The following is a 144,179-nucleotide window of genomic DNA, read 5'->3' as shown; positions in this document are numbered from 1 at the left end:
GATAAGGAATCGGAATATACCTTTAGCTTCCTCGGTTATGGCCGGAGTTAGCCGAAAAATAGCTCAAAAGCTGCCGAAAAATCTGGGAAGTTCTTCATCGACATGGTTCTGCGTTCCCAGCTTCACCAAGATGACATTCAGAGTTAAGTAGGATTAGATCGAGCTACAAGAAAGGTTTGAGGAGTGTCGAAGCCTACCTTGGTTGTGGAGGAAAAAAACTCATTGAAAAAATCAAACCGATACAAACTCCTCCTCGATCCGTACACACCCAGATAACTCAGTTCTTAATTGGAGGTTGGTAACTGATACTGTGGTGGTGGTTCAATGGTCAGAGGGATCACCTGAGTAACGAGGTGATGTGGTGATGCTTGTCATTCCGGCGAGGGTGGTACGGTGTGGCGTGGGCTCTCTGCACTTGTAGAAAGATAGAGATGAGACAGAGCTAAGAGATGAGAGAAAGTGAAATGAGAGAAGGATGGATGAGGTGGCAGTAAATGAATGGAGAGTTGAGAAAAAAAATAGGATTTTTGGGGATTGGGAGACACGAAAGAGAGGGAAAGAGCGGGGTGTGGGCCCCAAGTGGCTCAAAAACAAGCCGCAAAATCTCTCTAAACAGAAAATTACCAAATTGCCCTTCATGTTCGTAAGTCCATAAAATCTCATCGTAACTCCAAATTCGATTCCGATTGCGCCTACGTGTTCGTATCGTCGAGTATTTCGAGAATATGATAAAATAACAGCTCACACACGTCACAAAAAGACGGTCAACAAAAGTCATCAATCTCACCTCTAAAGCATTTTCGTCAAATCACTCTTTTAAAATTTATAAAATCGTAAAATTAGGGACAGGTTGTCCCAATCTACCCACCTTAAAAAAATTTCGTCCCCTCGAAATTTGAAATAAGTTGCTATATAGAAAATACTCAAAATAGAAAGAAGATATAAAGAAGAAATCAAGCTAGAGTGGTTACATTCGATCAGATTGCAATGATTCCTCTTTCATGCCTCCAACCTCATACTTTCGTTCTCCTTAGTACAATACTATAATATAATACTTTTATAAAAACATAAAGTCGAAAATATTTATATATGTATAATAACATCACGTCAAAATACATATACATAATAACGTAACGTTAAAATAATTGTACTAAAATGAAAACTGAACATATAATATTTTTCACCGACGCACTCATTGCATCACATACTCCGAAGATAAGTGTGTAGTATCTTTGGGTCAAGCCCAAACAATAGATAAATAAATAAATAAATAAAAATACTAACGTAGATAGGGCCTAGTTGCCCACTTACTTAACGAACCCAACAAATAAGTTATTGATAGTACGGTCTGCAGCCCACAATACTGACAACTCATCGTTGTCTGGATAAGTAAGTAACAAATTCCCAAGGGTGCAATATTACCATCTTGCCCTTCATTGGGAAATACATATAAGTCAATCAAATAACGTCTCGATTGTGCTCACGTACTACCCTCTCGGGCGACGTCATCATTAGCACACAATTTGCTACATCATAATCTCGATCATTCAAATACCTATTCGCAATACTCTTTTGTCAATCATGCATTGTGCATAACGTCTCCATACAACGTCTCAAATGGTGCCATACCCAAAACTGAAAACTGTAACCGTAGTTACATGCAACTCTAACAGGGATAGGTGTCATGATCATGCTAAAATTGAAAAATGAATAAAACGTAACAAGTAGACTAATGTTTGGATAGTTTGTTCAGATTGGCTATTAGTCTGAGAGTGAAATGTGGTATTGAACAAAAACTTAGTACACATGACCTTTAAAGACTTCCCAAGGCTTGGAAATGAAACATGTATCATAGTGATATACAGTAGTGACGTGCACATCATGTAGCCGAACAATATAGTTCACAACACCTTGGCAAGCAGATTCATAGTGAATTTCTCTCGGATTCAGCAATACCTATGTCGAGAAGGCTAAAGAAACACTCAAGAATGTGAGGGTCAAAACAAGTCCATCAAATCTAGGATACAAGATAACTAGAGTGAGTGCATGACAACTCGCTACAATGGTAGTTTCCAGATTATTCAATCACCAACGGTAATGATTCGTTCAATAGAGTATTTGTTAGGTGATTGAGGAATTAATTGTCACAACTAAAATTTCAATGTCCAAGCGATTCTTCTGAACAGTCTACCTACCTCATAAATAATACGAAATGTAGTAGAGTAAACATGTACTCACATTTGACTGAAATGCTTCCCAGCACACGAAGATGAATATGGAATCATAGGTAAAGTAGATGTTGATCGAAATGCCGGAAAATCTGAAAAATTTAAGGATGAAAATTTTTACCAAGTGGCTTAAATGTAGTCCCTCTGGACCAACAAAAGTAAGCTGACTAGTCAAATCGGTTGATAATCACCGAAACATCATCATAATCTCCACATGTACGAGATACCTCGTATCAGGAGCTTATGGTGATATTTCCTTATCTCCATTTGGATACGAGAAGTGATTATAACTACTCAAACGATTTCTTATTGATTGTAAGTAACGTCAAATCGATCCTCATGAACTCTAACTGGAATGGAATAGAATAGGCTGAAAATGTTCAAGGGCAGATATGTCTTTTGCTGTTGTAACAGTAATTACGTTTGCAAAATCGAGGTGATACACGATAGTGTAATCATAGACATTGATTTGGTTCTTCCATTGTCATTGTTAGAAATTAAACTCATTTCAACTGAAGATGTATTTAAGGAGTCTAAGGTTGGTAAAGATTCTGGACATGTTTCTCCACAGAGAAGAGCCAACCAGTTTTCAAGTGAGGATGATAATTGTTGACTCTAGGTTAAGAGTAACCTGGTTAACTTCATATGGTTTGAACCGTTGGGAAGCATAAGTGATATCCCGTCACACTACATCGGTACGTAGCCAAAACATTTAGTGGAACATCATAGTATATTTCAAAATAATCGGTGTCATCAAAAAGCATACGAACAATGGTCAAAACAAGACAACACCTTAGTTGTCACAACTTTATTCATATTCCACGTCTTAACTAAACTGATTTTTCTCAATCAACATAAAAGGAAAAACACCACCACTGAAAAGTCACTAACAAACTGCCCATAAAGTCAACAAGGCCAAGGATACCGCATATTTCACAACGATTTGTGGAATACGAATTTTTCTATATTTGCAACCTTTTTGTAAATTGATAAGAATGTCGTCTGCTGAGATCACGTCTCTCAAGAAAAGTACCAATCTAAAAAAGGTAATATTTGAGGAATTTGGAATAAAGTTGACTGTCAGTGTTTAGAGAATTTGTTCTTACTACCGAAGTAGATAAGAAATTCGTCGATAAGATCACTACGAATTCATCAAGCTATGGGAGAAAACTTAAGTTCCAAAAGTTGGTCAGGTAGATCATCAATTCAAAGTATGGGTTAATGATTTTAATCATCACCCGATTAAGTTGCTAAAATCTAGGTACAATCCTAAGGTTTGGCCTTTCGCCTTCGAGGATAGGTTTGAGGTTCCCTAGATTAGGTGTTTGGTTGGATAAAATCCTAATCGGTATGCTTTTGTAACTAAGTTTTCTCAATGATGTAATAGTCATTCGAAAATGCACAAGGAAAACTGGTGTAGGACGAGAAAATGGATTGATGGTGTACTTCATTTCACAATTTGGTGATATCCCAGGTAATTTTGGAAATGACGTCAGAGGTATAAGTCCACGAAATGTACCATACTACTTTCTTTTTCTACGACACGTACTAATAGGTCTTCACAGCTTTCTTGATGCTCAGTTTTGCTTTTACAGCGGGAATTTAACTTGCGCTTCAATTCTAATGTTTATCTGTGGATATGACCATAAGAATGACTGATTAAGAATGTTCAGGTTACCTAAATGGGCGATATGGTTAACAAAACTATGAGTTTACTATCCTCCTAAAAGGCTTTCTCCTAAGTTTCTACGATTTAAATTTCTTTGGCTCAGGTAGTCACTGTAATCAGTGTATCAGTCGCGCCACTAATTAACGCATTTATGATATTTTGATATTGTTCATCACCCTAAAACTATGAACCGATGTTCCGGTATAAGGGTATCACTCCCAAATAATAGTACCTATGTTTGGTATCAAAAATCATACCTCCTGAATACTGGTTGACAGTTCCTGGATATCGGATAATATCGTCAATTAGTAGTGCCATTGCAGGCTAATTACAAGTTAGAGCTTGCTCGGGTAGATGGTTTCAGATGATTGGTAAGGAACTGGTCCTGTGAGGTGGTTTCATTGATTCTAGGAGAAATTAATTACTGATTTTGGGATTTCTGTTTCCCGAAGATATAACAACTCATACTCATGAGCTAAACACATCGAAATGACGAGTACAATATCGAAAGGAAATTTGGGAACTAGTGTTGGTTAGAATGGACTTAAAAGGAATTAACTAATAATCTACTTTAGAACAGACTTAAATGGAAGTTGATCTTTCTCCTGAAGATCCAAAATCATCACTTGTGCATTTGAAAAGATTAGTTTTATCAGCGACCAAAAGTGATTGTTCCCATATGTTCTTCTATCGAGTGGTACCACTTTAGCACCAGGTTGTTGCTCAAGACATTTTTGGAATCATGATGAAAGTAAATTTCATAGGAATTCTGATAGATGGTATGCTAACAGATACTGCCAAGGAATCAAAACTATTCTTGGTTTCCTAACTCAAAAGGGTTGTTAAAGATGACGAGATAATAGTAATGGAATTGATGGGAAATTTTCCCAGTGGTGCACAACTATTGATATATTAGCCTTGCTTCAAGGCCTTCAACTTTTACCAAATCGGGACTTTTCTTGGCAGCGAGGTTCTTTGTTTGAAATCTAGAGGCAGTCGCCAATATGTTCTTTTAGAACGTCGATAAGTTGACCAAGTCACTAAAAACTTCAAAAAAGTGAACACATTTTTCGTGCTTAATGAGGTGGCAAGATTCGAAAATTAGGCTCAAGAACCAACAATGCTTACATCACGCGTGTGATGAATGCAATACTGCCCAAACTTATGCTCTGATACCAAACTGACACACCCCAACCTGGAATGTTCGCTTGGACTATGAATCAAGTTGTGCTGACCGACACTTGGAGGGTGACGAAGCCATAAAGTGTAGTGGTGTAGAACATGTGAGTAAATATAAACCTAAAAGTGCCTGTAAGTAAGAGTACGCTACTGAGCGGGAATGAACCCAATTCACACGTGATGTTAGAGCATAAGTAAAGTACAGTAAAGTAGAATGAGAATTATACCATCAAAGGTAACCACCTATACCAAAGATTTGTCAAAAATCCTCGTTAACATGAAAGCTCAACACTACAACCTGGAAGGGCGAAAAACAAGGGTGAGTGGGCCTAAAAATAAAGTTTTATAAAAAACCTTTTTCAAAACATTATAACCCCTCACCATAAAACAATTATAGTCTCCAAAATATACGTACTACGTATAGTATGAAATACTTACCGTAGCCTGCAATATCTCAAGACTTCAATATGTCACAAATTTGTAAATAAGCATATAACTTCTAGTAATCACAATATCTTGCAGAAATAAATATACCACATCCAGTGCTCATCGACATATGCTGACACATGAGTTCATGCAGAGGTATTCTAACATGAACATGACTGGGTGTAATAATGATTTACGCTCTAGTACTACAATCACATGAAGCTGGCACTGCACGCATCACATACGAGTCCTAATTGCCTATAACAATCTAGAACAGGACTGGCACCCACAATGAATCCAAAGTGAGCATACGGTGCGATGTGAACATACATATGAAAGATTGGCCCTGGCCCGGGCGAGTGCTAACACAGGTGCAGCAACGATGAGCAGATAACACAAATATGATAATGCAATGGTAAATCCATAATTCGATAATTCAATAACCCTAGTCAATGAAATACTATTCATAATCGTAAATACCATTAAAGCATTCATACTAGTATGCATACCTGTTCATAATCGTAAATATCACAATAACAACATCATTGACCTTTCCAACTTCTCAAGCCCATTGTATTAATTCCTCTCTATTCTTAAATAACTATGTCCCAAAATTTCACATATAAATAAACATACAAGAGTATAAATAAATCAATTACGTAGTCAAGTAAAATCATACCTTATTTGTGGTAAATTCACTAGTAGAGTTCACTATATGTTAGATGCTAAATTGTTTGCAGATTCATCTACCTGCAAATAACAATTTGCACGAGCTTCTTCAGAGTGGAGAGACAGCTCAGAAGTACATGCAAGGATCCAGAAGCAAGAGAATTGAAAGTTAGATCCTCCTCCAAACTACGTGCAAGGACGTGGTGTTTCAACTGGCTCTCGTGCCCGGTGCTGCAGATTCATTCCAAGTGTTTTAAAATGCACATGTAAAATGAAACAACAAAAAAGGAAGGGATTGTTTGATGTGCTTAAAGATTTTCATGAGCTTTGTGTTTCTCAGCATACGTTGCCATTCATGATTCCAACAAGTAATAAAAATAAGGATATGTTGGCCAAATTCTTTTTGCTGATCTTGAAGTCATAAGTATGGAAATTCAAATGGAAAACCACATAGGTATCCAAATTCAAAAGGACGACAACGAATTCAAATATATGATGCGGCAAATTAAATGACCCACACAAAAATTATTATTTTTTACCTCTTCAATGGAAATATAATCTTTTACCTCTTTCATATAAGCATCATCTTCCACTTCTTCAATGAAAAAGTCATCTTCTAAATCCATTGTGTGTTTCATTTTTTTTTTTTTTTTTTTTTTTTTTTTGAATGAAAGGAGATGGAAAGATGAATTAAGGTTTAAGGTAGACTGAGCATGGAACCCAACTTTTTTTTGACACATGGACAATTTGAAATTAAAAAAATCCAATAAAAGGTGGATAGGAAGATAAGACATTGAAATGAGAATAACATCACTTTTTTTGAAATTCTTGAGAGGCAATTTATGGTATTTTGAATGCTTCAGCGTTTTGGAGCGTTCACTCTATACATATAGATTATATCACTTTTACCTTACATTAGTTTTTATATCTACAACACTTTAAAAATACAGTTTATCAAATGCTAATCTGCTTTATTTTACAAATGATTAGTCTTAACGGACAGCAGAAACAATTTATAAAAAAACACAGCAACCTCAAACCAATCCCTATACGATAAATGCAAATAATTAAAGAATGTTTGTGCGGTTCAATCAACCTTCTCCAATTTACCACGAGCGACTAACCATTGGACTTGCAACAGTATAATGGACGTATGGTGCTTGTCCACTAACAACATATGTATCTTTAAGATTGATATTATGCGTTTACTTACGTAGTCCTTAATTAAATTATAATGCATTATTGTCCTAATTTTTGGATTTGGATCCATCCTCTTTGTGAGAGTTCAAGGAATCTTTCATTCTATCTGTTCACCATACATTGTGCTGTCAGAAATTATTATTACGTTTTTATTTAAAATTAAACACAAACAATACTTAACGAAAGCTGACAGCATAATGTACGATGAACGGATAGGATCCTAAAAAATCCTAATCTTTTGCAGATCAGGTTGGTAGAGTGGTAATTATAACATACATGTAGGCTTATGTCACAAGCCTACATAATTTCGAGGGAGGGAGATTCAAACACGAGACTTCGGGTGCAAGAATAAACGATTTTAAACACTTGAACTACAAGTCATTGTCTTAATCCAGCTATGATTCCATATATAAAAAGCAGAAGAGCATTATGAGAATTTGCAAATTACAAACCTAAGAAGCAACGGCCATAAGGTCCCCCCACAATGGAAATGCCATTTCACACCATTGACCTAGACAGCAAACTCCAAGCAAGGGAAAATAAACATCAATCTTTAAAGAGACAGTTTGATTCCCCAATACACCACATGAAAAAAAGGCCTTATCTCCAACTCCAACCACTTTCTGGAAATGGCATTTGGCCTCCCTGCAGCTACAGAGTGCAAAAAGTTGTATATATGATTTGAACCGAAAATCCCACTATGCTCGTGTAAAGGATACATCGGACATAATGGAAAATCTCGATATAAACTCAAACTCATAACGCACAAACAAAATCACCACTTGTCTCTATATCATCTATTTCAGCGTCGTCTATCTCATCAAGATCCATGCTCCCAAGTAAATGTCCCCCATATTTGGTGCCGTTCACAGCAGGTTTTCTAGCTTCTTGAATTATTGCCAATATTTCTTCATTGCTTTGGGATGATGATTCATAATTGTGGTCATTGTTTGGGAGGCCAATTTCTTCCATGAATTCTACTGGGATGTTTTTTAGAAACCACGGATGCTGCTTTATTTCCGGGATAGTTATTCTCTGCACCAAATACAACGATTGACAATCAACCACGTGTGTATAACGACCACCGTTGTTAGAGAAGCAAAACAAAGGGTATAAAGTATAAAGACTAAAAAAAGTGACAAAGGATTTTCTTTCTAAGCACGGTTGTGAGCCATCTACACATCAACAATTGACAATTATGTCGTGCACAACGATGGCTATTCTAGGCGAATAAAAAAAAGGGCATTAAAGTATAAAGACTCGAACAAAGTTACAGTAGGTTTTCTGTCGTTTTAGGCAGAGTTGTCAGCAGTATGCGTACATCCACGACTGACAATTAACGACATACATACCAGTGATTGTGAGTGCAAGGAATAATACCTTTTCTGGGTTAGCAACGAAGATTCGAGAAAGCAGATGTCTGCACTCCATGGAAACACGTACATAGGCCGGAATTGAATAGTGGACACTAAGAATCCTCTGCAATAAGCCATTATCAAATTATAGTTGTTAGGCAATAACATCGAAAGGCATAGCAATAGGCGAAACAAAAACGGTACAAGTAGCACAAGGATATACATGTACCTGAAGTGTTTTTCTGAAATTTCTTGGATCTTCTGGATCTTCAAAGGGATAAGCACCAACAAGCATGACATACAAGGTAACCCCACATGACCAAACATCCGCAATCTAAGATTCTCAAAGGATAAAAAAATGAGTGAGAAAACATGGATGTTAGTTAGGTGACCAAATAGTTGGTCAAAAATGACGAGGACAAGACCAACAGAAGATGAAAACAAACCAGCCTTAGATAAAACGTTACCTTGCCATCATACCCTTTTCTTGACAGGACTTCCGGTGCAATGTATGCCGGTGTTCCAACAGTTGATTTCGGTTGGGAATGCAACACAGATGACTATAGGATGCAGAAGAAAAGTAATTACCATATGAAATAGAAATTCACTATACGAATTGCAGTCAATTAACTGGTAAATTGCCTTGGAATAACCAAAGTCGCAAATTTTGAGACGCGGGGCTGAGCTTCCATCCAGAAGAGTGTTCTCCAATTTAAGATCTCTGTGGCAAATTTGCTGCAAGACAAGAAAAAAAATAATATCATAAGCTGGAAGAATCACAAATCATATCATGATTTTTGGTGGGTTGAGGGTTTTACCATTGAATGACAATAGCTGACTCCTGATATGAGCTGTTGAAAGAAATATCTTGCTTCGTCCTCACTGAATCGACCAGCATTGCATATTCTTTCGAAAAGTTCACCTCCAGCTGCATATTCCATCACAATTGCTAAATCGTTTGGTGTCAACAACACCTGCAAAAATTAATTGATAATTAGTAAACAAATCAAAATACGTACAGATTAGAAAATTCCCATTTGCTTTCAAACATGCTGAACCCTAGAAATTAATAACAAATAGTTACGCAGAGGAATTGAAAGGAAAAAAAGGTGATAAATAAGCACGAATATTTACTTTAAATCAAGTGGAATTAAAAGTTAAAGACAAAAAGTAGTCTGATTATTCTCTAATAATTTTTCAAGCTGCACACACCACCAACATAACTTGCAAGTTGCAATTAACCATTTATTCCCACCGCAGAGGTTAATTCCAATACAATTTCACAAATAAGAAATTAACATACCTCTTTAAATCTTATTATATTTGGATGCTTCAAGGACCTGTGGTTCATAATCTCCCTCTGTACATGCTCATCAATCTATAAAACACACACAAACCCAGTTGGATTTAACACAAACCAAGTTCATAAAAACGAACAAACTGATAAAATCCCACCTGGGAAAACAAAGACACTGATTAAAACTTGAAAAAAATAGTTGAAATATGCAGAAAATTAATGAATAATTAATCACCTTCTGGCCTCTCTCAATAAACTTGATGGCAAAGCGCTCGCCACTCCATTTGTCCTTCACCAGCTTCGCAACCCCAAAATTCCCAGACCCAATATCCTTCTCTATCTCATACCTTTCCATTGCTTTCTCTCTCTAAACTCTCTCTTTCTCTCTCTTAAATCGTCTGTAAATTCACTTCTCGTCGTGGAATTAACAAAAGAACCAGAATCTCCACGTGTCAATTAGGCAGTGGTCGTGACCTCCAGCAGACCTAAGCAAGTTGTGACCGACCACTACCCATATACGTTGGGTTTTGTACTCGCGGTTACAACTTTACGACGTGTCGTTTTGAGAATGTTGTTGGCAGCTGTTGGTTTAAACTTGGCGGGTAAAAGTTTTGGCTACCCTCAGCAAGTGGCACAAGTATCTTTCGGGGTTTACGAGGAGAGAGGATAAGTTATCGGGAAGGAAGAGTGTGGGACCAAAAGATGACGTGGACGGTGGAGGTAGAAGGGTAGTGAGATTGTGGTGTGCAAATTTGATGGCCGGGACCACACACATTATAATGCGGTGTGGCTTTCTCCTCTCATCTATCTTGGGATTTGGAATTTGGAATTTGGAATTTGGAACGAATAAGCAACCGGATTGGTTGGCATTTTGCATACACTAAAAAGTTGGTTTCGTTTTAACCGTTGCTTCATCATAAAGGCAACAGACCCTCCCCATCTAAAGGATCCCCATTTTATTCATAAAAGTAGGAACAAGTTGTAAGACTCAACTATCTGAATTGTTTATTTTTTAAGTTTTCATTTATAGATAATTTTTATAAAAAAAAAAATCAATACAATCCGAAATCATTTGTTTATTTGATTGTCATGATGAAATTACAATGTTTTTTAGGACATAGTGTTTGTCAATTTCTTTAAATTCGATTAGATATCTCAACCGTTTCCAATTTGGCTAATGTTTTGGAATGATGATTTATACAGTGAAACTTGAAAAATAGATAGCTTGGATCGTTCGTTCTATGTGAAGTGAGCCCCACAACTAGTTCTCATTTTTACCAAAAAACAAGGATCCTTTTGGATAAAGGTCCTGAAAGGATAATCACCCCACACTTTGTGCAAATATTTTTCAATGTATCCGAAACACAACACCAATTTCATAATCCAAATGAATAGACGTACACTAAAAAAAATAAAAATAAATAAAAAAACTTATTATCACTTATATTATGACCTCTGTTCTAAAAATTCCCACCTAGACCCCGTCTAGCACTGCCTTGTCCCCACTTAGGCACTAGGCAACTGGCCACCATTCCGATTAATCCCTAGGCATTTGAAAATTAAGAAATGACACATCGACTTGCTTAAGCAGGCTTATTCAGCTTAGAGCCACCTAGGTCATGACTCTCACTTAAACAGAAAATAGATAACTCTCATATTGCAATTTATTTTTTTAATAAATTGTAAAAGACTTGTTAAATACTTCAATGAACACACATTATATGCTTATTCCCCGTGTTTTCATTATGTTCTAAAACTTAATAATCTATATGTATTTCTATTTTACAATTTATATATCCTATTCGCAATTATATATCTTTTAATATAAGCAGACACTTATTTATACAAGTATATAATAAATTTATTTAAATCCGCTTAGGCTCTACCTTGCCGCCTACGCAATAGGCCCTAGTCTGTTGCCCGACTAACTCTTAGCGTCTTTTAGAACCTTGATTATGACACTTGGTAAACCAGCTTGTGCTTCAGTACACTTAAAAATCTCTCCCCTTAGTGAACGAAGAAGTGATTCATTGGATTTAGTTCTACAATTTAGTTGCGCTTTTCATTCTCTAGGACTTGAATCAAGGAATTATGTTTTTCAAGATTAATTAGGGAGTTGGAGTAAGTGATGTATTGCTCTGTTAAAAAATGCAATCCCAGATCACAACTTTGACAGTGTATATATTGCTACTTGTAAATGAATGATTTTCTTGTAAATAACACCAAAGTTTTTTGTTTTAAAAATTTTTAATGCAGGTCTGTGTATGCAGTTAAGTTGAGATAATATATATGTGAGTTATAGTAGACAAATGACTCACTCTGAAATCTTGACACATTGCTCTGGTAGAGCATTTTTTACTATACCAAGGTCATTTACGGAGTGAGCATTTGATTACACTATTAGTGTAGTATATTATATTTGAACCTTATTGCATAACAATTTAGACAACGCCTTTTGATAAAATTAAAATATATATTTAGATTTTTAATAATATAATAATACAATCCTAAAACGTTTGACTGAAATGAACAGAAATGCTCGTACAAGTTTAGAAACACCTCTACAAATGAAAAGGGAGTTTGTAGTTTGTAGCTAGCAGTTTTTTAATGAAAGATTTTATTTAATCTGTCTCTCATTCGTCTGTAACATAAAAAGGATAGCGTACTGTATCTATCTTTTCTTTTGCTTAAAATTGCCTGAGGGAGGGACAACAACATCAACATCTCTCCACACTCCAAAGAACAGCCTAACAAAGTAACTCGAGTTATATAATATTAATTACTTGCAAGTGGTTCTTTACTACAGTGGTGAAAAGGTGTTGAATTCTTGCATGACGCAATGGGTTTGAATCTCATCGGTGACTAATCTAACAAAATCTATTGTTTGACAAAAAAAATATATATATTAACTAGTGGCTGCCCTAATTAATTAATTAATTAAATCCATAATTAGAAGTTTTGTTTTTCACTTTCAGTTTGGAGCAAGTTTAAAAATGTGTCTAAGGTTCAAAAGTAGAAGTTTTTTTTTTTTTTTGGTAGGAAACTTCAGCTGAATCAGCATTCTACCGCATGCATGGTTTAAACTACACGAGGGTTTGAATCCAAAACATGGTAAATTCAGAAAAGACTTTTTTAACAGGGATAATCCACTAATTAAAAATAAGAGTGAACTACTCAAAATGACAGATTTGATAGACATCTATGTAACATGGCACAATGGTGTGGAAGCCAGACCTGTAGTCAAGTGGAGGCTAAAATGCCTTTATAAGTCTTCCCAATCCTCGGAAACTGTGGATAATCGTAACTTGCCACCATTTGTTCCTTTTTTTTTTACAAAAAAAAAAAAAAATGTAACATGGGTCACATCTTTGCGAGAGAATATAGAAGTAACATCTCTAATATAAAAAAAAAAAAAAAAAAAAAAAAGAGATTAATAAATATGAAAAGTAAAATAGTGTTGAATAACTATTTCGAAGTGGTTAGAGAATATGTAGTATATTGACAACCCCTTTTGATTATACCAATTTCGAAGAGGAATTTAGACAACCCTATTAATGTAGTATATTATATTTTTTTACTATACCAAGGTCATTTACGGTGTGTTTTTATTTATTTACACTAAATATTTATTGCATTATTTGTACACATAAAGCATATACGCCTGAAGTTCTTAACAAGTTCGGTCTAGAGCTTCCTGGAATAATGCGAGATCATCCTAGCAAATCACTAGGAATTGATGTGATCGAGAAGCCAATTTACGGGATTAATCACCTTGTGTAAGGATCTAAAGTGTTGTTCAACATCGTAAAGTTGAGAATATTGCGTACGATTATAAGAAGTTGCCAATTAGTTACTTCTTGAGCGAAAAGTAAACTTCCTTCATCTAAACCTTCGATTACTTGGAAGTTGACGGATGTCAGTCAACGATCACTGGCCAATCCAAAAAGGGAAAATGAATAGAAAGAGAGAGAATTGTGAAAACAGCAGTTTACAGCTACGGTGCTGGAGTGAAGCCTGGAGGAATGAACATGCATCTTGTTATTTTGGGAACAATCCACAATCTTATCCCCTCACAAGGCCGTTCTCTCTCCAAACATCAAACACCTGTGTGTGCAGCCATCACTAACCTCTCACTGTTCGACAGTCTGTGATTTCTGATGGTCATTTGATTGGACGCAGGCGAATTGGTAGACCAAAGTGGTTTTGGCGTTTTCACTTTAAAATCATGTATTTTGTTCTTACTTGTTTTCTAGCATAAAAGTTGTCTAAATAATGCACAACAGACAGCTAAATATGAGCATGCAGAGATGTGGAAACTTTCTTTTCAGTTAGCAAAATATAAGGGAGCTGCTGCGGCTGCTGCTGCTGCAGGTATCCCTATCAAGGAAGAAGAAAGAAACCATTTAGGTGAAGGCATCTGTCCCATGATTTAGAATGATATTTCATGTCATTTGACCACTGAATACATTAAAGAGAGTGATAATCTTGTGTTTTGTGCTGACCAATTACCAAATAATTACAATTGAGATTGTTATTATTATAGCAATTTAGAACCGTGTGAAAAGTTTAGGACTTGTTTTTGGTAATAATTTCGCTTTCCACTTCTTTTTTGCGAATCTATATATAAAACCAATAGGAAAAGTGAATAGTGGTTTTGGACGTGTTACCAAGTTTCAACAAAAATATTTGGATAAAAATGCTCCCAAGATAAAAAATATTCAAAGGCATCCCAAAATAATGTATCAAATAAGACAGGGATATTTTTGTCATTTTAATAGTATTTTGTTTAATAATTAATTTTTTGTGTTTTTTTTTAATTAGTAACTCACAATAGGCTAGCAATAATATGATTCAATTTCTCTATTTTTAAGCACGTTCAAAACATCTTAAGAGGCGTGTAATGTCAGTTATAAAAAAGGTCATTCACATGCGGATAGTAATGTGATTAAATTAGTTCTCAAATGATTGTTTTTTTTAACAAACGATGTTATCTACACTAAGAGGGAGAGGTGGGCTTAGCCTCATAATGGGCTAGCAATAATGTGATTCAATCAGTTGTTTTTTAAATATTATTTTCACTATTTTAAATGACACACCCCGACCGAGATCAGGGCGTGCTGGCCGTCACGCGGAAGTGACGTAGCCATGTGCACGGTGCGGAAGCTAGTAAAGTAATAATATAAAAGTACGAGTAATTAAAAACTAGCATACAAGGTCAAAGTAAGTGTGCTAGCGTAAGTGAGACGCTAAGTTCAGAGCAATAAGTCTACAGCAGTCCAAATTAAAATGATGCGACAACAGTGCACCCGAAGGTGACCCTACATTAGTGAGCGTCTGTCAGAAATGCCTGGAAGCCCTCTGGGGAAACCACCGAACCTGCTAAGCAACTAGAACCTGGAGGGGCGCAAAACAAAAGCGTGAGTGGGCAAAAACAAAGTTCTTTGAAAACCATTTAGTAAAATACATTCTAACCCCTCGCCGTAAAACCTGTATACTTCCCAGAAAATAAACATATGTACGTATACGCTAAATATACCAATCATGCTCAAGGATATGCCATACCAAAATCTCGTGGTGAAATGCAAGTGCTTAGGTATAAATCGTATCAATAATATATCATTGGCAGCCGGAGTCACCTAAAGTGACCTGTGCGGCTGAATCTAGAGCTCAAATCTCAATCTCAATCACTAAACCTGCCCACGAGTCGGAACCACCTATAGTGGTCTGTACGACAGGTCTGGATGTAATACATATAAACGCTCTAGTGCTACGATCACGTGAAGGCTGTGCGAATAATCGCGGGTCACCTACGAGTCGGAACCACCTATAGTGGTATGTACGACAGGACTGTGCACCTAACTTGGATCCAAGATGAGCATGTGGTGCGGGAGGTGAACAACATGTGAAGGACTGTGCCCTACTCTGGGCGGGAGCACTAACACCGAGGGTGCAGGTTATGAGCTCTCTAATCATCTCTAACCACTATTTAATGCAATTGTTAAATAACGTTTACCTGGCACTTACCTGTGCCTCCACAGCACCATTATATACATATATATACATATAATTGAATATATCAATAAACGTATATGCAACTAATCATGCATAACCACCAATAATATAAAAGGAATGGCATATAACGAATAAACATTTATATAAATTTCTGGGAATTATATGTATATAGGTATATACGGAAAACAAAAGCCCACTCACTGGTATGTGGAAGGGTCGTAGCCCCCCTGCCTCGAGTGAGCACGCTCGTCCTCGGGATACGTATCACCTATATGCGAAAATACTATAAAAACATAAATTTTAAAGCACATAACCTTCCGTTCAAAATAACTTCTCATACATTGCTCAAAATGGACAATTGAATATACCAACGTGCTCTACATAACCTCAGGATCACAACCATATTTTTAGAAAAATTTTCCACCGCCGCACGCGCCAGCCAAGGCACGGCCACATGCGCAGGCCACGTGCAGGCACATGCGGTGCACACGGATGGTGTCAACTGACGCCGTTAGGAATATTCCGTCAATTTTGACAGATTCCGTTAACGGCGTCAGGAATATTCCGTCAAAACTGACGGAATATTCCGTCTTCTTCCCCGTTCAGTCTCCGATGCTGTCGCCGGCGCCGGAAAACTGGAAAACCTGTAAACCGTGTTTTCTCACTCGATTCTCAACCATTTTTCACGATTCTAACACCAAAATGAAGCCCTAAACTAGTAGAACACGTCCATACAAGTTTTAAGGGCTAAAACCTACGAAAACTCACCTGTCACCAACCTCCAAAACCGGTCAAGCTCGAACCAGGCGATTCCGACGTCCAATTTCGTCCAACGAAGCACTCCGAGGCTCCTGGGAACCTCACTGAGACATCTATGAACTTCAAAATTCCAAAAACGTGCTAGATCAATGTTTGCATGAACAGTACACAAATCTGCCATTGTCGAATCGACGTGAAAACAACAGATTTCTTACCTGAAAATGGTATGATCGTGCTCCCCTCGACCTCACGATCTCGACTGTGCCTTTAGTTTCTTCGATCTGTGATGATTTAGTGTAGTTGTGTGTGTGTCCGTACGAGTTCGAAGGAAGAAGAAGAAGGAAGGGAGCTCAAGAGAGAGAGAGAGAGAGAGAGACAGGGAAAGAGACAAAGAAAGGGATAGAGATAGTGAGAGTATGTGTGTGTGGCCCAGCACCTGCCAACACCACACCAAGCAACCAAAAACATAACGAAACGAATTAGGGGCAAAGTTGTAATTTTACACGTACGTTAACATGAATTTTGGGACGAGCTGTCACATTAAACACATTCAAAACATTTTAAGAGGCATGTAACACCGGTTATTAAAAAAGTCTTTCCCACGCGGATAATAATGTAATTAAATTATTTTCACTATTGGTTTTTAACAAACGATATTATTCATACTAAGAATGAATAGTGATTTTGGTGTCACCAAGCCTCAACAAAGACAAAAAAAACTTCAAATGCATCCCAAAATATGGATCAAATAAGGCAGAGGCATTTTCATCATTTTAATAGTATTTTTTTAATAATTAATTTTTTCGTTTTTTTATTTTTAATTAGTACCTCACAATAGGCTAGCAATAATGTGATTCAATTTTTCTATTTTTAAACACGTTCAAAACATCTTAAGATGCGTGCAATGCTGGTTATAAAAAAGGTCATTCTCACGCGAATAATAATGTGATTAAATTAGTTGTCAAATGATTATCATTTTTTTTTTAACAAACGATATTATTTACATTAATGGGGAGAAGAGTGGGCTTAGCCTCACAATGGACTAGCAATAATGTGATTCAATCAGTTGTTTATTAAATATTATTCTCTCTATTTTAAACACGTTCAGAACATCTTAAATTGCATGTAATGCCGGTTATAAAAACAGACTTTCGTGGGCAGATAATAATGTGGTTAAATTAGTTGTCAAATAATAATATATTTTTTTTTTAACAAATAATATTATCTATACTAAGGGGATACTAAAGGGATAGTGTCACATCCCCGCCCGGGCGGGACCACTTCCCGGGCCCGCTCCACTACCGTAGCACGATATTATCTGCTTTCGGCTTACCATTCCTTCACGGTTTTGTTTTTGGGAACTCACGAGCAACTTCCCAGTGGGTCACCTATCATGGGATTGCTCTAACCCCATTCTCGCTTAACTTCGGAGTTCCTACGGAACTCGAAGTAAGTGAGCTCCCAAAAAGCCTCGTGCTAGGTAGGGATGAGAATATACATTTAAGGATCACTCTCCTAGACGATGTGGGATGTTACAGAATAGGGTGGGCTTAGCCTCAAAATGAGCTAGCAATAATGTGATTTAATCAGTTGTTTATTAAATATTATTTTCTCTATTTTTAAACACGTTCAAAACATCTTAAAAGGTTGTAATGCCGGTTATAAAAAATATCATTCGCATGCGGATAATAATGTGATTAAATTAGTTGTCAAATAATTGTTTTTTTTTTCAATTAGTAACTCACAATAGGCTATCAATAATGTGATTCAATTTCTCTATTTTTTAACATGTTTAAAACATCTTAAGAGAAGTGTAATGCCAGTTATAAAAAATGTCTTTCACATGCGGATAATAATATGATTAAATTAGTTGTCAAATGATTGCTTTTTTTGTTTAACAAACAATGTTATCTACACTAAGGAGGAATGGTGGGTTTAGCCTCACAATGGGTTAGTAATAATGTGATTCAATCAGTTGTTTATTAAATATTATTTTCTCTATTTTAAACAAGTTCGAAACATCTTAAGAGGCGTGTAAACCCGGTTATAAAAACAGTATTTCACACGCAGATAATAATGTGGTTAAATTAGTTGTCAAATGATTTTTTTTTTTTTAACAAACGATATTATCTACACTAAGGGGGAAAATGCTGGTTTAGCCTGACAATGGGCTAACAATAATCTAATTCAATCAATTGTTTATTAAATATTATTTTCTCTATTTTTAAACACGTTCAAAATATTTTAAAAGTCATATAATGCCGGTTATAAAAAAAGGTTTTCACACGAGGATAATAATGCGATTAAATTACATTAAATTAGTTGTCAAATAATTATTTTTTAATTAGTACCTAACAATAGTCTAGCAATAATGTGAATCAATTTCTCTATTTTTAAACACTTTCAAGACATCTTAAGAGGCGTGTAATGCCGATTATAAAAAAAGGTCATTCGCACGCAGATAATAATGTGATTAAATTAGTTGTTAAATGATTATTTTTTGTTAACAAACGATATTATCTATGACACACTCCGACCGAGGCCAGGGCATGCTGGCCGTCACGTGGAAGTGACGTAGCCATGTACACAGTGCGGAAGCTAAGGGAAATAATATAAAAGTACGAATAATTTAAAAACTAGCAAACATAAAGTGATAAGATAAATGCTAGCGTAGGTGAGTCGCTGAATTCAGAGCCTAAAAACTACAGCAGTCCAAAGAAAAGATACAACAATAGTGCACCCGAAGGTGACCCTACATCGGTGAGTGTCTGTCAGAAATGCCGGGACGTCCTCTGGGAAAACGATCGAACACGCTAAGCTACTAGAACCTGGAGGGGCGCAAAAAAAAAGCGTGAGTGGGTAAAAACAAAATTCCTTGAAAACCATTTCATAAAATACATTCTAACCCCCTCGCCGTAAAACCTGTATACTTCCTAGAAAATAAACATATATACGTAGGTATAAATATGCCAAATATGCTCAAGGGTATGCCGTCATGCTCAAAGCCTCAAAATAATATGCAAGTGCTCAGGTATAAACAGTGTCAATAACTTATCAGTGGCAGCCGGAGTCACCTAAAGTGACCTGTACGGCTGAATCTAGAGCTCAAATCTCAATCTCAACAACTAAACCTGCCCACAAGTTGGAACCACCTATAGTGGTCTGTACGACAAGCCTGGGTGTAATGCATATAAACGCTCTAGTGCTACGATCACGTGAAGGCTATGCGAATAATCGCGGGTCACCTACGAGTCGGAACCACCTATAGTGGTCTGTACGACAAGATTGTGCACCTAACTTGGATCCAAGCTGAGCGTGTGGTGCGGGAGGTGAACGACACGTGAAGGACTGTGCCCTACTCTGGGCGGGAGCACTAACACCGGGGGTGCAGGTTATGAGCTCTCTAAACATCTCTAATCACCATTGAATGCATATATGAAGTAACGCTTACCTAGCACTTACCTGTGCCTCCACAACACCATTACATATATACATACACGTAATTGAATTTATAAATAAACGTAGATGCAACTAATCATGCATAAGCACCAATTATATAAAAGAAAAGGCGTATAACGAATAAGCATTTATATTAATTTCTGAAAATTATATGTATATAAGTATATACGGAAAACCAAAAGCCCACTCACTGGTATGTGGAAGGGTCGTAGCCCCCCTACCTCGAGTGTGCACGCTCGTCCTCGGGATACGTGTCACCTATATGCGAATTAACTATAAAAACGTTAACTTTAAAGCACATAACCTTCCGTTCAAAATAACTTCTCATATATTGCTAGAAATGGACAAATGAATATACCAACGTGCTCTACACAACCTCAGGATCACAACCATATTTTTAAAATAATTTTTGGACCTCTCACGCGCCCCCACGCTCCAAAATAGGCACGGACCTACGCGCCCCCACGCGCGGCCACATGCCGTGCACACTGATGGTGTCAATTGACGCCATCAGGAATATTCCGTTAAAACCCCAGAATATTCTGTTATACTTAACCGGATACCGTTACTGCCGTTAGGAATATTCCGTTATAAATTAACGGAATATTCCTGTTTCTTCTCCGGCCTACACTCGCCGGACTCCGGTCACCGGAAAACTGAGAAAACTTTAAACTCACTATTCTCCTTCGTTTTTCAACCAATTTTTATGATTCTTGAACCAAAATGAAACTTAGAGCTAAGAGAATCACGATAGACCACTTTTAAAGGCTAAAAACCACGCGATCATACCTGTCTTCAAACTCAAAAACCGGCCAACTTCGAACCAAGCTTTCCCGACGTCCAAATTTGTCCAACGAAGTACTCCCAAGCTCCTGGGAACCTCACAAACACAACTACAAGCTTCAAAATCCCAAAAACTAGCTAGGTTAAATTTACATGAACAGTACTCAAATCGGAGCTTAAGAAATCGACGTGAAAATGACTGGTTTCTCACCTGGAAATGGTACAGCTGTACTCCCACGAGCTTCACGAGCTCGAATATGGCCTTAGTTTCTTCGATCTGTGATGATTTGGTTTAGTTGTGTGTGTGTCCGTACGTTGCAGGAAGAATAAGAAGAATAGAGGACTCGGGGGGAGAGAGAGAGAGACAGGGAAAGTGACAGAGTAAGAGGGAGAGTGAGACAGTGTGGGTGCAGGTGTGGGTGTGGTCCAACACATGCCACAACACACAAAACAACCAATTACACGCACCTTATTTGGTTTTTTAACAAACGATATTATCTACACTGAGGAGGAGGAGGTGGGCTTAGCCTCACAATAGGCTAGTGATAATGTGATTCAATCAATTATTTATTAAATATTAGTTTCTCTATTATTAAGTACGTTCAAAACATCTTAAGAGGCGTGTAATGCTGGTTATAAAAAAAAAGGTATTTCCCACGCACATAATAATGTAATTAAATTAGTTGTCCAATGATTTTTTTTTTTAACAAACGATATTATCTACATTAAGGGGGTGAGGGCAAGCTTAGCCTCATAATGGACTAGCAATGATGTGATTCAATCAATTGTTTATTAAATATTATTTTCTCTATTTTTAATTTAAATTCTATATAGACAGATTTTATTATGTGAATTCAGCTGCTTTAATTGGTTTACAAAGAGTTTCTTCTAGCATGATCTAAGATAATTCATTTACTTCAAATATTTGACTTTCTTTTTGTCAATTTACGCATATATATACATTTAAAACATGTAAGTCATGCGTAGCATACTGTGATTCAAAAAATGCCTTCGTCATTTTAATTAGTTTTTTTGTGCTTTTTTTTTTTTAATTAACTACCTTACAATAGGCTAGCAATAATGTGATTCAATTTCTCTATTTTAAAACACGTTAAAAACATCTTAAGAGACGTGTAATGCCGGTTATAAAAAATAAAAATAAAAAAGATCTTTGGCATGCGGATAATAATGTGATTAAATTAGTTGTCAAATGATTATTGTTTTTTTTTTTAACAAACGATATTATCTACACTAAGGGTGATGGGTGCGCTTAGCCTTACAATAGGCTAACAATAATGTGGCTCAATCAGTTGTTTATTAAATATTATTTTCTCTATTTTTAAACACGTTCAAAATATCTTAAGAGGCATGTAATTCCGTTTATAAAAAAGATCTTTCGCAAGTAGATAATAATGTGATTAAATTAGTTGTCAAATAATTATTTTTTTAACAAACAATATTATCTACACTTGACACACCCCGACCGAGATTAGGGCATGCTGGCCGTCACGTGGAAGTGATGTAACCATATACACAGTGCGGAAGCTAATAAAATAATAATAAAAGTACAAATAAATAAAAACCAGCTTTACATAAAGTAAGAACATACATGTGCAAGCGTAAGTGTGAAAAACAAAATTCAAAACACGAAGACCTAATGCAGACCGGAAGGAACAACACTACAAAAACACACCCAAAGGTGGTCCTACACTGGTGATAATCTGTCAGATATACCAGGGAAATCCTCTGGGGAACCACCAAAAGTGCTAGCCAACTAGAAGCTGGAGGGGCGCAAAACAAAAAGTGTGAGTGGATAAAAAACAAAGCTTTTCAAAAACCATTTCATAAACAAGATTCTAACCCCTCGCCGTAAAACCTGTATATTTCCCAGAAAAATAGGATATACATATATATAAGTCATGCTCAGAAATATGACATGTCAAATGCCTCGAATAAATGCAAGTGCTCAGGAAAATGTCAAAATCAATGCCATGAATCTGTCGGCCGGAGTCACCTAACGTAACCTGTACGGCTAAATCTAAATCTCAAATCTCCATCTCACTAACTGTACCTGCACACGAGTCGGAACCACCTAAAGTGGTCTGTACGACAGGACTGGGTGGATAATAAGTACGCTCGAGTGCTACGATCACGTGAAGGTTGGGCGAATAATCGCGGGTCATCTACGAGTCGGAACCACCTAAAGTGGTCTGTACGACAGGACTGTGCACCTAACTTGGATCCAAGATGAGCGTGTGGTGCGGGAGGTGAACATCACGTAAAGGACTGTGCACCTAACTTGAATCCAAGATGAGCGTGTGGTGCGGGAGGTGAACATCACGTAAAGGACTGTGCCCAACTCTGGGCGGGAGCACTAACATTAGGGGTGCAGGTTATGAGCTCTCTATGCATCTCAAATCACTATTGAACATAACATAAATCATAACTCACCTGACACTTACCTGTGCGTCCGCAGCACCAAACATATATATATATATATAGGCTACTAACAATGCATAAACAAATGGCAAACATAATGCATGGCATAAAAACGTATAAAAGTTTCAATTCATTTCCTGGGAAAAATATAAGTATATAGGTATATACAGAAAACCAAAAGCTCACTCACTGGTATGTAGAAGGGTCGTAACCCCCTTGTCTCGAGTGACCGCGCTCGTCCTCGGAATAGGTCTCACCTATATGCGAAACAACTATAAAAACGTTAATTTTAAAACACATAATCAACATTACGAAATAGCTTCTCATACAATGCTCAAATAGGGTGTATGAATACACCAACGTGATCTACTCAACCTCAGAAACATCCCCATATTTTTAGAAAAAATTTCCACCGCAGCACGCGCCCCCACGTGTCGACCAAGGCACGGCCACACGCGCTGCCCACGCTCAGGCACGTGCCTGGCACACTGACGACGTCAGTTAATGCCGTCAGGAATATTCTGTTAACTTTAACTGATTCCGTTAACGCTGTTCCGTCCAAACTAACGGAATATTCCGTCATCTTCTCCGGCGAAGCTTCGGCGCCAGAAAATCAGGAAAACCTTAAAACCTTGTAACTTCCTCGTTTTTCAACCAAATTTCACAAAATTGGTACCAAAATGAAGCTTACAACAAGATGAACAAATCCATACAATTTTCAAGCACTAAAATCCACAGAATCTCACTGGGAAAACACCACCAACTCCGGCCAAGCTTGTAACCCACGATCCCGACGTCCAAAACCCTTAAACGAACCACCCCGAGCTTCCGAAGGACCTCACCAAGCTTCCTACAAGCTTGAAATTCCCAAAAACACAAGAATTAACGTGTGCATGAACAGTGACCAAATCAAGGTATCTCGAGTTCGACGTGAAAACGAAGGTATCCTTACTTGAAATGGGTATGGTTGAACTCCTACGGACCTCACGAGCATGAATATGTAATTTGTTTCCTCGATCTGTGAAGGTTTGGATGGTTTTGGTTGTGTCCGTACATGGGAGGATAGAAATGGGAGAGAGAGAGAGAGAAAGGGACAGGGTACGGGATAGGGAAAGCGATGAAGGAATGTGGGAAGGTGTGTGTGGTCCAGAACCAGCCAAACAAAACCCAAAACAACCACACAACGAAACCAACATGCTAAGGGCAAAATCGTCATTTCACCACTACAGTTCGAAAATCCGGAACGGGCTATCACAACACTAATGGGGAGAGGTCGGGCTTTGCTTCACAATGGGCTAGCAATAATGTGATTCAATCAATTGTTTGTTAAATATTATTTTCTCTATTCTTAATGTAAATTCTATAGAGACGGATTTTATTATGTGAATTCAGCTGTTTTAATTGGTCTACAAGGGGTTTCTTCTAGCATGATCTAAGATTATTCATTTATTTCAAATATTTAACTTTCCTTTTGTCAATTTACGTATATAAATACATTTAAAATGTGTAAGTCATGCGCAGCATGTTGTGATTCAAAAAATGTCACGCGTGTGCATAAAGGCTAGTATATGAGAAATAAATATGAAAACTGATGAATTAAAAAGCATGATGAAAGCGGAAAAAAGAAATAAAGATGAATGAATAAAGAACAAAATGTTAAAAGGGAAAACAACTTAAAATCGTTTTCACCATTTCTTCTACATTTATCAGACCATCTTTTCCCCACTTTTCTTTATCATTTTTTCCTCTATATAGTAATTTCATCATATTTTAAACAAAAAGAGTAAAAACTATAAAACTTTAAAGCTAAATGATTATCAAATGTGCCTTACCTATGGAGACAAAAAAAACAAAATACATTTCATAGAATCTCTTTAGTTTTGAATTATTTCAAGGAGAGACAAAAACTCAAACCCTAACAAACCTAACCCAAAAACAAGCAAACCAAAATTTTGAAATTTTAGCGGTGCTCCCAATAAACTTGTTACTTAACCAAAACAAAACTACAAGCTGACACCACCTAAAAACCTTCAAATTTATTTTAGATCCGTGAAAATTAATTTTTGCACTTTTGCAAGATCGACTTCAAAACTCATGAACTTTTACAAGATCAGTTTCAAAATTTTTCGCACATCCACAAGATCATTTTCAAAATTCCAGCACTTCCATAAGATTAGTTTCAAAGTTCTAGCATTTCTGCAAGATTAATTTCAAAAAATTTAGCACTTTTGCAAGATCAGTTTCAAAATTAGCATTTCTGTAAGATCAGTTTCAAAATTTTCTGCACTTCCTTAAGATCAATTTCAAAATTTCAGCACTTCTGCAAGATCAGTTTCAAAATTCCAACATTTCTACAAGATGAATTTTGAAATTTGGCACTTCTTCAAGATCAGTTTCAAAATTTCAGCACTTCCGCAATATGAGTTTCAAAAATTTCAACAGTTCTGCATGATCAGTTTCAAAAATTTGGAACTTCTGCAAGATCAATTTCAAAATTCTAGCACTTCTTGCAAGATTAGTTTCAAAATTCCAGCATTTCTGCAAGATCAGTTTAAAAAATTCTCACACCTCTGCAAAATCAGTTAAATTTCAGCATTTCTCCAAGATTAATTTCAAAATTCCAGCATTTATGCAAGATTAGTTTAAAAAAAAAAATAGCGCTTCTGCAATATCAGTTTCAAATTTCCAACATTTCTACAAGATCAATTTCAAAATTCCTTCATTTTTGTAAGATCAGTTTCAAAATTCATGCATTCAAATCAATCAAAACCTCAAAATCAAATACTTTTAAAAAAAATACTAATAAAAAATCCCAATAGTTCTTAAAAAATATAAAACAAACACTTGTAAGTTTAGGAAACAATATGAAGGAGAAGCAAACGAGGGAGAGAGCACTCAGAGAAGTGGGAAAAAGAAATAAGAGAGAGAAGGAATGAAGGAATGAAGGAATGAAGGAGCAGGAAGAGAGAGAAAATGACGAAAAAGAAAAAAGAAAAAAAAAACAATACAAATAAGGAGATAGAGATAAACATTTTAATTATATAGGGTAAAATTGAAAATACAAAAGAAATTTAAAAAACAATCATGACATCACATATCATATAGATAAGTTTTGTCACTCTTTAAAAAAATAAAAAAAATAAAAACTTGGTCTCTCTAAAATATAGTCTTATAATTTGGATGTATATGTAGTTATTCATATAATTAAATGCTATAGATTCCCCCTTTTTATGTGCCTTGAGAGAAAATTTTGTGGCAAAGGAATTAAATATACAATCCCTTTAACTCATAAGTTTATGTCACTTAGTATCACGATCTAGTAATATTTCTCTTCATTTGTAAGTGAGAAGTTTTAAATTCGATTCTTGCCAAAGACGAATTTGAATTATATTATTGCTAGCCTATAGTGAGGCTAGCCACCCCACTCCCTTTAGAATAGATAATATCATTTGTTCAAAAAAAAAATTGAAGAAGTTTTAAGTTCGAATTTCTACAAAGAGGAATTTGAACTAAATTGTTGCTAGTTCATTGTGAGGTTATTGCTCACTTCGTCATAGATAATATCGTTTGTTAGATAAAAAAATAAAACTAAAAATAAAAACTAAGAAGTTTATTATATTACTGGATAGTAATTTGACACTTTTAACAAATGTTAATGTTTTTAAATTATTTGACTTGATGAGATTGTGTTCTCTTAATTGTATCCCCCTTTCTAGAAAGATCGATTGAAAGGCCAAGGGTAGTCCACGCGTGTCCTTGAGAGGATCACAACTGGAGTCCATGATCATCCATGCAAGCATACCTCCTCCAAATTCCAATTAAAAAAAATTATTAACACTAATTAAGTTGGTGGAGTCAAGGATCATCCGTGAGCACATATTCCTCTACAACATCATTACGTGTGGAAAAATGATTTATTAACACATAAGCTAGTGGAAGCGTGATCCTTCTAACTTTTGCAAATAACAAGCAATCGCCAATAATAACTATTTCTGGAAGGCACGGAGCAATGGTACTTTTCTATATAATATTTTATTAGTTAAATAAAACGAAGAACATTTTCTTAATGACAAACGCAATGTTGTGTTTCTTTTAAGTGCAAATATAAGGATAGTATAATGGCACAAGTAAAGGTGTCGAACCACAAGAACTGATTATAACTCTACAAATTGCTAGCTTTATATGAACCCTAACTAAGCAATGAAAATGAAAATTGAATTTAGATTTTTGTTTTGAAAGCTAAGGTAACTTAAAATGCAAGACAAGATAAAGATGAATGATAGATTGATTCAGAAACGATGGGAACGGAACTAGGGATACCGATTTCACCATTACAAGAGTCAATTCCATGAAAATTAAGTCAAAACACATTCAACTATCCAATCTGTAACTAGGGTTCGTTTTACTTATTTATGATCATCCATTTGATGTGTGGTTGTGATCAAATACTCCTAATCTGCAACCTAGTTGTGATGTTCATCTTAGATTAGCAAGTAAGAATCCATGAAGAACAAGAAGACTTCAAAGAGCCAAAGAAATCACATGGCAGGATGTATGCATAGCAGTTTCTTCATTCATTTACATGTCCACCAAGATTAAGCATGACGTGTACTATAACCTTGATCAAATAATTCATAAGCAGCCCTAATGGTGATCAAACATTAAGATTAACAAACAAATTATACTATAAAATCAGTGAATGAAACAAGAACACAGATTGGTAATTTGAATACTTTAACTTAATAAAATAGAGTAGGTTTGCAAGGCTACACCGAATTCCCCAACTATGAACTTAATTACACAACATGATTGCAAAATATATAAATATCAAGAACAACATGAGTGAAATTAAAGTTCATAGAAGAAACCCCCTTGAAGCAATTCTGATGTTGAACTTCTCCAAGAACAGCGCGGCTGCGTGGTTTTTTCGGTGGCAGCGGATGGCGAAGGGAAATAGGGTTTTGTTTCTGGAAGAAAGGCCAAAGAAAGAGAAGAGAGAGAGCTTTGGGCGACTCCCAAGGGGGGCTTGTGTAAAAGTGATCTGAAACCCTAGTATTTAGATGCTAAATGGGGCTGCAACTAATTGCAAGGTGATCCCAATCATTAAGCCAAAGTTTTGAACGTTTTTCCTTATTTGGCTCCTCTAAATCATGTTAGATATTCCAATTCCTTTCCCATTTTGCTCTTGGTCTCCTAACTAGCCAGATTCACTTTGGATTCTTTATTTGGGCTTCAAAACAAGTAACAACTTTATTTTGGCTCCAAAACAGCCACTAAACTTCTCTCCACGTTTGAATAAGGGTCAGCTCCAAAAATGGCATGTATTCACTTCTTTTGCCTTCAAATTGATCATAAAGTACATGTAACTGCACACTAACACAAAATAAGGTAAAATGCAATTAGTTTAACTCAAAAACATCACAAATAGACTAGAAATGGATGGTATAAATGCATGCAATGTATGAGTTATCACACAATTGAGTACCTCTCCCTGTATAATCTTGATAATGGCCTTTGCAAAAGTTTTGGGCTTTATATCTTTCTACCAAGCTATCAAGATTATTGCTAGGTTAAATACCCTAGACCCAGCTGGACAAAGGCCCAAGGTCTTGTTATCGTATTTAAACGAGTAGGCCTTATTATATATAGAAATAGTCCATTGTAAAGTCATAATTTTAGTTTTTAGGACGTGTTTGTTTACCCTTCCTAAGCTTAACTGGAGTAGACTGACTTAGCTAAGAATATTAATCTGTGTTTGGTGCAAGCCAGGACCGAGTTTTTTTTTTGTGGGGGGGGGGGGGGGGGGGGGGGGGGGTGGGGGAGCTCAGAATTGTTCCAACTAGACTTTTCATTTGCTGGGCTTAACGAGGTCGGGCAAAAAGGATGGGATTGCTAAGACCAGCTCTTCGCATCATCATCGTGATGAGGCTTCGAATTCATCATCTTCCACAAATCCCCAACCTACAGCCATTAAGCTTTTCTTCTATCCTTAGCCTGTAATCAACCGATTCAGTAGCTTCATCTCTCACACAAGCCCTGCCCGCAACTCCAGATCCCGCACCACTGATCTTCGTGTCCTCCTCGAGGCCACCAAGCGCTCTGCTAGGAAGATGCGTCTGTAACTTTGTCGTCGATTTGTAGAGATCAATTGAAATCATTTTGCAGATCCGACGATCCGAGCCTCTTTAAATTGGGAAAAAAAAAAAAAAAAAGGGATTTTTCTATGTTTGATTTGAAGAGAAAGTAAATTAAAAAAAGAGGAATATGGGTTTTAATTGGAGAGAAAGCAAATGAAAAGAAGAGAAAGTTTATGGGTTTGATTATTAGTGGGAGCAAATCTGGTCTTGCGAAGAACAGAATTCAAACCAAAGAAGAAAAGTAAAGGGACTGGGGATAGAGAGTCAAATAAAAAAAAGTGTGCATTAATAATAAAAAAAAATATTGATAAAATGAATTAAAAATGACAAAAAAATATTTTAACTCTAAAATAATTTAGTTCGTGATTTAGTCTGACACTGCACCAAATGATTCATTATCCTTATACTACTTAGTCCATGTCAAGCTAATTCAATTTAGTCCCTGAAATTAGTCAAGTCCGAGATTGTTCGTTGCAACAAATGCACTCTTAAGTTTCAAAATCATCACTGTCATTTTTCATGTTTTTATCTATACAAATTTCCAGGAGGATCCTCGCTGAATCCTTCAATCACATATGTTCATCGTACATTGTACGGTCAGATATCATTGTAATTTTTTTATTTAAAATTGAATATAAATAGTATTTGACAAAAACTAGCCGTATGATACATGATAAACTAATATGATTGGAGGATTCCTGAAATCCTCGCAAAAAGATCCGGTCGATCATCCTCTCTCCGCCACTTTAATCCTTCCGTCTACTCTCATAAACTTTTATGTTGCTTGCTTACATGGCATGTGTGTGGAGACTCCCAAGTCTAATGATATGATGCCACATGAAAATATTAAATAAAAAACCTAATGTTTTAAAATTAAGAAAACAAAAACTAAAAAAGAGTAAAGATTAATTGAAACTCGAGAAACAACAAAAGGACGGAGTCGGAACCACCATCCACCCTCCATCCCTCCCTCCTTCCCACTTCAGTACAACAAACACCACCCCTAGCCACCCATCCACCCACCACCACCCCCGAGCACCCCCCAATATCGCAACCCCACCTCTTACACGGAAGAAATTCAACCAAAAAAGGATTAAAAATATTCAGATTCCAAAAGCAAATAAAAAGTTTGGAATCAATTGGGTAGAGATAGTCAAAAGATGAAAAATGAATTCTAGGGGAACCCAATTGTGGAGCCAAAAATAATACAGAAAAATTATTGAACTGACTTGTGGAGTTTTGCTCACGAGTGACGAAGATGCACACGACCCACATTCATTCTGCACACGGTTTAATTCTTAAGAAGACCTGAAGTTGCCAACTACGACTTCTCCAAACTTTCATGCCCATGCCAAGGAGGTATTAAAGATCGGATTAATAGTCACATCCTATCTTTAAAGCTTTCTTTATTGAAGGCCAACTCAATAATGAATCAGCATCAAATCCAATCAAGGATTCCACGAGATAATTTCAAGATATTATTAATTAAATAATATCTTCAGGATTATTTCTCAAGTGGCTGGCTATGTTCTAATACATCCAACAAATGACACATCAACGGGATGTCGAAAAATGGCATGGCAATCCCTATGCATGTGGCCAGCTATCTCCTTATAAATGGGAGCATTTTTGCTTACCTCGCTAAACTTTGGTGTATGTTCACCATACCAATCATCTGACACATGTCCTTTCACTTAATCTTGGTTATTTTTTTTTTCAAAATTGAAATAGTAACATTTAATGTGAAAGTTCACTGGAGTTAGGTGAAATGATACATGGCAAATGATTAGGTGTATGGTGAGCATACACCATAGTTGTGGTGGTGAACAAAAATCCACCCCTAATAAATACCTCATTCTCCACCAAATTTTGGTAAGTTTTTGCTACGCAATTAAGCCCTAAGACTCTCTCTCTTTTCAGAAAACCTGACTTAAGCATCGAAGATCCATTAGCCAAACTCCCCTCGCTCCATTACATGGACTCGTGGCTTTGGTCTTTGATCAAAGGTGTTTAATTGTTTTGAAGGTAAAATTCGTCAAGAATGCAGATATCGGATTTTTGCTACAACAAATCAATACTTTCATTGCGAGCTTGATTTAATTCTTGTAGAAGGCTCTTGCAATTCCTTTCGAAATTTCTTACCCCTTGATTTTCTCACATGCTCATAGTCTCTGAATTTTTTGATGAAAAAAAAAAATTATTTGATTAATCTTTGAAGAAAAAAGACAATGACAAGAAATTCTGAAACCACGATAATAAAGATGTTAATTGTTCCAACGTTCATATCTAATGAAGAAAAATCCGCTCAAGAATCTCGACACTCCGCTCCAACTGAATCATGCAAAGTCTATGAAGAGGATATCGCCTTTGACTAAGGTGCAGAACGTGAAGGCTAAAAAGGAGAAACTTGACAGGAAAATGAAGTTCATTCCCAAGAAATTGTAGCAAATTCATATCCCACTCAAAAAAATCTTGGCTATGGTCGGTGAAAGAATCACAATCCTCTTGGATTCATTCTCTGATCATCGGAGGTTCAAAGAAAGTGTTGTGATTGTTGGTAAGAGTTAGCTCCATGCTCAAAGATGTCTTCTTTTTTTGTTTTTTTTTTTTTTTTTTTCAAAGAATTAAAGTAGAAATTTGGTAATTTGAAGGTTTGGAAGGCTAGAACTCTCGAAGAGGTTTCCTATAACATAGAAAAAAATTTATACATGAGGAATTGGAGGAGGAATTTGGACCGTCTCACCTCGAGATTTGTGTGTTTGGCAGCGAAAATAGCTTGGTAACAGAAAAAGTGGCTCATCATTTCTTGTACACATGCGAAGCAATGTCTCCCATCATTGTTGTCACTACGACATAATTTTCGAGGTTGCGCATTTGAATTTGGAACGTCTCTACTACTTTGCAATGATAACGAGGCCAGATTGCAAAAGAATCTTAACCGGTATGTATTTTGATATATTCCATAAGATATGGTCTTTGGATAGCTATCCATCCTCAAGATGAACACCTTTTTAGATACATAGTTAGGGGCAATTATGGGATAAGGATTTTCTAGGGCCAGAGGAAGGTGGATCGGAATACGTACACAGACCCAACATCTCCGATCAGATTAAGTTACTCAAATAGACCACCGATCCCACCACATCCTACTGTGCTTCGGAAAGGTAGGCTCTTCACCCAGATTGACCATTCTTATTCCACAAGATACGAAAACCTTAAGGATCAGACGGTTTCCTATATTCTTGGAGATTCTTGCAACCTAGAGATTGACATGCACTGCAAGTAATCACATCTCTAAGAGGACATAATATCTAATCCTAGATTCCTCTTAGATTATGCCAATTTAATATGGATTCTATATCCTAATAGATCCCTTTCCCAACGAATATAAATACCCTCATCTAGGGTTTTATCTTTGGTAACGCTTTCATAACGCACACTTTATTATCTTGCTCACTACTTGAATCTTAATACCGCTTACTAACTTGACCGTCGAAGAATCTTTAGTAGATACCTTATTGGTACTTTAGGTTAATCGTGGTTGTTTGTTCTTTTATAGGTAGTCGGGTTTGCCACAGGTCCTCTCTCATCTGCGGTGCTTAAATTTAGTTCCAACATGTCGTATACATTTACATCAAAAATGAAAACAACGAAATAGTTGTCAAACTGTGCCTTAACAATTAACATCCTTTCCACCACTGATTCCTCTGGCAGCAACTTCGTCTTATAGATACTCTCACAACAAAACAAGTCGGGCCTTAGTATTAAGGTGTCTTACTTGAGTTCACATCTATATATACATGTCAGGCTAGAGTCATATACTAATAAATCTCATAACTTTTCACAATTTATTACAGTTCATAACCCGGAAACCTAGAATTTTCGGGCACATGAAGATCAAACCAGAGGCAAGCTGTTCCAGCAAGACCTTGAAAAAGAGAGTAGCCATATTCGACCCCATGAGTGCGCCCTGCAGTCGAAAACTCTCCAGCCTTATGATACAAGAAGCTTGCAAATGCCTTTGCTCTCTCTTTGTATATGCTCTCTCCAGTCAGACGATACAGAGAAAGGAAGGCATAGGCATTCCCAGCCACACCGTCAGCAAGTCCTACCTTCTTCAGTAAACCGTTCTTCCACACAACTTCTCCTGCTTCTATTGCAGCATCACGAAATTCCCGATCACCTGGAAACACCTGAAGAAGAAAGGACAGGAACCGCTGTTAACTCATATTCTTGCAGACAGACAGAAAATACACACGTACAATGACCTTCTTTTTGGGCTAGAAAAACTTTGAGGATTTGGGATATATGTGAGAAGGTCGAGCATCACAAATAACTCTGAATGCATCTTGCAAAAAATTTAAATAGGTAATCGACAGACATCAACACTTTGAAGCTTGCTAAAGGAAAATGCTTCAGAGATTATATTTTCGGCCCACATTCATACACCGTTAATTTCTCTCCAAAATAACAGAAGTTTGGTTACCACATCAATTTCATTTGATCACTGTTATGGTAAAGGCTCATGCACTATTAGTACTAGCTCGTTTTGTTATAATTCAACAAGCGTTGTACATGATAGTAGCATCGAGGACTTACTCAAACAAAGTGAATACTAGGTCTCACTAAACTAAACGATCTTTGACTACCCACTGTGAGAATTGCATTAAGAAGAGTAAATTTATGAAAGAGCCACCACACGAACCTGAGATGCCTTGCACAAGGTTATGGCCATGCCAGCTGCACCATGAGACCACTGCACAAACTTGTCTCTAGGGTTTCCTTCACTTGAGGGGTAGTTTCCACTATGAGGGAACCTATTAGCCATCATATATCTAAGAGTTGCCTTCACATCTTCTGCATCCTCATTACAAAGTGGGAAGTGAAGCAGCACTTGCAAAATTCCGGCCATGCCATTGGCTGCCCCCAAGTACCTAGTCCCGTGCCATCTGTACATAAGCGGGCAGGACGGGATATGAGATGCGCCCGCCCTACCACCAGCTAACACAGCAACCACAACAGGCATTAGAAGATCACTTGGTAACTTGTCATGTCCAAGATACTTGTTTATGAACAAAGCTGCCCATAAAAACCCAGCTCTCCCGTAGAGAAGATCGTACGACATTCCAAAACCACCTTCCTCTGGCCCAACAGACAAGGCCTTCTCTTGTGCCATCTGTACAAAGTCAACCAAATAGGTATTAGCGAGGGAAAACAATGCAGAAGCTACAAATACGAGATTTTTTCATGTAACTAATTCACCACGTCATATCTCAACTTTTTTTTTTTTTTTTTGTCTTGAATATGGGAGTTATCCCAACAAATTGGTAGCAGACTAATTTATAGACATGTAATCTCACTTTCTGTTAGGGGTGAGCATTTTAGTGGGTTAACCGACCAACCTAACCGAAATGATCTAGCTTACTTGGGTTGGGTTGGGATCTCAGCTTTAAAAACTATTTTTGAGTGAAAACCCGACCAACCCGCTTATTAATAGGTAGGTCACATTGGGTTAGAATATTATTAACCCGATTGAAACTGACTTATTCATAAAATTAAATTCTTTAGCATACTTATACTCGATTTGAATGATGTAGTGTCATAGGTGGTGATTCTATACCACCAAATCCACATAATTTACATGTAATATAACATTGGCCTTGAATATTGGTCACTCGTATTCACAATAGAACTAAGAAAAAAATGCATTATGTCCAGCCCGTGGAACCCGTGCAACCCAACCCGCCTAAAATCATTCGGGTGAGTCGGTTTGTCTATTTACTTGAGTAGGTTTTATGGGCTCCAAATATACCAATCCAAACTTTTAGAGATGACGGATGGGAGTGCAACCCAAGCCGAACCAACCGATGCCCGCCCCCCACTTTCTCAAAAATAAATTTCACATGTTTTTAGTAGAGCACACAAAGAAAGTCATATAAAAACGAAAATCTCACCATCTTTTGTCAGGAAGTTTTTAATTGAATTTCTAAGTAATGTCATGTGGCGTCCAACCAACTCTTAAAACCGCAAATATGTTTCCACCTATCTACCTAAGCCTAGGTCCACATCAGGAAATTTCACATTGACCGCACGGGGTCAAAAGACTTCCACTTTTGTAGACGCGTCCACATATAATTTGAGAGTTTTGTTATTGGTACTCTAAATTATTATGTACACTATTTTTATTGTTTTAGTTTCTTTTTTTTTTTAATAAATTTGTAATAATATCGATAACAACACTAGAATTTTTTTTTTTTTTTTTGAACAAACGATATTATCTCTACTAAGAATAAGAGAATGAGCTTAACCTCACAATGGACTAGTAATAATGTGGTTAAAATTCGATTTTGGAGAGAATTGAACCTAACACCTCTCACTTACAAGTGATGAGAAATATTACTACACCGTAGTACTAAGTATTTTTAATGAATACGCGTGAATTCTAGGGTCCTCATTTGAGGTTGTGAGGATTCCTTAGTGCAAGCACTAGGTAAATCCCTAAACTGTTATTAATTAGCTCTCCTTTGAAGGATGCATATGACTAATTCCAAGAAAATACAATGACAAATTACAAGAACACAACCTAAAAGAAAAGCCAAAACTTTGATTAGACTTTCGAGGCAATCACTCAACTATTTCACAAAGTAGATGCTCCAAAGTCCAATTAATTAAAGAATTAAAACAAAGCAAGTTAGGTGATAAGGTTGTTTGGGAAGTTGAATAGAACATTGGCACATAGTTGGGGTTCATTTTCCGTACAACTAACATATCGGACTTTTGATGGTTTTGGCGAAAGAATATATATTTTTAAGAAAAGAGAATCAAATCAACTATTCTCCTTCAATCGATCTGATTACTTATTTTTAGGTATTTGATTACTCATCTTAAGGGAAATCTTGCAGTTTTTCGATTACTTATGTGTAAGTAAACGCATGGAAACGTTAAGTAATGAAATGACTAATGTACCCATATTTTAGTAAACGCATGGCACTCAAGAATTTAAATGATTCCAATACCTATTTTTAGTAAGTAAACATGCCCTTAAACATGTAAATAGACACTATTTGACATTGCTAATGAACTAAAATTTCTAATTAAACTATTCCATATTTGATAGGACGGTATTATCCACATACTCTTTTTTACCTTTTACACATCATTCTCAATTTTTGATCGTTGAACCAAATAAATCGAAGAGAATCAAAAAAAAAAAAAAAAATATTAACAAAGTAAAAAATAAAAAGAGATGTATAAATAACAACATCCATCTCGAGGTGAGTAGTGCTTATTCCAGTTCTGAGATATTTATCAAGTAACTATCCAAAACCAAATCTGAGAGAGAGAGCTTCACAATACTAATAAAAGGACACAGATGGGAATATGAGTTGGATATAAATACCTCAAGAAACAGGTTCAAATAGAGGCCACATCTTTCATGGTCCCCAATCAAACTAGCCACCACAGCTCCTAGGGCGTACACTCCTCCCCTACCACATAAAAAAGTCACGTGCCTGCATAAAAGCGACATTGCCAATCAATCAAAGTCACTGCTTACTTAATGACATTCGATAGTGATATCACACTCATTTCTCCTTCTGTGCGATCTATGAATCTCTTTTGATTTATTCAAACTGCGCATCCCCCTTAACAATAAAAATGGTTGTCGATTTTAGCACATAGGCATAAAATTTAAAACACACTAGATGAAATGAAATTTATATTTAAAATGTATCACATAACATACATTTAATAGTTGAGGACACCCAACCCCCAACTCACAAACCCAACTCATTCACACATTACTCATTACAGGTAATAGTACGGAGACCATCAATTTATATTATATTTTGTAACTCAGATGACGTGATTAATGATGATTGAATTATTACTTACAAATAATATAAGTTATCATAGTTTACCATAAGATTCTGTGTATTCTACGAGAGACGCGTTACCTATATCATGGCGTCTGGTCTAATTATACATTTGACACATATAAGTTTCACTATATGTAAGAAGAGAAATGCTAAGGAGGCTTTCACAAAAATAGATCTCTTTATAGATTCTCTGTCACCATATGTTTTTCCATTTTATAATGTTGACACAAGAATTAACGTTAAATTATAAGATGACAGAGAATCTATAGAGAATTCTATTTTGAAAGAATCTCTTTAACATTTCTCACTCGAACTGCCGCATGTTTGTTCCATGAAGGTTTCTCACTTACTTCTTTTTTGTTTTTCCTTTCATAAAAGGTCACTTATAATCGTTTGTTAAAAATAAAAAATTAGGGTAAATGACAAAAAACTACCTTAATTATGGATCTCACGACACTATTATACCTCATCTTTTAAAATTGACAATGTCATACCTCATCTTTAGAATTTGATCCAATGTTATATCTTCCATTAGTTTGGCGTGAATTTCTCAGTTAAATTTGACCCGAGAACTATTTTCTATTAAAATATTATTAAAAACTAAAAAAAATCATTTAATATTTTTAAATATTAAAATAATAAAAAAAAGTTAAAAAACAAAAAAATAAAAAAACCGTCAGTTCGTCCCCTTCCCCCTTCTTGCAACCCAGAAAAAAAAAAAATCAATTTGTCTTCCCCCCCCCCGCACTCACCCTTAGTTTGTCTTTCCCCCTCCCCAACCCCACCCCCACCCTCCTCTCCCCCACCTGAGCCCAACCTTCAACATTTAACAAAAAAAAAAAGAAAAAAAAAAAAAAAAAAAACCACAAGCCATCTTCATCTTCCCCGACCCCTCTTCCTTTCTTCTCCCCTCCCATCTTCCCTAAACCCTCCACACCCACCCTTGCACCCACAACCTGCAACCCAAAAAAACTCATATTCAATTGAGGTAGAATCGGAAAATCTTCGCCAGGCCGATTCCGCAGGTAGAGAAACTGGGCGCGGAAAAAATGGGGGGAATGGGTGTGGAGGAAAGAGGGTGGGTGCGAGGTTAGGTGCGGGGAGAAGAGGGGGTGGGGGGAACACAAATTGGTTTTCTTCTTTTTTTTCTTCTTTGCAGGAAGAGGGAAAAAGATGAAGATAAGGAAGAAGAGAGAGAAGGGGGAGGGAACGAATTGAGTTTTTTTTTTTTTTTTTTTAACTTTTCCTTATTATTTTTTTAATAGAAAATAGGATCCGCATCAAGTCATATCAACGTTTAATTCAGAAATTTACGCCAAGCTAACCTAAGGTACAATAATAGACCAAATTTTAAAGATGATGTATGACATTATCAATTTTAAAAAATGAGGTATGATAGTGTCGTGATCAATAATTGAAATAATTTTGTGTAATTTATCCTAAAAATTATTACCTGCTGGACGCAGGTGCGACGGCCCCGCACTTGTGGACGATATCAGCGCAGAGCAGCAAGTCCTGCCGGTTACCGGTGGCCTCATACGACCTCAAGCACGTAAAAGCCGTACCAAGGAGACCCGTATACACTGTCGGATCCAAAACCATACCCGTAGGCGTACCCGAACCATGTCCTCCTTCCCATGTAGCCTGCACCACCTATATTCTCAAAACCAAAAAAAAAAAAAAATTAAAGCTTTAATCTTTTAATCTTTAAAGAGCTGGGAAATTATAAGTAAGATTTTAGTTGATTAATTAATGATGGAGCTAATTAAGCAAGATTAGTTAAAAGTAAATAAATTGAAGAACTGAGGTGAATATGTACCTGATCCTTGAGAGCCACCGCCGCTATGAGAAAAGTCCCGCTCGGAAGTGACAAGTTCGGAGCCGTTGGATCAACCAAATCCACCCGTTCCTTGTTGGCATCTTCGTGGTCCTCCGGAGGCAACGCAAACTCCACTCCAAACGACATGTCGTTGCTTTCTCTCTCTCTGCTCTTGATTTTCCTTGTCGAGTATGGGTTTGAATTTAGGTTGGGAGAAACGCGCGTACAGCGGCAGATATGTAGAGGGGAGCGGGGAGAGGGAAATGTGTTGAGGTGTGATCGTATGGAGTGGCGGTGCACTGCGGAGATATGCTTCCCCGCGTACCGCTTAAGCTCATTGCCTTTTAGGATTATATTATATTACCGTTGGATGCATGTGATTCATGCTCCTCTTGCAATTTGAAACCGAGGTCTGCAACACGTAAGTCCTATTTTTATTAGAGAAATAATTCTATGGGCGTAGATTTTTGTGTTTTTTTGATACAATAATAAATCAGGGGTCGGTGGATATGGTTTGTTGTGGGGTCCAGATTTCGAAATAATTTAAGGACGTAGTTTCGCATGATTTTCATGTGATGTGAATTGACAATTAGAGGGGAAACAGAAGGAAACTAATTAAAAAAATATGAAAGTTTTGAGTTTTAATGGTAAAGGTAAAATAAAGGATAAAATGAATAGTATTAGAATTGATTTTTTTAGTGTAAAAATGTGATTTTTCGGTTAAAGTGAACAATACTTGAAACTTTTCGTTAAAGTACTTACAAACAAAGTGTATGTGAACATGACAAACATTTTGGGGGCCATACCTCCCAAATTAGGATTCTCTCTCTTTCTCTTGTCATCCCCTTTTATTCTCTTCTCTCACATTTTTTTACTTTGTTATTTTTTTCTATAAAAAAAATTAATATAAGATGTTGACGTACCTTAATCGTAACCGTTTAAATAAGAGATGAGGGAATGGAAGGGGGGAAAAAAAAGAGAACAGAATCCTAGTCTATACCTCCAACCCCCAAAAAATAGAAGAAAAAAAAAATTCATTGTAGCGAGAAAATAGATGGTACACTACATGTTTTTATATAAGTGATAAGAAATTTTATTTTTTAAGTTATTAACTTTTTAACACACATCACGTCATTTGTATAGTGACACATGATATACCACCCCGTGTATTGATCACACTAAAAAATATCTCCAAAAAATGGTCGGTGAATTTGTTTCAACTATATGACAGATAGGGTATGTCGTACTAAACTAAGGTCATCTCTAATCGAGGGCCCTCCAAGAAATTAATATTTTAATGAACAGTACAAGGCCATATTTGCCTTCATCTCCAACCGAGGGCCAAATGGCTATAGGGCTCGTTTTAGCCCCGTAACAAAAAACATTCTCCAACCGAGGGCTAAAGGGCTATAGGGCCAAACATAATTTATTATTTAAAAACTACAACTTAAATTCAAATCCAACGGCTAAAGCCATCTCCAACCCATGGCTGGTCAGAAGACTCGTTTTAGCCTTCTGACCCTCCAAGATATTAATATTTTAATGAATAGTAGAGGGGTCTCCGTCTCCAACCGAGGGCCAAAGGTTCATAGGGTCAAACGTAATTTATTATTTAAATTTAAAAACTACAACGATAACTGGCCCAAAAAACCAAAAAATTTAGAACTTAAATTTAATGAATGGTTTAGGTATTTATAGGAGAAAAAATAAATTAGAATTTTTAAGAATTTAAAAATAAAAAAAAAATTGGCCCAAAAAACCAAAAAAAAAAAAAAATTTGAATACAACGGCTAGCTGACTAGCCGTTGTAACCGACATGATTGCTCTATTTTCTGGCCAGCCCCAGGCATGCAGCAAGCCCTCTAGCCCTCTGGCCTAGCCCTCGGTTGGAGACAGTTTTCGGGCTATTTTCGGCCCTCTGGCCCTCTGGACCCGTCGGTTAGAGATGACCTAAGTGACGTCAGCTAGCCGTTGGATTTAAATTTTTCTTTTGCTATAAATGGGGCGGATATAGGGTTATAATTCACACAACTTTGAATTCAATCTATTTCAATTCAATCTTTTTCATTTCAAGTTTGCAATGAATTCCAACTTTGGATCATCTTCGGATTCCAACTGGGGTCCTCATCCAATTCCAAATTGGAAGCAAAATGGCGCAAATAAGACGAGAAGATGAAGAGTCTGATGAAGAAGTGCAAGTAAGGCATAACAAATAAAACAGAGCAACAGCCATCACTGCGGCCATGGTGTGTCAGCCAACTGAGGAACAACCTCAATGGGGCGGTTCTATTGCTGGTCGCTCTTACAAACCACGAAACATAGCGATGTCACATGCCAATCTGATGAACAACTACTTCAACCCCAACTCGGTGTACACATAAGAGGATTTCAAACGTCGCTTCCGGATGAGGCATCATGTCTTCGAGCGTTTACTTCGTGATGTCCAGCAAGTCAATCTATACTTTCGACAGAAGCAGGACAGAGCAGGCCGCCCTGGTTTCTCACCTCATCAGAAGGTTACTGTTGCACTCCAAATGATGGCCTATGGCTCCCCAGCTGATTCAATGGATGAAACACATGGTATGTCTGAGTCTACATGCCTTGATACTCTTGAACAATTATGTGACACAACTGTTCAGGTTTACAAAGACGAGTACCTCCGCGAGCCAAATCAAGAAGATCTGAATCGGCTCCTTCGTAAAAGCTGAAGACCGTGGGTTTCCGGGCATGATAAGGTCATTAGACTACATGCATTGGGATTGGAAGAATTGTCCCACTGGAAGGCAATGAGGCTTTAGCAGAAGGTCGAGAAAGCCCACTGCAGAAAAGTTATTTACCTTACACCAAAAGGCATACCGGAAAGATGTTGAGAGAGCTTTCAGTATTCTACAAGCACGGTGGAAGATCATCAGCGAACGGGTAAGAGGGTGGAGTCGAGAAAATTTGGACTCCATCATGATGTCTTGCATCATATTACACAATATGATAGTGGAGGATGAGTGAGATGGGTATATCGATGGAGAGTCCGATGACGACCAAGAAGATCCAAATAGGTCAAGAATGGGTCGTGCAAAAATATATGATGGGCCTAATTTGCCTTTCAATCCAAGAACCGGTAGTATCTCTATAAATGAGTACATGAGGCACTATAGAATGATACATTCTCGTGCCACAAACAAGTACCTACAACAAGATTTTGTTGTATATCTTTGGGCCAAAAGAAGCATGCAGTAGGCGTTTAAGTTTTATGTTGTTAAATGTTTTTTAAAATGTTGTTTAAGTTTCATGTTGTTAAATATTTTTTTTATGTTGTATAATTTGTATGTTGGTTAATGTTATTTAATATTGTTTCATATTGTTTAAAGTTGTTTCATGTTACTTAATTTAATTTAATGTTGTATAATGGCTTAGGAAGTTATAGGAAAAAATATAATTTAAAAAAAAATATGAAACAAATTTTGTGAAATAGAAGTTATAGGATAAAAATAGAATTTAAAATAAAATAAAACAAATTTTGTGAAATAGAAGTTATAGGAAAAAATGGAATTTAAAAAAAAATGAAACAAATTTTGTAAAATAAAAGTCATAGGAAAAAAATAGAATTAAAAAAAATTGAAAAAAGAAAGTTATAGGAAAAATTTTGTAAATAAAAAATAATAATAAAACTGTAAAAAAAAAAAAATAATCAAATGCAACGGCTAGCTGATGGCATTTCTGTCGGTTATAACCAATAGGAATACATTTATATTAAATAATATAAACGTATTCAACCAATAGGAAATATGATTTTTCTGGCCAGCCCTTCAGCCCTCTCCGATTCTGTAGGGCCCTCTCAGATTCCACAGCCCTCTGGCCTAACCCTCGGTTGGAGATGATTTTCGAGCTATTTTCAGCTCTTTGACCCTCTGGACCCTTCGGTTGGAGATGGCCTAAGGCCAACAAAAGCAAGACGCATCCTAAAATTAATAAGGATGCAAAGATAATGGAAATTGATAAACATACACTCATATTTAATTATGCTCAATAGTTTCGTTTAATTTATTGAATTTGATAGTTAAAAATAAAAAAGTAATGTGTGACAAGCTAAAAAAATATCTAAAAATCACATCTCAAATATAATTTGTGGAGAATATACGAGTCTCGTTGTCCTAGACTTGACCACTTACCGTTCAATCTTAATTCAACAATGAAGGAGAAAGTACAATAAAAATGTTAAACAACCACATACGGTTGGATTAAGATCGAATAGTGAGTGACCACAATTTTCTTAACCATGGGGTTTAAGAAAACAGGCCTGGAGAATAAATTTGATGCAACATCCCTTCATTGTCCGGCAGTTGCGAATATGTTGGACAACCAGACGTAAGGCCCGGAACTACGAGGATTCAAATCTAATATATTCTTTGCAGCCAGCTCCCCTATTTCTCCGTTTACGTGAACACTGCAAATGGCATCTGTTGGATTGTGTTCCAAGCCTTCTCTAACTGACCTGCTCAACACAAAATGCCAAGCCAGCAAGCATAATGCTCCGATCTAGGAGCAATGCCGTCTCTACAGACCATCGAGCCAAGGAACTTCAAGCTCTCGTTCACTTTCCCTGCATGAGCACAAGCAGATAACAAGCGAAGATATGTTATACCGTCTAGTTCTAAGCCACAGACCGCAATCTGGTTGAAGAAATCAAGAGCTTTCTCATAGAGACCATTCTGTGCAAAAGCAGCAATAATGTTGTCCCATGAACGAGGTCTGGAAGCTCAATTTGTTTGAAAACTCACACGGCATCAATGATCGCACCACATTTGCTGTACATGGTAATCAAAGCGTTATATAGGGAGAGGTTTGATTCAAATCCATGTTTAATAATGAGCAGAAGAGCTTGTCTTCCGTTTTTAAGCGATGCAAGACTAGAACAGGCAGCAAGAACGGAAACAAGGGTCCATTTTTGTGGATGCAGACCAATCTCAAGCTTTTGTGCATAGCCTGTAGATGAAAAGGCATTTCAGGGGACAAGTGATTAGGACAATGCCTTAGAAATCGACACAGACACAACAAACTAGTTAAGCTTTCGATAAACATTTGAAGGAGAAAAGGAAAGCCTGCTAAATTAGGACAATGGTTTAGAAACTCGAAGAACATTTCCTGAGCAGTGAGCACATTAGACATGGAAGATGTTGACCTAATTGAAGTACTGTGAGAAGTGTAAGCAAATCAATGTCGTATTAGGTAAGGATTGGAGCTGTAACGTTGTCACTTACGTCACGAGTGCAAGTAGAATACCCTACTAAGAAATTTTAAGATTCCTCCAGATTGAAGAGTGAATTGCACTGAATTTGATCAAATAAAGCTCTGGCATCTTCCATCTTTCTCTCCTTAGAACAGACCGTGAGCATAGCCGTCATTGCAACCGCATTTTTCTCCGGCATCTGCTCGTACAATTCCCTTGCTTCATCAAACTTGCCGTTCTCCACATACCCACTAAACAGCGCTGTCCAAGAAACAGCACTCTTGCGAGGCCTGCAAACAAACAGTGCTCCATCTCTCCTGTCTTCGCGTACCCATCAATCATTGCAGTATAAGAAATCACATTCCTCCTCGGCATGTCTTCAAATATCCTACTAGCTTCCTCCAGCCGATCATATTTCACAAACCCCGAATCATAGCATTCCCAGAAGCGACAATTTTTTCGGGCATCTGTCGGAAGTACTTGAAAACGTCATCGACCATCTCATTCTCGACGCATCGGCTAACATGGAATTCCAGGACATCACATTCCTAACAGGCAGCTTCCGTTTCCCCCAAAAGACCCATTTTTCCAGTACCCAGTAACTACTACGTCTTTTGTGAGCAATTCATCGAACTACTGACGGGCAGCTTCAACTATGTTTGGTCATTGGTTTAGGTTCGATGGAGTAACGATTGACAGGCCAATTTTAGTCCATAGAAACCTAAATTCCAGTATTCTACTTTGTTGGATCACAAATTGATATCAAATTATAAATTACCAACCAAAGCGCGCACACCCATTTCAACGATTCAAACATTCATCTTCAATCATCCAACGCAAATTACCTAAAGATGGAACACGAAGAAATAACAAACTAGACTAGATTACGACGAAATATTGTTCAATAGCGAGGCTGCAGACAACCAAATGAACAAAAAAACGCAAATTAAACACTTCTCTAGGTCGTTCATATTCTACGAAACAAACCAACCAAAAGCAACAGCATATCTTAAAGATTGTTTTGCCTATAACCATAATATCTGACTACATCTTGTACCAAACCCTAGCCACCTATCATCCTATCACAAAAAACACCGCCCTTCTGTCCGCGAAAGCATTATACATATCAGCCTTCATTCCCATCTGCAGCCACCACAATTACCCCGCCGTTGCAAGGCAGGCGGGTCACTTAAGCACGCTCACCCCTGATCCTCCTGGCAAGCTGGATATCCTTCGGCATGATGGTAACCCGCTTGGCATGGATAGCGCAAAGGTTGGTGTCCTCAAACAGACCCACCAGGTAAGCCTCAGCAGCCTCCTGCAGTGCCAGCACTGCGTGGCTCTGGAAACGCAGATCAGTCTGCAAACACAAAATCCAAACAGAAATTCATGAATACATTCACTTCGAGGTACATTATCAAATCGACTTAACAAGTTACAAACAATAAACACCTTGAAGTCCTGGGCAATTTCACGAACAAGCCTCTGGAATGGCAGCTTCCTGATCAACAGCTCAGTACTCTTCTGGTACTTACGGATTTCACTGCACAAAACATTCCAATCAATACATAATTCAGACTAAACTACATACCCATCAAGAAACAACACCGAAAAACTTTAGCAACAATGTACAACAAAAGAAAGAGGATCAATTGACTTACCGAAGAGCAACGGTACCAGGGCGGTATCTGTGGGGCTTCTTGACTCCTCCAGTGGTTGGTGCAGACTTACGGGCAGCCTTGGTTGCGAGCTGCTTCCTGGGAGCCTTTCCTCCAGTTGACTTACGAGCAGTTTGCTTGGTACGGGCCATCTAAATACACACAGCATTACCAAGGTCAGTATATATTTAATCACAACCACCCCTTTCATTTTACCAAAATCATACCCTCTATTTGTTCAGCCAAAATTATGAAACAAATTTTCCGAGCAACCAAACATACCTTCCACAGATACGGATCTAGATCACGTTTACAGAAATCGAATTAATAAAATTAGGTTTTTCATTAATCCCAAATTATTAGCCAAACGAAAACCCACAAGCCCCAAAATATTTTCATTCAAATACGGAAAAACCCTAAATCATAACACTGAAATATCATAACTAAGTCAAATCTTCAGATCTTCACATAAATATACGTTAGCAATGTAAAACCCTAAATCACAAACTAAATCTCCGATAATATATTTTTTTTAAATAAAACCCAAAATCCATATCAAAATAGAAAGAAAACGGAATCGAAAATGAAAAGCAAACCCTAATTCACGTTAGAAAAATTAATTACATTTATAAAAAACTTTGAACAAAATTCATACCTCTGCTTGCTTCGCGCTCTGTTCGCCTCGGTCTTCTCTTTCTTCGAACGAACAAAAGTTTTGAACGTTCAACAGGCTAAGGCGTATATATAGGCTGTGATTGTGAAGTGGCAGGGGATCGGACGGATGCAATTCAGTATCCGTGTGTTTTCTCTTAGTTGTATCTAACGGTCAAGGAGGGGCTTAGTTGTGTTTTCTCCCTTTGAATGTCCGGTTGTGATTTGATTTTACATTGGTGACGCAGATCGCTATTGACTAATACTGGATTCCTATTGGCCGACATCTTTTCATATGGATGCAAACTTGTGTAATATTTTTGTTTTAAACGGGGAGTTGAATTAACGTTACGTGAGAATTTTTAATTTTAAAGTTTATATTATATTGTAGCTAGCTTGACTTTTGAGACGGTGCGATTCCAGGTATAGAACCTCCATTCAAATTCGAACTCTCGCTAATCCATTTTTTTTAGCGACTAATTTTGGGTTGAAATAATATTTGACTCGGAGTAGAAGTACATAACCGCCTCATATAATGTCAAGTTTTGTAGTGAGATATCAATCTATCAACAATGTGTTTGAAATAGATTATGTATTTAAAAATAAAAATAAAGACATTCTAAGTTCAAATTCTTTATGAACCAAACTACACTCATACTATCCATTCGGGTGGGTTTGGAGCAATGATTTCTGTGTGGTGGTGGCAAGTTTTGCAGACAATTACGTCTCACTCAGTTGTATGCGTTTTATGCAAGATCTAACCTTTGTAAAAATCCATTTTGCTTACCATTTTGTAGGGCCGTCTCTGAGATTTCGAGAACCCTATGCGAAATTCATTAAAAGGGCCCTTCTTATAAGACATCTTAGAAAAAATGGAACAATGTATTGATGCTAAAATGCAATATTGAAATAAACTTTAAAACTAACTAACCATCTGTTTCTAAATAATAAATATTATTAAATATAAAGAAAACTACAAAGTAACCATAGCACTTATAATTAACAATAAGTTCAATCTAAAGAAACCAAATAAACAAAACTTAAAAAAGTCTAGCATTGAAGTTTCACTTAAAGATGGCTCTTCGTGCATTTTTTGCTGCAAAATCATCAATTAAACCTTCATAATCAATTTTGTCTAAAAAAATCACTTTCAATCGATATCAAAGCAAGTTCATTTAACCTTGCCTACAATATGGTTGACCGCAAGTATGATTTTAATAACTTTAACTTTGAGAAACTCTTTTATGCAGATGCAACAGTAATAAGTACAGTCAACAAAATTCTGTATGTAATGCTTGCAGTCGGGAAACAACGCATCATCTCTAGGTAGTTTAATATGTCAATGGATGTCTTTATTTCTTTTGCCAAACGCTCTTGTAAAAGCTTAAACTCTACTGATAATGCATCCCCATCAACATCAAAGAGCTCATCTTTCTTGAGAAAGTTTTGAAGTCGATTACAACAATCTTTCAATTTATCATTGTCTATTGAATTCAATCATTCTGAAGTGAACAAAAACCCAAATATATCATCATACGCTTGATATTCTTCAAACTTTTTCTTCAGTGAACCGATAGCTTGATCTATTATATACAAGAAGTAATGAACCCTAAAAAATTTCTCTGCTGATTGTTCAGCTAGTTAGGATGATTCACCTTCAATCTTATCAAAATGTCTTTTTCTACAAACTTGACGCTTTTTTGGAAACACAGGATCAATTTCCATTTCAATGGCAAATGTTTTAGCATTAATCATAGTCTTCGCAAACCCAGTTTCTTTGTACTTTTTAAAATAAGCGATCAATCCTTGTACTTTTTCTATAGCAACATCAGTAAGTATGTCTTTAGATTGCAAATCTTTGCTAACCTCATTAACATAAGCTATTTGCTAACCTCATTAACAGAAGCCAATATTTCATACCAAGTAATCGTGCCCAATAAAAACTCAAAATTCCCAATGTCGTATGTTGCCAAAGATTTAGATGCACTTCTTGTTACTAAGTCATTGTCACTTTCTGCTAATTGGAGTAAAGCTTTTTTTATTTGTAGAGATTGGGATTGAATTGCTTTAACTCTTGCAACACGGCTTTCCCATCGTGTGGTTGACAATGATTTGAGAGTTAGTCCTTTTATATTTTCTTGCAAAATCAGCCATCGTTTTGTAGAATTTGCGAACAAGCTATAAATACGTTGTACTGTTCCAAAGAAGTCTTTCGTTTTGCTATAAGAGTTTGTCATATCACAAAATGTTAAGACTATGGCAACCACATAGAGTGTACATTGCCCTAAGATTTATATTCAAAAGTCTCTTTTGTACACCTTGGTGTCTCCCTCTCATATTTGATCTATTATCATAACATTGCCCTCTCACATCGTCAATATCAAGATCAAGAACTTTTAATACATTATGCAACTCTTCAAATAGTCATTTTCCTGATGTGTTATTCACAATCAGATATTGCAAAAAATATTCTTCTACTGTTACTAGAGTATTGTTTATATCTACACATCTTATGATCAAGATCATATGTCCTTTGTGGCTAAAATTAGGAGTACAATCATGTATCACGATAAAATTTTTAGCTTCTTTGACTTTTTGACTGATTGCAGCTTTGATTTCACAAGATATCAATAATATCAACTCATTCTAGATGGTATGACTAAGATAATGATAACAAATCTCATTATTTTGGAAGCGTTGAAGATAATTCTTTATCAATGGATTAGATTCAACCATCATTTGAACTAGGCCCATAAATTTTCCATTACTTTCTTGATAAAGCGTATCATTATTTCCACAAAAAGCCAGTGTGTGTTTAGCTAAATATTTCACAATGGAAATCAACCTTCGTAGTAACTTCTTCCAATGCTCTTTTTCTTTCTTGATCTGGTCTTGCACAACTTTGTAAATTATTTCGTTTTTCTGCAATCTAGCATGCAAATCAATCCAAGTGGTCATGTTCAAGATGTGATCAAAACTGTTGTCATACTCTTTAAGCCTCACATTGAGATGTGTCCAATCTTTGTAGCCCTTATTTGCTAATTGACCTTTGAGAGGCCTTTTCTTGAACAATTTACAACAAAAGCAAAACACTTTATCAACATTCTTTAAATAAACTAGCCAATCTTTATCATGTTTCTCTCCATTGGATAAGTATCAAGTGTAAAAGGCTGCATTAAAACGCCTATTAAACTGATCTTTAGAACCTTTCTCAATTGATAGATCTCTTGCATGACATTTGTCTACCAACAAATCAATCCATTTGGGATCAAGACTATCCCAAATTTGAGGATCATAAATGTTTAAGGGAATAGACTTACTCGGTTGATCAATGACAATAGGAGCATTCTCATGATTATCATTATCCTCAGGGTTGTCGTCAATTTCATCATTGCCCCAATCATCAACTAATTTCTCATTGTCATCCTGTTGTTCCGTAATTAAATCATCCACTGAACTTTGTGGTTCTTTTTCTTTCATAAAGAACCTATCAATAGCTCTTTTTTGAGACTGAGTCAATTGTTCAACTTTTCTTTTTCTTTGACACTTCAAGTAGCCAAATGGATATTTTCTAGTAGGTGCTATCTTTTATATCTCAAATAAGATCACAATAAAATTATAGTAAGTATGAACAATGAAAACTAATAGTCCGTAATGTGTGTGTCTAGCAATATTTTGTGATTGATCTTCTCTTGATTTTGCCCTAAAAAGTACAAAAGAAAAAAAAAATCATTATAGATGAGAAATACCCAAATCTTCAAATTTCAAGTCAATATACTTAAATTAGTAAATATCTTACTTTGATCGAAGTCTACATCATTCTGATCAGTTGATTAGCTTTGCCCTTTTTGCTAGATTAGCTTTGCTCTTTGGTAATTATTATTTTATATAATTTCTTACAGATTTTAGGTAGTAGTCTGATGACTTTTTGTTTTATTTATTTGATTAGTATTTCTATATATTATTTTTTATATTATTATATTCAATAAAATTATTTTTTGGGGGCCCCCAAAATTTTGGAGCCCTGTGCAATAGAACTGGTCGGACTCCTCAAAAACCGGCTCTGCCATTTAGTATTGCATTTTTAGTAGTATTTATCTTCATATGTAAGTGAGAGGTCTTAAGTTTGAGTCTCACTAAAACTTGATTCAAACCAAATTATTATCGCTAGTCTATTGTGAGAATTGGCTTATTATGAGAGTTATCACATGCTCTACCCATAAAATTAACAATATCCTATGCATTAAAAAAAAAAAATCATTTCCCTGTGTTGAAGATCTAACAACGATTTTCCTAATGGAAGGAGTGCAAAATTGACCAAGAGCTCGTTTGGAAGTAACTTTAAAATGACTGGAAGTGCTTTGAAAACCAATCTATTATAAAAATGCAAGTGAATTGTAGAAAAAGCACTTGAAGTACAACAAGAAGCACATAACTGATATTTATTGCAAAAAACACTTAAAATGTTTTTTGAACCCAAAAAAGGGTTTCAATCATCTCAATAACACTTCCAAATGAGTCCTAAATCCACTGGTACACTGTATAGCCAACAAAGTTGTGTTAACTACGGTATTATTAATACACTGAATAAATAAATTAATAACAATGAAGGTGTTTAAACAAAATATAGAGTACAAAATAGAAGCCAAAAACTCAAATCACAATGTGGAGTTGAAAAATTAGGTTGCTGATTTGTTTCCTCATTTCTTCATTGGTGATTTGTGTTTTTAGTGACTTTCCATTCGTGGGTAATAAGTCTTTGTCAAGAGTTAATGTGTTCAGTTTTTCTTTTTTAATTTCTGTTATGTGTGATTCTGTGTCATGTGATTAGAGGTTCCAAAAGAGAAACATTACTTCTTTTATTTGGTCAGAGGAGTGGGGAGGAAGTTCTGTTCAATTTTGGTTTTTCCGATGGCTTAGGAAGAAATTATGTCACTCTGATATTGCAGGTGGACAGCTTGCAAAAATTACAAGGTATACTACAATCTATACTTCTTCGGTAGATTTGATTCAAATTGATAGATTTCGGTAAGAAATGAACTTTTATCTTTTCTTTCAGTTAAGGACTCTTAGGACTTCAAATTTGTAAAAGATGTGAATATTATAACAATGGCAATAGAACCGCCAATCCATATGATTGTAAACAGATTTCAACATATAACTAAATACTATTGCATATCATATGTATTTAGAACTTTTCACATGTTTTATAGTGAGTCCTAAATCCACTGGTACACTGTGCAGCCAACAAAGTTGTGTCAACTACGGTATTATTAATACACTGAATAAATAAATTAATAACAATGAAGGTGTTTAAACAAAATACAAAGGACAAAATAGAAGCCAAAAACTCAAATCACAATGTGGAGTTGAAAAATTTATCTGAGATCCACTGGCCTATTCAAAAGCTTGAACGAGAACGTAAAATCGACGTCACGAATGGTTAAAACTAATTTAAATTTTGTATCACTAGCTCATTTCATTTTCTTTTACAAAGGTATATGCAACTATATGCAATTCCAAGGATCAGGCACCTACCTAAACACAATAACTCCACCATTAAACATCAAGAAGACACAAAGGCCTCCCAACATTTTCTCTATATTTCAAGCCTATCAGCCGATTTGTATCTTCTCAACCTCCGACCCGAGTACGCCAATTAATTCATCTGTGCTGTGATCGCACGGTGACACACCGGATCCACGAGACTTAACCCCAGAATGCTGCTATACTTACAATCTAGCTTTGATATCTCATTCACTAATCATGTCTCGACAAGGTGAAATAAGTCGGAGACGCTGAGGTGCTTCGCAAGCCTCTGGACAGCAGACCGCACAACTTCAGAATCTGGAGAAACTGAATTTGGGAGAAGAGGAAGGCAAACCGGTAAATGCTGCTCGCTGTCTTCAGGAGGACAGAAGAAATAAAGCACTGCTCTGCAGAATATAAATCTGGAAGTAGGATCATCGTGTAAGCATTTCCGCTATTTTTAACTTTTAACCAACAAATTAAAAGAACCAAAGACAATTGCTATTATTGCATTTCCTATTATAAAGGCAAATGCACACCCCAATCAGGACCAAGTCATGAAAACAAGTAGGATCGCAATAACACTAGGCATAACAAATTACGAGAACCAGATATTTGTTGCCTTATATTCCTTGGCAGGGTGGGGAAGATGTGTACCTCAGAATAAGTCGCCGCAAAAAAGGATCGGATATAACTTGTGCCCATACCAGATCCAGGCTTGTCGTTGTACAAAGAATAACTTCCCACTCAGAGAAGGCAGCAGAGAGTAGGCTTTCAGCATTGCTATAAACCTCCTGAAAGCAGAATAAATTAATTGGAACAACTACATAAAATGTATAGCCAGGACGTACAGCAGTCCTTGGAATTAACTTACTGCTTCGGTATCAGAAGAGGAGAAGCCAACTAATTGGACGAAAGCCGCCAGGGGAGCAGTCAAGAAAAAGGTAAACTGACTTCCATTTTGCGTTAAATCAGCATCAGCTGGATTTTTGAATGCTGGTCTCATAGGTGAAAGAAGCAGAGCAGCCGTCTCTCCTCTTTCCGCTCCATGTAAAACCTGAAATCATTCATCAGCAGAATGTAAGTATTTTCACTAACAAACACCACTAAGATGCAGATCGACTTTTTCCGCTGTCTCAAACATCAGGCAATGAAAAAAGACCATAGGATGGAGAAAGCTTCTCCAATCCCATCCAAATGGCCAAGAACCAGGAACAGAAGATGGCATCTGGGCAGGGAATGGGAGGGGGCAAGAATTACAGAAGTCTTTTCCACAAGTGCAACGTTTAGAAAGATTCACTAGGCATTGGCACTCCCTTGAATTTAGATGCCAAAACATATTTGAGCCAGAAAAGCATCAAGGTTGTTAGGGATGTACGTGCTTCCAATAACAAATACCAGGTAAAACATTACTGATTCCAGAAACTTGATAAGTTACTCTCAACATGTCAAAACTTACTCCAAGAACAAAGATATGTAGACCCCATAAAATGAAATTAAAACAATAAACATAAAATGTCTCTTTTTTTTTTTTGGGGGGGGGGGTGGGGGGGTGGGTGTGGAGTGTGGGTGGGGGTGGGGTTAAAGGAAAAAAAATCTGATTTGGAAACTACACTCCAATGTAAAAACATGCAACCACAGAATTTATGCACAAGTTTTGACAAACCTGCCTTGAATGCATGGCTGTTGTCGCTATCTATTACCAAGAAAAGAGGTCTACGAGTAAAAGGAATTATATCGCCGGGGTAAAGGTTATTCAAACCTGAAAATCAAAGAAAACGTAAAGGCAAGAACCAATAACACAGGGAAGCCAACAAATAAAATAAATGACTTAACAGAATACTGTTCACAAAATTGGCTAAATAAAACAAGGCAGCACATCGATGCATTACGGGAACCTACCACCATTTCCCCTAGGGCCAAACCATAGATATTGATCATAATAGCCACTTGACTCTCCCTTGTTATTTATACGTGATTCAGGCAGAAACTTGTTCTGATCTTGGAGAGGAACTTTGTTTTTTGAGGACTTCTGTGATCCCCCAGAACTGTACACCTGACTAGTATTACTTTGATCAACCTTCCCTGCACAACAGATCATCAAGTTCACTAATCTGGGATGACAAAACATGATGATTGATGAGTTAATATTTATCCAACGAAACCAAATTTAACCTGAGGCTGACAGATACACTAGCATAATACTGTCCAGAGGGAGCTCCTCACAAATTGTAGCCATCACCTGCCGATGCATCATTAGAAACTCAGCATTGGCAACTAAGATTAATTAAAAAGAGCATATGTATGTATATGATAGGTTGAAAATTTTATTATCTTCACACTGGCTAAAAAGCAACCAATATTTGATGGTCCCACACTACATAATTGCATTAGGACATTTTTACCCCATTATCTATTGCAGGTACATGAACGAACAGTGCAACTGGCGATGCCATTTTACAAACAAAAACATAAAGAACACCGCATGATAAAGCTGACTAAAATCACTAAGCTACATACAAATATGACAGGACACTGTGCGACCGAACATGCAAATAAAGGGGTTGTATGCCTATATTTGGCCTGAAAAAAGAAAGGGGTTGGACACATCTACGACAAAGCTTCAACATTATGGGCCAATTTCAAAAGAAACAAAAAATAAGAAGACTGGGGTTCACTTTGTAGTACAAAAAATTAAATAATAAAAAGATTCTTTCTGTTTTCCCTTTATGGTAAAAATATACTTCTCGATGTTTTCGTCGACCAAAACTCTCATTATAACAAGGAAATGGAGACCAAGGGGCTAGGGCATTCATTGGCATTTCAAGTTTTCAACTAACGTAGTAGGGGCTAGTAAGACATGAAGGCTCACAGTCCAGTGTTTCTTTAACAAAGCAAAGGATAAAACTATATATAACTAGTTTTTCAAGATTTTTGTTTCATTTACTCTTCTTAAATTATTTGAACAATTCAAACCAAAATAGAAGTGGGGCTTTGATCAAAATTTCATGAATAGTCCTTAGATGAGCCATACCTTTTGTAAATTATTTAACGTTTTAATTCTTGTGTCCTATATTTTGGGTTTTTCCATTTCCCTTGTCAGTTTTCTATCATTTTGAATGTTGCATATTTCAAGCATAACAGAACATGAGTTTCAAGGCTCTAAGCAGGTCCCTACAGTTCCAGAGACAGAGCCCTCAAATAACAAATATGATAAACATATGGCCTTAACACTTACCGCTATCAAATGTGTCACAGATGGACGATAGATAACAGCTTTCCTGGGATTTGGTGGTAAACTTGGATCAGTCATGTCCGCAGCCAAGTTCAAATCAATTACACCAGATGCCGCAGAAGCCCCAGAGTGTTCAATAAAAACGCCATTCTCCTTTGGTTCAACTGGTCGCTTTTGGTAGAAAGACCCACTTGGCTCCCATTCCAAACATTGCAGCATTCGGAAAGTGTCCAATGTAAGTTCAGCAAATTTGACCTGCAAGTCACAATGCATGGACATTCACATACCTTTTCCTTTGTGATGGCTGTATATTACTATCGATTCTCGAATGAATTAAAATCAATGATTAAAGATGTGAACGGTTATTTATTTTTACCTCATTACGGTGATAGCTTGTCAACAATGCATCTTGAAATTTTAAAACTCTCTTTGCATGGAAACGAGTAACATATGGAAGAGATGCTGGATTTGAATCAAACAAGGTGGAGTATCGCAATGGCCTGACATTCATAAAGGCTGTATCAACTTTCATAAATCGAGCAATTTCTTGCACCACTAGCCTCCATTCTTTAAAATTAGTGTCCTGAGAAGAGATAGCTCAAATGTCCAAAATCATGCAGGTAAAGCCAGGAAAGAACTTTGCAAGAAATTAATCAAGGAATACTACTACAAATTAACTATTTGAAGTTACAACTGAGGCATAAATAAAAGTTTGCACATATATTAGCTGTTTGAATTGTGACATAAGTAAATGCATACATAGTCCTTCAGTAAAAAATTGATTTAACTTTGGGATGTAGGTTTCAGTTGCTTCATTCATGAATCTTTTCAAAGAGTACAAGCAGAAAAACAAATGGGCTTTGGTGACTTGCAACTTCAAATTGCTTCGTCTAACTACTTAGTAACTCCGGAGACAGTTGTTGGACCTCAAAAGATTGGCCACACCTAAAACTAACCAGTCCCTGTGTATCAGCATAAATTCCACTGATTCCACCCTAATCCAACTGCTTCTGTCAGTCACTTTGCCAACTTGTATCTCAATGCTTTGCTTAAAATTAATTGTGATCTATAGGACTGGTGCACCAGTAGTTGAGATTACATATCCAGAAATCACATATCACTATTTCGAGGCAAGCCCACCATACTGTGTATATATCATGCGATATCATTCAGGGTTTGTCCCTGGTACTTTCACTTTGATCCTGCTCCCCAATTATCATCCTTCGTATGTATGAGATGCTAATTTTAGTCTCAACTTATAAAACTTTAAAGCTAGACAATTTGTACTCAATCTGAACTTCAATCATATGCCATAAAAATTCACATATGTTTGAATTAGCTACCTTATGTGCATGCAGTCAGAGAGAGAGAGAGAGAGAGACTAAATTGTTAATCAGATTTATTTATCAGCTAATAATTGTTCAAAATCACCAAAAAGAACCAGCACAAGTTTCGATTCAAGAGTGAGTTTTCTATATGTTCTCTTTTGCCTCGCCCCTCAACATGATGTGGAATTCAGACCCACCTGAGCCGGTGAATTACTCAGCTGGCGGTACCACTTTCATTAATGAGGAATTCACATCTCCTCTTCAGCCATTTCTCATAACAGCATGGCAACACTCGACACACTCGGATCTAGTTTACGTGACAAGTCCTTTTCACTTAATAAAATGACAATTAACAAAAATGTAGAAATGAGTCTTCGCTTGAAAACCGAAGACCCCAGATTGCATATATCAAAAATGCAAATCAAATTTCAGAAACTGCACTAACAAATCACACAAGGGGTGTGCTATCCACACACCTTATTTTACTTCTCACACACCCCTTGATAATTTATGTCTGTTGATCTTCTTCAATTCATCCGATTCGACAGCCAAAAATTAAAAAGGTGAGTGAGAAGTAAAATGGGATGTGTGGATATCACATCCCATCACACAATTGATCCAATCACAGCAACCACCATAAAAAATTGTCCATAAATTTGAGAAAGATTTTATCTTGGACTTGTTAGTGCTCTGTCTCTCCTAGAATAGAAAGGACTCAGTCAAAATCTCCTAGTCACTTGTATGATTCATTGGTTCTCACTTCTCACTTTCTTAGAAACCAAACAAATCCTAATGCGCAAAAAAGAACGAGAAATTACCCGAAAATTGGCTTTGCAGTTGTCAACAAGCGATTTGAACCGCTCAGCAAGAAGCTGAACTGTCTCGGTCCGGTTCAAAATCAACGAAACGAGCAAAAACCGAGCGTAGAACCTCAGCTCCTTGAACCGGACTCCGATATCCTTCTTCCCAAAACCTCTGGAGCCGGCGGAGCCATCGAAGTAGTTGCGGCTGAGAATGGCCTCGTAGAAGACGTAGGCCTCGATGAGGAATCGGGCCTCGCTGGTCCGCATATACTGGCCGAAGTAGAGCTGGCCGATCCGGCTGGCGATCTCGCCGATTTCCCAGCGGTTCAGACCGGCGCCGACAAGCTTGGAGCGGTTCTCCTGCTGGTACTTCCAGAGGCGCATATAGGCCTTGAAGACCTTGTGGAAGTAGTGCTGGTTGGGGAGGCGTCCGTACGCCGGCACGTCGCGAACCCTAGCGAACTTCCGGTCGGCGCCTTCCACCAACGCCCGGAACGTCCGCGTCACGACGTCGTTTTCGGACATGTGGCCGCGTTAAATCCGCTTGGGAGCTTGGGTTTCAGTAATTACAGTCCCCGGAGGTCATCGGAAATGGTGTAGTAGCGTTTATATACCATACACGGACAGGCTATAGAGAGAGAGAGAGAGAGAGAGTGTGTGTGTGTTTCTGGCTTATATGAATATCTGCTTTCTAACATTAAAGATTTTTTACTTTATTTTTTGTTGGGATTTTGGGTTTTTAATTTTTGTTTTTTGGTCACTGAATTTGTGAAATACTATTGGCGGCGTGAGAGATTTTGTCTGATTTTGACCCGTGACGTGATTTTTTTTTTTGATCATTTTTTTAGCATAAACAGGAGTACACCCAGAGATAAATGTCTATTGAAATCAAAATGGTCTCTAGATTGGAGTTTGAAAAATATACATGTAAAGCTCTTCGATGACCATACAAATATTTGGTACGGTTTATTTTTGTGTTTACAAAGTGTTTATTGTAATATTAAGCATATCTCAATAAGTTGTGTTGATAATATTTGACAAATTCTTTCGAATTATTTATCAGATTATTTCAGTATATATCGATAGTCGTTGACATGTGCGCCACATTGTTTGGCTGACGACAAAAAACCCATCAAATGTTTGACGAGATGCCTCAACAGTGAATCAATTGAATTTTTTTGCGCGCTTCACGCTTTGTTTATGTCTAAAAAACTTGTACTTTTAGCACTATAACTTCCAAGGTTAGAATCTGACTCTGTCATTGATTACACCGCCAGTAAAAGTTTTATGTCAATATACCTAGGATATATGAATAAAATCTCTCATAGCTTTATTTTATAAATACGAAATAAGACACTATAGTGCACCTGTATTATACAAGTTGTTTTAAGTAAGGAGAGTTTTTTAGTGCTGAAGAATGGTTTCCATGTCCATGTGATCCTGGAAGTACAATTGTGGACTAAGAATTAACCTCCTCTTTTAATATGATAATTCATTTACCAAAACAAAAAATATCCTACTTAACAAATATATTTTTTTTATTATTTCAAAAAGTTCATTTGCTACTATTGTTGCTTAGTGGTATATACTGAATTAGATGGCAATATTGTGTGTTAGCCCATATCTCATATCTCGATGTATTAAAAATAATTCTTAAATGATTGTTGTGATATATAATAAAGATCACTAGTCTATTAGGCTATCTTTAACTCAAAGATCTAAAATCTTATAATTGGGTTTCGTATTTTTAAGTATTCATCTATACGTGTGCAGTTAAGTAGTTTTTTTCCTCTAATGAAAAGGAACCTATTTCACTTCCAACTTTATAATTTGTTAAACTTTTGTATTTCGTTGATTTTTTTTTTTGCTACTAATTTTAGAATTAGTTTGGTATAAGCTATCTTGGTACAATTAGTTTGGTATAATCTATCTTGTTTTATCCCAAAAAAAATAAATGGTAGTGAAATATGAAAACATTGAACTTTTTATGCATTAGATACGAATTTGTAGAGTTTGGGAGGAGTCTTCTTGTTGGATATGATTTGGATTATTAATAATGGTAGTTTGACGTTGTGTTTAAATTTGACTCGTTGGATATGTTATTACCGTTAAAATTGATTAAATTGAATTTAAATTGTTGGATTTAAGAATGGATGTAGCTGGACATGCCACACTGGATCAAAATCCAAAATACGCACCAGCCGCTCGATCTAAACGTCTCGCACATTTAGGCTGTTAAAATAGTGCTTGTTGTGTGCTCATCCGCATTGGATCTTTCGACCTAACTCCTACTGCAAGACGGCCTCTCGACCCAGTTGCTTCCTTATCCACCCGCAGGGGGTGGGAGTAAACAATATCAAATTCCCACTCTCAGTCGCATTGTAACCTTAGGCTTTGTTGATACCTTACTTCATCTAAACCCGACTTAATAAGGATAAATTCACTCTTTGACGCCAAAGGCTCTGAGAAGAGGAGAACGAGCAAAGCAGTCCAAGTGTACACAAAAGGTTGATTAGTCTGAATCTCAATAGAATCCAGTCATATGCTGAGTTGTAAGCGTTAACATGTGATTAGTCATTTCAACACGTCTAAACTAGTTGAGTAAATGCACATATGCACTTGCTCGTTATTTTAAAATGGTACACCTCCATTAGCTCAATAGATATCAAGTAAAATTTGGTGGTTTTGAATAAACTCTCTAGAAATTGATTTGGCATAAACCTAAGTTTGAAACTATTGGTTGTTAGAACTACATATTTTGACAAGAGATTGTCTTTATGCATTTCCTGGCAGGCATCTAATGAAGAGGGAGATGAGTAGTTGAATGAATGGTAGTTGAATGAAGGAATTGCGTTAAATTGAATGGGGGATATGAAATGGACAAGGAAAAAGCATCTCCTCCTCCTTTACTCTTTCTTTGGTCTAATCACTCATTTGGCTTTATATATGCACTTTTTCCAATTTTCAATGCCGGTCATTTTCTTATGCTTTATTAGGTGGACTCTACACATTTTCTGCTTCCTAACCTAACGCAAACCTTGGATCATATGAAACATGTTTCATACTTTGACAAAAACATGTCCTTTTTCACAATTGAGATCGAGGAAAAGACGACTGTGATGAACTTTAGATGGTCCTTTCCCTTCGTGACTTCATATTTCTCCATTGTTTGTTCAAATACCATCACTAAAATGCCTTCATTTACTTGACTTTTATTTACGACTTTCAAACGTTTCTCGAATCACATCTCAAGAGCTCGCGAATGTCCTTTTAAAGACTCTTCGGATGTTTGACATGGGACCTTTTTGTGCCCACTAAATTTTGATATATTTATTCTGCATATTTGGATAGCCCTTGACATGAAGCAACATCAATCTACATGGATCTCGAGAGGACTTAGTAGGGTTACTCTCATCACTCAGTAAATGTCGACATGGGCACTACATGCACACTACTAAAACAAAACAAAAAAAAAAATGCTAAACTTCAAAAAACCAAAAACAAATGCGCACTATTTCTTTTACAATAGCCCCCTATTATTAGATACCTTGATCCCCATTGTTTTGGAGCTTGGAAGGCCGATGACATACTTGTCAGTCAAAAAGAAATCCTTTAATTTAATCATAAATGATGCTAATTAAGGTGGATTATTATCAACATTAATTTTTTTGTACAAGAAATAACAGAGTGGTGTTCCATCAATCATCATAAATAAATATAATGGGAACATTACTTTATTGACCAATAAATTGATCTAGAGTGACTTTGCACAATTAAACAGAGTAAACACCTAAATAATTACCACAAGCTCAAGCATACAATCACCACTAGTAATGACATGTCACAATAAACAATAAACATAACATAGTTATACGGGAAGCAACTTGATTCCAAATGAAATTGTAGTTGATTAGGTAACTGAAAAGGCTACGTAGACACGAGTGGTGTGATCTCCCACTCCCACCAATGAGAAAAATAATTCAACAACTTAGTTGAGAGCTTTAGAAAAGATGCTAAAAGCAAGGGCCGTCCATAATGTCAATAAAAAAGTGAAAATTATTTGTGAGTGTAGAATCCAATGACGACCTAATGGAACTGCTTAAGAATCTTCTGAAGTGTTGGAAAATAGCAGCAGCAGCAGTTGAGGGTCAAAAGAAATGATCATCCGTGTAATGATGAAGGGAGGGAAGCAAAGAACATTTGACACTTTTATGAGTGGTCTGCTCTGAAACTTCATCACCTCTCCACCACTGGCCGGCCATAGTATTCTCATTATGTTTCAAAAAGACTACTGACATTGATTTCAGGTCGATGGCTGCCAGTAAAACTGTGTCCTTAAACAGAAAATGTTTTCAGAAGTGTCCGAGGTAGATAGTGCTACTATGTCCGTTCACTATTTCTTTTTTTTTTTTTTATAGAAAACATCATTTTAATCCTTGGTAAAGATGATTTTTTGATTAAAACCATGAGTAAGATCAAAATCTAATTTTAGTCCCTTGATACATTAATAACCTCATTTACTAATTATATTTTGATGTTTTAATTATTTATCTTTTTCTTTCTAATTTTTGATGTATTAATTTTATTTCATTATAATTTTTATTTTCATTTCATTCATCGTAATATATTTTGTTGTGAACATTTAGATAAACTAATTTTTGTTATACAATATATTTCGATATACTTTATCTTCTTCATTTAGGTATATTAAATTTATTATAATACATTTCGGTGCATACATTACTTTTAGGTGCACACATTTCGGTACATGCATTTCGATACAAACATTTAGGTACATTAATTCAATATAATACATTTTCGGTACTAACATTTCGGTGCATACATTTCGGTACACACATTTAGGTAAATTTAATATTAATACATTTCGATGCATATATTTAGGTACATATGACACACCCCGACCCAGAAAGTCCACTTGGACCCTGAATCGAGCTGTGCTGGTCGACGCCTGAAAGGTGTCGAAGCCATAAAATGTGATAGAGTGTAGAAAAATGTGAATAATTTGAACCTAAAAATTTTAAATACCAGAGTGCGTTGTGCGGGAGCGAACCCATTTCACACACGACGTCAGAGCATAAGTAAGGTACAGTGTGGGTAAGAATCATACCCTCAGAAGTATCCATCAATACTAAGATTCGCCACAGATCCTTGTCGATATAAACTCAGCAGCTAAAACCTGGAGGGCACCAAACAGAGAGTGTGAGTGAGCAATAAAACCAAGCTTCCCAAAGTTATTACCTTTCTAAAAGTAATGCCCCTCAATGTAAAACCCATATCGTTTTCCATAAAACAATACAACATATATATATATACATATATCCAAACCATACTAAAAAATGGCCAAAACCACGGTTTGCCATGTCCATCAACATCACCATGCATTAATAAATAGGCCAAATGAACTTAATCAATATAAAATTATATATCAGTCGGAGTCATCTAATGTGACCTGTACGACTGCACCCATATCTCATCAATCAATGCTAGCACATAAGTCGGAGTCACCTCTAGTGACCTGTACGACTTATCCATATCTCATCAATCATGGTCAGCATATAAGTCGGAGTCACCTATAGTGACGTGTACGACTTATCCATATCTTATCAATCATGGCTAGCATATAAGTCGGAGTCACATATAATGACCTGTACGATTTACATATCTCATCAATCATGGCTAGCATATAAGTCAGAGTCACCTCTTGTGACCTGTACGACTTATCCATATCTCATCACATATCTCATCAATCATGCTAGCCAATAGCTCAATAACATGCTAGCCAATAGCTCAATAAGTATACCTGCACATGAGTCGGAACCACCTAAAGTGGTATGTACGACAAGACTGGGTGTAAATAAATACGCTCAAGTGCTACGATCACGTGAAGACTGTGCGAATAATCGCGGGTCACCTACGAGTCAGAACCACGTAAAGTGGTTTGTACGACAGGACTGTGCACCTACCTTGGATCTAAGGTGAGCGCAAGGTGCGGGAGGTGAACATTACGTGAAAGACTATGCCCTGGCCACGAGCGGGAGCACTAACACCGGGGTGCAGGTTTATAAGCTATAATATATCTCAACACAATCATACTCACTACCATCACTGTCATCAACATATACTCACCTGAAGCTTACCTGGGCGTTCGCGACGTCATTTAGCACTTCAAAACATTCATAATAGTTAGGTTCAGGTAATATTCATATGAATATGCCATGATGCAATCTAAACCCAAACATTTCATGATATTCCCAAAATATATAATACGGCGTAACATGTGCAATCAATAACACCTACTCCCAAACTATTTAATTTTGAGAGTAATCATCAGTGATAAGCCCAATTAGACACTAATTAAATTAACTATCATTACTTACCTTTCCTTACTTCAATTTCTTGATTCTTCACGCATTGATTTATGATCAACATTTAATCACCAAATCATAAAGCTAAATCTCACACTTCCACCAATGTCCCTCACATTGCTCAATTCACTAAACAAGGCTATTGTCTCAATTATTTAATCTCATTTATTATACGTACCCTAAACAGGGATCAAGCCATTCGTAATTCGTAATGATTAATTGTAGGTAACAAGCATAGATCACTTTAGAAGTGCTTGTGGAACTATCAATTATATGCCTATGAAAGAAAAGGATCCACTCACTTGTAGTCCACGCTATGATTATCTTGCAGACACATCTAGACATCACAATCTATCATCGCTTGTGACCAATTATCAAATCACGTCTCAAAGTTCTTACCGATAGAATACATAATTTACATAAAACATATCCTCAAGGACCTTTAAGAATAATTTGAGACCTATTAACAAAAAGTTAACCGTTGATCTTTGATTGACGGTAAGGTCTACAACCCTGTATGACTCGATTCGGAAGATCCGCATATCATATTTCCAATCCGTAACTTTCAAAGATCCACATTATGCTTCTAGAATAACATACTAAAATTTTATTACGATCCAACGGGTGGATCCTCACCAATTCCCAAAATTGATTAGCGGTTAACATTTTATTTTATGAACTTACAAATCCAATTCTGAAAGATCTGTAAGTCGGATTCCCAATCTATAAGTTCCTACATTCTTCAAATATTATGTACTACAATGTAACAAAGTTTGGTGACAATCCAACAGTTGAATCGTCGATTCACCTAAATACCTATTAACGTATTGTAGAGAATTTAGATTCCAACGATCAACCTATGTCATTTAAATATCAAGACTAAATTCAAGACATTTAACATAGCCAAAAATAGCATTGGCGGCCTACTAGCCATGCGCCAATGTGGGTGGCGGTTGACCGCCCCGACTCATCAGAAAATCTAACTATTTCCAAAAATTACCAAAATTTACAGGAATGAAGATCTCAAAGAGAGGAACAACTTTCATACTTGCCACAAAGTCCAAAAGTGGACGAAAGGGGGTCAATTTTTCCCACAAAGCTGGCAGGTGCCTAAAACTTCCCGACGTCGATTTGTCGTCTACGGTGGTCCAACGGGGTCAAGGTTGGTTGGGATTTTCTCCTGGGATGATGGGCTACTAAGCTCAAGTGGTGACATCGGACATCGCTTTGCCAATTTGCCGAAAATTGAAAAAGGTGGTCAGAGTACTATTGATTTTCATCGACTTTCGTGACCTCAAATTGCCACATACCGTGGTTAATTAAGATGGTTCATAGGTGGGTTTTGTAGAGGGGAATGAGAGCTTCAAGATGGTGGTGGTGGCGTCGAAAATCTCCACCGGAATTGGCCGAAATCGGCCTTGGAAAATGGGAGCTCGTGGTGGGTATGGGTCGACGGGAAGGCTACTCCCTTTTTTTTTTCTTTCTTCTTTTCTGATTTCTCATTGGTCCTCTTTCCCTTTTAATTTGATTGGTCCTTTTTTCTCTTTACTTAAGGCTGATTAGTTAGCCTTCCCACGAGGTGGGAGTTCAAATAATTTAACTACCTTTAAATAACCAACTTCAAACGTTCGTAATTATATCGTTATAATTCAAACTCACAAACGGCTTTTGCTTATGCGTTCGTAGTGGCAAGTACTACGAGGATATGCTAAAAGAATAAGTCATACGTCACTCTAATCGATGATCAACGGAAGTCAAAGTCCTTGCCTTTAGGGCATTTTCGTAAATTCATGCTTCTAAAATTAATAAAAACGTAAAATTTGGGATGGGTTGTCACACATATATTTTGGTACTAACATTTAAATATGTTAGTTCAATATAATATATTTCGGTACTAACATTTAGGTACATTAATTGAGTCTTTCAAGTTTGAAGAATGTTAAAATTAATAAATTAAAAAACTCTTTGTTGGTCAAAAAATAAATTAAAATTTGTGTATTAATAAATTTAAATATTTAATGGGAGACATTAAATAAAATACACATTAATTATTTTGAATTAAGGACACATTAGGGACTAAAATCAATATTCAATCTAACACCAGGTTTTTTTTTAAATTTTAATCTTCTTGAAGGATTAAGGTTCAAAAACCCCGTTTTTTTTTTCACTCATATTATATTGTTTAGTCCTTCATATTTTGTTATAAAGTGAGTGAAAAATATGACATTTGATGGACCATAATACATCATTTTTTTCATCAAAAAGCTAGTAGAAGACAAAGGAAAAATAGGCTATGTGGTTTATTTGATGATGAAGGCGTTTGGCATGAGGACAAGAGAGGCATGGAATCCATTATTGTCTCTTATTATCACCAAACATTTTCCTTCCCAGGGGCATGAGGAGGCATTTGTGGTGCTTGACTTGGTGGAACCTAAAGTAATGCCAAATATGAGCAGGGAACTCCTTGCACCATTTTTGAATGGGAAGATTTAATCGGCGCTGTTACAAATGCATCCTACCAAGGCTCCTAGTTTCGATGGTATGTCTCCCGAATTCTACCAAAACCATTGGATGATTGTTGGTGAGGATGTATGTGATGGGGTTCGGTCTCTTCTAACTTCCGGAAATGTGTTACGGAAGATTTGTTGGACTTTTTAAGGTATTTCAAAATACAAATCAATTTACTTCGTAAAAATTATGGTTGTTAATATTATCAATTTGGTTGGTATCCATCACTACTAATGTGCGTTACTTTCATACCTCGTGTTTTAAACATTTTAATGTCATACCTTAACTTACGAATTTGTAGAAATGTCAGACCTCTGTCAACTTTTCTGTAAATTTTTCTGTTAAATGCATACGTGACAGGCGCAAGAGTCTGAGACCCACCCCTCGCCTAACTGGATTGAGAAATTAATTAAATATTAGTAAATTAACTATTTTTTGTAGAACAAAATTAAAATTAATGAAAAACTCTCTCTTCCTATTCCTAGAATCCCAAATCCCTTTTCCCACCGCCACCATTTTCATCGTCTTCTCCTTCCTCCAACTCATCTTCACTACGTTCCCTGCTATTTTTCTTATTGTTTTGCACATACCCAATACACAATGAAGCTAAAACCACAGTGGCAATCATCAAACCGATAATAATGCCAACAGCTCACCTGCCCTGGGCAAGGAAAAGTCAAAGAATCAAAGATAAGGATTAATTACCCAAATCCTATCTTTAATTACATTCCCAATTGAAGCTTGACTCCATTCAAGTAAGTAATCCCTATTTAAACCAATTAGGAATATTTACTCCATTATCTTAAGATATTATTTCCTATTTAATATCTTGAGAGTATTTCTCCATAAAACCTTCACCAATAGGATGTCGCCATGTGTAGGGTAAAACTCTAACACCATGGCCGGCCACTCCCCTATATATACCCCCAATTCTACCAAATTTTGGTAAGTTTTTACAACCCTAACAAGCCCTAAACACTTAGTATTTTTCAGAGAAACAAACTTAGGCATCAGAGATCCATTAGCCTAACCCCCCCCACCTCGTGGGCGCAAGAGGCTTAGGTCCTTAATCAAAGGTGTTGATTGTTTTATAGGTGCATTTTCATCAAAGCTAGAGACGGCAGAAATTTGCATCGACAGCTATTACCCTGAAAAGCTTCCACTCCAAACTTTGATCCCCCAAAAACATGCAACAACCCACAAAAATTATTATGGAAAGGTTCAATTTTTGAGGTTTAACTGCGCTAAACCCTCACAAATCGGTCTTGAAAACATGTTACTCCCAATATCAAGCTCTTTAAGCCCACCAAACTAGGTTACATATTTTGGGAAATTCCCAGAAAACTTGTTCCTACCAAAATCAAGACACTATAAATTCTTGCAAATTGAGTTTCACAATGCATGTTCAGGAACTGCCCCAGATAGGGATTCCAATGAACCCGAAGCAAAACTAGATTATAACACAAGTTCCAAATCGACGACGGTAAAACCTTGTTCAACAAATTGCCTCTAAAATCAATGTTAGAATTGTACCCAAGATCCAATGCGACAATGCCATTGAGGAAATTGATACCCACAACGGATGATGATCTCAACCATTAGATGATACCCATAACAGCACATACAAGAACATGAGTGTGGGGCCCACGACAACCACTAAAGATGAAGATGCCAAGTCATGACAAATTAGTTAGTATAGTCAGCCAATCATTTAGTTCATGTGTCTGTAATTAGTTAGTTTGTTATAGTTGTTATGTAAATAGCTTTGGCTATATATATCAAAATAATGTGTAATTATTTTATTGATTAAATGAGAAGAGGAATATTCAGAGAAACAAGATTCTTTAGTTTCTTCATGGTACCATTGCCAATTGCTTCATAGCTTATTCGACCTTCATTTCTTCCGCTTCGATTCTTTAGCTCCGAAATCACAAATTGCATCTGTTTGTAAGAAATTGATTGGATTTCTTCTCCATTCTTGATTCTTGATCTTTTAGAGGAAATGCCAAAGAAAGTTAAGAGAGAGAGCTCTGGGCGACCCCCAAGGGGGGCTTGTGTAAAAGTGATATGAAACCCTAGTATTTATATGCTAAATGGGGCTGCAGCTGATTGTAAGGTGACGCCAACCATTAAGCCAAAGTTTTGAACGTTTTTCCTTATTTGGCTCTTCCAAATCAGGCTAGATAATCCAATTCCTTTCCCATTCTACTCTTCGTCTCCTAACCATCCATATTCGCTTTGGATTCTTTATTTGGGCTTCAAAGCAGGCCACTAAACTTCTTTCCACGTTTGAATAAGGGTTAACCCTAAAAATGGCATGTTTTCACTTCTTTTGCCTTCAAATTGATCCTATAGTACATGTAACTGCACACTAACACAAAATAGGGTAAAATGCAACTAGTTTAACTCAAAAAGTCATAAAGAGACTAGAAATGGATGGTATAAATGCATGAAATATATGAGTTATCAAAGATTAATAGTGAATGAGATGTCGGGTCTAGTGCATTGAGCGAAGTACTATAAAGCTTGCACTTAGGTATGGAACTTCAGGCTCCAAAGTCTCATCCTCATCCTCCTTGGAATGGAAGAGATCTCGTTTAGTATCTAGAGTCCGAACGACCATAGGAGTACTCGAAGGATTCGCTTTATCTTCATTAAAACGTCGCAACACCTTTTGGGAGTAGTTTAATTGATGTACTAGGATTCCATCTGAACAATGCTCAATCTTCAGGCTGAGACAATATCGAGGTTTTCCAAGATCCTACATCTCAAATTCTGATTTCAAGTGAACGGCAATTTCCTCAAGCTTTGCAGGAGTTTCGATGAGGTTCATGTCGTCGACATAAACTGCAATGATAGCAAATCCGGAATGTGACTTCTTGATGAATATGCATGGGCATACTTCATTATTCACATAACCCTGACTTGTCAAATATTCACTCACACAGTTATATTACATCCGCTCGGATTATTTCAATCCGTAGAGTGATCTCCTCAATCTAATACAGAGAGTATTTCGTGGTCTAGAACTATTTGAACTAGACAATGGAAGTCTTTCTGGAACTTTCATGTAGATTTTCGTATCTAGATCACCATAGAGATATGCAGTTACCACGTCTATAAGCTGCATATTTAGTTTTTCGGAAACTACAAAACTGATAAGGTAGCAAAACGTTATGACGTCCATTACGGGGGAATACATCTCCTCGTAATCAATCCCAGGGCGTTGAGAGAAGCCTTGCGCTACGAGGCGTGCTTTGTATCGCATTATTTCATTCTTCTCATTACGCTTCCTTAGGAAGACCTACTTGTAACCCATGGGCTTCACATGTGGTGGAGTAGAAGCTACATGCCCAAACACCTTACGTTTCGTAAGTGAATCGAGTTCGACCTGGATTGCTTGTTTCCAATTTGACTAATCCGCTCTACGTTGACATTCATCAACAATATGTTGGAAGCAATTGTATACATGAATTCATCATCGAAAATCATCTCATTTTGATTCCAAACCTCATCCAATACTGTGTAATAGACCGAAATCTCATGATTCTCAGGAGAATGGTATGTCTTATCTAAGACATCATCGTAATCTAGAATAACCTAGACTAGGATTACTAGTTTGTGCTGTTTTCCTTTTCCAGGGTTGTGAATCATTTGAACCAAGGGTCTGCCATGCTTTAGGGTAAGAGCAGGTAATTGGCTTGCTGCTAGTGTACTGGGCTGTGTGGGAGGTGTGGCCGCCCCACCCTTGGGACGGTCCGACCTTCCAAGGTGGTGATACATCATACGTTGAGTACATTCATCCTTGCAGGTGCATTTGTAGAGGTATATGTGATTTCGTCACCTTTGCTAGATCAATAAAAGCATCTGACATGCTTTAAGCGATGCTTTGAAGATCTAGAATACGTCGCACTTCAGTTTTAGACTGAGGGGTGCGGGGATCTAAATGAGACATATTGGGAGTAATCCATAACAATTCACGGTGTTCTACATGAACGTTAGTGATCTTAGCTCTCTGATGACGGGAAGACTGTCTCATTAAAGTGACAATCCACAAAACGTACAGTAAAGAGATCTCATGTCAAGGACTCTAAGTAGTGAATAATGGATGGCGAATCATAACCGACATAAATTCTCATTTTACTCTAGACGTAGTGGCAGTGCTATTAGCACATAGATTGCGCACCCTAACACACATAAATGCTAGACGTAAGACTTGATCTAGTAACTAACTGTAACGGTGGATGAGGTTGGGTAATAGTGGGCCTCAGGTAGACCAACATAGCTGTGTGCAATATTGCATGGCCCCAAGCAGATATCGGCAAGTTGGAATGCATAACCAAAGTCCGAGCTATCGTTTCAAGGCACTTTATGAAAGCTTTTGCCAGGGCGTTTTGGGTGTGAACATGGGGTACATGATGTTCTATTTCAATCCCAACAGACATGTAATAATCGTCAAAGGTCTGTGATGTAAACTCTCCAGCATTATCTAGTCGAATCGACTTGATCAAATAATCAGGGTGGTGAACCCCAAACTTAATGATTTGTGCTAGGAGTTTCGCAAATGCAACATTGCGTACGAGCAATAAATAGACATGTGATGATATGAGCATATTTATGCAACTTTGTTATCTTATTTCTTTGCATTTACTTCGTTAATTTCCATTTATTTTGGTAGTTTATGTTATTTTCGTATTATTGTAGGTCCAATTGGTAAAGATGACAGTAAATGGCAAAATGGAGCAATTTGGAGCAGTTTTGGACTTGGGTTGGATAACAGGCGTGGATAGCATATGGGCTGGATGTTTTTGGTGTTTAAATGGTGCTAGATATGTGCTAAAATCTGGAGAAATTAAAGTTGAGGCTTGGAAGGCAAGGAATTACACAAGAAAGAGGAATCCTAATTGGGGAGGAACATTTCTTATCCAACCTTATCCTATCTTACCTTATCTTATCTTATCTCCAGCTGCAAGGAGGAATCCTAATCATATTCCAACACTTTCTACCTGATTTTTAGAGTCCTAAAATAACTCAAAAACGCCAAAACCCTTTCCTCCTTGGATTCAGCCATTTCCCCTCCCTTATATATATATATATGAAATTCTTACAGAGATTTAGAGGGTGCCATGCCTACCATTCATCCATTGAAGTTGCTGGAATTTTCAGAGTTCTTTCTATCTTTGTTTTAAGCTTCAATGTTTATTTTAGATTGCTTTTTAGTTATGATGAACATGTGTAACTAAGTTTGTTTTTAGCTAGAGGTGAATTTGAAGCCATGATCATATGTTTTATATAAATTGATTACATCCAGTTATTGTTTCATAAAACATGAATGCGATTTACTTATCTATTTTATTGAAAACTTATTCTTATATGTTTATTAAGGGTGCACACTTAGTTTGCATGCAAGGATTTGATGCTAGAATATAAGGGAATTTCACCTAATCGTTATGAACTTATATTTGCAAGAAGTAAAAGTCACTAGTCATGATTGAGTTAAGCAAATTCTTGGCAGGAGTATCATGCTTTTCATAGTTACAGATGCTTTGTCAATGCTTATGATTTTCACAGAACTTAATGATCTTCGAGATGTATCTCTATCATGCTTTTCATAGTTAGGTAACTTGAAAAGAATAATTTGGTTGTGTCATTGGGTCCAATTCAATGAACCTAGGAAATCTAAGAGTTAATTTGGGGGATTGTCATTCATGGTTTATAGAAATAATAAATGGAAATCGATTTGTATGCGTATGTTTCATGTGTGGAGAAGAATCCTCTAGCTAGTCTTTCACCTATATCTCGTACAAGACCTAATTGGTTTGCTGCAATTTACTGTATTGTTGTTATCCAAAAATCCCCCTTTGTTCTTATTTTGTGTTAGTCTAGCTTAGTTTTTAGTTTTTAAGTTTAATTTGTGTTGATTAGCATCTCTCCTAATCCCCGGTCTAGAACGATCCCTACTTGCTCATACTACAATCATCTAAATTATAGGGTTTAATTTGTGTACTAGTTTCTATCACATCAAATTTTGGCGCCGTTGCCAGGGATTAGCAAAATGGCTAATCTTCCCTTTTGTTTTTGTTCGTGTCTTTTTTTGTGTTTCTGATTTAGTTTAGTTTAGTTTTCTTTGTTTTAGGTACTAGTTTATGACTCGAAGTTCTCAACCTGTTTGTGGACATATATTGGAATTTGACGACGATTTTGAACGAATTTTGAGAAGGAAGAGGAAGCAGCCAAAATTCAATCCACCTAGTTCTAGTTCTGAATCTGAATTTGAAGCTGAAATTGAAACGGAATTGGAAGAGGAACAAGACATAGTTGTTGACAATCAAACAATCAAGGAACTTTCAGCCTTGGGATTGGACAATGCCATTCCTCTTTGCATTCAATACCCTGTGGCAGTTCAAGGGAAAACTGATGAGTTTGAACTGAAGTCTAGTTTGCTGCATCACATTCCCAAATACCATGGGCTGTCCATGGAAGATCCGAACAAGAATCTTAAAGAATTTGAAGTAGTATGTTCGAGTATGACACCAATTAATGTGGATGGGAATATTTTGAATATGAAAGCCTTTCCATTCTCTCTTTTGGAAAATACTAAATATTGGTTATTTGAATTAGCACCTGGAATCGTCACTTCTTGGGAAAGCATGAAGAAAGCATTCTTAGAGAAATTCTTCCCAACTTTAAGAGTCATTCTTTTGAGAAAGAAAATTAGTGGAATTCAACAAGGCCCATGGGAATCCTCACCAGCTTATTAGCATTTCAAGACTTTAGTTGCATCTTGTCCACAACATCAAATGAAGGAGGAGCATTTAATTCAATATTTCTATGAGGGACCACTTCCACTTGAGAGACAAATGCTTGATGCTTCAACATGAGGTGCTTTAGTTGACAAAACCCCAGTTGTTGCAAAGATTTTAATAGTGAATCGAGCCTTGAATGCAGAACAATATGAAGGAGTTAGAGAAAGAGAACATGCACACCTAATCCAAGTCAATCAGGTAAATGCTATTTTAGAACTCTAATCTCAAATGGCTAGTCTCTCTACTTTTATATCACAGGTTGTTGAAGGATCCAAAAGTGCAAAGTGTAGCTGCATGTGGCGTGTGCTCTATGCAAGGACATCCTACCAATCAATGTCCTCAATTAATAGAGAATGGGGGATGGAAAGTGCCAATGCTATAGGTTATCAAGGCCAAAATCAACCAAGGAGTAACCCATTCTCCAACACTTACAATCCGGGCTGGAGAGATCATCCAAATATAAAGTGTAGGGAACCTCAACAAACTCAACAAGAAGGTGGATATAGACAGGTACCTCCAGGGCTCTATCAAAGGCCATTTGCACCACCACAGCCACCCCCACAACCTTCCCAACCAAATTTAGGTTCATTAATAGATTGTGATAAAATTCTTCAAGCACCAACTTCAGGGTTTACAAAATCAAGTCAAAGAGATGAGCGAAGTGAAGAATCAAATTAGGCAGATGGCATAATTCATGGGACAATTTAAAGAACAAGGCAAACTCCCTAGTTCAATCATTGTCAATCCAAATGGAGGTTTTGAAACTGCTAAGGCCATCACCTTGAGAAGTGGTAAAGAAATTGGAACCAATCCAAAAACGTCCAAACAAAGCCAAAAAGAGGACGAACAACTGTTGCCCGAAGAAGAAGTGGTGGACAAGGCCACGACAAGAGGAGAACAATCCTTGCCTCAGCCTTCTAAGGCTCTTATGCCACCCAATTTAGGTAAGGTCGGTTCGAATTCAATTCCTTCTAACCCTATTCCACCAAATGTGCCTTTCCCTCACAGGTTTATGCAATCTAAGAAAGAAGAGAATGAAAAAGACATCTTAGAAACCTTCAGGAAGGTACAAGTCAATATCTCGCTTCTTAATGCAATAAAGCAAGTTTCGATGTATGCTAAGTATTTGAAGAAGCTTTGTATAACAAAGAAACAGATATCGAAGAAGGAGGTGATACATGTAAGTGAAAATATCTCTGTAATTTTGCAAAGAAAGCTGCCACCCAAATGCAAAAGTCCAGGTAGTTTCACTATCCCTTGTGTTATTGGTAATACAAGGTTTGAACATGCTATGCTAGATTTAGGTGCTTCCATTAATGTCATGCCATATTCTGTTTATGCATTTATGAATCTAGGAGAGCTTAAAAATAATGGTGTCATTATTCAATTGGTTGATCGATCTAATATATATTCGAAAGGAGTTTTTGAAGATGTTTTGGTGCAGGTAGACCATTTGATTTTTCTAGCAGATTTTTAGGTGCTTGAGATGGAGGATTCAACCCACTTTACACCATTGCCAATCTTACTTGGAAGACCTTTCATGAAAACAGCCCAAACCAAGATTGATGTGTCCAAGGGAGCGTTAACTATGGAGTTTGATGGCGATATGATTAATTTTAATGTTTCTGAATTTTTTAAGTATCCTAATGATGTTCATTCTTGTTTTGCCATTAATGTGATTGAAAATATAGGGTAGGAACGTTCAGCAGCTATCATGAATGACGTATTTAGAACCACCATTGAAAAAGGCATTGGAGTGGATCACACGGGACAAGGGGTTGGCGTTTCTGGGTCAAATTTCCTCCCTTGGGTGGGCCTTTGTTTTGTTGACCTTGGATCTATGGTGGGGCTTGCCGTTCATTTCCATGACTATGACAGGGTTTCCTTTGGTTGTGGTTGCTAGAATTAGTCGTATGCGCTTCAGGCGGAGCGTTCGAGCCGGTGGGTCGAGCTTGATGATTCCTCATCAAAAATTGGTCTTGCTTTTCAAAGAGAAGTAAAACATATATCAAATCCAAAAATTTGGTGAACTTTTGTGCCCTATATTGGTGATGTGGGACAATATTGGTGGCATTGAAGGTTGAATAGGTCTTCTCCAAGAGATTTTGTTCGATTAAGTCTTTTTTACAGAACTTAAGTAGTGATTGGATTCTACAAGCTTCAGAGTTGTATTTATTCATAGATTTAAAGTCTTGGAAGTGTAAATGCTGCCAGTCGTGTCTTACTTCAAGCAAGTAAATGTCTTTCAAGTGATCGAAGCGATCGGCCAGAGCGAGCCAGAGGGTGCGTGGATTCTCCTTTGCAAGGTAGTCGGTCTGCAGTGCATCATGGATGTATATGTGGATGAAGATCATAGTAGTAGCTTTTGGAGCTTTGTCGATGGGTTCATCGTCGGTAGGTTCCTCAATAGTAGCTTTAAGACTATTTTCAGTAAGATGAAGCTTCACGTCTTATACTCACTCTAGGTAGTTTCTTCCAGAGACTTCCAAAGTGGTGAAATCAAGCTTGTTCAAGTTCGACATGTCCTTAAAATGGAGGGTACAACAAAATGTGGTTAGTCGTATGGAAAGCCATAGACATATATCGTAGAACATGCAGGTTCTATAAGCATGTGTCGGTTTAATTTAAGCATGAAAGCTACGAGTTTCATGTGGTAAGTTTTGAATGAAAATTGTGGGTTTCAAAGGCACTAAATTTGAAACTACAGACTCGATTTAGTTATGAACATTCATTTCATATATAGGAGTACCTGCAAGGACACAGAAGACAATATACAATAAAGCGTTGTGAATTTGTGGATTGCTTCAGGAACCCAAGTGTGAGTGCATCGGGATTACGAAAGATAATCCGGTTCAAAGAAACAAAATAATTTATTGAATCGTTAATTGCCAAAAAGTGAACTTTAGGCCAATAATTTTGGATTAATTATCAGATTAATGGACTGCTGGTCATTTTAATTAATTCAATAGATCGTAACCATTCAGGTTTGATCGTAGAAGCAAAAATAATAATAACATTCGGGTTAAAATTATAGAGAATGCCAAAAAATAGCATTAGATTAGCATAGCCCAATATCGGTGGGCTTGGGTGCTGTGTGCACGGCTAAGCCCTAAAAGGGTTTAGTGGGCCATGGGTTGGCTACGGAGTAGCCCAATCATGGTTGCAAGCCACGGGCCGGGGTTTTAGGATAGACCTAGCAGTGCAGGGGAACACGGGCCCAGCTCAGAAGCTAGCCAAGGGTGTGCGAGTGAAGCCCAACTGCAGACAAGCTTCGGTTTGGGCTTCGGTGCAAGAAGCCCAGCTAAAAGGCTGGCTTCGGATCGCAGGCTGAGGCTAGGACAAAGCCTAGTTGCAGGCGGGCCAGGTTGTGCGAAGCCCATCAAGGCTTTGAGGGCTTGCTGGTGGACTTAGGGCTTGAGGCCTGTATGAAGACCAACCCAGGCCGAGGCCACGTGTTATGCAGTAAACGACGCCGTCCTAGTGATTGTGTGGCTGCATGCCAGCCATGTTGGCTCTACGGTGAGGCGTGGAGTCGCGGCTCAATCCCAATTTATTGATTTTTTTTCGAATTATAGGGTTAAAAACCCCAATTGCTTCTAAATTAATTTCGATGCTCTGAGTCACAAATTCCACATAGCATAATTACGTATTGCATGAACAAATATATATATATATATATATATATATTGACAAAATATATGAACACATATGCAATATATATATATATATATATATATAATTGAAATGAAAATATAAATATTGGGGGTTCATGCATCATGGGAAATGTTTTCATACTTCAAGGTTGTTTCAAATATTTTAATTTATTTTAAAAGAACCTAATTGGAAAAAAAATAATTGAAAGCCTTTGATGCTGTAGAAGAAAGCCTCCTCCATGATCATTCAGTTCCTTAGCTTTCAGTAAGAGTGTGCTGATAACGTGTTGTAGGCCTAATTTACTGAAAGATAAAAGAGAGATGTAATTATGATGTGTAATTATGAGATGTGTGTTGTATCACCCAATTATATCTTTATTTATACTAGTAGGATTGGTTAAATCCTTAATAGGATTAACACTTTAATATGAATTTAACTACTAAAGGGAATATACAAATATACTTCTAGATATACTAGGATTTACACAATCACATTCTTAATCTAATACAATTGCAACAATTTTATAATTTTTTATATTTTGCCAAAAAAATATATTTGTATACTACTATGAATAAAAAATAAAAGAAAAAATATTTTTGTTGAAAAAAAAAGAAAAAATATTTTTATATTACTATAAATAAGAAATAAAAGAAATAACAGACGTTATAATTGGAACCGCGGCAACAGGAAAGTGAAAACGCAGATCCTAAACCCTAAACCCTTAGCCCTCTCCTCGCCGGCAGTCTCTGTCCCTCCATCTCCATCTGTCATCAACCTCCACCAACTCAGGCCTTGTTTCCCTTCATCTCTCTCGCTCATCGATCTCTGACCCTCATAGTTGCTACCGTCAAAGCCATCGCCGCCTCCACTGAAGCCCTTGCCGCTAAGATTCAGCCTCTACCACCACAGCACCCCGACCGAACCGATCGGAACTTCCCCTTCCGAGCCTATCACCAGGATTCCCAAGGCTAAAATAGGCAGTAGAGAAAGCCAAACAGCAGAATGAAGCTGGATGTGAACATGTTGAGATACCTCTGCAAAGATGATTTTAGGGTTCTAACTGCTGTGGAAATGGGGATGAGAAATGTAAATAAACCCCTCTACTTGTTTTTTCTTTTTCCCGAAATCGGTTTAATTTCTCAGCGTAACTATAGCTGATTGCTTAATTACGTATATCTGTTTGAATTTCTCTTGCAGCATGAAATTGTTCCCTGTGAACTGGTGGATCGCATTGCTTCGCTCAAGTATGTAACATGTATCTACTTTTTAATTTTTTTTTGTTGTTGAATTTGAATCATTATCTTTTATTTTTTGTAACTTTGATGATCTAATCGTTAAATTTATAGGCATGGGGGTACTTATAAGGTTCTCAAGAATCTGCTCAGGCATAAGCTCTTGCATCACGACTCATCTAAATGTAATGCACATGTTGTAATTGATTCAATCAATCAACAATAGTTTTGTTATGAAATTTATCTTATTATGTCTTTGCTGTTGTGTTCATGTGCACCCAGATGATGGGTTTCGCCTCACCTACCTTGGTTATGATTTTCTCGCAATTAAGACTCTGGTCAATCGCGGAGTCTTTGTGTCTGTTGGCCGTCAAATTGGCGTAGGAAAAGAGTCTGGTACGCTACTCTTTTGGTTTATATTACCAATTGAGACTGTGTCAATCGTGTAGTAATATATTCCATCATTGTAAACGAACTTATTTTTCTTTTCAAGATATCTTTGAGGTGGCCACAGAAGATGGTACGGTTATGGCAATGAAGTTGCACAGGCTTGGTAGGGTTTCTTTTAGGGCTGTAAAATCTAAGCGTGATTACTTAAAACATCGGAGCAGTTATAGTTGGCTCTACTTGTCCCGCCTTGCTGCACTAAAAGAGTTCGCTTTTATGAAGGTTAGTTGTCTATATCTTTTGGCATTTTTATCTTTTTGTGTTGCCCTATTGTGGGTTTATCATGTTGATTACGTGTATGGATGATTTTGCTCTGCTTGAACAGGCTTTAGAAGAGCATGGCTTTCCTGTTCCAAGTGCTGTGGATTGTAACAGGCATTGTGTGATTATGTCACTCGTACAAGGCTACCCACTGTAAGCTTCTCCTAAAAACTACTGGTTCAAATAATTGAATCATTTAGCATTGAAACTTCGTTTCTTTTGCCAAAAATAATAATAATTGAATGAGAAACCCTGGAAATAGCATGTTACACAATGAAATTACCAGACATAATGTGTTTCTTTACGTTTTTTTTGGAGCTGGCTTGCCTAAGAATAAAAAAGATTAGAAAATGAATGAGAATGGTAATGATCGTGCTGCTTCATGGAGGTATGGAATTCACTTCTGTCTTATAAAGTGTACAGGTGAAGCAGTTGCAGAACCCAGAGGTAGTCTTTGAAACAATCATTGGACTTGTTGTTCGCCTTGCAGAGCATGGTTTAATCCACTGTGACTTCAATGAATTTAACATTATGGTATGCATTTGAGGTAGTCTCTGGTAATTTAATTTTACAACACTGTTTCTCCTACTCCTGCTCTCACTTGGTACAGTTTTCCGATATGTTCTATCAGTATTTCAGTTAATATGTGCACTCCAAAGGCCTTATTATTTCTTATTTCAACTCATAGGTAAACTCGTAAATAATTTCCAATTTTCTGTTATTTTAGATTGATGATGACGAGAAGGTCACCATGATTGATTTTCCACAAATGGTATCTGTATCACATCATAATGCACAGATGTAAGATCTGCTTCTTAAAAATGGCAGTCATTTATTGTTGATTATCTAAGTTTTTGATTTGTTTACTTGCCCAAAAATTTTGTTTATCAGATACCATATTCTCATTTTATGAAATTCCCATGTTTCAGGTACTTTGACCGTGATGTTGAATGTGCCTTTAAGTTTTTTAGAAAGAGGTCAGTGTTCTTTTGTTTCAACTAGCAAGTTAGATGCAATTTCTTTTCACTTTCTGAATTTTTATATATAATCTTCAAGGTTGTGAAACCCCTGAACAGCATTTCTAGTTGGGTTGACAGAAGGAATGCATCCAGATGATATTTGGCACCATTTGCTTGATAACATTAGTTTAACAGCAACACACTGAACAATAACATATAGGTTATGTGCAACTGACAAACTGCTTATTTATTGCCTCCTCCGATTTCATTATTTTCTTTAAGATCATTAGTATACGGTGGTGTCTACTTACTTTTCATTTATCCACCTGAGGTTAGGGTATGTGTCAGTGGCATGTGAATAAAAAATGTTGGGGATAAATGTTCTGCCTAGTTTGTTAAGATTCTTTCTTTTTCTCAGGTTCAACATGAATTTTCGAGAGTGCAGAGATGATATCGATGGAACAGAGGTAGACACAGACGAAAGTGTGAGGCTTTGTTTTTCTTCCATAGCCAAGGATGCTGTTTTTCTGGACAAGGAACTTGCTGCCAGTGGGTTTACTAGGAAGGATCAGGAAGACATTGAGAAGGTATCATGTTGACGTGAAGCATGGTAGATTCATATACATTCTCAATTTGTATTTGTGGAGCCAGACACTCATATTGTTCTTGCAAGGAAGATGTTACACCCTTTTGGAAAAACTTTTCATTGGGTTATCGAGTGTATAGTCCACATCTGTGGTCACAATATACATTTCTATTTCTGATCAAGTTCATTTAACCAAAAATGCCTTTTCAGTCGTATGCAAGACATCTCTGAGTCCAATATCGTTCTATTTATTTTTGTTGTAATGTTCTCAATATTTTGTTGTTACATGCAGTTCATTGAAGGAAGTTTGGATAAGGATGCTAGTTCTGGTGATGAAGGTGCTGAAGATGGCACGGACGTATCTGTGCTAAATGAAGCGAACATAGAGGGTGTTGATTCATTGCATTTGGTAGATCAGGTACATTTTTCACTTGATGTTGATGTCATGAAGAAATGGAAGTGATCTGAGTCACAATCTGAGATCTTAAGTAATTCTCTATGTGCAAGATGAAAATTAGTGAAATCATAACTGATAGTGTATTTGCAGAGGAATATAGAAAGTTCTTGTGTTTGTATAACGAATTAATAATAACAAATCGGCTTGTGAAAATAACTCTGACTTGTATAATTGTATCTTACTAAGAGAGACATCCTTTATTTCGGTGGTCCTTATTTACTTGGAGATGCTTTCTTGCATCATGCATTGTAATTTCATACTTACACTTAGGTTTTTTTTTTTTTTTTTTAATCATTATTTTTAAGGAGGGGAGAAGGGTTTAAAACTATTATAATAATTTAGAGAGTTTTAGGGTGGGGGGGGGGGAGGTAGCTTTGAACCCTGGACGCATGGTAGAAACCCAACACACTATCAATTAGGATATTGGCCCACATGCTAATTACACTTTGTTATAATAATTCAGGATCAGACTTCAAATTTAAAGCAGGAAGAGGACAATCTAAGAAACTGTGAAGCAGGCCCGAGCAGTAAACCTGAATGTGAAGATGTGAGTGACAAGGTAAGTCTTGAAATTGTACTTCCTACATGGAATTGAAGTTAGGATTATTTAGGCCTTGTAGTGTACGGTCAATCATGGCCTGGCAGATATTAGGTAACTTATATTTACAACGTCATGGGTTCATAGCTTGTGGATCCATACCTTAATGCAGCTGCAATAGGCTAATAGCAGTTGTCTTTCCTTGTGCTACTTATCAACTAAGTCAAGATTGTTGAAGTTTATTGTTTTGTTAATGAAATCAGTTTTGCTTAATTAAAGTTAAATGTAATTAGTGAAAGTGCATATAAACTGAGATGTAATTGTCCTTCAATCCAATGAGAAATCAGTTTCTTTTACATTACACTGTAATGATATGGAAAAGCACTCTGAATAGTTTTGTTTCCGCAGGAGGGAGATAATGACACTGAAAAGGACAATGATGCGGAGCTGGTAAAGCGCTTGAACAAGCAGAGACGACGTGCCATGTCAGCAGCCCGTGGGCGACGGAAGACTCTTTCCTCCAGAAATACCTACAAAGATAAGGGCGGCAGATCCTCTACCAGTTGCAAAATTCAGCATCAATTAAGCAGCTGGTAGAATATGTGAAGTCCCACCTCAAAATCCAATCCTTGGTATCTATAAGTTCCAAGTCTGGGCTTGTTTGGTATTTTATTGAATCAGAGAGTTTTATCTAAGTATCGGGTATTTAAGCGGTATTTTACATGTCATAATACACGTGGAGGAAATGTTATAAATACTCTTTAGCTTCAAAAACAAAAAATGAGATCCAAAAAGTGCTACCATCTTTCTTATAATATAAGAAATCCGCAACCCTAACCCGTCTTTAACCTCAAAGACTTCACCAGATTGTGGAAAACTTGACTTCTTTTCTTTCTTTTATGGTTCATTTAATTATAATGGTTTAGCCGACTCTATCTCTACGGCTTGACCTAATTATTATGATAAATAGAATAAATGATCCCTCCACTCTATGGCTTGATAAAGTAGATTAAATGATTTCTTTTGATAGATGGATGTGGACACATAATAAAACCAAAGTAGATAGATTTAATCAAATTTATCTAACAGTAGTAAGCGAGATGATGAGCATCACAACTACTTAAGGTTAAGATTGGTGGGCAAATACATATGACAGCTTTATTGTAACGTAAACTGACAATCATGTCTATGCATTTTGATAGCGCGAAAAAATATTTTCGTGTAAACACACAATTGGAGGAAAGAAACGCACGCGCGCAAACACCAGTTTTTTCAAGTGAAAAACCAAGCCCCCGCCAACTTTCTCTCTCTTCCGCCGATCCAGATCGCCATGTACTTTTCTAAAAGCCCAAATCCAATAAAGCGCATATAATTACACGTTTCTGTCAACTCTCCTTTCTCCGACCTCCGACCACTCCCTCCCCGCATGCCACCGAACAACGCTTTCAAACGCCGGTGGCTCACCGCTCCTCGCATTTGCAGCGATTGGGTCGTCTGATCCATTTGACCCGTTTCACAAAACTGCGTCGTTTTTTTCTAGAGAAGAGGAAGAAGGAGAGATGTGGGTCTTCTACCTGATCTCTCTGCCCCTGACCTTGGGCATGGTTCTTTTCACGCTCAAGTACTTCGCCGGCCCGGAGGTCCCTCGCTATGTTATGATCACCGTCGGGTACACCTGGTTCTGTTCTCTCTCCATCATCGTCATTGTGCCCGCCGACATCTGGACGGTACTTTTTCCATGACGTCGTTTCTTTCAGTTTATGGCTGTTTGAAGTCGATTCCATTATTAGGATTTTTCATATTTCTGAATTTTGAGGTGTTTCATTCAATTGGATGCATTTTTTTGAAACTTTTTCAGCTGGTTGTTTATACATTTCTCTGCAGCTCAGTTTAGCTCGCCTAACTTTTTTGGGATTTCTGTTTCTTTTCTGTAATAATGCAGAAGCCTTTTGTTGTCAATTTCGGAGGGCTGATTTTGTTTTCAGCTAAAGCATTTTGTTTTTCGGTTTCGAATATTTGAAATGATGTAAAGTTAGTTCATTGACTTACCCAATTGCATTTTTGTCATTCAGGACTATCTGTTACTTTATCTACTGGTTCAAGTAATTATTTTGGCTATGCAACGATTGGTGGTTTCACGAATGTTCCTGATTGTTTTATTACATTTGCAGACGATAAACCATATTGAGAGTGGAGGAATATCTTTCTTTTGGAGCTGGTCATATTGGAGTACATTTTTACTAACTTGGTACGGAACATGGAAATTCATCGACTCTTTTAGTTGCCCCTTTTGTATATACTTGAGTAGCCTAAGGTTCAAAATTCCAGTTAGAATATTATCTGGCTGTTACTACTCTCTATCTCTACCTTGGTGATTAACATTACTGTCAAGTATCTCATATTGTGAGCTATTGGACATGCGTATAATCCAAGCAATTGCTAACAATATTTTGGTTGAATAAGCTCCATCAAATGACTTTTCTGTGTTTGTGACCTTTTACTCAATGTTTATATGTTCTGTTCTCTCTGTCCTGTTTTTCGTTTTCGCTTTTCCAGAAGATTAATTTTTGGTACGAAATAGAAATCTTAGGAACATTCTACCTTATTGTTGAGTTTCTTTTAATGAACTGTTAGTTCTGCGCCATTTCTAATTTTAATCTTTGCAGTCATGATTATATGATTATCTGCCCTTTCAAGTTGCCTTTGATTGGATAAATAATAGCATTATGTATATATAAATGGGTTTATAGCTAACTTGTAAATTTCCTCATATTTCTAAGTTATCTCTAAGCAGGACTTTGGTGCCCCTTATTCAGGGTTTTGAAGATGCTGGGGACTTCACCGTGACAGAGAGATTGAAGACTAGTGTACATGTTAACTTGGTTTTCTATCTGATTCTGGGGTTTATTGGTCTTCTTGGATTAATTCTTCTCATCAGTATGCACAAAAACTGGTTTGATCCTTGTCCTCCAAATTTGATTTATATCCATGTCGATAGTAACTTCTTCTTAGGTTTTTCCTATAGACATTAAATAAGTTGTAAATTCTTATTTCAAATGGCCCTGCTCCCCATTTATGCGATAAATACTAAATTATTGCTCTATCTGTTTCTTTTGTGTTCTGAAATGATTTAAGGAAACATCGAAGAACTTTCGATTTTTTAGGTTGTTGATTAATATCAAGATGTTGAACGTAGTTTATAATTGACAGAAAGAGCAATTAGATACAGTAGCAGTTTATTTAAGAACAGTAGAACACACATTAGAGTTTCACATCCAAGACATGTCTATGTAATTTTCTCTTTCCCAAAAACCTATGAAATAATCATTTCTGCTACAATAGATGATTGGGCTGGATAACATTGAAGTTAAAAAAGAGTAAGTACCTTGTAACTCGAGTGTGGGCACTAAGGTGGTAGGACAATGGTTCGACTCATTTGGCAGGGCTTGCTGTTGTATTTTACTGGCTGGCCCCCTTCCAAGTTAAGTTGGGTCATAAAAAGTATGTAGTGCAAACTAGATGTAAAAATTTGCTCAAGTAGAGAAGGCTATAAGGAGTAGATAGAAGATAATGTCGCAGCCAGTATAACAGGGCTCATTTTTTTCTTTATGATTTTCCTTGGCTATTTGAGCTGTCCTATACCTTCCTCATTTCTTTCCATTTTTTCCCCTTTTTTTGCTTAATTAACAGGGGTGGAGGTGTTCTTGGTTTTGCCATGGGCTGCTCGAATACTTTTGGACTTGTTACAGGTGCATTTCTTCTTGGATTTGGTTTGAGCGAAATCCCAAAGGGCCTTTGGAAAAATTCTGATTGGACTATCCGCCAAAAAGTTCTATCTCATAAAATTGCCAAAATGGCTGTGAAACTTGACGACGCTCATCAAGATCTTTCAAATGCTATTGTGGTAACTCTCAGTTGTTAATGCAAAGACTTCTGTGTTTTCTTTTGCTCTCTGCTCTCTTTTTCCTTGTCAGAAAACTACACCATGCTATATTTATCAACATTTTCGGGTTGTTTAAATTTGTTTTAATACATAAAAGTTGATTTTTCAGCATGTTTGTCTGAAATTCTGAGTTGTTATTGTTGTTCATTTACCTTTCTGTAACTTGTACCTATGTACAAATTACAGGTGGACATTTTTCCAGTGAGCTGTCAAATTCGATTGGACGGCCTTACCAGATTGGCCCGGTTTTCTTTTCTTATTCTGATTGAATTAAGTGAATACCTATTCAACCTGATAGATCCAGTTCTGTGTTGTTTTAAATGATTAACCCTAAATACGAACTCAACCCAATTTGAATAATACAGTATTGAAATTTGTGTTGCTCGCATTCAGTTGATATTTGAACCAGTCTTGTGTTAAACCAAATGTACCAACGCCTGTACTAAACCTGGTTTTCAGATAATATTAATTATATTATACTTAAACTTTATTCATTTACTTCTAATAAATATATTGACTAAATAACAAATCATATTTTGGAATTGCTTCCATAGCTGACTTGGCCGAGTGCATGATTTTTCATTTTTCCTAGCAGAAGACTGTTACACTGTAACTTTGTTCATGCTCGAACCTTCCCTTTTCCGAACTGTACGCTTCCTCTCCTGTGGTATCTCTCTCCTTTATCTGTTAGAAACTGAAGACTCACTTTTTTTTCTTTATCAAAGTCATGGATATCTCTCAAGGGCTCACAGTTCTAGCAGCTTATGTTGACCACGCATTTGATCTCAGACCTACTTTGGTGTTTATATTCTAATTTTGTCTAATGCTGAGAGTCAATCTCAGCTTTTTTTGTGCAAGCTCAATAGAATGTTTCATGTCTGTTCAGCTGTCTTAACCTAAGAGCTTTTTATGCTTTTATTATTCTCAATGAAATCTTTACCTTTGTAAAGATTCTAGTAGAGAACTTTCAAGGATTACATATGTTCATATACACAAAAGGGGTTGGGGGTAGGGAGGAATGGAGTATGGTCCCCAACATGTGATCTCATATTCCCAGGTTGGGGGTAGGGAGGAATGGAGTATGGTCCCCAACATGTGATCTCATATTCCCAACATATGTTGTATCTATGACAATGGGGAAATGCATGCAAGACTGTTAAGTTAATGTATTTGTGGGAAAAGAAGTTACATTATTTGCCTTGTTTCCTTTTTGGCTGTGTGTGTTTGGTTACTCCCTTCAGAAATGTTGTAATTTTCTGATCTTTGCCTTTGTGAGAAATTCATGTCTCATGTTTCCCTAAAAGTTGAAAGTTCTTCAAAGTTTTTAACCCCCTTTGTCTTCTTGGCATGAACTATGCTTTCCAGTTTTCACTGTAGTGTTGTAACTTGTATCTTTGTAGTTTCTCACAGTATGATTGTACTTCTATATAACTTTGATTTGATATTACTTTTCTCTAAACTTAATGGTTTGCTCATTAGGTTGCCCAAGCAACATCCACTCAGATGTCCAAGCGCGATCCTTTGAGACCCTACATGGATATTATAGACAACATGTTAGCTCAAATGGTATTTATTTACTTATTTACACAATTGAAAAGAAACGAAATTGATCCTCACTTTTTCTGTAATTTTTCTCTTTGTAATATTTTTCCCTCCCTTACCAGTTCAGGGAGGACCCATCCTTCAAACCGCAAGGTGGCCGATTAGGTGAAAACGACATGGACTATGATACTGATGAAAAATCAATGGCAACGCTTAGGCGTCATCTTCGAGGAGCCCGGGAAGAGTATTATCGGTACAAAAGGTAAACCACTTTGCTGAATACATGTCTGTATGTTCGTCATCTTCATCTGCAAGCTATTCACTTAGTTTTTTTTGCATTTGTTTGTGAGTAAATCAATGTTTATTCAGGCTGTAAATGTTCTAGATAATCCTTAGTGATCAGGAACTACATAGGTTGCAAATTTCTTGTAGATGGCTGTCTTGCTGCTTGTAAAACAATCTTATGATATGTGCTCCTTTTAGTTGATCTTTGTTGTAGTTTTCATTCTGAAAAAATATTACTTTTAGAAAGCATTCTTACGTGTCAATGTTTTTGCACATATTGAATTAGAATTTACCTTTCTGCTTAATAATGGAAAAACTTATTCGTTGGAATTGTATGTTTAATTCAGTCTATGCAGTCTATGCAGTAATGCATTATCAATCAGGTTGCTGATATGTGAATAAGTTTGTTGTCCTGTAATTTTTCCTTTCTAGTGTTGCTTTGCTTTAGTGTTGCCATGCTCACCTTTTGTATTATAAATCAAGATATAACTGAAGGTTTGTGTACTGTTTTCTACTGGATGCATGCTGATGGAATAGGCATATATAAATGCTAAGTACTGGTGTATGATGTATTTAATAATAATGTGGGATTCAAGTTTTTATTATGAATTTAGGATCCAGAGTCAACTACTATTTTCACCTTCCGATTCAGTATTCTACTGGATTTGTAATTATAATAGTTAGGTTCATTTTATCTAAAATTTGCCACTAGTTTTGCAGCGAGTATATGACTTATGTTTTGGAGGCCCTTGAACTTGAAGATACTATAAAAAATTATGAACGCCGGAGTTCTACTGGATGGTATGCCTCTGATCCTGCTTTCTCTATTCTTATTCCATCGTTACATGTATGCTACAAACGCGCACCAACTTGCACACACTTGTATAGATATGGGGTAATGTTCTCATCCCAAATATCTTAAATGTTATGTTGCTAAAGTGTCAATATTTGATCACATATGCAAACAAGAATCCGTTTGATTATTGGTGCAGAGTAACAATCAGACAGCATAAGATGTTAGACTGACTGGAAAGAATATATGCATATATACACACACACATAAATTGGATCGCTGAAAAAACTTACAGAATGATTACTATCTCAAATATGAGGGATCCCTCAATGGAAGGGGAAGGATCCGTGACACCACTTTTTTTACACAGCTTTTAGAATATTAAAAGTGGTGCCACGGATCTGCCCCCATATATAAAATATAATTATGTTATATTGATATAAGTTCTTGACTATTAATCGAAAGAAAAAGAATTCTTGACCTTACAAGTACATGCTACCATTTCAGGAAATATGTCTCAAGCTTCAGACATACTCGAACTGGCACATTAGGATCTCCTGTTGATACAATAGGTAACATTCAGATCAATAAATTCCTTTCTACATTAAATTTTAAGTACTTGGCACGGCTGAGTTATGAATTCCATCTTTTGTTAAGTTGCATGTAGGGTCTTGTATATGCTTTAATGTAAATAGGATACATACATGTGAAGACAGAACTTTATATTGTCTTATCTTGGCTATAGAAATACATTCTTGATAAACCCACTATATATAGTCTTACTTTATTTTCATGCATCTTTCCACCATAAAGCTTCTCAGAGTATCTCCAAGGGAGTATACAAACCAAGTTGGCAAAATTGTACTATACGAACCAATGTGGCATGTTGCCTACCCATTGGTCTCATAAAACAAAACGGGTCACTCCATGGGACTAGGCAAACCAAGTTAGCAAAATTGTATTATATTGTTAAAATTTTTTTTTTTTGAACCAAAAAAGATGTAAATGGTAAAACTTGTGGAATGATTACTACAAGGTGTCCCTCAAATAAAGTTATTTGCCTGCTCATATGCCTACGCATTTGTATACTCCGTCGGAGATGCTCTTAAGCCTCAATATTATATTTTGGTAATGGAACATAAAATTAATGTAAATGAAGCTTTATCTTGTTTGAATATTAAAAAGTCAATCTCTAAACTGAAATCAAGATTAATTCTGTCCCTTTTGCAGAATTCTTATGGCGCTGCATACTAAGAAAAGAAGTTGAGAAACTTTTGGCTGTCATACTTGGTATCATTTCAGTTGCTATTCTTTTAGCGGAGGCAACTCTTCTTCCTCGAGTTGATCTATCTCTCTTTTCAATTCTCATCAATTCTGTTGGAAAGCAAGAGGTTCTTGTACAGGTGGGTGATATGTATTTTAGTAAGTTGTAGTCTTTTTGTTCTGTCAAATTTTGAAGGTCAATATTCCTCGCCCAGGTTTCATTGCTGGACATAGTGTTTAAAAGGAAAAATTGAACGAAGCTAGTTGCATGTGTTCATTGGACTAGTATGAATCCACATCTTTGTGACAAGTTGCACATAGAAATGATTAGAAGTGAATTGACCTTCTTATATAACGTGTCTGGTCTTCTTATTTGAAGGAATGCTGTTTCTTTTTATTACTCTACCGCTCACTGATGTAAATTTGTTTAATCAACTATTTCCCAGGTATTTGCCTTTGTTCCTTTGCTGTATATGTGCATCTGCACATACTACTCCTTGTTCAAAATTGGTATGTTGATGTTTTACTCATTAACACCCAGGCAAACAAACTCAGTCAATTTGCTTATGATATGCTCGTAAGTTTTGATCTTAACTCTAGTTTTACGACTTGAAGGTCTTACTCATCTTTTGTTAAAGCAGTACTCACATTCCATTTTCATCATATCTTCCAGGATGGTTGCTCGTTATGCTCCTCCAGTTTCATACAATTTCCTTAATCTCATTCGTCTTGGTGAACATAAGACCATATTTGAGAAGGTATTCTCTCATCCATCTCATCTGTTCCTCTCTTACTTTTCATCCTTTCCATTTATAGTTATAAGGGTTTCTTGCTGCAAAGCCAATTTAAAAGCTTTCAAACTTTTGTCATGATTTTAATTTAAATCTAAATACTCTTGGGCAACTGCAAGTCTAACAAAAATAAAAATAAAAATCTTTGGTACCTTGTGTATTTGTTTTTTTTGTAAGTGATGTCCCCTTTTCTAAACATAATAACATTCATGGGTAATATCATTTTTCCCTGGTTGGGTCTTATGTTTTCAAAACTCTTCTTGATTGATGTCATAGTTTTCTCACATTTGTAAATTGTTGACCAAAAAAAATGGATTTTTCATCAATTGTAAATTCACTTTTAAACATTACCATAAATTTCCCGTGTAGTTTTGGGTTCAGCATTAGTTATATTAGATTTTGGCTTGTTTGTATAACTGTTGAACTACCCTTCCTTTAGTTGATAACTGACTACTTTTCCATTGTATTTGGGGATATTTTATGGCAGCGAATGGGAAACATTGATCAAGCTGTCCCTTTCTTTGGGAGTGAGTTTAACAGAATTTATCCACTTATCATGGTTGTGTACACCCTGTTGGTTGCGTGCAATTTTTTTGACCGCATACTTGATTTTTTTGGGAGCTGGAAGCGATTTAGGTTTCAAACCGAGGCTGATGATATGGATGGTTTTGATCCATCTGGATTAATTATCTTACAAAAGGGTAAGCTTATGCCATGATCTGCTCTTCTTGCAAGGCATAAACTACTATTCACTTGGGCAGGCCATCTGTGAATTTAGCATATTTTTTCTCTTTTTGGTTAAAAATTTCCGTATCTGTTGTGAGTGACTAATTAACTTGTTCTCATTTCCTCAGAACGATCTTGGATTGAACAAGGTCTGAAAGTTGGTGAACATGTTATACCCCTAGCTAGGAATTTCAACAGCACGGATGTTGAGACAGGCAGCAACAACATGGTACATTAATAGTTAGCATGCAAGATGTTTGGATTTACTGAGTAAATTATTTGGCATACTGTAGCTATCCTAATATGTGATTTCTTTTCCGGGTTCATATTATCCTTTTTCTTCTTCACGCTTATAGTTCGTTTCCCAACTTCAAATGTTGAATTTTCAGGATAGGACTCATGTTGAACTGAAGGCAACAACCAGTCTGGGCACTGAGGGTGCAAACGGAACTGCCTCAAAATCCTTGAGTGATGAATCTCGTATTAGATATGGCTCAAGCAAAGAAGCCAACAGCAACAAGTATGCTGCCATTAGAGATCAGAGCAGGCAATCATCTTCGAATACAAATCAGAATATTTCTGCCGCCAAGGTCTCCTTGCGTGACGAAGGCAACTCTAACCCTGATAGCATGGCAGGAGGGTTACATACTGGTTTGTCCTCAAAGTGGGAATCAATGAAAAACGGTTTCCAAAATTTCAAGGCAAACATAGCGGCCAAAAAATTTATTCCCCTGCACCAAGTTCAAGATACTGTAGAGCTATCTCGTGCTTCATCTAATGAGTCCCTCGATGAGATATTCCAGAGATTGAAACGGCGGTCGGTAGACCATGTGAGTTATGTTGACGAGGATGAAGATGGCATGGAGGGGAAGTCTGGTCCCAGCAGATAATATTTATGATCTGTTCTAGGTAATGAACTTTACACTTTTGGAATTGGGAATTATAAAAGCCCAACGCTGCGATTTTGCCTGCGAAGATTAGTCCGGCCTGGGAGGATATTTTGCGATGCTGAAACTACATACATTTAGCAGCTGCTAGTCGGAAGACTCGAACAATTTGACAGGTAAAATAGGAATACTTCAGTGATCTGTAAAAAAAAAAAAAGAAAGAAATGCCAGTGTTGGGGAATGCTTGTATTTCAATTATACGTGTAATTGTAAAAAAATGTCACCATTTGTTTCTCCACTGCCAACGCCTTGGAGCCGATTAGTATTCATCAGAAATGCACTTTCTTTTGATATGCAGTGCAATATTTCGAACACTAGTTACAATTTTGCATTTTCCATATGACAGTATTTACATTTTCATTACAGTAGGAGCGTACACATCAAATTTATTCACCAAATAATGTGTCTGCTCCGATGCCTTTATATTCTTTATAGCATTTATTAAGAAGCAAGTAATCATGCCAAAATGTAAAAATTCAAGATGTGTTGGCTGACACCTGGAAGGTAACGAAGCCATAAATTGTAGTGATGTGGAAAATGTGAATAAATTTAAACCTAAAAGTACCTAAAGACAAGAGTGCGCTGTGAGCGGGAATAAATCCATTTCACACGCGACGTCAGAGCATAAGGACAATAGTGTGGGTAAGGATCATACCCTTAGAGGTAGCCACCTAGACTGAGATTTGCCAAGAATCCTCGTTGATACGAACCTTCAACAGCTAAAACCTGGAAGGGTGCAAAAACAAGGGTAAGTGAGCCCGAAAATAGAGTTTTTAATGAAAACCTTTTGAAAATGTTATAACCCCTCGCAGTAAAACCCGTATAATTTTCTAGAACATAATAATCCATATGTATATAGAAATCATGCTCGAGAGTAGTGAAAACCGAGTATATGCCATGTCAAGTATCTCAGTAATAAAATAAGTAAGGCAGGTGAAATAAATCAATGTAAAATGATATGCTAGCCAGAGTCACCTAACGTGACCTATACGGCTGAACCTATAGCTCATTAACCAATTCCTGCACACTAGTCGGAACCACCTAATGTGGTATGTACGACAGGGCTGGGTGTAAATAGGTACGCTCAAGTGAAGGCTGCACGAATAGTCGCGGGTCACCTACGAGTCGGAACCACCTAATGTGGTCTGTACGATAGGGCTGCGCACCAAACTTGGATCCAAGGTGAGCGTGCGGTGCGGGAGGTGAACATCACGTGAAGGATTGTGTCCTGGCTATGGGCGGAAGCACTAACACTGAGGTGCAGAATAATGAGCTCTACATGCCTCTGCATATAACCATAACCAATGCAACCACTAACATCATACAGTACTCACCTAAAACATACCTAACCTCCACAGCGTCATACAATAGTATGCATATAATAGAATGAAATGCAAGCATGACATGGCATTTAAAAGAATACGCTCGTTTCAAAATAGTTTCTGGGAAAATGTAAAGCATATATACATACATATATATATATAGAAAACCAAAAGCCCACTCACCTGGAGTCCGCGCTATAACTCCCTAGCACAAATATCAAGGCGTCACAAACGATCGGCACCTAGAACAATTATCAAATAATGTCTTGGAATTCTTATCAATAGAACATATAACTTACATATCCTATTTGGAAAGATTTGTACAGCGGATTCCCGATCTGTAAGTTTCTAATATTCTCAAATATTATGTATTATAACATATTAAAGTTTGGTGACGATCTAACGGTCGGATCATTGATTGCTATAATAATCAGGCAGCGGACTTTAATGGAACTACGTTCAAATGACGGAAATTCGTCAATCGGACTTCACCAATGGAATCAGGATATTCAAATTTAGCCTAGGAAGGTCAGGGGATGCCTCGTCCTACGCGTCGTTGGACACGTTGCCGCACGTGGCGATCGGCAGCCTCGACTCGTCGGAAAATTCAACTATTTCTAAAAATTCTCAAACTTCACGGAAATGATGATCTCAATGAGTAGAGCAACTTTCATACCTGCGACCAAGGCCAATTTAGCCGGAAAAAGCCCCAATTTCACGAAAACCCGTCGACACCCTAGAAATAGGTGGTTCTTGATTCGACTCCAAACAAGCTTCGACGCCTCAACCAATGCATGGGCTTTGTTTCTGGGTTCATGGAGAGTTTATTAGTGATGTTAATTGAATCGAAACATTTTAGGTTTGCTGGATCTCGGCTTAGGGTCCTCACGGCACCCATTGTTCCCGTCTGGATGTTTTCCCCAAAATACAACCAAATTCATTATAATTTTAGGTGAAAAAGGAAGAGGGAGGGTAGTGGAATGTTTTCTAGGCGATGGATAGCGGCGATTCGCCGGAAAAATTGCCTGAAAAGGTGTCGGAAGGTGTGGAGGAGCCGAGTTGGGTACGGGTCAAGGGGATCCCGATGGGTTCCTCTCCTTCTCCAATTCTCTCATTTCTCTCCTTTCTCTCCTCATCCATTGGTCACCCTCTTCTCTCTCTTCTTCTGAATGGGCATCCTGCCCCTCCTTTCTCTCCTTTATCTCTCATCTCCACCGCCCATCTTTTCTTCCTTTTAATATGGGTCACACACGTGGCTTTCCAGATTTTGCTCTAAAAATCTGGAGCTTTCTTGAACTTTATTAATTTACTAGAATGCCCCCAACTTAAAACGTTAATATCTCTTTCGTTATAACTCCAAATTGCACTCCGTTTGCGCCCATGCGTCCATAACGATGAGTACTACGAGGATACACTAAGAAAATGAATCTTACATAACTCGACAAGGCGGTCAACAAAAGTCAATGCATTTACCTTGAAGGGCATTTTTGAAATTTCACATTTAAAAATTATAAAACTGTAACTTTTGGGGACAGGTCGTTACATTTAATGCTTAACAAAATTCATAATTGTTGTAGGTAATAATAAAATTCAATAACATAATTAGGGTATTGTCATTGTGGCATAAGTTGTAAATAATTTATAATAATAGGTTACTTATTTCCCACATTCAACAAGTTTAAATTTTAGGTTTTATTTGAATGTTGAAAGAAAGATGGGTTTAAGTTTAGGAAACAATAGTTACAAGGGCTGCATCCTAAGGCTATCTCTAACCGAAGGAGGGCCAGAAGGCTCATTTTAGCCTTATAGTCCTCTAAGAAATTAATATTTTAATGAACATTGCCAGGCCATATTTCTTACCATCTTCAACCGAGGGGCCAAAGGGACATAGGCCAAACATAGCCCTATGACAAAAAACCATCTCCAATCGAGGGGGCCAAAGGGCCATAGGCCAAATATAATTTATTATTTTAATTGAATTAATATGGTTACTTGAATTAAACTACCTCAATAATTTTTCGAGATGAAATTTCAATAATTTTACGTCTAGGATTTCGAGTGTCACGTGTCGATATGTGAGTAACTTTGCAGATTTCTTGTTGATAAGGAATCTCAATAATTTTACATCTCGGATTTCGAGTGCCACATGTCGATATGTGAGTAACTCTCCAGATTTCTTGTCAATATGTAATCTCAATAATTTTTTGGATAGGATTTCGAGTGCCATATGTTGAGATGTAATTGGCTGTGGGAATTTTAGATAGGATTTTTATCTGCGTGGCATTTCTTATCTTTAGCTTCCAATGTCTACAAATAAGGTGGATATTAGCTTATAATTCACATACCTTCAGCTTTGCCCTCTCCAATATCTCTTTCAATTCAATTTTGCAATGAATTCCAACTTTGGATCCTCTTCAGATTCCAATTGGGGGTCTTCATCCAATTCCGAACTGGAACTAGAAGATAAATGGGCGCAGATGAGATGAGACAAGAAGATGAAGAGTCCGATGAAGAAGATAAAGCGTGGTGCAATGCATCATATATAGCAACCATGGTGTTTAAGTTTTATGTTGTTAAATGTTTATTTATTTATTTTTAATGTTGTTTAAGTTTCATTGTGACAGCCCGTCCCGGATTTTTCGTACCGTAGGGATAAAATGACAGTTTTGCCCCTAGTGTGTTGTTTCATTGTGTGGTCATTTTGGGGATTTTGGGGGTTTTGGTTGGCTGTTTTGGACCACACACACACACCCACACTCACCCTCATCCTTTCCCTGTCCCGTATCCTTGTCTCTCTCTTTCTCTCTCTCTCTCTCTCTCTCTCTCTCTCTCTCTCTTTTCTTCACCATACGTACAGACAAGACCCATTGTGCTCGAAAACATCACGGATCGAGGAAGAAAACTACATATTTGTGCTTGTGAAGTCCTTAGGAGTTCAACCATACCCATTTCAGGTAAGGGAACCTTCATTTTCATGTCGAACCCGAGATGCTCAATTCCGGGTACTGTTCATGCACATGTAAATTCATGTGTTTTTGAGAATTTCAAGCTTGTAAGAAGCTTGGTGAAATGAAATGAAATGAAATGTTTATATGTTTTAAATAACTGACACACCCCGATCGAGATCAGGGTATGCTGGCCGTCACGTGAAGGTGACGTAACCATGTGCACAGTGCGAAAGCTAAGAATAATAATAAAAGTACGAATAAATAAAAACCAAGCTATACACTACGTAAATCACATACATGTGCAAGCGTAAGTGTGAAAAACAATATTCAGAGCACGAAAGACCTAGTACAGTCCGGGAGAAACAACACTAAATAAACACACCCAAAGGTGGTCCTACACTGGTGATAATCTGTTAAATATGCCGTGAATCCCTCGAGAGCCACCAACAGAGCTATCCAAACTAGAACCTGGAGGGGTGCAAAACAGAAAGCGTGAGTGGGCAAAACAAAGCTTTTCAAAATCATTTCAATAACAAAGTTCTAACCCCTCGCCGTAAAACCTGTATACTTCCCAGAAAAAATAGAATATATACACATATATAGAAAACATGCTCAGAAATGTGCCATGTCGAATGCCTCTGAATAAAATGCAAGTACTCAGGTAATGTCAATCAATTCCATGTAATCTGTCAGCCGGAGTCACCTAACGTGACCTGTACGGTTGAATCTAGAGCTCAAATCCACAACTCACTAACTATACCTGCACACGAGTCGGAACCACCTAAAGTAGTCTATACGACAGGACTGGGTGTAAATAAATACGCTCAAGTGCTACGATCACGTGAAGACTGGGTGAATAATCGCGAGTCACCTACGAGTCGGAACCACCTATAGTGGTCTGTACGATAGGACTGTGCACCTAACTTGGATCCAAGATGAGCGTGTGGTGCGGGAGGTGAACTGTTGGAAATGTGCCCTAAAACCAATCATATGATGATACTTTATGGACATTTCACATGTTAAACTAATCTAGTTTAATATTAAGGGCAAACATTATTGTTTGAGCCGTCTCATATAAATGTTATATGCTTAAACGATAAGTCCAAGGAATATGTGATTGGAAGAATGCGATCTAAAGAAGTTAGATTCATGAGACCATTCTTTCGTAGACACATCCTAAACGTTCCTGATCATAGGATTGTCAATTGGGCATTAACAGTCCGTTAAGATCAGTACGTGCTATGTCTTCTCTCAGGGAGAGTGACTAGTCTCGAGTCATTGGTGTGTGTGACATCAAGACAAGTACGTAGGTGCTCAATAGAGAATGAGTTCACTGAACACGATCAACGAAGAGTTTTCATATTCATGTCACATGAGAACTCATGGTTGGGATAATGCAAATTAGTCTTTTGACCTGAGGCATCACAGTTGTCTTGTGGTTAGGTCCTTAATCTTTGATTATGTCAAAGTCATTCCATCATGAGGGTGTCCATGGCATCGTTGGGGTTAAGCCACTTAGCCATGAAGGCAAGTGAATGCGCAACAAGGGATCTCTAACCTTCAAACTGTTTGAGGGAGAATACTCAATGATATGATTTAGAATCTCTGGCCAGAGAATGAATGAGATGTTGGAATGCGTTCCAGATCACATTCAAGGTAATCATATAAGTACAAGATTCACATTGGATAGTAGACATGAATAAACTATCAAACCAAACAATGTGGTCAAGAGTATTGTATTAGAGAAAGACCGTATTGCATTTGTAATCCTAAACTGAATAGGTTCTCCACCTCTTCTGATTAGCTTGGGTAACCATGACATGCTGCTAGGCGTCAACCATGGTTTGTGGAAGCCCTAAAAGTGTATTATCACTAACGGGAGAATTGAAAGTAAGTTTCAATTCACAATCGATTAGAAAGAGTTTTAATCGCCCACTGCCTCGCTAAAAGGAACCTAATGGATCGTTCACCGAGTAAGGTAGAGTTTGAAGAAACAACGGAGATGAGTGAGAATAATTAAATGGTTTAATTATTTATCTAAGGCTAGGATTAATTAATATGTTAATTAATCAAACGAATAAGTTCGTTAAAGACCTCGGGTTAGTTTTGGGCCGCAAGGCCCAATGGGATTTGAATGTCAAGCCCATTAACTCAAGTTGTATGACAACTTGAATAAAACAAAGGGCTTGAAAGCCCAATAAACCTATAGGCCGGCCATGTGTAAAAGAATAGGGCTTTTGGTCCATTAGGTCACTTATTTGAAGGGACTATATAAAGGACTTTATAGCCTAAAATTTACTAAGGGTTATTTTTGGGGGAAAGGATGAGAACACAAGCTCTCCTTTCTCTCTAAAATTTCGGCCAACCTTGGAGGGATCATCTAGCAATCAAACTCCTCCAAGGTCACTCATTTCTTCTTCATTATGCCTTGGTGATGAATAATTAGAGGTTCTCAATTTTGGGAACTTGGAGAAACCTTTTCATCCAACCAAATCCATGGATCTAAGATGCAAGGAATGAAGGCCCTCTCTTTGGGTGATTGGCCTTTGCTTATGCAAAGAGGAATCTACAAAGGTATTGATTTCTCAACTCACTTTGTTTTGAGTTGAGTCTTGGTTCACCTATCTACTAGGCTTTGAATTTCATGGGTAAATGTTTTGTTTTTAAGTGCATACAAGCATGATTCCGCCTTTAATTGTTAATTGCATGCTATTGATGTTGCTTAAATGAACATGTTTTTTCACAAATCTTCCTTCATGAACATCACGTGAAGGACTGTGCCCTACTTTGGGCGGGAGCACTAACACGGGGGGTGCAGGTTATGAGCTCTCTATGCATCTCAAATCACTACTAAACATAAACATAAACCATAACTTACATGACACTTACCTGTACGTTCGCAGCACCAAACATATGTATATATGCAACTAATAATGCATAATTAAACGAGCAAACATATTGCATGGCATATAAAACATATAAATGTTTAATTTCATTTTCTGGGAAAAGCACAAGTATATAGGTATGTACGGAAAACCAAAAGCCCACTCATTGGTATGTAGAAGTGTCGTAACCCCCTTGCTTCGAGTGACTGCGCTCGTCCTCGGGATAGGTCTCACCTATATGCGAAACAACTATAAAAACGTTAATTTTAAAGCACATAACCAACATTACGAAATAACTTCTCATACAATGCTCAAATGGTGTGTGAGTACATCAACGTGATCTACTCAACCTCACGAACATTCCTATATTTTTAAAATAATTTTCTGACATCGTACGCGCCCCCACGCGCCGGTCAAGGCACGGCCACACGCGCCGCCCACGTGCAGGCACGTGCCTGGCACACTGACGGCGTCAGTTAACGCTGTCAGGAATATTCCGTTAAGTCTGACAGATTATGTTAACGCCGTTAGGAATATTTCGTCCAAACTGACAAAATATTCCGTCGTCTTCTCTGGCCAAACTCCGGCGCCGTCGCTGTTGCTGGAAAATCAGGAAAATTTCCAAACTTCGTATCTCACTCGTTTTTCACCCAAATTTCATGAAATTGGTACCAAAATGAAGCTTACAACTAGAAGAACAAATCCTTACCACTTTCAAGCACTAAAACCAATGGAATCTCGCCGGGAAAACTCCACCAAATCCAGCCAAACCTGCAACTCACGATCCCGACGTCCAAAACCTTTAAACGAACCACCTCGAGCCTTCTAAGGACCTCACCAAGCTTCCTACAAGCTTGAAATTCCCAAAAACACATGAATTTACGTGTGCATGAATAGTACCCCGAATTGAGCATCTCGGGTTCGACGTGAAAATGAAGGTTCCCTTACCTAAAATGGGTATGGTTGAACTCCTAAGGACTTCACGAGCACAAATATGTAGTTTTCTTCCTCGATCCATGATGTTTTCGAGCACAATGGGTCTTGTCCGTACGTATGGTGAAGAAAAGAGAGAAAGAGAGAGAGAGACAGGGATACAGGACAGGGAAAGGATGAGGGTGAGTGTGGGTGTGTGAGTGTGGTCCAAAACAACCAACCAAAACCCCCAAAATCATCACATAACGAAACAACACACTAGGGGCAAAACTATCATTTTACCCCTACGGTATGAAAAATCTGGGATGGGCTGTCACATTTATGTTCTTAAATGTTGTTTAATGTTGTTTAAGTTTGATGTTATTTAATGATCTTCCATTTTGTTTAATGTTGTTTAACGGCTTAGGTAGTTATAAGAAAAAATTAGAATTTTATTTTTTTTAAATTTTGTCCCAAAAAAAAAAAAATGCAAATCCAATGGCTACATGGCGTCAGCTAGCTGGCGTCACGCTGACGTCAGCTAGCCGTTGTAGTTCAAACCTTAGGCCGGCCAGAGGCTGGCTGAATTGGGTCAGCCGGTTGGCCTGATTTGGTATTTTTGGCCTGGTGGGGCCCACGAGCCCTTTGGCCTAGCCTTCGGTTGGAGACGATTTTCGTGTCATTTTGGGCTATTTTTAGTCCTATGGCCCTTTAGCTGGATCGGTTAGAGATGGCCTAGAGTGTTGCATCTTACAAGGCGGGCCTTCGAGTTATCAGTTCTTTAGCTTTTCGTGTATAATAGCAAGGTAAGCTTGTTTGTGTTAAGGGTAAAACTAAGGAAATTAAATTTATAAACAAAATTTACAAACTAAATGATGTGTCATCAATATAAATGAGTACATTTAATAACGCTTAAGCAATAAATTAATCATCAACTTTCATATCCTTTAGTTTCCAAATTTTTTTCTACAAATTTAGTTTTTGTAGTATTATTCTCGTGTTAAAATACTAATCGGGGCAAAGTAGAAACAACCCGGCCAATTAAAAAGAAAAAAATAAATTAAATTTTAAGTTTACATTTCTTTCATCAGAATAAAACTCACATTCATATCATTGGATAAAAAAAAAAAAAAATAGAGATGTGAATAGGACGTGAACGGATTTGGTTGTTGGAGCATGTGAACGGATTTGGTTGTTGGAGCATTGCTCTTAATATCTTTACGTAAGCAAATTATATAAAGACTATGTTTAAGAGATGACACGACACAATTGTTCCCAAATTTTAGTCAAACAAGCAAACCATACAAAACAATTATTCAAACTAAATGATGCAGCATGTTGTTAAAAAAAAGAAAAAAAAAAATCTTCTTGTTGGTAACTGAAATTTTAATGGTCCATATTGTTTGATCAAAATGATCCTCTCCTTAGGCTTAAGAGAGGATCCAAATCCCAAAGAAAAAGCCACGATGGTCCAATTTCCAATTATATATACATCAAATCGATTATTTGGACATGACCAATGAATAAACATGTCATGCACGTGGTCAAACAAACAACCATTTCAAGTCAAAGTATCAATCACCACTCAACCTCAAAAAAGTCTTTTAACTTCCCAGAAATCGCGTTTTAGATAGTTGGGTGACAATCCGGGTTGCGGGATCGATGAAGGATGGAGCCGATCGGAAAGGAGAGGGAGTGAATTGGTGAAAATCGTGGAGGTGAAAGGAAGAGAAATACGGAAGTAGGGCCAAGAACAGTTAAATCAGATAAGGGGGTTTGAGGAAAGGGGCCAAAGGGCAAGGGATACCAGAGGCTGAGGGACAAAGAAAGAAAAAGAAAAAAAAAAGAGAGAGGAGGAGAAAATGACTGCCACCGACCCCAGACGTAGCTAGGGCCGACGGCTATGAGAGAAGAAAGCGGAGGAAAGTTACTCAAACACCAGTAAGAAAAACCCTCACAGAAAAAGAATCTCTCTCATCAAACGGGAGAGAATAAATTTGGATTTATGATTAAATGATCATAACATATAATACTTCTCATTCGACGAAATTGAACTATGAATTTGAATGTAATTCTAACTCATACGTCACTCTGAGCACCACTTGAACATACATTAAGAGCTTTCAGTGCCTACATGCATTTTCAAATTGATTCAAAATTCTTTTTGTATTTCAGTAGAAAACGTAAAATAGCCCTCTGTAGATTTCGAATTCCCACCAAATGATTTCGAACTAAACTTAAAATTTGGCACACATATTATTGTAAGGAGGGGATCATTGTGGTGAATTTTCCTGAATTAGGACCAAAGATGTTGAGCGTGTGAATCCATCCCACACCGGGAAATTGAGGAACCTTACGTGCCGAGGTCTATTCTCCTATTGCTAATTAATTTTCGTGTGAAATCTCAACTTTCTATTACATATCGCACGTTATCATCCACATATATGAAATAAGACAACAGAACATATAGCAACTTAAAACCCAGCAAGAACAACCCACCTCCCATAAACTCTTTAATTCTAAATATGACTAAGATCAACAAGACAATATCAAGAAGATTAGTTGCATACTTATATTTCACATCGTATATGATCTGATACCATATTACAAAGAAACATATACCTAATTATTTTCTGTGATCGATCGATCCTAAGAGAAATATATATAGTTCCTAATTAAGCAATCGAATGAGATCCAACCAAATTCAGTTTGTTCCTTTTATCTAAGACTAGTCTGTGAGTGCTTGAGAACCTCCTTGCTTGATCTACTCCCCGTTGTCCGTAGCAGCTTCGACCAAAACCCTCTTTTCTTCTTCTTCCCACTACTATTCTTGTGATGATCACCGGAACGATGATGACTTGTCTTCGAAACGACGGCAACCGATCTGCTCTTCTTCATCAGCCCATGACCACCACCACCAGTTGTAGGAACACAAGTCGTACTACTACTCCTTATCATAAAAGAAACCGAACCCAAAACATTCGTATGGGAACTATTACGTCGACGATGATCTCGGCCGCTGCCCGCCACCTGCGGTGGAGAGTTACAAGTGGAGGAGGAAGCAGAAGAGAAGTCGGGTTGATCGTGTGAAGGACCATTAACTTGGAGTCTGTCTGTGAGATATGTTGAGGAGGGAGCGTAGAGCTGAGAAAGCTTCTCACTAAGACAAGCGGAACAAACGCCTGGTGAAATTAGGGTTTGCTTATCATCGGCGGCGTAGTACTGGAACTGTTGGTGCTTCTTGCATCCTCTCTGTGATTCTGACCAACCCATAGTTTAGAATTTGGTCTGAAATTCTATGCGCTTAATTGGTATGCACGAGAGAATTCCTCGTTTTATAGGGAGAAGAGGATTGGGTTGCTATCTAGGTAGGATTCATTTGTTTATATAAAAAAAAAAGACGCACGGACGCAGTAGTTTGCCACGGACATTCGTTGTGTTACTCCAAGGTGCTTAGGCCTTGTTTGCTAATTTGGGGGAGACATAATGTGAAATAAAATGTTTACTTTGAGGTCTTAGGAAGACAAGTCTCTTTTTTCAAAAATTTTTAAAGTTCTATTTTCTTTTACATGTGAGAAGACTTAATTAATAATTTTTTTTTTTTTAAAAAGGACCCTAACCGTTATTTAGAGAGAAAAAGAAAGGAAAAAAATTCATTAGCCTCAACATTAACTGTGACTTTGGGATCGACGACAATCTTTCTTGATCTTTTCTATCTTTCTCTTATGTGTTTCTTCTATCTTCAAATAATCTTTTCTAGCACTCTTTTGCTTTGGGTAGAAGAGTTTTCATGATTGTGGCTGCTTTCTCATTCAATCGATGAGAGCCTTTATGGCTTCCATGGTTATGGATCAAACTTCATATTTTTGAGACATAACTATTGTTTAGAGTTGGGTTGGTTTGTGCTTTTCTTTTGGTTTGTGCAGATGGCAAATAATTATGAAAAGGAAGGTCGGTATTTGTTGGAGGTGACATATAAGAATGCTTCTTTGCCGACGATTGCAAAATCATCAAAGGGTGGTGTGGTCTTTTCCTCATGATGCCGTTATAGTGGTTCTACAACTTGCAAAGTTTAGTCCTAATGAGTTTATCTTTCTAGTTGATCAAATGTAAGTTATCTGTGATCGTTGAGAAATTATATTTATAGAGAATTTGTAATTGTGAAATTGTGTGGCGTTTATTGTGGCATGTGCGATCTCTTACTCATGTATGACATGAATATCCTATATACATTCTTGAAGGGTTTCTTAATAAATTTTTATCATCTCAAAATTCTTTTGAGTTATATGACAGCAAACAAATATAATACATTGACATAAGAAAGATTATTTGACTAGTATAGGTGTGCACGTAAAGAAAAATGTGTGTTGAATGAAGGGTGGGAACAGGTGTGTGGTCCCTGAAGGTGATCTGTCAAACCGATGGACGGCTGTGATGTCAATAAATACAAAAATGTAGGACCCATTTGGGTTGGAACTTGGAAGGTGTTCAGAAGTCCTGATAGTTACTTGGAAAGGCAGGCGATGAGGATAGGGAGTGAGTCAAGAGTCAAAACTAGGTGCCGTCCGTGCGTGCGTGCGTGGGTGCTGCGTGTGCGGGGCCAAGCGACAGAAACCACAAACGACGTGAGTGATGAGTTATGGGACGGCCGTGCACGTGAAAAGAATACACGTTTCTCTCGAGTCAACTAGGCTATAACCTAAATTACTTTTAGATATAAAATTTGATTATTTAGGATAGACTTGATATTCATGTTGTGTTTTCATGTTCGTGTTATTTAAAAAATACGTTAGGAGGTTGTATGTGTAACACTTGTTAAAATAAAAGAGTAATACAATCCGATCTAAACTTGATCTATTAATATTAACGAATAATAGGATCCAACATGTTTTCGTAAATTATCAAATGAAAAACGTAATACTAAAAACATATGTGAAATCAAAGAATCCAACAGTAAGGATTTAATTTCACACAATTGTGATTAAACCCTATAGCTATTGTTGTAGTAAAGTTTTTCAATTAATGTAGAAGTTTGAAAAATAATATATATATATATATATATATATATATATATATATATAAACTCTCGTAATGACAAGCTCTACAACTTTTGTAAAGAGGTCAACTATGAAATTTACGACTATAATCCATAAACTATAGATTTAAATTTAACCGTTGATTGTTGTTTATGTTTACTCTCCATTTTTATCACCGAATTTCCTTCTTTTTTTTTTCTTCAGATTTTCTCTTTTTAAAATATAATTTTTTTAGCAGATGCAGAAAGGTAAGCGGTTGGATCGTTGATGTCATGTTTAAGTTTTTACAGTTAGTGAAAATTTTGCTCGAAGTTTATAAAATCTCTAGAAATTATATAACATCGATTGATATTTCAGTCAACTCAAACATCGGAACGTGATATCAATGATCCAAATCGTTCATTTTTCTTTGTCTGCTAAAAGATCATGTTTTCGAAAAAAAAAAATCTAAATCTAGGGTTTATGGATTATGATGTCGAATTTTAGAGTTGATTCCTTCACAAAAGCTGTAAAGCTTATCATTGTGATTGATTGTGTGTGTGTGTGTATATATATATTTTCACAATTCTACATTAATTATTATTGATTTTCCACTCAAGCACTATAGAATATTCATGAGGGTTTGGAGGGTTTTAAAAATCTAAACGACGATGTAATCATCGTCTAAGTGTAGATGATACAATCACAAGCGTTTGTATATTCTTTTCACATTTCTCACACTTTTATGTTATAATCGTGGATTTTTATTTATTTTAAACTTTCCCCTAAAAATCCCGTTCACCAGGGGTTGTAGGGTTTCAAAAGTTCAATTTACGATATACTTATCATTAAAGCGTAGATTATGTGATCATGATTGATTGTGACACACCCCGACCGAGATCAAGGCATGCTGGCCGTCACGTGAAAGTGACGTAACCATGTGCATAGTGCGGAAGCTAATAAATAATAATAAAAGTATAAATAAATAAAAACCAGCTATACACAACGTGGAAACATACATGTGCAAGCGTAAGTGTGAAAACAAAGTTCAGAGCACGAAGACCTAATGCAGTCCGGGAGAAACAACACTACAAAAACACACCCAAAGGTGGTCCTACACTGGTGATAATCTGTCAGATATGCTGGGGAAATCCTCTGGGGAGCCACCAAAAGTGCTAGCCAACTAGAACCTGGAAGGGCGCAAAACAGAAAGTGTGAGTGGGCAAAAACAAAGCTTTTCAAAAACCATTTTATAAACAAAGTTCTAACCCCTCGCCGTAAAACCTCTATACTTCCCAGAAAGTATAATATACATATATATAAATCATGCTCGAAAATATGCCATGCCAAATGCCTCGATATAAAATGCAAGTACTCAGGTAATGCCAAATAATGTCATGAAATCTGTCAGTCGGAGTTACCTAACGTGACCTATACGGTTGAATATAGAGCTTAAATCTCCATCTCACTAATTATACCTGCACACGAGTCGGAACCACCTAAAGTGGTATGTACGACAGGACTGGGTGTATAATAAGTACGCTCAAGTGCTACGATCACGTGAAGGCTGAGCGAATAATCGCGGGTCACCTACGAGTCGGAACCATCTAAAGTGGTCTGTACGACAGGATTGTGCACCTAACTTGGATCCAAGATGAGCGTGTGGTGCGGGAGGTGAACATCACGTGAAGGACTGTGCCCTACTCTGGGCGGGAGCACTAACACCGGGAGTGCAGGTTATGAGCTCTCTATGCATCTCAAATAATTACTGAACATGAACATAACCATAACTTACCTGGCACTTACCTGTGCGTCCGCAGCACCAACATACAAATATATATATGCTACTAATAATGCATAAACAAACGACAGACATAATGTATGGCATATAACGTATAAACGTTTCAATTCGTTTCCTGGGAAAAACATAAGTATATAGGTATTTACGGAAAACCAAAAGTCCACTCACTGGTATGTAGAAGGGTCGTAACCCCCTTACCTTGAGTGACCGCGCTCATCCTCGGGATAGGTCTCACCTATATGCGAAACAACTATAAAAACGTTAATTTTAAAGCACATAACCAACCTTACGAAATAACTTCTCATACAATGCTCAAATAGGGTGTATGAATACACCAACGTGATCTACTCAACCTCAGGAACATCCCCATATTTTTAGAAAAATTTTCCGACGCCACACGTGCCCCCACGCGTAGGCCAAGGCACGGCCACATGCGCCGCCCACACGTAAGCACGTGCCTGGCACACTGACGGCGTCAGTTAACGCCGTCAGGAATATTCCGTTAAATCTAACTGATGCCGTTAACGCCGTTAGGAATATTCCGTCCAAATTGACGGAATATTCCGTCATCTTCTCTGGCCAAACTCCGGTGCCGTCGCCGGCCCCGGAAAACTGGGAAAACTTTAAAACCTTGTATCTTCTTCGTTTTTCAACCAAATTTCACAAAATTGGTACCAAAATGAAGCTTACAACAAGAGGAACAAATCCATACCACTTTCAAGCACTAAAACCCACGGAATCTCGCCTGGAAAACTCCACCAACTCTTGCCAAGCTTGTAACTCATGATCCCGACGTCCAAAAACTTCAAATGAACCACCCCGAGCCTCCTAAGGACCTCACCAAGCTTCCTACAAGCTTGAAATTCCAAAAACACAAGAATTAACGTGTGCATGAACAGTGACCAAATTAGGGTATCCTGAGTTCGACGTGAAAACGAAGGTATCCTTACCTGAAATGGGTATGGTTGAACTCTCAAGGACCTCACGAGCATGAATATGTAATTTGTTTCCTCGATCTGTGAAGGTTTCAAAGGTTTTGGTTGTCGTCCGTACAAAAAGAATAGGAATGGGAGAGAGAGAGGGCTCGGGACAGGGCAGAGAAAGAGGGTGAGTGAGTGTGGTGTGTGTGGGGTCCAAAACCAGCCAAGCAACACCCAAAAACAACCACACAACGAAACAACCATGCTAGGGGCAAAATCGTCATTTCATCCCGACGGTACGAAAAATCCGGGACGGGCTGTCACATATTGCATATTCTTTTTCACTTTTTTCACACTTGTAAATTAATTATTATGATTTTTAATGTGCTAAATATTTTAAATTTGCGTTGATATTTTTTATTTGCTTTGAAATTTTTTTAATCTCACTTGTGTGAGTATAAATATTATGGCTATTGTAATAAGTTTTTTTTTTAGTAGTTTAAAATTATCAAATGACTAACGTAACGATATATAATAAAAAAAACTATATATTAAGTTTACTTATTTGTATGATATATAATAAGTTTACTTATCCGCCTAGCCTAGACCCCGCTAGATGCTAGGCTCCAGTTCGTCGCCCGACTAACTGTTAACATCTTTTAAAACCTTGACTACAATAACCAAAACTGGATGACACAATAACTGAGGGTCCAGAGATACATGATTGACTTTGTTTTATTTTATTTTATCGAAGCTAAATATTATTACCAAGCACACACACATACATCGAAGCCTACTTACAATAAAATCACAAAACAAATATATAAACATGATTGGCTCTTAACTTAATTGAATTGAATCCGATTCATGTGACATATCTTTTAGCATGTTAATTTTACACCAGCACATTCATATATGTGAATTCTAATCTCTATGAAAGTATAACTTTTTATTTGTACATTGTTTACCTCTTTCGGATTATAAATAAAATTTTCTACAAAAAATATCGATTAATATATCTAAGCACGCCGTATTGACACATTGTTGATGCGGGAAATGATGTCTAGGTTTAGAGAAAAAGGAGAGACACCGCTGCTTCTCTTCCCTGATAGGAGAGGGTTAGTGTTAAGGCAAATTTGGGATAATATTTAGTGCCTTGGTTCTATTCTTGCGATAAATTTCACTCAAGGTTATCGACGTAAGCTAATTAAGTAAGGAAATGCTTTACATATGTTGGAATCAAATTCGCGCACCGTTGTAGAAGGTGGAAATGCACAATTCTAACTAGTGTGAGCTAGCCAAAGACCCATGGGGCTATGGGTGCCCATCAAAGGGCTATCTGACAGTTAAGTTAGTAAGCAATAAAGACTCAATCAGCAGTAAGAGAGTAAGTATGCAATAATTGCATTACCACCGTTTAGGATGGTAGAATCCTTATTAAACTAGGAGAAACGAAGACGGTCTGTAAGAAGTAGATATTGCATCCTCTTAGGATTGTGATTACTTGTGGTGCACGTCAAGCTTTAGATTGTAAGATTCCAATTATAGGAAACCTGCTGATTCCTTGTTGGATTAGGTTTCCGTATCTTGCGGAAAAAGCATGGTCAATCTCATCAAAGTCGTTAGACTTCGCCCTCTAATTCCAGAATAGGATTATGGTGGCATTGCTCCTCCGTTTATTGATCTTCGCAGTGGAGGCTGTCGAGTCATGACTGGACTTTTGAGGTATGTTTATTCCGATTCGTCGTACTCCGACCTTGAACAATCATGGTCCCACAATTGCCCTTAACTATGTATTTGAAAGGACTTGATCCCGTTGAGGATGCATAGTTATTCAAAGATCATGGCTTTTGGAGTAAGTCAAAATTAGTACACCTTTTAGTTCTTCTAATGTGTGGAATCTTAGCTTTGTAATCCACAAACCTTGTGAATGTTGCGTTGTACTCAAGTCATTCCGCATTCAGGCATGTAAATTGGAAGTATGTACTGATGTACATTTAAACTAACCTAAATAATAGATTAATTTAAATCAAATTAAACTCACAAGCGCACGAATCAATTGTAGAAATATTTGCAAATACGAGGTCGATCCCACAGGGATTGCTTTTAATACCAATTCAACTAGTTATTACGTGAAACTTAACTTAGAAACGAATGATCGATTAATTGATTATGAAAAATAATTAAAACTTCAACTTAAAATTAAACCAAGAACATGAATAACCAAAAACACACAACGAATGTAGTTTAAAATAAATTAATGTGATGAAAGTCTAAGGTCATGAATCCACCAATAACAATCATATCCCCTTTTCTTCAAGCCGATTACTATCCAATTATCATGCCAACATTTAAGGTTGTTCTTTCTAAGATATTAATTAATCCTTGGTCAGGCATCAAATTGTGTGTCTATACGTGATAACTATATCCTATTTAGACCTGTAAACAGGTCAGGTTTATCGAATTTGGGTCAGGTTCAATCCGACCTGTTAAGTTATCGGGTCACCCGAATCCAACCCGTTAAGATAATGGGTCCTCCGAACCTAACCCGTTAATCTAATAGGCCACCCGTTTCACCTGTTAACATTTTTTTTAATGCATTCCAATACACTTACACATATTAACTGTGGAAATTATGAACTTCACCTGGTTGAAAAGGATTCCCAAGGGTGATTTGCCTGCTCGTTCAAGTGAAACTTGTTTTAGATTGCTCTTTGCTGCAACCTGCATTATTTCAAGAACAAGCGTTAACATTACAAGTCACAACATGGCGTTCAAGTATTGTCATTGAATTTTGTAACAATTTTTCACATAAAGGATTCAAATTTGAACGAAAGAAAGAGAATATACTTTGTCAATGTCCATATGATGGCTGATGGCAACACCAGCAGTCTTTCCAAATCCGGTTATGACATTGAACACTCCGTTAGGAACACCATCCTTCATAAGAATTTACAAGAGAGAGTCAACAATGGCAAGCCACATTGGCAATCCAGATAATGACTGAGCTTACCAACTTAGTCAGATGCGCACAGTATAATGCAGATAGAGGTGTTTGCTCAACAGGTTTGGTGACCATGGTGCAACCAGCAGCTAAGCCTAAGAGTTTATTTTTTTGTTGTTAAAGTTTTACTGAAATTACTCAAACATCCTCAACTAACGGGTCTAGCGGGTTGACCCAAAGTGACCTGTTATTTAACGGGTTCATCCGTTAATGACCCGACCCGTTAAGCATCCACCCAAATGCTAATATTAACGGGTCGGGTCCAAAATGCCAGGTCTAATCCTATTGGTTAGGCATATAATTAAACACATAAAAACCCATTAAGCAGAGAAGAATCATGTCAACCAAGTAGGACTAGCTTGATATTGGTCATCCTCACTAGTTTGTCTACTCTTCTTAATCTTAGTTCCAATAAACCTAATTGATATTGGTTATCCTCTCAGATTTATCTAAATATCTAGAAACAAGTTCACAATGATTGCCAGTTACAAGAACATTCGAAGATAGAATAGATTAAGCACAAAGATTAAGAACTAAACATGACATGTAATCGAATAATAATCAACAAGATACTTCGGAAATAATCGATTCAAGGCTTCATCATAAACCTTAGAAAAGTATTTTAGTTACACATGGTCATAATAATAAAAGAAATATAGAACCCAGAAAAGAATGGTAAGAGCATGCTAAACTGCCCTCCTTCACTTTGGACGAATTTTCTTGTGTGTATTTCGTTCCCCCCTTAAAATAGCCTATGACACTCTATTTATTCTAATAAAATCCTAAAAAGTCTGATAAAAACTATCCTAAAAGAAAACAAACTCCTAAATAATTAATGACACAAACTAGGAAAGAGTCTTTCTTGACTTGGGAAACACGGCATCTGTCTTGCACGCCAGATTTGGGGTCGACTTCCCTTCTGGAAAATTCTGTAAAAATATGGGAAACGTAGCTTTATCTCTTATATTTCCAGGCATATATCACATGCCACTAGATTTAATCGGGAAAGCCTTCAAAATCTTCATTCTCCCACAGCTGCACAGTTCTGACGGGAAAGTTACTTCTACGGGATTGATTTGTAAAACTGGAATGAAAGGCTCCATGGAAAATTATGAAATTTGGATACAACGATCTTCAGCCTCTTAGATTCCTTCTCGAATTGACCTTGCATCAAAACTCCTCTGGAAAGTCGAATTATCACCAAAAACGTCCTAAGTGCATAGAATGGCTGAAACAGAGAAAAGGAAAGTAATAAGGCTCTTTTAAGACCAATTCCTTAACAAAACTTAGGGATAATTAATATGAAAATATGATAAATAATGCACCTATCATGTACCATCAATATCGCAATGATGGAGATGTCTTAGTTTCATGTGCACAGAGAATGAGGGTTTGTTGGTTACTTTCTCCAATTAACTTTAACCCATGGATTCACTAGTCTCGAGACATGACAATCTGGATTCAATGATGAGATGATTCTGAAACACCCCCTCTAAATGTCTTTGGATTTCTTCCTTTGTCTTCTCCAAAATTCTCAAATTTGTTTTGTTGAAGAAAAAGTGTTGAATTGTTTCCACTCTTTTGCCTGAAATTATCATTTTTTTCTTCACCGTCTTCTTGAATTTCTTTGTTCTTCTTCAATGGTGGCTCCCTTAAATGAGCTTCCTGCCCTACTCGTATTCGTCAACGCCTCCTCAATGGATGTACCATCAGGTAGAAGTGACGTTCAAAGCCCTTAGCCTGAACCTTCTGATCCCAAGGTCCATGTAACAGAATCCACCCTTGGTACCTGGATTTGGGACTAAAATTCTTACATTCTCCCTTGCTGAAGTAAGTAATGAACTACTTACCTAGTGAAATTTGAATATAATGAATTACTTACCCAGTGAAAATTTCGATCTCTTCATTGATTTTTGTGACTGATTTGGTCAATCTCTTCTTCTCCAAAATCTGAAATCCCCGACCAACCTCTCAAAAAAAAAAAACTTTGATGGAAATCCATCTCATTTTCTCTACATACTGGTGTTTGGGCTAGATTTCTAGATCTGGTCCCTCACACAGCTCCCCGGGGAAATGGCTATTTCTTGCTTGTTGGGCAAGACATTGTTGTTTAGTGTACTGCAAGACGAGTTTATGGTTAGTTTGAAAGGTGCCTTTGTGGGGCTTTTGGTGTAGGCCTTGAGGCTCACAATAAAAACTAACAAGATTTGAGCGTACTACTGTTATCTTTGTATAACAGATTGTTGAATAGGTGTGAATTAAGTTGATTACTTGCTCCTCAACTTATTTGGACTTCTTGTTTATCAAATGATTGTCATAGATGGGTTAAGTCTGCATTAAGTTATTTTTCTTGCCTTGTAAACAAGGACTTTTAATTCCTAACATTATATGTCCAAGATGAAGGGATCCAGGGCTCTTTTAACCATTTCCTTGATCAAAGTTTACTTTAATGAAACCATGCTTATTAACTTAACCATATTCGAATGCAAATGAAACTCTTAAGTAGAAAACATTTGAAAATGATTTGAATACATGAAGGAAAATGCATTAAACGAAAAATCTACTACATATAAGTGTAAACAAAAGAGACTTGGGCAAGATCTAACCTTGTCAGGCAAGGTTGAACTTCTTGCAACCACTTCTCTTTTGAGTTTACAAGAGTTTGTATGCAGTGAGACATGAAAAGTAAATAGGTTTAACTAGAGGGAATCAATACTACAACACTAAGGGAAAGTAGCAGAGCTTCTAAACTTGACAAAAGATAGCTTTCTATGGAGATTCTACGACTAAAAAGGGGAAGTTTAGACAAACTAAGGCTTTCTGGTTTCTGGCTTTGTCTGAGAGCAAAGTGAGATGTCTTTTGATTGATTGGTTGAGTGTCCTTGTCTTTGTGTCCCTTTCTCCTTTTATAGACAATTTGGCCCGACTGTCTTGGCTTTGCTTCTAGCTGATGACTTTCGGAGGGGCAGTGAGTCATCGTCTATTTACTCATCCATGCCATTGAAAAGTGTTTTTTGGCTGGTGGTGAGGTGTTCTCTGTTGCCCATCACTTTAAACATAGGCATGTGGCCTATGCCTTTCCTGAAATAGCTTTCAATTTATCTTGGGCTATCAACTGGGCTCAGGCAAGTCTTCATTTTCTTTTGCACCTTTGGGCCTCTATTATCACCAAGCCCAATGTCAAATATAAACCCAAACAACTGGTATGTGGGTTGTTCTTCTTCTGGAAAAGCATGATGGCTCTGTAATAGCACAATCCCGTCGTGGGTTTTCATTCATCCTGGAGTCGTAAGATAATGAGGTTTTAATTTTGCACGACAGTTTCTGCTCCTTTTTTTTTTTTTTGGTTTTTTATTTTTATTTTATGTTTTATTTTTGTTTTCTGTTTTGGACAATAATACTCATTGGGATTGTATAAATATTTTTCAAGTAAGTTTTGGACTTTTTTTGTTTCACAGGCTTTTTAGTCCAGTTATTTTTCGTAAAGCCTTGTGACTTCTGTTACCCATTGCTCTTGCAGGGTAACAGGAGCTTTTATTCTCAACATGTAAACGAATGACTTTTCCATCTTTGTATGGCCACGAAGAATTTTTTCCACTTCCAAAGATCTTTTTCGTTCCTCATTGGGCTTTTTCAGTTCCTCTAGGAGCTCGTACAATTGGCCACGTGGAGCCGAATTGGAATCTTGATGTATCATATGAACTTCGTAGTTCTAGCACTGGGTCCCACCGGGCGTGCCAAAATGTTGACCCTAAAAATTACAAAGCTTACATGGCGCGCAAGCCGAGTAACTAATAAGCTAACTACATCCTTCGGTTGAATGCAGGGCGTGCCAACTCGTCGGCCGAGGAGTAAAATTTGTTGATGTTGCGTTGAGCGCGTTGCTGACTTCTTTATCTTGTGACTGCGGCCAAGGAAGGAACAAATCTCGGCCTTTGGATTCTCGAGCCTGAAGACAAGGCTGCTAGTTCTACCAAGTTTAATATCAAATTCGGCTCTCAGGGTGCCGAATGTAGTAACCTGGTAACACCTCACTTCGCCGAGAAGGCTAATGAGATGACCTCTGCCAATAAGGATTTGAAAATCCTTCTCGACCGAGACTTGGATAGATAACCAGTCGGCCTTGATGCAGTACTGTTTATCCAAACTGAAGGTGCTTCGAGAACGGTTGATTCCACGGCAACAATGCTGTTTATCCAAACTGAAGATGTTCGTCGGTTGCCTTCACAGTGCTATTTATCCAAACTGAAGATGCGTCGGCGGAAAAAAGAAAATAAAAAAAATCTCAAGATGTTTGAGAGGTTTTGCGCAGGGCAGTTATGTGTTGAATTCGAGGTCTCTTGAATGATGCACGCTGCCTTTTATTTATAGTACTGCTATACTGGCTTTGGCGGTTGACACTTGTTGGATACCTATTACAGAATCCAATTGTTTTCAAACTCATAAAGCAATTTACGTTACGCAGGCCAAAGCCCATGCTTTAGTCATACCATCTCACACAAACTGAAGCCACGTGTTCATTTGCAGCAACCTGATATACTGTGATTTTATCTCCAAGTCTTGCAAGTGTTGTTATCTGACTAAAAGTCTTAGCATCCTGCCAAGGATATTCCGTCCCACCATCATAATCTTTTATCCCTTCATGCATGGTATACCTCCTGCTGCATCACGTCACTATTTCCATGTTCCTCTAAAGTCTGGAACCTTTCATCCAAATGGTTGGCTTTCGAAACAAGATAAAAGCCCATCTTGACTTATCCCATCGTCATTAAAAACCTAGCCTAGCTAGGCTTTCTTTTCTTGTCATAATTCTATCACTCATCCATACATCCTGATCCCATTTAATGAATTTCAAACCATTTAAAATTCATTTATGACTACTTGTCAATCAACCTAACCTACTTAGGCTTTCTATTCACCATTATCTAAAATTTGCAGATCCATGCTATGCCATGTGATAAGATCCCAAGCCGAGTTGCTCTAATCCACATGGTACACTGCTAACAAATCCAAATTAAATCGGACTGTTCTACTTGCTTCTACATTGGGACTATGATTTTTATCCCATTTATTTTGTATAAGAAAATTTGAGATAACTTATTAAAAGATAATTATTATGATTAAAAACCATAACATTATCTCAAAACAAAATTATCTTAACTTTCTTATCCGACGGTCTAGAATCATGCTTACTCAACGGCCTCGATTGCACGGACCGATGGTGTAATTTTGGGTCCAAACAACTTCAAAATAAAATTCTGACTTTCTAATAGTAAAAAATAAATTCTTAAAAAATAAAAAAAAAAAGGAAAATGACATGCTTGGAAGCACTTGTCTTGAGAGTGACGGAGACAATAAAAAATCGTAGGAGAATCTTTATGGTTGAATATGTTTTTTATTTTATATTATTGAAATAAAATTTAGAAATGGGAAACCCTTGCTAGAATAGTAATATATAAAAATCTGTATGGCAGTCTTATGGTTGAAGTTTTATTTTTGATATTAATTTGATGAGATGACACACATTGAAGTTGTCCGAAATGTGGTTTATTAAGATATAAGCTATAGCCTCAGCCTGACAAGTTTAACTGGCCAAATGAAATTAGATATCATGAATCTTGGAAAATGAATTCCAAATTGTTAGTTTGTTTTGGTCATAAGAGTGACTTACGACTTTGTTTGATAAGTATACAAATAGACCAAACGGTCATTTTGGAGAACTGGATAAAATATTATAACCAGAGAAATTAACTTGAAAATAGTTGCTACTTATTCATTTTGTTTGTCATAGGTGGTGGTAAGTTTGATTCTCAGTTGACACCTCCTCTTGTGAGCTAGCTCCATTCGATCGATGCTTTTGTTTGGAATAGATTAGTTGGGAATTGGATGCTCTGCAGTGAAGGACCTGGCTGCTAAAGCAGGTGATCGACTCGATAGGGCAGGAAACGAATAGAGATGAAGATGCAGAGTCTAATGCGTCTCTCTGAGTTCTAAATATATTTTAATGGCTTACTTTCTCACATCAAATAAGGTCCATGGTGTGTGAAGCTCATAAAATGAGGCCCAGGATATCATGAGGAGTTGTAGGCCCATGATATCGTGATCAAAATCTCATGCAAAATAGTGATCAACATTGATACACTTTTTGTTGGAAGACCATGTATTAAGAAGACATAATCCACTCCTCTTGGTACAAAATTATGGTGACCCTTTAGTGTAAAAGCCCAATCTCCATTGCTAATAATATTCGAAATATAAAGGAACCAATACAAAAAACATCACTGAGCATTATTTATAGAATGTTGGGAGGTTCTTCGAACCAAGAACTTGAGTTTAAGGGTGAGAAGGGCAAGACGGTGGGCAATGCCATTACTTGGCGGTCGTACCAAAATATATTGAACTGGCTTGTTTGTTGGTTTTCTAGCACAACAAGGCATTTCTAAATCCACGTAGTTTAAGAACCAAAAATATGCATATAGAGACTTGTATATATAACTCTGTGACCAAGACATTATATTTGAGCTACATGGTTGAGTAAGAATCAACACGATCAACATCTAATCAATAGTGGTGGAAAGGTGTTGAGTCCTGTATGATGACGTGTGTTTTAACCTTGTCAATGACTAATCTAACAAAATCTATCATTTGACAAAAAAAAAAAAAAAAAAACAGACAAAATGCTCTAGTTCACAAAACAAAAATTTAATTGATACGAATGAATTTCAACTCGACTTTACGTAAGAGGTTAATGCTTGTTATTTTTTCTATGGGCTTACATCCAATACAAGATTTTGTTTACTAAATTTTCCTAACATGAATCTAGCCCAAAGCCTAGGTTGTATATGAGCAAGTTCTGAAAAAACTAATAGCAGAAAAGCACTGTAGACATCGAAATTTCAGTAAAACAAATGTTGACCAATGCATTAAAGTTTTGACGTGTCAAGGCATACTTGGCATACGCCACATGTTGTACAAATTGTACACATGGTGTGTGACTCAACAAAATAGGAAGAAATACCCTTGAAGGATTAAACAAGTTTTTCTTCTTATTTTGGGCAATGACAAGGCAAGTACATTTCAATCCATTGAGGATCAAAACAAGTTTTTCTTCTCATGTTAGGCAATGACAAGGCAAGCACACTTCAATCCATTACGTATCAAAGCAAGTTTTTCTCATTTGGGCAATGACAAAGCATACACATTTCAAGTTTAAAATGGTGTTAAGTGGGAAATTAGACCATAAGTTACACCACTTCAAGTTTAAAATGGTATTAAGTGGGAAATTAAGCCATAAGTTACACCACTTCAAGTTTAAAATGGTGTTAAGTGAGAAATTAGGCCATAAGTTACACCACTTCAAGTTTAAAATGGTATTAAGTGGGAATTTAGGCCATAAGTTACACCACTTCAAGTTTAAAATGGTGTTAAGTGGGAAATTAGGCCATAAGTTACACCACTTCAATTTCAATATTGCATTAAGTGGGAAAATTAGGCAATGGTGCTTGGAAAGGAAAAAAATATTTTTGTGGTGGTGATTCATTCTCAAAGCCTATAAATAGGCTTCTCCATCAAGGTATCAAGCATCAAGGAATTCACAAATACATTTCTCTACTCCAAAATTGGGAGAGAATTCCCCAAATCCTTGAAGCTTTGAAACTCCAAAGCTCTCAAGCATCCAAATTCCCAAGAATTCCGAAGGATCAAGAAAGCACTCTTCATTCTTCGTCAAATCAACCTTCAAGATCAAGCCCAAAAGCCCTTGAAGAAATCCACACAACCATTATTCAAGATCAAGCCCCGACGGCCCTTGAAGAAAGTGTTCATCCGTTCATCAACTGTTCATCCTTAGATCAAGCCCCGACGGCCCTTTGGATCAACAACTCATCCACAAACCCATACACCCATTCTTCAAGATCAAGCCCGACGGCCCTTGAAGAAAGTGTTCATCCGTTCATCCTAAGATCAAGCCCCAACGGCCCTTTGAATCAACAACCTCAACAAATCCACACATACAACCGTTCATCCAAGATCAAGCCCCGACGGCCCTTGGATCAACAAACAAATCCACACATCTATTATTCAAGATCAAGCCCAAAAGCCCTTGAAGAAAACCAACTGTTCATTCAAGATCAAGCCTCGACGGCCCTTGAAGAAAACCAACCGTTCTTCAAGATCAAGCCCAAAAGCCCTTGAAGATCCGCTCATCCATCAACATTCAAGATCAAGCCCTGAAGGCCCTTGAAGAAACTTCCATCAACCTTCAAGATCAAAGCCACGAAGGCCCCTTGAAGAAACTTACAACTGTTCATCCAAGATCAAGCCTCGACGGCCCTTGGATCAACAAATCTACATCTTACGGAGATAGAATCAGAGGATCAAATTACAAAGAGATCGTAACCCTAAAATCATTAAACATAAAATATTATTTTGTACACGTTATTCTTGTTTCTTGTTTCAAGGAATCTTTCGTGTTCACAAATTTGGCACGCCCAGTGGGACCATCTCTACCTCTCATCTCTTTCTCCGTTCAAGAAAACCAAAGCACACCTCCAAAATCAATGGCATCAAGCAAGGGACAAGTCATTCTTGCAACCACCAAGGGAAGAAGCATGAGCACTTCTGCCACGAATAGAGCATCCATTGGTGCCACAACCACTCCTCAACATGCTGCTGCAAAGTTGATACCGCTAAGCAAGCAAGAGCAGCACCAAAGGCGCGAGTCGGTCATCAACCTGACCATGCTGGGGGCACCAAAGCATGCTATTGAGGCGCACAAGATGACACCCCAAAATGGCCAATGGGGTTCTTCATCAGCACTACGGATGTCTGAAGGAAAGTCGTGTCTATTGGTTGCACAAGTCATGACCATCGGCGTCACCTCTGTTGAAGAACAACTTGCTCAAATAAGCGAAGCAATTGCAAAGCTTACACGGACTGTGGAAGAGAAGGATTTGCAGATCGCCGCACTCATCAACCAACTAGATGCGCGGCTCGATGTGGAAGTCGACCCAAATGTTGGTCCATTAAAGAAAGAAGTCGACGAAGAAGAAGAGCCTCCAGTGGAGAAAGTCGAAGAGAAGCTGAAGCTAGACCAAGCAACGGCTTTCATGGGATCTCTCTCTATCCAGCAACTACAGGAGATGATTACAAGCACTATCAAGACACAGTACGAAGGAAGCTCACATGAGTCTGTACTGTACTCAAAGCCTTACTCCAAGAAGATTGATGCTTTGAAGATGCCAAGAGGTTATCAGCCCCCAAAATTCATGCAGTTCGATGGAAAAGGCAACCCAAAACAACATGTCGCCCATTTCATTGAAACTTGCAACAATGCTGGGACAGAGGGGGACTACCTTGTCAAACAGTTCATTCGGTCGCTGAAAAGTAACGCTTTTGACTGGTACACTGACCTCGAACCTAAGTCTATCAACAGTTGGGACCAGCTAGAAAGGGAATTCCTCAATCGTTTATACAGCACTCGTCGTACTGTGAGCATGCTGGAGCTGACCAGTACGAAACAGTGGAATGATGAACCTGTCATCGACTACATAAATAGATGGCGTTCTTTAAGTCTGGATTGTAAAGATCGGCTTTTTGAAACCTCTGCCATTGAGATGTGCGTTCAAGGCATGCAGTGGGGACTACACTACATCCTTCAAGGCATCAAACCACGGACATTTGAGGAGTTAGCCACCCGCGCCCATGATATGGAGTTAAGCATCACCCGTCATGGGAAGAAAGAACAGATCGCCGACTACAAGAATGACAAAGTTTTGGGGCCAAAGGTGGATAAGGCTACGTGGAAACCCACCAAGGAAGCAATGACGGTCAACACAACTCCAGTCAAAATCCATACACGAAGCAAGGCGATTCAAACCGAAGCTTTTCGTGATCAAGAGATACGTAGACGCACTTTGAAGGAGCTTGAGGAGAAGACTTATCCATTCCCCGACTCTGACGTGGTTGCCATGTTGAAAGACTTGCTTGACAAAAAGGTGATCGACCTACCTGAGTACAGACGGCTAGAAGATATGAACCGGACTGACAGTCCAAGGTACTGTAAATTCCACCGCTTCATTAGTCATCCGACGGAAAAGTGCTTTGTGCTAAAAGATCTCATCATGAAGTTGGCTCAGAAAGGGATCATCGAGCTAGATCTTAATGATGTGGTGAAGTCAAACTATACCACCGTCACTTCTTGCTCTTTGAACTCAAAATCTTCACCTCAACCGCTGGGGGCATGCTCCAAAACCATGTCAGTCAAGTCAAGTGAAGTTGAAGGATGGACTTATGTCACTCCAAAGAAAATGCACAAGAAACAAAGGTCTCCTCCACAAGTTCACCAATCGGAAAAGGGGCAAAGCAGCTATCGTCAACCTTCAAAGCTACATGAAAGTGTTGAGGATGATGAAGTTATGACACAAAGATCGTCCGTTGCCATCACGATGCGCGATTTCTTCCCCAAAGACTTCTTCAATCACTCAGTCAAGACTCCTTGCTATAAAGATTACAAGGAATGCCTCTCTAAGATCGTTTGACAAATTCCAAAAGCTCCTCGTCCGCACGAGCCTAAAAGGTGACAACAAACGCTCCTTGCCTGCACGAGCTGAAACTGCAAACGGCACCAAAACGCTCCTTGCCTGCACGAGCTGAAACTGCAAACGGCACCAAAACGCTCCTTGCCTCCACGAGCTGAAACTGCAAACGGCACCAAAACGCTCCTTGCCTGCACGAGCTGAAACTGCAAATGGCACCAAACGCTCCTTGCCTGCATGAGCTGAAACTGCAAACGGCACCAAAAGCTCCTCGTTCGCACGAGCCTAAAAGGCGCCAACCAAAGCTCCTCGTTCGCACGAGCCTAAAAGGCGACAACCACAAGCTCCTCGTTCGCACGAGCCTAAAAGGTGACAACCAAACGCTCATTGCCTGCATGAGCTGAAACTGCAAACGGCACCAAACGCTCCTGGCCCGCAAGAGCATAAACTGTGTACGGCAAAATCATCATCAAAACCATCACTCATTTGAACTACGTCATGACTTGATCCCTCTTCACCCAAGGGTACGTAGGCAACTTGAAACTTCAAAACTTCAAGTACAGTCACATCATCAAAAAAAAAAAAAAAAAAAAGAGATGGGTGGATGGAGTTAAAACTCAAAAGGCCGAAGATGATTTTCAGGAATGAGCAACCTTCAAAGTGTGCATGTTAGAGGTGATCAATACCTCTATAAAAAGAAAGAGGCGCTTGCTCAGAAATCGAAGGGCCGCTTATTCAAAAGTGAAGAGACATCGCTCTGCAAATCTCAAAAGCTGGATTTTCCGGCGTAAGTTGGCGACGCTTTCTCGGCTTTTCAGAGCACGGGTGCCACTTTGTCAAAAGATCACGTGGAGGTCATCATCACAGCTACACATCTTTAGCCGACAAGCGCAAAGTTCGATGGCGCTTTCTCTGCTTTTCAGAAAACGCGTGCAGCTTTGTCAAAAGAGGCGCTCGTTCAGAAATCGAAGAGGCGTCGTTCAGAAATCAAAGAGGCGTATTCAAAGATTGAAGAGTCGTCACTATTTCAAAAAGCCGGATTTGCCGGATCAAAACGTTTGTCGACAAGGGTAAAAGAACAGTACCACCACTTGCTATTGGGAAATCCCTATATATGTCGACCTTCATCTTTTATGGCAAGGCAGACCTGCAAACAAAAAAAAAAAAAAAAAATGCCCAACTCTTCCTCACCTCCGAGAGTGCACTCCCAGCCCTGCTCTCAAGTACTCATCTTCAACTATTGATGTACCCCCAAAGAAGATACCAGATGCCTGGAATACAGATGAGGCAGGAGGAAACGGTAAATTGAAGCATGTGGAGACAAGCACAACAAATATATGTGTTGATTCATTCGCTGCTTCTTCAAAAGCAAAAGTATCTCATATCATCAAGGGCGAAAGCAAAGGTATCTCATATCATGCTTTTTCCCTGTCTTTTCCTTTGCCCTTGTTCTCACCTGCCAAGACAAGGACAGAGAGAGCAATATGTCGGAACCTCCACTCAAACTTGCGCTGCCACCAAGAAGTGATGGTCCATTCAAATGCAAGGTTTGCATTCTACTCCTGTATCAGAAGACAAATACTACAAGAGAAGATGCCAAACCTGCATAAGGAAATACCACTTCTGCAAAGGGGAGCAAGTAAGGCAAGTGAAAATGATACATTGAAGCATGTGGAGACAAGCTACAACTGCATATGCTGAGCTATCCTCTAACCCTCTTCAATACGAATTGGAGAGATTGAATAAAGAAACAGAAAAAAAGAGTAAGCTCAGACCTTCGGGGGAGACCAAAAGAATCCTGCTACCCAGTTCAAGAGTAGCACAAAGGAAAATCAACGAGTGGAGGAGACCAAAAGAATCCTACACCCAATTCAAGATCAAGCCTCGATGGCCCTTGAAGAAATCACAAGCCCGATTCGAAATCAAGTGTTCTCCACCCTTGAATCAAAATCAACTCCAGATAAAAGGAGTAAGTTCAGACCTTCGGGGGAGACCAAAAGAATCCTCCAGCCCAATTCAAGATCAAGCCTCGATGGCCCTTGAAGAAATCACAAGCCCGATTCGAAATCAAGTGTTCTCCACCCTTGAATCAAAATCAACTCCAGATAAAAGGAGTAAGTTCAGACCTTCGGGGGAGACCAAAAGAATCCTCCAGCCCAATTCAAGATCAAGCCTCGATGGCCCTTGAAGAAATCACAAGCCCGATTCGAAATCAAGTGTTCTCCACCCTTGAATCAAAATCAACTCCAGATAAAAGGAGTAAGTTCAGACCTTCGGGGGAGACCAAAAGAATCCTCCAGCCCAATTCAAGATCAAGCCTCGATGGCCCTTGAAGAAATCACAAGCCCGATTCGAAATCAAGTGTTCTCCACCCTTGAATCAAAATCAACTCCAGATAAAAGGAGTAAGTTCAGACCTTCGGGGGAGACCAAAAGAATCCTCCAGCCCAATTCAAGATCAAGCCTCGATGGCCCTTGAAGAAATCACAAGCCCGATTCGAAATCAAGTGTTCTCCACCCTTGAATCAAATCAACTCCAGATAAAAGGAGTAAGTTCAGGCTTTCGGGGGAGACCAAAAGAATCTTCCAACCCAGTTCAAGACTAAGCCTGTGGAAAATCAACGATTGGAGGAAACCAGAAAATCTTCCAGTCGAACTCAAGATCAAGCCTCAATGGCCCTTGAAGAAATTTCCAGCCCAATTCAAGATCAAGCCTCGACGGCCCTTGGGTTGACATCTACATTAAGGGACTTCAAAATGCATCTTTTACACGTGTCAAGCACATGTCTACGACGCGCCTTGAAGTGGGGGCATTTGTAGACATCGAAATTTCAGTAAAACAAATGTTCACCAATGCATTAAAGTTTTGACGTGTCAAGGCATACTTGGCATACGCCACATGTTGTACAAATTGTACACATGGTGTGTGACTCAACAAAATAGGAAGAAATACCCTTGAAGGATTAAACAAGTTTTTCTTCTTATTTTGGGCAATGACAAGGCAAGTACATTTCAATCCATTGAGGATCAAAACAAGTTTTTCTTCTCATGTTAGGCAATGACAAGGCAAGCACACTTCAATCCATTACGGATCAAAGCAAGTTTTTCTCATTTGGGCAATGACAAAGCATACACATTTCAAGTTTAAAATGGTGTTAAGTGGGAAATTAGACCATAAGTTACACCACTTCAAGTTTAAAATGGTATTAAGTGGGAAATTAGGCCATAAGTTACACCACTTCAAGTTTAAAATGGTGTTAAGTGAGAAATTAGGCCATAAGTTACACCACTTCAAGTTTAAAATGGTATTAAGTGGGAATTTAGGCCATAAGTTACACCACTTCAAGTTTAAAATGGTATTAAGTGGGAATTTAGGCCATAAGTTACACCACTTCAAGTTTAAAATGGTGTTAAGTGGGAAATTAGGCCATAAGTTACACCACTTCAATTTCAATATTGCATTAAGTGGGAAAATTAGGCAATGGTGCTTGGAAAGGAAAAAAATATTTTTGTGGTGGTGATTCATTCTCAAAGCCTATAAATAGGCTTCTCCATCAAGGTATCAAGCATCAAGGAATTCACAAATACATTTCTCTACTCCAAAATTGGGAGAGAATTCCCCAAATCCTTGAAGCTTTGAAACTCCAAAGCTCTCAAGCATCCAAATTCCCAAGAATTCCGAAGGATCAAGAAAGCACTCTTCATTCTTCGTCAAATCAACCTTCAAGATCAAGCCCAAAAGCCCTTGAAGAAATCCACACAACCATTATTCAAGATCAAGCCCCGACGGCCCTTGAAGAAAGTGTTCATCCGTTCATCAACTGTTCATCCTTAGATCAAGCCCCGACGGCCCTTTGGATCAACAACTCATCCACAAACCCATACACCCATTCTTCAAGATCAAGCCCGACGGCCCTTGAAGAAAGTGTTCATCCGTTCATCCTAAGATCAAGCCCCAACGGCCCTTTGAATCAACAACCTCAACAAATCCACACATACAACCGTTCATCCAAGATCAAGCCCCGACGGCCCTTGGATCAACAAACAAATCCACACATCTATTATTCAAGATCAAGCCCAAAAGCCCTTGAAGAAAACCAACTGTTCATTCAAGATCAAGCCTCGACGGCCCTTGAAGAAAACCAACCGTTCTTCAAGATCAAGCCCAAAAGCCCTTGAAGATCCGCTCATCCATCAACATTCAAGATCAAGCCCTGAAGGCCCTTGAAGAAACTTCCATCAACCTTCAAGATCAAAGCCACGAAGGCCCCTTGAAGAAACTTACAACTGTTCATCCAAGATCAAGCCTCGACGGCCCTTGGATCAACAAATCTACATCTTACGGAGATAGAATCAGAGGATCAAATTACAAAGAGATCGTAACCCTAAAATCATTAAACATAAAATATTATTTTGTACACGTTATTCTTGTTTCTTGTTTCAAGGAATCTTTCGTGTTCACAAGCACTTTAGATAAGCATAAGATTTGACTAATTTTGTAGCTAATCCCCTCCACATGCTGACATTTCAATACCATATGAAGCAACAATATGTTTTGGCCTCCGTCAAACGGTATCCTAAAGTAGAATCGGTGGCCTCGAGGAATTAATAAGAGTTCAAACTCTAGTTAAGGATTCCAAACCTTGTATTATTTTTCACTAAACCAATGTTTTGTGATTGATGCCTTCAAAAGATAATAAATTATTTTGTAGTGTGAATTCAGCTGAGTCCATCTTAAAATCCCGACTTCTTCTCTAATTAGTGCTACAAAGTTTCTGCAGAATTTTGGATACTGGATTGTATTTGTATTTGTAGAGCTACTCCAACTAATAAGCAATAACATAAATCACAAACGTGTAGTACGTATGTATGTATGTATGGATGTATAGTATAAGTAAGTAAGTAGCAGTCGATCGGATTCGGATCCCGAGAACATGGTTGTCTAAATTTCATGGACCCCCAATCCAGGCAGCTGCTCACTAATTAAAAAGAAAACGACAAAATCTGCATGTCCGATTAAAGTGAGAGCAGCCTTTTCATGCTGCTTGGCTTGGTTATTCTGTTCGGCTTAGCCTGTTAGCCATTAGCCATTAGCCATCATGTTAGTGGGCTTGGAATTTGGCTTTTTACACCTGTTAAGATAATGACAGTGTTATTCACGGATTGATTTTTATTTTTACAACACAATTGTTAACTTTTGTTTATTGGTTTTTTTTATTTTTTTTATTTTTTTGGTGTGTGTGTGTTAAACAATAGATTTTGTTAGATTAGCTGCTGACAAGATTCGAACCCACGTCATCATATAAAGACTCAACATTTGTCCACCATTGTGGTAAATGGCCACTTGCCTATTGATCTTCTTTAGTTCATTTATTTTCAACAATTGAAAATTAAGAAGGGTGTGAAAAGTAAAAATGAAGATGTGGATAACACTGTATTTAAATAATCTACATTAAACTATAGGGAATGAAATTTGAACATAGAACTTTAGATACAAGCCACATGTTGGGATTAGAATTTGTTAAATAAATTGAATTTTTGTGAATTTATTATGCAACGTTAGGGTTCGGAACACTCTTTGGACACTCTTTAACCAGGATGACGGACGAAATCCTAACAAGAAGGAAGCACCGCCTAATGACAATGAGGTTGAAACCCATGAAAGATCATATAGATCTTGATTCACAGACAAAGAAGCGAGACCTGGAGGAGATTGCAGGCAGCTTTTGGTCAGCAACTTCAGTTTTCAGCAAAAAATTACAAAAATAGAGGCAGAAGCAAAAGCTGGAAAAGCCAATTGGGAGACAATTTAGAGAAACCCAATAGGAGATCGCCGATTACGACTTCGGCCAGCACTTTTGCGACAGGGATCCGAGGTTTTCGCTTAACGCGAGTCGGATGTCGCTTGACGCAAGCCAGATGTCGTTCGATGACTTGAGATACTCCTTTGACAAGCCTCATACCTCGTGGGACGGATACCACATCGGAATGTCATGGGGGTAAGGAGCAGCCCAGAAAAGAAAACAAATATTTTCAGGCCTGATAGCTAGGGCGTATGACACACCCCGACTAAAATCAAGGCATGTTGGGCCATCACGTGAGGGTGACGTAGCCATGTGTGCAGTGCAAAAATGATAATGATATAAAGAAATGTGAATAACTAAGAACCAAGCTAACTAATTTACACTAAGCAAATAAAAGTGCAATCCTGATATTTAAGTGTGGTTACACAATAATCAGAGCATTGGTAGCCAAAGTGCAGTCCAGCAGGACAAATACTAATTATACAATACCAGAGGTGGTCTTACATTAGTGATAATCTGTCAGAACCGACGTCAATTCCTCGTAAGCCACCAACAAGCACTCATACCTAAAACTTGGAGGGGCGCAAAATATAAAGTGTGAGTGGGCAAAAACAAAGTTTTTCAAAACCATTTCACTTATCAAAGGTAATAACCCCTAGCTGTAAAACCTATATAATTTCCCAAAAAATAGAATACATATGTATATCAAAACCATGCTCAGAATAGCAAAATCCACATATATGCCATGTCAAATATCTCAACATAAAATATGTAAGTCAGGTGATATAAATCAATGCAAATAATATGTCAGCCGGAATCACTTAATATGACCTGTATAGCTGAATCAATAGCTCATCCATTTAGCCAGAGTCCCCTAATATGACATGTACAGCTCAACTAATAGCTCAACAAGTATGTTTGCACACGAGTCGGAACCACCTAAAGTGGTCTGTACGACAAGACTGGGTGTAAATAAATACGCTCAAGTGCTACGATCACGTGAAGACTGTGCGAATGATCGCAGGTCACCTTCGAGTTAGAACCACCTATAGTGTTTTGTACGACAGGACTGTGCACCTAACTTGGATCCAAGGTGATGGTATGGTGCGGGAGGTGAACATCACGTGAAGGACTGTGCCCTGACCACGAGCGAGAGTACTAACACCGGGGTGCAGGTTTATGAGCTATAATACATCTCAACATAATCATGCAACTCACATCCACAATCTATAAACTCACCTGACACTTACTTGAGCTTCTGCAACGTCAAACATAAATATGTGCAACTACTAAATACATATTCTAAGTATAAAATAGTTGGCATGGCATTTCAAAACATAAGTCCATTTAAATGAGTTTCTGGGAAAAATACCAAGCACATATATATATATATATATATATATACACACTGAAAATCAAAAGCCCATTCATTGATATGTGGCACGGTCGTAACCCCTGAGCCTCACCTGACTACGCTCATCCTTTGGAAACGTCTCACTTATATGTGAAACAACTATTTTAACGTTATTTTAAGCACATAACCAAAACTAGGTAATAACTTTTCATACGTTGCTCAATTGGGGTGTTTGAATATAACATCGTGGCCTACTCAACCCCACGAACATCCCTATATTTTTAGAATAATTTTCTAAGTTCCCACACGCCCTCACGTGTCGCCCATGCGCAGACACGTGCTTGGCACACTGACGGATTCCCTAACAGTGTTAAGGAATATTCCGTTAAATAACAGCATATATCGTTAATTTTTCCTGACGCCGTTAGCATATTTCGTCAAAATTGACGGAATATTCTCCTTCTTCTCCGATGGTTGGCCAGATTCCGGCGCCGGCCACCGCCGCATTCGCCGGTTTTTGGAAAAACTTAAAACTTGAATATCTTCGCCATTTCTCAACCAAATTTAAAATGAAGCTCTAAACGAGTAGAACTAGTTCTTACCATTTTTACGTCCTAAACCCAATGGAAAATGGCCAGAAAAATCCTTGAAAAACTGGCTATTCATACAATCCCACAACCAAGCTCATTTCGACATCTAAACTTAACCAAAACTAGCCTAACATGCAAGAGAAGATGAATTCTTACCTTCTTAAGTCTTAAATCCAGCTAATATCTTCTCGATCACACAGAAGAAAATTCCACTCCTTGCCGGAGCTCGTGCATCTCGAGTACTACTAGTCTTTTCCTTAAACCAAAGGCATGGCTCGACTCCAAGGCTTGCAAGGAGTTCAAAAACAACCTCTACTAGCTTGATATGTGAGAGATGAAGCTGGTAGAGAGATTGGACGTACGGATTGTACGGGAGAGGAAGACTCGAGAGAGGGAGAGAGAGAAGTTTATACGTGTGTGTGTCCAGATTGGGTATCCATATAAAATCCTTAAGCCCTAATTGGGCTACCAATTTTAGGCTAAGATTCATCCAAAACAATCGCAAGTTTCAATTGGGTCCAAAGTAGGAAATAAAAATAATTAGTCCATTTTCTTAGCCTAATAATACATTCACAACCCAACGCTCAAGGGTAAAATAGTCATTCCATGCTATCGAAGATAAAATATATTATATTTCGGGACGGGCTGTCACAGCGTTGTGTGAGGGAATGATGGATGTGCAGAGGTTGGGTGGTTGTAGAGGAGGGAAGGAAGGTCGGGGGAAGAAGACAATTTTGTTTGTTTTTTGTTTTTGTTTTTTTTTTTTTTTTGTAATTTTGTAATTTTTAATATCCACGTGGGACCCTTATTGACACGTGGTGTCCAGTCATTATCAATGCAGGTGCCACATCATCAGTTAACGGGAGACATAATAGCTAGACTAATGGATGTATGATACTGTCCCAAAATTAACACTTTAGGTATGACTCTTCTGAGACGAAAAAAACTTCATGTACCAAAAGTTGAAAATCACGAAACTTGAGAGTAGTAAACTGAGATTTACTTTTGATTTTAGATTATTTTCACTCAGCTTAAATTAAAGAATCTATTTTTTTTTATTTTTTTATTTTTTTATGAAGGACAAATGACAATATCATGTATGCAGTGCGCCCAATAAGCCAAAGCAAGTTGTTTGTTTGAAGGGGTGTGCTATCCGTACACTCATTTTTACTTCTCACACATCCTTTATTAATTTATGTCCGTTGATCTTCTTCAATTCATCCGATCTGAAGGCTGAAAACTAAAAAGATGTGCGAGAAATAAAAAAGGGTGTGTGAATATCACAGCCCTTGTTTGAACCCTATAACTTAAATAAGTGCACAAAAATCTAAAGCAACCTCCATAGGTCAGATGAAATGCTTCTAGGGACAAACAAATGAAACCACCAGGCACTCAATATTTTCAAGAGGCAAGAGTCAAATATGGGTTACGTTATCGAAATAAAAAAATAGGGAGGGGGAGAAAAGCAACCCACAACAAAACAAGGAAAAAAAAAAGGGAAAAACTTGGGGTGAGTCTTGAGAGTCGAGGGTAACTTACATAGCACAAATATATCGTCACTTTACATCCCATATTAATAAGAAAGGAATGTGGATAACAAAGTGTCTGACTTTTGTGTAATACTTGTAATATTGGGTTTCCTAGTCTACCTCTGATTAGTTGTAATTAGTCATGTAATTGTGGGATTATATCTGTAAATCATGTATATATAACTCTCAACGTGAGATGAATAACACATTATTCAGAATCAAACAACATTCTTCTTCTTGGCACCAGAGCTGGGAAGAAAAGAAAAAAAAAAAAAAAAAAAAAAAACTAGCAGCCGCTGCAAAGCCTCTACAACCGCTACAACCCGCGCAATCTTGCACCTGACGAAGCCTGACAACAAACTTGCAACACTAATGCCCGTAAATGTCCCATTGTGGACAGACCAGACATTCGAAGAATCAATGCTATGAGATTGTTGGCTAACCTGATTAGTGGGATAAAACCCGAGATTCTAGGTTCAACAAGTCTCGTGCCTCAAGTGCTGAAACCAAGGATTATTCCGCAGATATAGCCGAAATCGCATCCACCTTAGCCACCACTGCAGGTAATGATGGCAAGTCTGTAAAAGTTTCTGCATCTATTTCAAACAGTACATGGATATCAAAGGGAGAAAGGTAAAGAATATGGTTGTGGCATCGTCATCTTATACATGCCTCGTTTGGGTATTTGCAAAATTATTTGCGAGTATATATTCAGGACTTGATGTTGCTAATTTCCATTGTCATGTTTGTGAACTAGCTAAAACCCACCGAGTTTCTTTTTCACCAAGTTTGAATAAAAGTTCAACTTCGTTTATGTTGGTTCACTCTGATGTTTTGGGTCCATTAAAGGATACTATCTGTATTGCCCGTTGGTTGGTTACTTTTATTGATGATTGCACTCGGATGACATGGGTGTGCCTTATGAAATTGAAAAGCGAAGTGAATTTGTTGTTTTAGAAGTTTCATAAAATGGTTTACGTTCATTATAATTCACATATAAAGGTATTCGTAAGTGATAATGGTTATGAACACACTATCATACATCAGACTACGTGTTCATGTACTCCATTACAGAATGACTGAAAGAAAAAATCGACACCTTCTTGAAGTTTTTCGTGCCTCTTTATTTGCCGCCCATATGCCCGTCTTACTGGGGTGAAGCTCTCTCCTTTGCTGCATATTTCGTTAACCATGTTCTATTCAACATAGTTAACTTCTAGACACCGTACCAGACATTACATGCTTTCACCACCGGTCCACCGTATCGTATAATCTTTCGCCCCCTGTGTTCAGTGTTGCATTTTTTCACATCCACCACCACTAACGCTGTAAGCTTGAACCTCATGCATTGAAGTGTGTGTTCGTGGGGTATGCATTGCAAAAGGACGTCGTTGTTATCATCCTCCTACTTGGAAAATCCGGTACAACACGATATGACTAAATATGTTGAGGTTGATTGGTTCTTCTTTAAGGAGAAGCTTGAAGATAAAGTTATTGAGGTACCAGCAATTAGGACAGATGATCAATTAGCTGCTATGCCTACAAAGGCAGTATCAGACCAAGTGCTTTCTAGGTTCTTGGACAAGTTGGACATATGTAATATTTATGACGAACTTGAGGGGAAGTGACCTGTGCATAATACTTGTAATATTAGGTTTCCTATCATAGACCTGATTACTTATAATTAGTCATGTAGTTGTGGGATTATGTTTCATGTAGTTGTGGGATTATGTTTGTAAATCATGTACATATACCTCAATGTGAGACAAATAACACATTAGTCATACTCAAACGACATTCTTCTTTTAAAAATGTACACATGTCTTTCATAATTGGCACCAGATATCAGGGTGATGATGGATGCGTGTCGTGTAATTCATTAAAAAAGAGTGATCTTGTTTTACACTAAAATTTCTTCGATGCTTCCGAAATATTTTCTATTTCAAGATTTTAAGCTATTAGATTGTGGTCATGCATCTTTTACTAAGAATCTAATAGTTAAACAATTCTTCGAAAAAGCTCAAAGTCTATAACATCTTATTGTGCAATAAAAAAAAGCTCTAGAGAACACATTTTTAAGTTTTTAACTAATGGCATGAATAAGCACCAATACCAAACCATTTAAGTTTTCAACTATTTGGAAAGTATGAAAAGAAATAAAACCAAAATGAGATGTGCTGTAGAATTAGTTATCATGTTATTCAGTAGTAGAGACATGTTGATACAATGATATATTTACAATAAGTGGAGAAGGAATAAATTGATATCGGACACGTCATTCATGAAATGCGAACATAAAGCCTATCACTTACAAGTCAAGAGTTTAGTACTCTTATGAATTAGTAAATTGCATGCCCTTTCATCCCAAAAGCAACTCACGTGGAATGGATTAATCCTCATGTAGCGTCTAGATTCAATAATGCAATGCTATGTGAAAAAGATCACATATCATTATATTATTAAACTGAGATACTTCATTAGTGATAAATTCATTTCATATAAGTCATTTTCCTTTTTGTTGCACGAAAAATCCCAACCTATACTATATCTCATATTCGCTTGACCAAAATTTCCACGCTTGTCAATATGAAAAAAATAATAATAATGTTTGAGTGATCACTGTGGCTGACTGGTGCACTTTTGCTCACCATCCTCAAGTGGTGATAATACTCACCACACTACTTATTATTATAAGATGAGTTCAAATTTTAAGATTTATGTCTATGACAAGACAACACAGATATCGAAATTCAAACTCATCCAACATTGATAAATAGGATGGTTAGCATCACTATCACTTAAAGGTAGTAAGCAAAAATATTCTCATCGACTGACACTATGAATAAGATACCAAAAATTACACTAATGTATTTTCTTGTTCGTAATCTCTTGCAATATAATGAGTGAGTCTTTTCTTTTTAATCTTGATTTCTTCCCTTTTTTTTACTTCAAGATTTCTTGCTTTTTAATTTATGTATCTTGCGGTTTTGATGTGATACCGTGGATCCTCTTGGGCCCGCACGGCTCCTCATTACTACCCTGTACCCATCACCATCCATGTGATTTACGCGCCCATAGTTTGGCGATTTTCTTCTGGTGCATTTCGGCACAAATACTTTTGCCGTCTGATGTCATTACTTTTTTTGTCAAACTAAATTACTTCTATTAATTAAAAAGGCAAGTACATGTCTCTTAGTATTACGGTCTAGTGATATTCTTCTTTACTTGTAAGTGAGAGGTATTAGGTTCGATTCTCACCAAAGATGAATTTGAACCATATTATTATTAGTTCATTGTTAGGCTAAACCCATTCTCCTCCCCTCTTAGTGTAGATATTATTTTTTTCATCGAAAAAAAAAAAACCAAAAGGCAAGTACAAGGAAAAGGTAGTCCAAAAGGCAGTCCACTACCTAAGTATATGCCCAACAACAAATAAGAAAATACAGTAGAAAGGTACAAATGTGGCAGTTGAACAACAACACATAAACCCTAAGATTGCAATGGAAACTGGCAGACACCAGATGCGCCTCAATTGCAAGGCCACACTACCACCAAGAGAACAAATCAACGAAACAACTGGATAAACAGAAAATGGGGTGAGCGAGCCACCCGTATAGTGAACGCTCCCATAATCCTACCAAATAATGCTAAAAGCACTTTAACAACCACCCAACACCCGAGGAGAAACACACATGCCTAGTAGTAGAGGCTGGTGGTTGAGCATGCGTGACATATAGTAGCAGCGAAGTAGGAGAGGGCGATAAAGGTCTAGATCTGAGACCAGCTCGTGAGAATTGAGGCGAAGTTCAAAGAATAAAGCTGAAAGGAAGCCAAAACAAGGACCAAAAGAGAAAAAATGTAGAAATTAAAAAAGTTTTTGAGTGGAAGGATGGGTGAAGGATGAAGGAAAGAAGGGGGAAAAAGAAAGATGCAAAGAGTGGAGATAGATGGGAAAGAAGAAATGAGGGGTGGGAAAGATGGGGAAAGATAGGGAAAGAGGGAAGATGCAGAGGGTAGAGAAACAAGAGAAAGAGGGAATGAAGGCTACAAAGACAAGGGAGTCGGGCTACTGCCAACATCAAGCCGTCTGATGATATCATTCGGCGGCTCAAATTCATCACTGATTGACTAAGTTACAGAGTATAATATTGGAAAATTAGAAATTTGTCTAGGTTGGGAGAATTGTTGGAGAGTTAGTTGGAAAGTCGGCTCCTTCAGAAAAAGACAAATTAAAATGGGTGATTCATCTGAAACATTAAAATGCCCTTGTGGAATCGCTCGAATCAGTTGCTCTTTGTTGAGTAAGCAATCGAACAATTGATTCTATCCCCGTACTGGGTCAAAAGGGCCAGACATTTTTCACGGATTCAATCCTTCCTCCGCGGACCTCGGCGTGGGTGTGTGTGGAGGCGATGACGCGACTTGTTCTAGAGGTCAGGGGTGGACGACGGTGTGCAGGATATCAGGGATTGCCTGTGTAAGATTAGATGACAATTAAAATTTATATACAAGATTTCAAAAAATGTGAATTTTTATTCAAATTCTTTCACAGGCAATCCCTAATAGTTAGTTGATTAATAATAAAATATGAAAAGAGATGAATTTTTAATTAATAAAATATTCATTATTTTGTTAAAATAGCGGATTGTTGAAGATGCTTATGTTAAATTGGCTAGCTATAATAGCTTTCGGGTGATTTTGATGCTAAACTAACAAAATTTTAGCTAGTATTGTTGGAGATACTCTTAGACTTCGACTGTTCATTGGGCTTCCAGTCTTTAAAACATTTTGTGCCACCACATTATGATATAACTTTGATACATGCTTTCTTGGACTTTTGATTAAAAATGATATTACCAATCTAAGTTACGCTATAGAGATAAGAGGAGGGAGAGAGTTTGATTTCTGGCAATGGCGGAGTTAGGAATTGTCGGGGGAGGGGTGAAATTTAAAATGTTAAAAGATCTCAAACATGTAGACAACCAAATCCTAAACATCAAGCTATTCATAGGCGGCTGGCCACTGCCTCGATTAATCCCTAAACATTTGAAAATTAAGAAATGGTGTCTAGACCTACCTAGGCACTTGCCAGTTGGTGATTCTTACTTATACATAAAATAGATAACTTTCATTTTGCATTTTATCTTTTCAATAAATTGTAAGAGACTTGTTTAATACTTGGATGAACATTCATTATATGCTTATTCCCCATGTTTTTGATATGCTATGATACTTTATAATCTATATCTCATTCTATTTTTCAATTTATATATCCCAATACAATTATGCAATTTTTTTTTTTTAAGTATAAGTAGATATTTATTTATATGTTATATAATAAATTCAATTATAATTAAAAATCGCCTAGGCACCCGCCTTGAAGCCAAGGCTTTAGCCCTCTGCCAGTCACCTGACTAGCGCTTAGTGGCTTTTAGAACCATGCAAATCTATAATCAGATAATATCACAATTAGGACATCTCAAACACAAACACAAATAACGACAACCCTCAACCAAAAGAACAAGACCATGAAAAACATAAAAAAAGAGACAACATAAGACTAAATTCATTACACAGAAAGAATAGAGGCAATGTGACACACCCCAACTTGGAATGTCCACCTGGACTCCGAATCGAGCTGTGCTAGCCGACACCAGGAGGGTGACGAAGCCATAACGTGTAGTGATGTGGAAAATATGAATAATTTAAACCTAAAAGTGCCTAAGTATAAGAGTGCATTGGTGAGCGGGAATGAACCCATATGACACGTGATGTTAGAGCATAAATAAAGTATAGTAAGAGTAATGAAGGAATTATACCATCGGTAGTATTTCCATTACAACAGTTTACCAGAAATCTCGTCGACACAAAAACTCAGCCACTATAACCTGAACGGGCGAAAAATAAGGGTGAGTGGGCCGGAAAATAAAGTTTTAATAAAAACCTTTTGAAAACGTTATAACCCCTCGCCATAAAACAAGTATAATTTCCAAAATATACGTACTACGTATGGTATAAAAATGCTTACCAAAACCAGCAATATTTCAAGGATGCCATACGTCACAACTTTCATAAGAGTACATGACGTCCGTAATCACATATTTTCACATAAATAAACATATCACATTGAATGCTCATCGACAGATATTGACACACGAGTTCATGCAAAGATATTCTGATATGAACAGCACTGGGTGTAATAATGATATACGCTATAGTACTACAATCATGTGAAGATTGGTGCTATGCGCAACACATACGAGTCAAAGTTGGCTATTACAACCTGTACGATAGGACTGACACCTGCAATAGATCCAAAGTGAGCGTACGATGCGATGTGCACATACACGTGAAAGATTAGCGCTGGCCCAGGCAAGTACTAACAACGGTGTAGCAAACGATGAGCAGATAACATAAATATAATCATGCCACAGCCATTCAACAATTATAGTCAATATCATACTATTCATGACCACAAATATAATTAAGGCATCGCCTTAATAATAAGCTTACCTCTGCACCCCATAGGATTATTTCATCATTTCCCAACAATAAGGCATTTCTTATAAACATTATTTTAATCATGGGAATCGCGTAGAGAATTTATTAATAATTCTATATATCGAAACTAACCAATATATATATATATATATATATATATATATATATATATATATGCCTGTATGTATATAAAAAGACCCACTCACAGATCATGTGGTCGAGTCGAACCCGCCTCGTAGCATTAAGAGTCCTTGAGATGCGTTTCACCTAGAAATGAAACCATTTATGTAAATACGTAACGTCCTAACATATAAACCTGTTTTTGTACAGAGTACGGCTAATAAAGAAACAATTTTAAAATGGTTGAATTTCGAAAAACGAAGGGCGAATTCAAGTCCGGCACATCGAGAAACCTAAGAAGGGACCTCGGGTTCCTTCATGCACCGCCGCAAGGTGGCTGCACTGGCAGCCACGCGCCACACTGGCAGCCATGCACTGTATGCACCGACCATCCCACATGTCCACGCGCGCCCACGTGCCTGCTAGTACGTACCTACTCGCCTTCCTCGCGAGTTCCTGAAATTTTGTAGGCTTTTGGTCCAACTTCCAGAGCTCCTATCGAACTCGATTCTCTACCAAAATTAATGATTCAAAAGCCATTTTAAAGTTAGAAATGTAGGGAACAAAACTATACCAAATTAAGGCCGAGTTAAGGTCGATGTTGGCCGAAAAAATGGACTGAAAGTGACTAAATGACCACGGATCCTAGTTTTCCAGATATCTGGGAAATTTCATCCCAACTTTCAGAGCTAATTTCTAGCTCGCTACCTAATCATTTTCAGTGCTCTACCTATATATTTGAAGCTCGTAATGAGTGGAACAGGATCATTCCATCATGAGGTCAAAAAACAGTCGGACCTGGTCGAAAAAGTGATCTGAAAGTGGCTCAACGGCCACAGTTCCTTCCAAAAATCTGGGGAAAACTCCCCTGACTTGTTTTCTGCACTAAATGACCCCCAAATCATGAATTTAAGGTTAACAACACCACAAGAGCTTTGAAATATGAAGGATATGAGGGTCTCAAAGCTCACCATGGTTGGAAGAAAGAATGAACAGTGGTATGACCACTGTAAGTGCAGATTCCATGGTCGTTGCTTGCATAGCTTAAAGTCCTAGTTTTTGGGTTGGGAAGCTTGCAGATCTTGTCAAGGCAACAAGGTTAGCGGCGATGGTGGTATTGCCGGACCACCATTGGGTGTTTGCAACGAAAGATGAGGAGTGAGAGACGAGGGGTGTACGGTTGCAGAGGTGTTTGATGGCAGCTGGTGATGGCCTGTGTTGCTACACCTTCTGTGCAATGCACATAGTTGAGAGAGAGAGATCTCTGGCTTACAGAGAAGAGAGAGTTTGAGAGTGAGAGAGTGCTTAAGAGAAGAAGAGAGAGTGAGGGAAATAGAGAGGTGACAGGGAAGAAAACACGGAAAGGGAAACACAGGAGGGATGGAAGGAATGAGGTGGATTGTCTGCCCTCCCATTTCCATACTCTCACCATGCCCTCCTATTTGTGTGGTCATGGTTAAGCCACGTCAATATTTTATATTAATTTTTTTTTTATAGAAATAATAAAACAAAAAGTAATAGGAATCTAAAATGTTGATGTGGCTTAACCGTGACCACACAAACAGGAGGGCATGGGGAGAGTATGAAAATGGGAGGGTAGACAATCCACCTCCTGGAAGGAATGGGGCATGGGCCCCACATGGTGCACATCCCAAGACCAAAATACAAGTCAATTTATCTCCTATAAACGTGAAATCACTAAAACGCCCTTTACGAACGTAAGTCCGTAAAAATTCCATTGTAGCTCCAAATTTAATTCCGCTTGTGTTTACGCATTTGTAGTGGTGAGTACTATGAGGATATGCTAAAAGAATGTTTCATACATCTCACAATACGCTGGTCAACAAAAGTCAACATCCTCGCCCATTTTCGTCAATTCAGACTTTTAAAATTAATAAAATCATAAAATTAGAGACAGGTTGTCACACAATATATGTAAAATCAAGCCGGGAATTTTCATGAACTACTAAAATGCAGACCCAGCAGCCATTGACATAACCATGGAGCACTTGGGAAGCTGAAAATTTCATCACTCTTAGAAGCGGTTTAGCTGGCAGCTCCTCATACAACCCATTTTCTCTGAACACAGACTACACTCATTTCTCTTCCCTTAATCTAATCTGTACACATGCAAGCTCTTGATCAACTCGGCCAAACAAACAAAAAAAAATCTTATTATTTTCAAAAAAAAATTGAAGCAAACAAAACTCAACAAACAAAAGACAATAAAGATTCAATATTTAGAGAGAAAATGGAAAATTAGAAAAGGTGGATGGTGTGCTTTGATAAATTTTCCGTGGTTGATGGTGTTCTTGAAGGCTATAAGAGGTCTCAGCAAATGGGGGTCAAAGTCACAGTCACAAGAATCCATGAGAAGCGAGAGAAGAAGATCATGGTGTTGGGGGTAGAAAAAGTAACAAACGGGGTCGATTTCTAACGACTAGAGGTTTGATAGCACTTCCTTGCTCCTTTGTGGCTTCGCCACTGATCCCGGGGCACAATGGGTTGAAGAGGAAGGTCTTATCCACTAGAAAAATCCATCATTTGTTGATTGTATGAGTATTTGTAGTATTATAAGATTGTATGTTTCATCATGATTTTGTAGTATGGCCAAGTAATTTTATTTTGTATAAATGATTCCTTTTGAAAAGTAAGAGTTTTGCAGAAACAAGCATAAGCTAACCACATTTTCTAGAGCGAATACATTTTCCTATGTACTTCAGTTCAAACCATTAATCCTCTTAGCAATTTAAAATTAGTTTGAAGTATAAAAGGCCATTGCTATTCATTGAGCTTCTATACAAACAAAAATAAAAATGTAAGAGGTTTGTTCACACCCTCTTCTTGGAGTCTAGGTATGTACATCAAAAGGCACAAGCACCAGTAGAAAAAACCATTTGTGCGATAGATCTTTGTGCGACGAAGGAGAGAACGTCGTGCAAGGGTGCTTCGTGTGACGAAATCAAGGGACCGTCATGGAATTTTGTCGGACTAAAATTAAAGTACCAAAAAATTTGCATGATGAAATAGGGTCATTGCATGACAAAGAATGGACCCCATCGCGCAAAGTTTGGCAGAAAATCGCGTGTAAGCCCTTAATTGGCGCCAAACAAATACGGAATGAAATATTTACTGCAAAAATCTTTCTGGAGAAATCTTCGTTGTGCAATGAATAAACATTTATGCCAAACAGTTAGTCTTTTGAGTCAGAGAATATTTATTGTAAGGTTATGTGTAATGAAGACTTCGTTGCGCAATGAGTAAACATTTACGCTAGACGGTTAGTCTTTTGAGTCAGAGAATCAATGCCAAGCTTTCTTTAAATTTACAGTTTCCCTCTCTTATTCTTCACAATTCGTTTTGGGAATGCTTTACTTTTTTCTGGATTATTATTCCAATTGTTATTTGAATTTTAGTACGATGGCCGACTCTGGTACTCATTCGTCAAAGAGAACCTCGATGCCAATAAAAAAAAGTACATCGACGAGATTTGCATCAGCTGGTTCACTCAGTGGAAGTGTGACCTTCACAAGCATTATGAGCGATATGATGGTCTAGAGGTCACTCTCGCAGTTGGGTGCCCTAAGAAGTTGGTGAATTGTCGGGATGAATGGGAGTGGCTCTGCGGCTATTTTCAGGACAAAAAATACCTCGTAAGTAACATATATTTTAAAAATATTTTGATAATCTTTCAATGATACTATATTTTTCTTATTAATTTTTTATAAATATAGAAACTAATACGTTTTTTAATTTAACAAAAAAAAGTGAAGGCAAATTGATCAATTGGTTGAAGAAGAAACTTCTTCACCACTCCGACTCGCGACGCTTCTGTTATAGGTTGAAGGATCAACATCAGGTAACTGTATATTTACTTTTAGTTTTAATATTTTTCACTCTCCATTACACAATTGATAACCTATGTGTTAATATTCTTTTATTCAGGGGAGTTGAAGTTTCCATAGATTGACATGTTCAAGAAGGTATACGTTCTACCCAGCAATGATCTGGCAGAGCAACTCCATGTAAGTTCTTTCAACCTTTAATATTTAATTAGTATTAATATTAATTACATTTATATTAAAATCAATTTGTTTGTTTTCACTGTTCCAGGTCACTATGGTGGAGAAAAGCCATACCGTTCTGCAGGAGGTGGCTTCCCAGCTTCCTTTGGAGACCCCGCTCAAGGATATGGTTCCTGTCAAGGGTGCGGGTTTTCAGATTATGACGAACACCCTCGACCATACCCTTGGTCGCAGGCTGGGGAATGTTCATATGGGGCTTGGGAATGCCTGCCATTGGGACTCGCCTGCCTTCTCCTCCAGACAAAGCATAGAAGAGGTCGAATCATTAACATCTGAAGTGGCGGGCCTAAAGCATCATATTGCGGCCCAGAGAAGTATGATGAACCAAATTCGTCTCCCCCTTTAGTTCTCTATCATTCGGTTCCTCGATGCATAACTTGCTCCAACTACAAGCTCCTAGCCCCCCCTGACACAATAGCTACACCATCGGCCGGCGATTGTGACGTGGACGACTATATGTTGTAGTTGGATTTTATAAATTTTCCTCCTGTTGTGTGCAAGTTTTAATAATATTTTAATTAAATATTCTCCTCTTCATTTTCTGTTTTTTATTTCATTAAATTAATTTAAAAGAAATAAAACAATATTAATTTCAATATCTAAAAAAAAATAAAATAAAATATTGTGCAACGAAGATGCTTCAGCGCACAAAATAGAGAGAAAATAAAAAAATTTTGTGGCGTGATAGTCATTGGACAAAATGCATATAATTAATCATTATTTAAATTTATGGAAATTGATAAAACATCATTTCACTAAATTTTGCAAAACGAAAGAGTTCATCACCCAAAGTTTATGGACCACGGTCTTGCGGCACAATAAAGCATGCGCAACGACAAACCTTCGTCATGCAACGTTCTTAGTGTCGACGTTCTTTTGTCTTTGAATACTTATTGCGACAGAGATTCTTTTCGTCGTGCGGTTGCGATTGCGCAACGAACTACTATTCCTCCATCGTGCACAACTTGACGTCATGACCTTTGTGCGACATAGATTGCGTGACGACGGTTTCACTGCTCAAAATTTCTAGCGACAGATTTCAATTTAGCAAGAGGCCCTTTCTTCATCGCGCTACCTGTTATTCTTAGTAGGGAAGTGTGTCACCCACTGAATAATGTACATATAAGGCATGCACTTGTAATTTGTCTCATTGTCTAAACATTGAGAATGTGAAAATAAAAACGAAAAAAATCGTCAAGATTGAAACCTTAAGATGTTATGCAGACCCAACCTTGCCATTACATTGGGAAGAGGATCCTCTTCGGACCCAATTTCATTGGATCCTCTGGATCCTTCTTCTTTAAAGGTTGAGTCAGTGTCGGCCCAGAGTCGGCATTGTGGCCTCTCCGGAGCTAGTTATTGGCAATGTCATAATAGTTGTTGACGACTTGTGGTTTTGAAGTTTTTCAATAAACAAACAATAAAAAGTGAAGAAGAAGACTCAGAATTGAAGAATTAAGGATTATTGAAGAAGAAGAATTGAAGAAGAAGAGGAAAAAGAAGAAAAACTGTAGAGAAAAAAGACGAAGGAGGAGGATCCGGAGTGATTGGGTTCGGAAAGGATCCTCTCCCATTACATTGCATTAGATAATTTGGACAACTTCTGGAAACTGGTTAGAAAACACGGCACAAGGCTCAAAATTACCAATAAAAATATGTTGAGAATCAACCTAGGATCAGGCGCCATAATATACCGAGGTGTCGGGTGAAAAGGGATCATTTCCAGATCTCTTTCATCAAATCTACCAAGTCAAGAAATTCAGATCTTTGAAATTTGATCCAACGGTTAAAATTATTATAAATTTTAAAGGGGGCCCCTGTTTTTAGCCACTGGATCAAATTTCAAGGGCCCGGATTTCTTGACTTGGTGGATTTGGTGGAAGAGATTCGGGAATGATCCCTTTCCGTGTCGGATGATACCAAATAATACTAAACATGAATTGATTAAAAATTTCAGAGGAGAAGGTAAAGACATTAAAAAAATAAAGTCGGCACATTAAAAGCATAAATTAGTAGCCTAGTTAAGGGTTAATCTCCACCAACAGTGTTTTGAGCAGGTATAGAGGAAAATGCATCATATAAGAATGCCTGATATGTTGATCAACAAGTATAGAAGAAAATGCAGCACATGAGATCAATAGGTGATTCAAAAATAAAAATAATACCTCTTGACGAGACGAAGAGAATTGTACTTTTTTCGAACTCTAACTCGCCGTAGTTTGATCGGACAACGGCTCGAAAGTGGCTAACCATTTTCGAGTTAGTCAATTTCGAGCAGTTTTTTGGCCAAACCACGGCGAGTTAGCCGTAAAAAAAGACACCATTCTCTTCGTCTCATCTAGAAGTATGATTTTTGTTTTTGAATCACTCGATTTTGTTGAGTATTGAAGAAGTTATGAACATTTAAAGTTTACCCAGTTTCCAGCGAGTTTTCCAGTCTTCCCGCGGACCAGTCACCTTTCAGGATATTTTCCGGCCATATCCGGCAATCATTGGGCTTCCAAATAGGTATAATCTTGTTCTACACTTTCTTATCTTCGATTGAGTTACGAAGCTTTGAAAATTGCCCAAAGAGTTTTTAACGGAATGACCAAAATCATGGATGATGGACAACCTCAAAGACCATCTCTATTGATTATGCAAATCTTAGAGACCATTTTGGATAATAACCCTTAATTGGTCTAAATAATTATTGTGTTATAGTTCTTGAAATCTTGCCCGATTAAAATAATAAACTAACATCTTCTGGTTATGCAATTCATCTTGAATTAACTAGTATAAACACACAACAAACAAAAATATAACACTAAACACTCACGAGATCACTAAACAATGAAAGTCGTAAAATTACCGTTATGACACCACAAGAAAAGCTGCACCACCCTTAACGGTGGTTGAGTTTCCTCTTCATAGCCTTTTGCCATGTGCAAAACTAGTAAAAACACAGAGACTACCACTTTAACTTTAAACAATAACAATCACCCAAAAATTTGAG

The 144,179-nt window shown here is 37.5% G+C and overlaps 6 protein-coding genes and 1 pseudogene across 11 annotated transcripts; 2 read left to right on the top strand and 5 right to left on the bottom strand.

Moving 5' to 3' along the window:
* Positions 1 to 7,752: 7,752 nt before the first annotated feature.
* Positions 7,753 to 10,443, bottom strand: LOC103955653 (serine/threonine-protein kinase SAPK2). Its single transcript, XM_048576218.1, has 8 exons — positions 10,259 to 10,443; positions 10,030 to 10,104; positions 9,545 to 9,700; positions 9,369 to 9,461; positions 9,194 to 9,286; positions 8,956 to 9,060; positions 8,752 to 8,850; positions 7,753 to 8,406 (listed from the first exon to the last, which is right to left on the bottom strand). Exons 1-8 carry the CDS (start codon positions 10,376 to 10,378, stop codon positions 8,128 to 8,130), a joined length of 1,020 nt encoding a protein of 339 aa, XP_048432175.1. The 5' UTR covers positions 10,379 to 10,443; the 3' UTR covers positions 7,753 to 8,127.
* A 22,877-nt stretch (positions 10,444 to 33,320) lies between these two features.
* Positions 33,321 to 39,669, bottom strand: LOC103931784 (lanC-like protein GCL1). The gene is made up of 5 exons (XM_009341312.3): positions 39,309 to 39,669; positions 38,943 to 39,142; positions 37,012 to 37,123; positions 34,318 to 34,788; positions 33,321 to 33,805 (listed from the first exon to the last, which is right to left on the bottom strand). Exons 1-5 carry the CDS (start codon positions 39,453 to 39,455, stop codon positions 33,464 to 33,466), a joined length of 1,272 nt encoding a protein of 423 aa, XP_009339587.1. The 5' UTR covers positions 39,456 to 39,669; the 3' UTR covers positions 33,321 to 33,463.
* A 3,851-nt stretch (positions 39,670 to 43,520) lies between these two features.
* On the bottom strand, positions 43,521 to 45,332 carry LOC103931794 (annotated as a pseudogene).
* A 67-nt stretch (positions 45,333 to 45,399) lies between these two features.
* Positions 45,400 to 47,000, bottom strand: LOC103955651 (histone H3.3). Its single transcript, XM_009367550.2, has 4 exons — positions 46,846 to 47,000; positions 46,194 to 46,342; positions 45,985 to 46,075; positions 45,400 to 45,892 (listed from the first exon to the last, which is right to left on the bottom strand). Exons 2-4 carry the CDS (start codon positions 46,340 to 46,342, stop codon positions 45,722 to 45,724), a joined length of 411 nt encoding a protein of 136 aa, XP_009365825.1. The 5' UTR covers positions 46,846 to 47,000; the 3' UTR covers positions 45,400 to 45,721.
* Positions 47,001 to 52,094: 5,094 nt separating this feature from the next.
* Positions 52,095 to 58,365, bottom strand: LOC103955650 (protein SCAI). Of its 2 annotated transcripts, XM_048576203.1 has the most exons (9): positions 57,752 to 58,365; positions 55,982 to 56,188; positions 55,609 to 55,860; positions 54,546 to 54,612; positions 54,273 to 54,455; positions 54,041 to 54,132; positions 53,245 to 53,427; positions 53,028 to 53,164; positions 52,095 to 52,792 (listed from the first exon to the last, which is right to left on the bottom strand). In XM_048576203.1, exons 1-9 carry the CDS (start codon positions 58,259 to 58,261, stop codon positions 52,606 to 52,608), a joined length of 1,818 nt encoding a protein of 605 aa, XP_048432160.1. In that variant the 5' UTR covers positions 58,262 to 58,365; the 3' UTR covers positions 52,095 to 52,605. The 2 variants fall into 2 exon arrangements, 1 of the variants encoding a protein (XP_048432160.1); XR_007255321.1 differs by lacking the exon at positions 52,095 to 52,792 and having other exon boundaries at positions 54,037 to 54,132.
* Positions 58,366 to 77,776: 19,411 nt separating this feature from the next.
* Positions 77,777 to 82,407, top strand: LOC103931787 (serine/threonine-protein kinase rio2). The gene is made up of 13 exons (XM_048576193.1): positions 77,777 to 78,176; positions 78,288 to 78,334; positions 78,437 to 78,507; positions 78,605 to 78,718; positions 78,816 to 78,991; positions 79,095 to 79,183; positions 79,447 to 79,564; positions 79,758 to 79,831; positions 79,960 to 80,007; positions 80,408 to 80,576; positions 80,868 to 80,993; positions 81,496 to 81,591; positions 81,979 to 82,407. The coding sequence occupies exons 1-13, from the start codon at positions 78,093 to 78,095 to the stop codon at positions 82,165 to 82,167; spliced, it is 1,401 nt and encodes a 466-aa protein (XP_048432150.1). The 5' UTR covers positions 77,777 to 78,092; the 3' UTR covers positions 82,168 to 82,407.
* A 384-nt stretch (positions 82,408 to 82,791) lies between these two features.
* On the top strand, positions 82,792 to 92,177 carry LOC103931788 (LMBR1 domain-containing protein 2 homolog A-like). 5 transcript variants are annotated; one of them, XM_048576189.1, is made up of 14 exons: positions 82,792 to 83,297; positions 83,742 to 83,818; positions 84,365 to 84,507; positions 85,320 to 85,474; positions 86,993 to 87,079; positions 87,178 to 87,317; positions 88,061 to 88,141; positions 88,641 to 88,705; positions 89,364 to 89,536; positions 89,843 to 89,973; positions 90,070 to 90,154; positions 90,675 to 90,888; positions 91,042 to 91,142; positions 91,303 to 92,177. In XM_048576189.1, exons 1-14 carry the CDS (start codon positions 83,130 to 83,132, stop codon positions 91,801 to 91,803), a joined length of 2,121 nt encoding a protein of 706 aa, XP_048432146.1. In that variant the 5' UTR covers positions 82,792 to 83,129; the 3' UTR covers positions 91,804 to 92,177. The 5 variants fall into 5 exon arrangements, with proteins under 5 accessions (XP_048432146.1, XP_009339591.1, XP_048432148.1 ...); XM_009341316.3 differs by having other exon boundaries at positions 82,794 to 83,297; positions 84,365 to 84,523; positions 85,261 to 85,474; XM_048576191.1 differs by having other exon boundaries at positions 83,233 to 83,297; positions 84,387 to 84,507; positions 85,261 to 85,474.
* Positions 92,178 to 144,179: the final 52,002 nt, after the last annotated feature.

This window comes from the organism of the source record quoted next, unplaced genomic scaffold (genome assembly GCF_019419815.1).
Source record: "Pyrus x bretschneideri cultivar Hongxiangsu unplaced genomic scaffold, Pyrus_bretschneideri_v1 Contig86, whole genome shotgun sequence".
Lineage (NCBI taxonomy): Eukaryota > Viridiplantae > Streptophyta > Magnoliopsida > Rosales > Rosaceae > Pyrus > Pyrus x bretschneideri.
The sequence above is the reverse complement of the archived record's forward strand: the minus strand, read 5'-3'. Positions and strand labels throughout refer to the sequence as shown.

Coding starts and splice junctions, on each gene's coding strand:
- LOC103931787 (XM_048576193.1), top strand. CDS start 78,093: ATGAAGCTGGATGTGAACATGTTGAGATACCTCTGCAAAGATGATTTT. Junction 78,992..79,094: donor AAGAGTTCGCTTTTATGAAG/GTTAGTTGTCTA, acceptor CTGCTTGAACAG/GCTTTAGAAGAGCATGGCTT. Junction 79,184..79,446: donor CTCGTACAAGGCTACCCACT/GTAAGCTTCTCC, acceptor TGTCTTATAAAG/TGTACAGGTGAAGCAGTTGC.
- LOC103955651 (XM_009367550.2), bottom strand. CDS start 46,342: ATGGCCCGTACCAAGCAAACTGCTCGTAAGTCAACTGGAGGAAAGGCT. Junction 46,076..46,193: donor CCTGGTACCGTTGCTCTTCG/GTAAGTCAATTG, acceptor TGTTTTGTGCAG/TGAAATCCGTAAGTACCAGA. Junction 45,893..45,984: donor AAATTGCCCAGGACTTCAAG/GTGTTTATTGTT, acceptor TTGTGTTTGCAG/ACTGATCTGCGTTTCCAGAG.
- LOC103931784 (XM_009341312.3), bottom strand. CDS start 39,455: ATGTCGTTTGGAGTGGAGTTTGCGTTGCCTCCGGAGGACCACGAAGAT. Junction 37,124..38,942: donor GTCGCACCTGCGTCCAGCAG/GTAATAATTTTT, acceptor GCTTTTATGCAG/GCACGTGACTTTTTTATGTG. Junction 34,789..37,011: donor ATTTGAACCTGTTTCTTGAG/GTATTTATATCC, acceptor GACTTTGTACAG/ATGGCACAAGAGAAGGCCTT.
- LOC103931788 (XM_009341316.3), top strand. CDS start 83,130: ATGTGGGTCTTCTACCTGATCTCTCTGCCCCTGACCTTGGGCATGGTT. Junction 87,080..87,177: donor ACAACATGTTAGCTCAAATG/GTATTTATTTAC, acceptor CTCCCTTACCAG/TTCAGGGAGGACCCATCCTT. Junction 88,142..88,640: donor CGCCGGAGTTCTACTGGATG/GTATGCCTCTGA, acceptor CTACCATTTCAG/GAAATATGTCTCAAGCTTCA.
- LOC103955650 (XM_048576203.1), bottom strand. CDS start 58,261: ATGTCCGAAAACGACGTCGTGACGCGGACGTTCCGGGCGTTGGTGGAA. Junction 54,133..54,272: donor TGGCCCTAGGGGAAATGGTG/GTAGGTTCCCGT, acceptor TTTGATTTTCAG/GTTTGAATAACCTTTACCCC. Junction 53,428..54,040: donor ACAACAGCCATGCATTCAAG/GCAGGTTTGTCA, acceptor GAATGATTTCAG/GTTTTACATGGAGCGGAAAG.
- LOC103955653 (XM_048576218.1), bottom strand. CDS start 10,378: ATGGAAAGGTATGAGATAGAGAAGGATATTGGGTCTGGGAATTTTGGG. Junction 10,105..10,258: donor TTATTGAGAGAGGCCAGAAG/GTGATTAATTAT, acceptor TGTGTTTTATAG/ATTGATGAGCATGTACAGAG. Junction 8,851..8,955: donor ATTTCAGAAAAACACTTCAG/GTACATGTATAT, acceptor GGCTTATTGCAG/AGGATTCTTAGTGTCCACTA.